The following is a 140,511-nucleotide window of genomic DNA, read 5'->3' on the forward strand; positions in this document are numbered from 1 at the left end:
TTTTTACACTTTTTAATATACATTCACACTTCTTATTGTCAGCCCAGTGGGCTGATTTTAGATTTTTCCATAAAATAAACATACTTGTAAATTTAATCTCAATGTACTATGAATTTGGCATGTCAACGAACCAGAATCGATCGATATCTGTATAATAAAAAATTTACCTGACAATCTATTTAATCCAAAATTGAACACTAAGCGGTCCGATTTGTGTATACCCGATTTGACTCGTTTACGAATTTGTTCCGATTATTTTACTCCTAATTTTTTGGATTGTTATATATCTAGATTTAATAATTCCATTATTTCAAGATGAATTTTTGGACTTGCATGCACAATATTTGAATTGGTAAAATGAATTGGATTAGATCAAAAATTCGAATCAGATATCCGATTTTGAGGATTTGAATGTAGATTGACCAAGCAGATTTGCAAAATCAAATTCGAATTAGATTATGATGCTTTCATATTCAAAATGAATTCGGATGCGATTAGATTTAGAGTGAACTCGAGCTCTTGAAAAAAAAAGAAAAAGAAAAGACATGTCTACCGTGAATTAGACGTAAAATGAATACCATCAGTACATGGAAGTGGCAATTGTGCTATTATCTGGAATACGCGTGGCATTTATAAGGTTTCTCCTTAACTAAATTTATGTTTCTGCCTTCCAGATGTCATGCGTCTTCTTCGTCCATTAATGGTAAACTCTCTCTCTCTCTAGACTAGATAGTTCCTTAACAGTCAGACTCCTCTCTCTCTCTCTCTCTCTCTCTCTCTCCTCTTTACTAGCCCTCACAGCGGCCCATCCAACCTTTTTCCTCTCCACTATCACTTCTGCTTTCTCTCTCTCTCTCTCTCTCTCTCTCTCTCTCTCTCTCACACACACACACACACACTCCCCAACACACACACACATTTCCAATTCTGGGTTTCTCAACGGCAAATCAAAAGCTCAGATGGCGGATGCAACCAAGCAAGCATCCATCAATGGAGGAAGCCTGCTTTCGGAACTCAAGACCCTCTTCTCTCTCCTCAAGAACAAAAAAACCAAGTCTTTGGCTTTTTTTTTCATCTCTGCTTTCATTGCTTTCACTGTCTTTTTAGCCTTCAACCCTTCTTCAAACTCGTCCTCCCCATGGTTCAACAACATCTTTTCCACTTTTACTTATACTAGCACAAATGCATCTTCAATTTCGACATTTTCTCCTGATAAATCGAATAGATCTCATTTCCCAACAATTTTATCTTATTTCTTCCCCAATTCCTCCCAACAAACACCCAGTTTTGCTCCTAATCCATCACCAACTAAACCTAGTTCCAGATCTCAAAATCCCACATTTCAATCTCCTACTCTGAATAATCCAAAAAATCAGACTCACAGCAACAAATTGCATGATAAAGTTGAAGTCTTCAGCCCAAATCAGAGCACAATTGGGGCTCCAAACTCTACACTATCAACAAATTATTCTTCAAATCCAGTGCCAAATCCGTCTTCTGAGAGGAAAAATATTAGTGGGTCTGACAAGGAAAGAGTTACAAAGAAGGGTGTGACTCAAAAAGAAGATAAAGCTGAAGTCTTTAAGCCAAATCAGAGCACAATTGGGCTTCCAAAGTCTCCTGTTGCAGCAAACCAATCTTCGAATTCGGCACCGAAATCGAAATCTTCTCCTGAGAGGGAAAATAACACTGGGAATGAAGAGAAAAGAGTTGCACAAAAAGGTGCCGGGTCGAATTTCAGTTCTTCGATTGCGAAGAAGAAACAGAGTAATGGGACTAATAATTCAGATGGGTTGGTGAAACAGAGGAGTGAGAATTTGGTGGGTTGTGATTTATTTGATGGAGAATGGGTGAAAGATGAATCATATCCGCTGTATAAACCGGGATCATGTTCGTTGATTGATGAGCAATTCAATTGTTTTGTTAATGGTAGGCCTGATAATGGTTATCTTAAACTCAAATGGAAGCCTAAGGGTTGCAGTCTTCCAAGGTATTTTCATTTAATTACTTGTCTTTGTAACTCATCCGCATTTTGTGTTCATTTCGTATGTGGGATATAGTGGTAGATTCCTGTATTTTCTGTCCATCTGTGATAATTCGACACTTTTTTCAATATAATTCTGGGTTTTTTCTGAGTATTGATTCTTTTGGGGTACCTTTTCCTGATCATTTCACGTGTCTAGACTTTCAAGCAACTTCTTTTTTGCACCGGGTGATCATTGTAGGTTCTGGGTTCTGTAAACTAAACCAAACCAAACCAAAGCGGAGTCTTGAGTTCAATCAATTAGGGTCAGCTTCATGAATCAGTTTTGCTCCATGATTGGATTCATGTCAGAAGGATCTATTTTGGGATTTTACGTACTAATTGTTAGCTACCTAATGTACAACATTGCTATCCTCATTCCGACCACCCACCAAAAAAAAAATGTACAACATTGCTCCTTTGTCCGGGCTTGGGACTGGCTGCCCCTGATAGCTATATCAAATGGCCTATCGTTCATGCTTATGCAGGTGTATACTGACTAATGTGGTCATATGGATATTTGTATTATCATATAACTTTTACGCACGTGCCTTTTAAATTGATCTGATTGAGCTTGTGGGTGTTTATTCTACTAGCTTTTGTATTGATTAATCTTGTTATACGATACAGATTGAACGGCAGTCACATGTTGGAATTGCTAAGAGGAAAGAGGTTGGTTTTTGTTGGGGATTCTCTCAATAGGAATATGTGGGAATCGCTAGTTTGCATTCTTAGGAACTCTGTGAAAGATCAAAGCAAGGTTTATGAAGCATCTGGAAGGCACCATTTTCGAACCGAAGCATCTTATTCCTTTGTATTCAAAGTAATTAGCTAAAATGATCCCTTTTCTTTATAACATGCTTCTTTGATTTCCCTTATAGTTTGTGGGATATTTATCTAACTTGTCTAGTATATGGTTGTTTCTGGTATGGGTAGGATTATGATTGCACTGTGGAGTTCTTTGTATCGCCTTTCTTAGTTCAAGAATGGGAGATGCCAGATAAGAATGGATCGAAAAAGGAAACCCTTCGGCTTGATAGAATCGGGATATCAGCAGATCAATATAAAACCGCGGACATCATAATCTTCAACACGGGACACTGGTGGACTCATGAAAAGACTTCCAAAGGGTAAATCCATCATTACTTCTGATAACGTATATACAACGTAATGTCATGAATTTGATAGATTTCTAAAGTTTTGAGTAAAACTCTTTCCAGCAAAGACTATTATCAAGAGGGTACCCATGTTTACGGTGAGTTGAATGTTGTTGAGGCATTTCGGAAAGCTTTAACAACTTGGGCGAGATGGGTCGATGCAAATATAAGTCCGATGAAGAGCCATGTTTTATTCAGAGGTTATTCAGCCTCGCACTTCAGGTAATTACGTAAAAAACAAAGAAAGTATTTTGGTTATTCATTTTTGTGCTTACTTCCTTCCCATTTTGTTAGGACAAGATTTCATCTGTTTCCATCAAAATAGCATCAACATTTCCGGTCAATAGAACAGCAAAATGAACACCTGGAATTACGAAATTGTGGTCTTTGCACATTGGAAAGCACCAAAAGATAATGCAATATATAGAACAATAGATCGTTTTGACATGAATTTTGATAAGATGTTGCAGTAGTTATGTTTTATCTAAGTTATTTCTTACGCCTTGGGTTCTTAGGGTTTATCTGGAACAATAGATTGTTTTGAGATGAATTTTGTTAAGCTTTTGCAAAAAGTGTATTAGTAGTTGTGTGCTTATAATTATTTTTATCTAAGTGATTTCTTATGCCTTGTTTTCTTAGGGTTTATATGCTTCGAGAAATTTACATTTATGTTTGGCACACTATGATGTATTTCAATTTCGTTGTTGTCGCTAGACTCGCTACTATTATAGGTGGTATTCTCATTAAAATGTCCATGTTCTGTGCTAATCCAAACAATACCCCAAAACGAAATTTTGATCCTTGGTTGTTGGAAGAAAATAGCTTATGTTCTCTTGTCTTTACGATATCTAGATGCTTCATCACCGTTGATGCATTTAGATGAGAACATTATGTTCAACCAGGCATGATGTGCGATTAATGATTGTTTCGTTGTTCATTTTGCATAACTAGCATTTTATCTCATCACTGTTGATGCCTTGGAACAGGAAGCGCCACTTAAAATTCTGTTGGTTCCTTTGTATTCTGCAGTGGTGGACAATGGAATTCTGGCGGTCAGTGTGACAGTGAAACCGAGCCCATTAGAAACGATACCTTTCTAAGGCCATATCCGCCGAAGATGGCAGTGCTGGAATCAGTGTTGAAAGGGATGAAAACCCGCGTTTCATATTTGAACATAACCAGAATTACGGATTATCGCAAAGACGGTCACCCATCGATCTATCGGAAGCAGAGTTTCTCCGAAGAGGAAAGAAGATCGCCGTTGAGTTTCCAGGACTGCAGCCATTGGTGCCTACCCGGAGTGCCAGATGCATGGAATGAGCTTCTTTACGCAGAGCTTTTGAGAAAAAAAAACCAGAGGCAAAAACAACACAAGATGCCATAGGTAAAAAGAAAAATAAACACCTGAAGAATATGTTATTGAGTTGACCAGTACATAGATATCTGCATATTATAAGTTCTTCTCTTGTTTTTCAAACTAGAGATGCAACACAATCTACCTGGAGAAGACCCAATGTGGAATGTTCTTGAAGTTTTAAATTACGGGAGCGCAAGTAGCATAAGCGAGATCGGAGAGAGGAAAGATGTGGAAAGAGTTTCATACAGACAGAATTATTATTGTATAAAACCCATACAGAATGATGCAAGCGATGCGTTTTCGAAATAACGAATGATTTGAAATAAAAGGAGCATTGAAGGTTACATCATTCGTTATTCAAATTTTCTGTGCAAAAATTCTGTTTGTCTGGCATTACCGAAAGAGAGGACAGGTGGGAGGATTTTTTATTAATCCATAGATTTCTTTAAGGGCATGAAGATTGTAAATAATAGTAATGTATTACGTACATGGTTTTAATATATCTCAACAATAAAATAAAGGTTAATCATTCTTCTTGATGCTCTCAGTTTGACATTTGTTTTCCTTTGTCTGATGATTTGTTTCTGGCATGCCATTCTTTAATGTTTGTTGCTTTAGCTTTGTCATTTAGGCTTCATTTGGCTATTTAGGCTTCATTTGGCTTTAAAAGTGAAATAATAACTTTTGTTTGTCTTTATTTAAAAAAAAATTAAAAAAAATCGAAATCCTATAAATTTTTTTCAAAAAGACATGAATAATTAAAAAAAAATTGATTTATTTACTTATTTTTGTCTTTATTCAAAAAATTATGAGTTTCGATCAAATTTTTTTACTTTTCCGATTCCTCTCGTCAAGACGAATCAATAAGTCACAAAAGTTTAACACAAAATAAATAAATGCAAAAAAAATTTGAATAAAGACAAAAAAATAAGTCATTTAACTTTTTAATCCAAATTCAAATCTTCTTTTGTGGGGAATTCATATACGGAGTAGTCTATTTTATTTGGTTGCAACGATTAGTTGTCAGCTTGATAATGGCTCATTTGACTCTTTTAAAAGACACACACTACATTGTTTCAATACATGGTACATTATATTTTATGTGGGGTTTATTTCGGACCTCACAAAAATTTAAAAAAATACCTATAAATTTAAAAATATTATTTTATGGAGTTCTGTTAAAAATCAGCTCCAACGAATATTGACAATTATTATTTCTGAATTCATAAAGGTAAAATTGTGCAATGTAATTATGTAATGAAACAATATAGTGAAATAATGTAATGTATCTAGCATCTCTTTTTTTTTTTAAGAGCGACTGCGTTGCTTTTCATAAGGACAAAGAGTACGAAAAACTGTACCCAATTTCATGCTTTTGTACCTTTTTCTCTCCCTACTCCACATGGAATGTCTGTTCCTTTTCTTCTCATTATTTTTTTAATGGCGTGTTTGACCTCTTGATTTGCTGATTTGGCCATTTGTTAATGTGTGAGTCTTAAGCTACCATCATCACTGGCGATTCACATTATTAATGATGCAGATTTGTGTATATATTCCCTCTGTCACCATTTATGGTCCAGTTGTGGGCTACTTATTTCAGATCTATTTTGGTGTTCACAAAAATGATCAAAGCCATTCACATTTTGGTTTCACAGAAATGTATGTCCTTACAAAAAATGGTGCGATCGATAGCTAATTATGTCGATGGCTCACGTTTGTAGAAGACAAAATACACTGTGATTGTTTACACAGCTATCGATATCCGACCGCGCTAATTATTTTTGGGGACGCACTTTTGTTGAACGGTTCTAATCACCATTATGGGCCTAGGATGAACCCACCACGACCTAGAACTGAACCGAACTTGAGGATACCGAACTGGCGCACCTGGATCATGGATTTAGTTCTCATCTGACGTTCAAACTTTAGACTGGGTTTTTGTTTATTTGCACGACATGCTATTTTGAACTTTACGCTCTAACTATATGGGGTGCTGGTAATGAACGTGATTAGTTTATTGAAAATTTTAAAATCAGTTCAATAGGCTGACAATAGTAAGTGTGTAAATGTGTATTAAAGAGTGTAAAAAATAAACAAAAATACATATTTTTCTTGTCTTCTAATGTACTTATCGTCAGCCCAATAGACTAACAATAGCAAAACCGTTAGTTTATATATAGAAGCAGTTTTATCCGACAGTACAGAGGTGATTGTGGAGGGTATCCTGGAGACAATGCAATACAGTGGGGTTTTTATCATCACACCGGATTACGAGCCCAATCGAGGCCGAGTTTTATGTAAACGTCCTATAACCACGAATTATGGCCGGATTATGTTCGTTTGTTTGTTTTTTGAGTGGTTGTAGTAAAGTCGTATTTTATGTATCCCTCCATCTGGAGGAGACTGGAGAGTCTTTTTAGTGCCTTAGTAGCAAGGCCATGGGGCGTTCCAACTCTTTTTTCCACCACACGCTTCCCCACACAAACGTGTGGTGAAAAGAGGGGGTTGGGGATCCACATGTTCTTGTCTCTGGGAGTCTGGGGCATGAAATTATTTTTTCCATTTGGAGACTCATAGAAGTTATTCGGTAAAAAATTTGAGGAAGATTTTTTGGATTGGATAACAAATGAAAAAAGATAGATACAGAGATTTGAGTAATAAGTGGACAGAAAATTTATTAGAAAATTGTGGTAAAGAGAGGGGGTGGTTCTAAAAACCCCAAGTGAACGAAGGTACGTCTACTGTCCTCCACGTAAGTGTGGCCGAGTGGGCATAAGGCCACTCGCACTCCCCCGTGGCACTAAGAAACTGGCACTGAGAAACTAGGGCTAAGGTCCCATTGCGCTAAGACTTATTTTACAAATAAGTACTTATTTTTTTAATTAAAGATAATTTATTGTGAGGAAATGACATGTCTCATAAAACAAAAAAATAAGCACTTTAGCGGAACGGGGCCTAAGCCCTTTCCCCACCCATGCATGTGCTTAGGCGAAGCCCACTCTGGGCATAGCCCAATAGCCGAAGCCGTCCGCTCAAAAAACAAGAGACCCCCACTCCGGGCTTAGGAAAAAAAAAATTTGCTGGTTGGTCGGCCCAATCCCACGTTGGGCCCAAGTTATGGGCCTGGCTCAGGTGTTGGTCCAATTCTCAATTTGTTCGGCCCTCCACAGTGACGATTAATCGTGTTTTCATGATTTCTATTGGGCGAAAATGGTGTTTTCTGTGTGCACTTATAAACTTTTCTTATAATCATCCAAAAACTATGGTAGAACACAACTTTGTCCAAAATTGTTTGATGCATGCGACCCTACGTGCATCGAACGACTCTCTCGACATGGAGTAGTTGTTTTCTAAGTTGTGTATCAGAAGCTGCTCATATTCTTTTTGTATTCAGCTCCAAAAAAAAAAGAGAGAGTACTTTTTCACAATCACTGGAATTAGGCTTGTCTATAGTCCATATGTGAACTGCAGAGGTGCGGTTGGAAGGTTGTGAACCGCCGGATGATGTTTTCAACGGTTGAGATTAATAAAGTTTGGACCATTGGATATAAAGATGAACGGCTGAGATTGGACTGCATGAACTCTTTGCAGTCCAACTGCAGGGAATCCGCCTCCTAATCACTGGATAAGCCTAACAAAGATTTTCAATAAGAAGTATGATGCATTGCATCACACACAGTTGGTAGTTGAACCATCCTTTTCTCGTCACTTGGCGAATAGCTAAACCCGTATACGTTTTCCCTTGTCAAACTAGGCATTTATGTTTGTTTTGATTTCAAATAAGAAGGATGATGCAGATCTTATCTTATTTCACTCCCCAAGCTATTGAAATGTACTAAATAATATATATGATATTCAGCGTGTTTGGACTAATTTTTTTTTTTTTCGTTTGTCAAAATGGTACTCATAGTTTCATTGATAGAAAACAAAGGTACATAAGATAACCATCTAGAAGTGACATCCATCCTAAATCAAATTAGGAACTATAAAGTCATAAATGAGAGTAGCTTTCCCAGGTATTAAATCAAAGAACTATAAAGTCATAAATGAGAGTAGCTTTCCCAGGTATGGACACCAACCACTGCTACCTCTAAAAGCGACAGAATGAGCCATCTCATTGGCACGCGTATGCAAGAACTAGGGTTAATGGTGCATAATGTTCAGACTCACGCTCTGCGTCTTCTTGTGTAGGTTTTGGGTGAGGCCGTGGGTGGTGTTGATTTACTTGTGATTTTACTTTTTATAGAAAAACAAAATATTTTATTAACCTATAGATGAATTTTCAAAATCACATAATTGCTCCCTCCAAAAAAATTCCCAGAACATCAAATTAATCTCTTCTATACTCTCTTTCCATAAGTAATCAATTAAAAAAATCACGGATTCAAAAGGGAGAAAAATGGATCAAGCCACACTATGAATAATGGCCAAAATATATACATGTACATGCAAAACACACTACATTGTGGTCTTTGCCTGATCTAATGAACCGGTCCGTTGGTCTTGGGCTTGGACTTGGGTTTTAGAGGTCGTTGTAGAGGGACACGATCTAGGTTTGGCGGTGGCAGCAGTGGCGGCACTACTGGTGGCGGAGGCCACACGTTCACAGGAAGGGCACATGGTGAGAGTGGTGGCAGGATGTTGCATGTAGAAAGGTTGAGACGTCTTCAGAGCTCTTAAATCTTGAACCTCCTTTTGTAATCTTCTGTTTTCATCGGTCAGTGTCTCACACCATGTCTTTAAGTACTCACAATCTACCTCTGTCTGCTTCAACTTTGTCCTGCAATTAATATTCTTTCTTGCGTGAAATTTTAAAATAATGTACTATGAAATAATTAATCACGATATTACTGATAAAATTTTATAAGATGATTTGTAAATATTTGTACCTTGCTCTTCTATTCTGGAACCACACTTCTACTTGTCGAGGACGAAGATTCAACTGCTTTGCAAGAGCAAGCTTTTGTTTCTGCAAAATATGCACATATATTTATATGAAATTAATGAACTAGGAAATTAAGTAAGTGAAAAAGTTCTTTCCGGATGATCTGGACAAGGGGGCTGTCCGGACAGCCCCGTGTGGGCCCCCTTTGCGCGTTTTTTTGGAAAATCCAAACCATGCATCTTGTAGGGCTCGTAAAATAATATATTTAAGCAAAAAATCAGCTTGTTCGGATATCGATAGGTATGCCAAAAGTTGAATTTATACAGAGAAAAATGGACAACCGTGATCTGTCAGCTGTTTTTAAAGTTAAACTGTTCACGGTCGTCCATTTTTCCATGTAAAAACTCAACTTTTGACATATCTATCGATGTCTGGACAAGCTGATTTTTTGCATAGATACATTATTTTGCGGGTACTACAAGATGCACGGTTCGAATTTTCTAAAAAAATGTGCAAAGGAGGCCCACACGGGGCTGTCCGGACAGCCTCTTGTCCAGATCATCCGGAAAGAACTTATTCTCATTAAGTAAATAGGATTACAAAAACATTTTTAGAATAGGAAAACAAGCACATCTCAGATACTGATCAGTGCATGTGGCATAGTCATTGAGACATGGTATCATTAGGCCAATTGCGAGCCCGGAATATGACGGATCTCTCTCTGAGAGCACAACAGCGTAGATGTAATGCCCTCACGGCAGATGTGGGCCACTAGTCGAACGATTTCCGAACACATTTGTGACTGAATTTTTGTATAATCATCTATGTCAGTAAATTTTTATTGGTTAAATTTATATTTGCCGCTAGAGCACTTAAAATTACTTCTATCTGTTAGGTACTGGCAGAGATTATGATGTAGAAAAAAAAACAGTTGACTAAAAACCGATGCATGCACCAATATTGGGTCTGGACAATACGCATGCGATTTTCTGATATGACTATGGGTATAAGAGTGTAACGATATTGACAGGTCAAATAATTAATACATAGCGGAAGCTACTTTTTTTAAGTAGAAGAGCAAAAAATGCATTAATAATAATAACAATAATAATAATAATAATAGAGTGAAAAGTACAACTAGCGGACGCTACTTAAAAAGCCTGGGTTTTGACTTACAGGATTGAGGGTGGTGTGTTCTTTGAAGCTCTCTTCAAGAAAAGCCGATTGCTCTTTTGAAAGCCTGAGTTTTTTGCGGTTCAATCCATTAATGATCTCTTCTTCATCAGTACTTGCTCTTGAATTAGAAACTTGATGGCCTCCTGATCGTTGATCACTTGTATATACTATATTCGACAAGTAGTGAGGAATATCCATCTGTATTAAAGTTGAGACAGTGCTATTTGGAGACGACTGCACCGCCCCATCCTCGCCATCTTCCGTTGCCGACCACCGCCCCCGTTTCACTCCTACCTCTGTTTCCGGTCTATCAGACGAACCCGGTTCACCTAACACTGAAAAAAATGAACCAACAAATTAATTAAAACCGGCAAGACAAAATTATATATGATGGAAACATATTCTTCTTTTTTTGGTCAAAAAAAATTATTTGATGAGACTCTGAATAATTAACAAGAAGGATGAATGCATGATGTCAACCTACAAAGGGAGTACTTCAAAAATGATTGAAACAAACGTATTAACCTAGAAAGGAGGAAATTATATATATAAAAAAATCTAATGGGCAGTGAAAATGTACAAAATGCATTTATTCGTGCAAGGTATGTTAAAGTCCAAGAGGGTGTATTGACGATCTTTGTGATTTCTTTCTTTCTTTCTTATTTTGGGTTGAAATTCTATTACTTACGATATTAAATGAGTATTAATAATCATCGCGAACCGATTTCAAAATTTTTATTTTGATTCAATCTTGCTATAATTAGAGGAGGGTTTGGAAAATTAGAATTGTATGTGGAATTAGTTGAGGTGTGCGTAAGCTAGTCTGAACATCTGATTATAAACGAAAAATATAGGATGAGCGATTGCGATCGCCCTGCCCATGCCTAAAGTCCCTTAATTCCCAACTATTCTACAAAATAGGAGTAATAACTTTGAAAGGGAAATGCCACAATACACACCTTTATTTGGATGTGTATCATATGCACCCCAAAACGTTATGATTCATAGAGGAAATTTTATGAATCATAGTGCTGAAAAGTTGCGATTTTAGTATAAACGTTAAGAGACGCACCAAAATGTTATAATTTTAGTGAAAATGTTACGAATCCTAAACGTTACGGATTCTATATTGCTGAAAAGTTACAATTTATAAGTATAAAAGTTATGAGATGCACCAAAATGTTATATATCATAGCGAAAAGTTACGAATCTAATTAGTTATTGCCAAAAGGCACGAGTTTTAAAACAAAAGTTACGAAATTCACCAAAATATTACGATACTCAATTTAAGGGGAAATAGACCCAAAAGAAAAATGGACCAAAACAGAAAACAAGAAGGGTAACCCACAAAAACCCAGATCATAAAAACCTTGAAAATTTGCTCAGGGGAAGAGAAAACTAAAAAATGGAGATAAATTACAGTTTGGAGTCAGCCATGGAAAAGGGAGGTGTGACTGTGAGAGTGGTTGAATATTGTGTTGAACCGGAGTGGAGGGAAGAAGATCGAGCTGGACCGGTGGATCTGATGAGCCGCTTTTCTCTTCTTCTTCTTCACCTACAAGTATTTCCGATCTACTATTGCCTTTGATGATGTGTTCAGGTCCTTCTAAGCCCATGCAAAACCCCATGCTTTTTTTCTTTTTTTGAGCCTTTTCAAGAAATTTTAATGTCTTTGGTGTTTCACCCAAGCTCAAAGCCAAATCCATTTTTTTGTGTGTGTGAGAGAGAGAGAGAGAGAGAGAGAGAGAGAGAGAGGTGTCTTTGATTGAGGAGAGCGAAAGAGATTAGGGAGTGAGAGGTAAATATAGTATAAACAGAGACAAAAACCCCACAAATTAAGAAGACTTTGATTGCTCTTGGGCAAGTTGTGGGGAGTAGAGAGATTGACCGACAAAATCCAAGTTGACAAATGCACGTGAATCTATAAAACTATTCAACTGTTCATACATGACGAGAAATATATATACATACTCCTACCATATGTAGAGAGAGAGAGAGAGAGAGAGAGAGAGAGAGAGAGAGAGAGAGAGAGAGAGAGTAATCAAGCTCGCTCATTAATTAGGAGTATAATTGTATTTCTTACAGTTTCACTTCTCTACTACTTAAATAACAGGATAGGAATTTAGTGGACTTCCGTTTCTAGATGAAATCTATGTTCATATATCCCTATTTTGTAGATTTTTACTTTTTTATTTTTTGAAAGATTAGAAAAAAAATTTGTTAATTGTTTTTGAAACTTATTATTTCTAGAGATTTCTTTTCAAATCTCATTTAGAAAAGCAATGTAACGAAAAATCTTTAAAATTCATTCCCAGTGACGACTGAGTATGACTCCCAAAAAAAAAAAAAATCAAATTTAGAAACTTTTTTGCAGAGCTAAATTAGAACAAAAGTTTAAAAATGGACTAGTTTATTACATTATTGGTTGGAAAACTGTCTTTCTTTGCACTTCATTATTGATTTGAGTGAGTATCGTTAATTAAGTGATAGCTAATATCACTCCAAAATTTAAGTTGTTAGAGTGGGAGACATAAATTCATTATTTATGTTTTTAACGCGTCTACAATTTATGGTCAGACTAAGACAAACATGTGGAGATGGTCGAAGTGACATTCGAACTCAAAAAATGCAAGCAAAGGAGAGAGAGAGAGAGAGAGAGAGAGAGAGAGAGAGAGAGAGAGAGAGAGAGAGAGATCATGCAACCATGACTTGCACAGAAGATTACAACGATCGTGTCAAGTCAATTCTTTGACTCTCTTCTAATTACAAATCTCTCTTAGCAATTTACAATGACTATGGATCCTAATTAAAAAGTGATTGGTATAATATTTTTAAATGTAGATCGAGCGTCTCGGGCAAGCTTACACGCATCTTGGATTAATTCATACAGCTTATTCCATAACTATTTTATCATGTGTTTACACGTGTTGGTGAGGTGATCTTAAGAATTTGTTGACAAGAAGAATCGAACATAAAATTTTAATTAGGAGGAAACAAATCCAAAGTCTCTGACCACTTTTAGACCAATTGGTGTAAATTGTGAAACTTTTACACTTCCGTTAGGCTTTTTCCAATAAAAAGGTACAAACTTTGACAAGTTTTTCTTTAAACAAAAAAGGTCAAGTACAAACTTTGACAAGGTTTTGGTCCGATGAGCACGAGATTTGACCATAATGTTTTTAATACTTGGCCAGACACTTGCAGAGACCGAGTCTCTCAACCAATATTCCTAGAGGAAGTTTCTTCATCATAATTAGAGCGTTAGTGGTTTGTATTTTTTTTTTAAGAACATTAATCACTTCAAAATTATTATTAACATCTCAATCCCGCACTTATTGCACAAGACTCTCGCTTATAGTAGACTTTCCCTAAAACGTACGGTACAATAAATTGTCATCTCTTGTTTGGTCATTAATTCTGGTTGTTATAGTGGGTCTTGCTAGCTAACTACTACGGAGTACTATTTTAAGTACTTTCGTTAGTAATGAAAATGCCAATATCTTTAAGCGGGGCGGTTCTGGGGACCCTTAAAAAAACCTCTAGAAAAAACCCTCCAAGTTTCCGATTGAATTTTGATGATCCGAACCGCTCAATGTAATCAAAACGTGATTTTAAGGGCACTTGTGTGAAATCAGCAAAAAAAATGACTGGGAATGGCTTCATCCGAACAGTTTTTTATTGAACTTTATTGAACGGTTCAATAAAAAACTGCTCAAATCAAACCTTTCCCGGTTATTTTTTTTGCCAATTTCTTGAGGGCACCCTTAAAATCACGTTCTGAACACATTGAGCGGCTCGGATTATCAAAATTTGATTGGAAACTATGAGATTAAGATTTGGGAGGATTTTTTTAGAGGTTTTTTTAAAGGTCTCCGGAACCGCCCCGATCTTTAAGATGGCAATGCATATTTCAAATACGGACTTTTTACCACTAAGTATAGAAAATTGCACCTTAATTTTTTATTGGAATTGCACCTTAAGTTTTCGTTAAGGTAAAACACTTTTTTAATTATCACTAAGTTTAGGTATGTGCTGAGAGCGTTCTAAGGGCTAAGAACGTCAGAGAATAAATTACCACTAAGTCTAGGCGTATGCTGAGAATGTTCTCAAAACTGAGTATGTTTGAGAATGAATTACTTTTAAGTTTAGGCGTGTGCTGAGAATGTTCTTAGTGTTGAGAATATTTGAGAATGTTCTTAGAATTGAGAACGTCTGAGAATGAATTGTCTCTAAGTCTAGTCATGTGCTGAAAATGTTCTTAGAATTGAGAACATCTGAGAATGAATTGTCTCTAAGTCTAGTCATGTGCTGAAAATGTTCTTAGAATTGAGAACGTCTGAGAATGAATTATCACTAAGTTTAGGCCTGTGTTGAGAATGTTTTCAGAGCTCTGAGAACATTTTCAACTTTCAAATATCCAGAGCTGACAGTATTAGCATTAAATCTAGGCGTGCGCTGAGAACGTTCTCAACAGTCAATGTTAGTGGTCAACGCCGATATTTGGTCAACATTTATCAATAGTGGTAGATGAGTATTTTTAGTATAAAATTTTGACTCACCTTAAGAGTGTATTTAAAGATTTGGACCTGACCTAGTAGAAATTACTTTGGATTTTCTGTACCTACACATAAATGGGCAAATATTTCAAGACAACACTACAAAACCTCTCTACCCTTTTACAAACTATTTAAACATCCTTCAATGCTACCAACATTGATATATATTTCTTGGTTATTGATATTCCATAGCAAGGCTAGCTACACAAACGGAATAGAATTGAAAATCTTGAGTCAACATTAATCAAAGGTTAAGAATAATTCATATATAGTCTTTTTCCAACCCCAATTGAATACCATGAAATATTAAGGACAAAATAACCCTTGATCACAGACGATCAATCAATTTTAACGAAAGTTGAAATGCAATGATGTGGGATAAAGCATCAAAAATTGATCGATGATTAACCAAAGTTGAAATCAGATGATGGTCATCATTCTTCTACTAATTAGACTTGCATAAGCAGATGTTTTTCTCAGAGGTGGATCATAATCAAGCTTTTCTAGTCTCGATCGAGGACGGCGATTTAAAATGTATTTGACGTCCCCTAAATTTTTACATAGCTTCCTGATCAAATCTCGTTCGTACATCTATAGAAACCATACCTATTGAGGTTTATTCACGACCGAGAGACAAATTTCGAAGTTATATACTTTTGTCACGCTTTTAAACTTATAAAGTTGCTCATGTAGCATGCACTGAGGCATTATTGCACTAAGGCTTTGTGGTCGTTGGTTGTTTCGGTTAGCGGGTGTTCGGTGTTTTGGTTGGCTTCTTGCCTTCTTTTGGGTGTAAGTTCTCAGGCGGCATTTTTACTAGTGCGCCCGTGATCCTTTTAAATTTTTTTTTTCTTTCAAAGGTTAATAAAATCTTTTTTGTTGATAAAAAAAGAAAAAAGAAATAGATTACACGGATGTTTGTATTGGATCTAGTACATATATAACCTGCTGGATATATAGTCATGCATGCATAGTACATTGGGATGTTTCAAGAATTGGAATTGACTCTTAAAAATTAATTAATTAAGATGCAACGAAACATCAGAGTTATAAACAAAAGGTTTACATGCACAAAAGGTTGCATATATGTTGGATAAATGAGGGCTGAGGTGGTCCCTCACGCGTGGGGGTGGCTTTACAAGAAAGCTTTGAGTTGGAAAAAACCATAGAAAAGTGTGATCAGGTCAGGTATGTTATGGTTTTGGGATCATTGGAATTATTGAAGTCACTTTAATCATAAATTGAGTAGTAGGTAGGAGAGAGAGAGAGAGAGAGAGAGAGAGATGAATTATTGATTGGGGAGGAATAAAAGTGACATTGAGTTCTCCTAAACTTATTTAAAAATAGAATGTTTTGTTCTTATTTAATTTTTTTTTGTATTTGTTAGTTTTGGGCCAAATTTTTATGGATTATTGATTCGCCTCAACAAGAGGAATAGAAATTTTTTTTTTACTTTTATCCGAATATTTTGAGAAATAAACATTTTTTATCAAAATAAGTCACTTTTTAGCAAAATAAGTCACTTTTTAGCAAAATAAGTCAAATTATTTTTTATCACTTTTTTATCAAAATAAGTCACTTTTTAGCAAAATAAGTTAAATTGTTTTGCTAAAAAGTGACTTATTTTGCTAAAAAGTGGTTATTTCCCAAAATATTTGGGTAAAAATAATTTTTTTTTTTACTTTTCCGATTTCTCTCATCGAGACGAATTAATAATCCATTAAAATTTGACGCAAAACTAACAAATACAAAAAGAATTCAAATAAGGACAAAACAAACTTATTTTTTAATAGGTTCAGAAGAATGAGGCACTATGAAAGGCCATCCTAAGCGAAGCAGCTTTGTATTCCCCAATCACCATTTTGATAACGATAAGCTTTTTTTTTAAGACTGATTTTATCGCCTACTTGTGAGGGTCCTGATAAAAAACAGAGCAAACTCTGTATACACTGGCTCTGAAGAAGTTGATAGCACTTGAGAGGCTTCAGACCTAATATACATTAGAAGATCAAAGTAAAGTTTCAGACCTTAACTACCAGACCAAACCAGTCCCTTTTTTTTTTTTTTCTTCTTTTTTTGAACTGACAATCCCTTGGTTGATAACGATAGGCTTTTTTTACCTTAAAATAAGGGCAGCAGCGGTGATTTGGTCAAGAAACGATATTAAATAATCAGCCATGTAATGATTCTTTAACATAGCAGACATTATGATAATTCATTGTGTTACTATCATAATTATATATGATCTTTAATTTCATTAATTGATTGCACGTTTTCTACCAAGATTTTAAAAAACCTACATGGCCGCCTAGGTTATATAATTTGCAAGGTTTGATTTCTCAATAAACAATCCTCTAATCAAGATCTAAACAATCCTCTAATCAAGATCTAAACAATCTAGTCAAACCAATCGCAGGATGGAGAGTAATATACATGGAAGAAGATCCTTAAATGAGTAAAAATCGCAGAGAGGACCTTTGCTTGAGCGACAAAATTTGCTAACCGACTTCCATAATTCTCAGAATTATATGCTCATCCCGCATGCCCTTTTTGACCTAATAAATGCTTAAATTGGAATTTGTATGTATCTCACACAAAGTTGTCGTCTTTTGAATGAGCTTCCATGCAAACCCGTTTGAATCTTCTCAATTGGTATCCGAGCAGAAAGATATGATCAAAATACCAAGAGTTGTGCATCTGCGATTTTTTTTATTGTCTCTAAATGTCATGGATCATGCTGCAACTCTTCTACCAATGCAATAAAATGACATCAAATAGGTACAACAACATTATCAAAAAAAAAAAACATTATTATTTTTTTATTTCTTGCCCACTATAAGCTAAAAATTAACCTAGCTTGGAAGAGTTATTTGGACAATAACGATAGTCTTGCCCTAAATACCAGTAGTTTTAACATGAAAAGACACCTTTCTCATGCAAAAACCTATCAATGGAAGGATCCGTTGTCCCCTTGGACAAAATGATTAGGCATTTTGTCAAAACTTTTCATAAAGAAAAACATGATAGTAAATTAGTAATAATTATAATGATAATCAGTATTATCACCACGATTATTATCAACATGATTTCACTTCTTCTTTCTTTTTTTCTTTTTTCTTTTTTTTTTTTGTAAATTCTCCTTTTACACAAGACCTGGGATGCTGTTTAACTGAAGGGACAAAAGCCCTTAAAAGCATGCACTATGTTATGATTGTAATAATTATATGCTTAATGCCAATAATTATCTAGTTCTATTATCGTTTAAACAATAACGTTAGACTAGCTGGCCGGGCCGGCCCAGGGCATCTAAAAAATTTCAAATTTTAGGGGCACTCCAATATTATTTGTAAATTAGTACATATATTTTTTGTTTGTTTTATAACACAAATGTCTTTGCTAGCACAGTGATAAGTTGATTTTAGTCCATGTGAAGTGTTCGAGTTTTGAGTCTTTTGGACAGTTTTTTCCCAAAAATAATGCTATTGTAACTGCCTGGTTTTGAAACCAAGTCAAATAAAATTCAAGCCAATCACTTTGGCCATTGGTGACAAAGCAATTAACATACATTATAAAGTCTAAAGTAGTAATATAAAGGAACATTTCTATCATTGTTGTTTAATTCTAAAAATACGTAAGGCACCATCTCACAATTTAGCCTTGGGCATCCAAATCCCTTGGGCCGGCCTTGGTAGTAATATAAAGGAACATTTCTATCATTATTGTTTAATTCTAAAAATACATCGGGCACCATTCCACAATTTAGCCTTGGGCATCCAAATTTCTTGGGCCGGCCCTGCTAGTTGGCTATGATTAGGCATGTAAACAGATTGATTTAGGTTTGGATATAATACGAATCAAATCCGACAACGTGAATTCTATTATCAAAAATTGATCCGAGAATGCGTTGGATTCGAATTAGAAATTCAAAAGTTAATGGATAGATTTCAAATATAATCGATCCGATCCGATCCAATTAGGAATTAACTCTGTCCAACACCACACCAACCGAAGTTTAACAAATACCCCAAGTGCTATTTGATCTTGGGTTTGTAAGGTTAATTTATAAATAGGCTAAAAGGAATGATCGGATCACATTTAATTAGATCATGTGAGATCAGGACCAATGTCAGGCCTAGGTATGATGGTATCTAAAATTTTTACTGATTCATTCGCGAATAGAGATGTAGCTAGCATTTAAGAGGGAGGTTTGGGGTTCGAGTCTATGGAGAGATTTTGAACTCCCTTTCATTGTTAAGCAACTAACTTTCTCACTATCGTATGGCAAAACCAAACCAAATCAAATCGAGCCTTATGTCCCAATTACTTGGGGTCGGCTATATGAATCATTTTTCTTTATTGAGCTCTGTCCAGGACCATTTGTTCACACAAACTTATTATATTCATATTTTTGCACATCACAGCATCTAATGTCAATTTAGGTCTACCCTTCCCCATAGCATTGCTACCCAAAGCTATTCTATCCGCTCTCTTAACTACTGCATCTCTTGGTCTACGGTAGACAAGTCCAAACCACCTTAGCCTATTTTTCCTCAACTTCTCCTCTATAGGTGTTACACCTACCATCTCACGAACTGTTTCATTTCTAATCCTGTCTTGTCTAATCTTACCACACACCTAGCTCAACATTCTCATTTCCGCTACACTCATCTTACTCACTTCCTATTTCTTAATAAGTCAATATTCTGTCCCGTAAAGCATCGCTGGTCTGATACTGTTCCACATAATTTTTTCTTCAATTTTGTGGGTACCCTCTTATTACATAGTACACTAGTAGCGCTCCTCCACTTGAGCCATCTCACTTGGATCCTATGGGTCACATCATCGGCAATCTCTCCATCTCTACTAATAATTGAGCCTAGGTACCTAAAATGGTTACTCTTTGGTATCTCTTGGTCTTGGATCATCACTCGTTCTTCATGCACACTGCGCGGTATTATTAAACTTGCACACCATATACTCAGTTTTACTCATACTTATCCGAAAACCCTTTAACTCTAATGCTTCCCTCCAAAAAGGCAAATAGATTGGAGAAAATATTTTTTTGGTAAAAAAAACTCTATCATGTAAGTAAATTAAAGAGGAAGAAAAACTATTCTTGTGTTCATAAGATTCCAATGGACAGTGGCACAAAGGGCCCGATGGATCTATTTCAATACACCTATAGCTTCTCTAAAGTCTAAACGTATAAATAATCTTGAAACGAATTGAATGCTTTGACCCACTATTCTTGAGCAAGACCAGTCATCATTTGAAGAACAATTTTGCTGACCACCGTTGATTAAATAAAGGATGATGCCGATTAAGTTAGAACATCAATGGATATCTCAGGAATATCAATCAATACATGTTCAAGGAGATTAAGACACTAATATCAAATAATCGTACATCTACCGCCCTCGGACGGTCGTTAAATTTTTTGAAGAATTATAGAAAATCAGATTTGTGAAGTTGCGATGAATCTTTACCTTTTTATTATGATCAAAACCAAACACTATTGGATAATGGAACCTGTTGTCTGCAGTGACAGCACTTTGAGTTTAAAAATTCACTCAGTTATGACGGACAAATTGGTAATTGGGGCACTAGGAGCAATTATGACTTTGCAGGTTCAAATCCTCCTATGGAGATGAAGTTGATACACTTGATCATTTTGTAAGGGATTTGGGATAGTAAAGTTCTTCAACCGTATAACAAAAACGAACATAATGATGTAGAAATTGTTGACCAATTAAAGTTGGCTTTGAACACACTCCTCCCCGTGTGGTCAACCCTTTAACACACACAGCGGGTCCTCAGGATTGGGAGGGGCTGTAGTGCGGAGTGCACTACAGCATGTAATGCGAAGTGCGGTCGATCCGACCGTCCGTCTTGGCATGAACGACTCGAATTTAATCAGAGCTCCTACTAATTCAAACCGTCGATTGTTCAAATTAAAATTCGAGCCATCCATTACCGATATGAACAGCCGAATCAACCGCACTACACATATAATGCAAAGGTGCCCTACAGCACCCCGGATCTAGTCCCCACCATTCCATTCTATTCTTTCCCCACTTCCATGATCAACTCTACCTTTGATCATCAATCATCATAACAAATAGTACTACTCGTTACTCATCACCATTGTTATCATGCATGTTCTACAAAGGGACATGGGGAGAATACAAGATAGAAAAAGCCAAAAAAATTGAATATGAAATGTCTTCCCAAATAGTAATCAGTAGTAGCACGCAGCTGATTTTAAAAAGCAAAAAAGCAAGAGAAAAAAAAAGGAACACTAGAAAGTATTTCAGACCTGCTAAGTACCAAAGAATCCAATGCCTATGCAAAATGATTGCTGGTTCAATCTCTATACTACATACACATATACGTTGGCCTCTTTGATTGGGAGGATTGAGGATAGGATTGGATTGGATTAGTAGAAAACATATGAGGCATACCTTGTAAGAGATTGTCCCACAATCCCATGGGTAAACAAACAAGTGAGGTGGGATTGAATTATGGTTGGGACTAAATGAGGCCAATAATCCCTCATATGGCTCACTATTGTATCTCACCTCCTCCACAGCCCGCCCCCGCCCCCACCCCCCCCCGAGATTAATAATCCTGGGACTAACCTACCTTTGGATAATCTTGCTACTTCAATCCAATGACCGATATTATTCCTTAAAATTTTATCCCATCCTTTATCCTCATTCAACCAAACATAGTATAGCTAATCCCATGGTCTTAGTTTATCCTCTTGAGATATATATATATATATATATATTAATCCCATGGTATTAGCTTATATATATCCCGTATTAGTTAATCCCATGGTATTAGCTTATCCTTTTCCAATCCCTCCAATCAAACAGAGCTATGTATGTGCATATGCTCATTAGAACTATGGATGGGGACTAAGTTCTGCATGAGCTGGGCAAGTGGTTCTCTAATGACTATGCTTGTAGCCAACAGGCTGAGTTTTTGTTGCCTTTGCATGCCCATGAGTTTGGCCTGTGAAATTTTTGCTTTGCTGTTATATTTTGATTTCGTTTCTTAGGTTAAAGACCGTTGATGGATGATGTAACGTTCTTTGTGTTTATTATGCGGTGCATAACTTAGACCATTTAAGTTGAGGGGAGTGAGTTTCTCACTTCTTGTTCGGGATGGAAGTTTTAGAATACCAAATTATATATTTGCCAAATTATTGTTATCACATACTTTGTGAATTTCCATTACTAGATCGCTGAGATATATGTTGTGGTAAATGTTTGAACTGTTTAAGATATGACAGTCAGAGATGTGACTCGTTAGGTGGTGAATTTACAATAGTTTTCAAAAGAAATGGCATGACCTGCACCTATTAGAACATGCTAGCCAAATAAGCAATTTAACTACAAAAGACATCCTCAAAGACTAGGAGATATATATTCTGTTACAGTGTCTCGCTGAATCTGCCCATTTCTCTTCCCAGTACTATAATTTAACCTTTTTGACCGAGGTTGTTTCCTCATTTCTCTCTCCCCGTTCTCTATGCTTCTTTCTCTTCGTTTTTTTTTTGGACGTACAATACAACCTATAGTTCTTTCAAGTTCACGCTCAATTTTCCCTCTTTTAGTGTCTGTTTGTTTTGACAACTTGTCAGCTACCAACAAATGGTATGAACCTAACTTCGTCTTGATTTTCTTCGTAAATTTTACAGAGGAATCAATGTATAAAGAATTCACAGTTGAAATTTTAGGACTTAAAATAGGCAAAGAAACAGCATTAAACTCAATAGGAATAAAACTCTTCAAGTGAGAGATTCAGTATAGAGGTCAGAGAAAGGAGTAGACATTTTCTTCTGTAACCCTTTGCTTAAATATTTGTTACCGTAGTGAGGATTCATTAGCATTTGGCTCATGGCAAGTGCCACTAGTTCCACCACTGTGGCATTGGTTTACATGGAACAATTATTGGAAGAAGGTTAAGAAGTGTCATTTTTTAAATGTAACTAGAAAAAGTCATAGTACACTTCCCCGCAAATGCTTTTGGGTTGAGTTAAAATATATACAACAAAGGTTTGGCTCGATTAATTCATGGAAGCATTGGATCCTGATCAATGTATAATTTAAAAAAATAAAAATAAAAATAGACAAGTAGAATACTGACAAAGAACCAGCTCAAACAAGAAACAGATGGAAAAAAAAGCAAGGATAGAGCTAGTGCACAGAACATACAAGTCACTGGTTTATTGGTTTTGTGTGGATCGAGTTCATGACTTCTCTTCTAACCTTCACTATTCTTCCAAAACCAAACCTAACAAAGGTGGCTTGTTTATCATCAACTGCAACCACCCTTTCCCCAACAGAGATTCTAACTCTTGACCAGAAATTTGGCCAGAAAAGCATTAAGTTTTTGGATTCTGGCGACGTTGAGCTGATAGTTAGAAATTGAAGTTCACTGAAGCTTCTGATACCCGATGGGCACATCACTTCTTACAAGCCCAAAGTCTACTGGAAAGATGATGGCTTTCATGAAGTTCTTTACACTCTTCCAGGCACTGATATTGGCTCCTCCTCTGTTACTAGTACTAGTACTAGTACTACTACTTCTGCCACCAAAGCAAAAGGTGGGATTGGTTTGGTCATCAACAATGTTAATGCGTCTGATCCAAATTCCAGACCATCCCATGTTATAACTTCTGAACGGCCTGTTAAGGATTTGAATTCAGAATTTTAGATTCCATTGAGGCTGTCCAGGTACATATGTATAATGCCCAAATCCTTAACAGGCCGCTACTCTTTGTACAATTGATTCTAATCCAAATGATTTGCGCTCCCAAATTGAGCCCTGTTCCGAGTCACTCCAAGTGCATTGGATTTTAGAACCACGCACAAGACATAACTGCTTAAGGGAAAGAAAAACAAAAAGAGAGGAAAACATTACAAATCCCTTTGCTTTTCTTTCCCTCCACATATCTTTAATCCAAGCAATGGTTTGTTGGACTCCATTACCTCAACTATACAGTTGAAACTATTGTTATGGTGTAGGTAATTTTACTTTTACGGGTTAAAAATGATCCCCCTTTAAACAAAGTTGGGATTATTATTTACCCAAAAAAAAGTTGGGATTATTCATTTCAAGAAAGTTTGTAATTGGTAGACAAACATACGAACTGCCCGGTGATTACTCTGTAATAAAGGAAAATTTGCACTGCATTTGATTACAGGTTGAATTGAACTGCACCAGTGGAACTCTTTATCTAAGCTACGTCGTCTCACTCTACCCGCTGAGCATGGCAACAGCAATTTTAGTGAAAAACAATGGGGGAAAGGCTGTGAATCGGACGGGTGCTATACTCGAACCATTTCAAGTTTAAGAAGAGAAGTGGGACAGGAATCCAATGACTCCGGGGATGCTCTTATTGCACCCACCCTCCTCTCTCTTCGCCGTTAGAAATTCTCTCTCTGGCGGAAACCATGAAAACTGAGGACCCAGCTTGGTTCTTTTCCACTTGGGAGCCTGAGAAGAAACCGGGCATATGGACTACAAAAGACGTTTCCATCACCATTTTGAAGAATAAGCTCAGCAGAGTGTACGCTATTCCTCCATCGGAAAGATCAAAACAATTTTATACCACCGTTCGGGTAGATTTTTTATTTATTTTTAGCTTACTTTACATTTGTCAAAGCCCGTGTATTGAAACTTAAGATTTGGTAACAGTCAAGTAAAGTGAATGATGAAGAATGTAATGCGGATGTTAAGATAGAAGTTGGGCATACAGCATACCAGGGTCCAGTTTGACCTGGTGAATTACTGAAAACACATTTTAAGTACTGAATTGTGATATCAAAATGAACTCTTGGGAATCAATGAATCTGAATGGTATAGTGGTAATGGAACTAAAGATTTGGCTTTAAACTGATAATCAGACCATAGCTTTGTGGTTTCTCAGTTTTTATTTTGTTCTTTGGGTTTTTTTTTTTGGCTTAAAGACTTATTTGGTCCTTACAAAATTGACTTGGTTTCAATTTCGTCCTCCTAAAATTTTTTATTTCAATTTTACCCTCACAGTTTTAACACGATTTCAATGTTACCCTTCCCGTTAAATTTGGACAAAAATTGCCCGTGTGGCAAACGATTTTGTTGCTTGTGAGCCTCTCTTTTACACGTCAACTGTAAACAAACCAGTCATCTCTTCAATGCAAAAAAACAAAAATTAAAAAAAAAATAGTAGAAGTCAGTCAATGTGGGACTACAAAATGCGTGAAAGCCAGATGCATTGATTGCCAACAAAAAACGTACTTGTGACTACAAAAACCTTAAATTACTAAAAGATACTTATAAAGTAATAAAAAAGGCCAATATCTTCTTTGTTTTTTCAACGAATACAAAAAAAAGCTTAGGAATTCTCTCCACAAATCACTCTTAGTCTCACCACATGAGTGGCTTTTGTTTTTTCAACGAATACAATACAAAAAGATGGTGTTTAAAAATAAAAATACTATAATACTTAGTATTTGTTGCCCAAGTATTATTTAAGATAGATTTAGCTGAGAAATCAAAAACCTCAATACCATTGATTTTCCTTGGCTTTAGCATGTATCACTCTTGTTCGAGTTGTTGACCCTTGCGCGTTGATCTTCTTCTTTTGATTTCGCCAAGATTGTCGAGTTAAGGGGTGGGTTTCGGCAGAAACATTTAGGGAAGGTGTTTGTTTGCTGGGTTTGGAGGGAAATGATTTGGGGGATTTAGAATTAGGGTTTTTAGTCGCTTGGGGACGAAAATTGAGGGGAAACGAAGAGATAGGGAATGGATTTTGGTTTTTAGGATTTTTTCTTTTACAGGTGGACGATGACTGTGTAAAAGAATGTCCCACAATCACCCAACCGTTTGCCACACAAGCATTTTCCATCCAAATTTAACAGAAAGGGTAACATTGAAATCGTATTAAAACTATGAGGGTAAAATTGAAACAAAAATTTTTAGAAGGACGAAATTGAAACTGAGCCTTATTTGTAAGGACCAAATAAGTCTTTAAGCCTTTTTTTTTCTTTCTTTCTTTTGGCAGGGACGAGAGCTGTTCTTCAGGGTAATCAGGATCATGAAGCCCAGGTTCCTTATCACATAACTATGGCAAAGACCACTGGGTCTGGTTAATTGCTAGTTCTTGTGGTGGTGAACCCTGGTGAGGAGTGGAGAGGGGCAAAGCCGTACAAGTCAATATTTAGAAATGTCTATTGCCGTCTCTTTTGTCAATATTTCTCCCAATCATTTATTTTGGTCCAAAATTGAAACTACAAACGTGAAGATGATTAGAGTTATAGTGTGTTGTATTTTGTATAATAGTCCAATTACGAAGCACATAATTCAGAATTCATATCCCCTCAAATGTCTAGCAAGATGGTAATTCTTGCAGCCTTTCATGCCCAAGCAACTCTAATGTCCGTTACTTCTACAGTCCCTCAGTTTTTAAAGCGTCCACATTGGTTTATCAACTGAAAATTCCAGCCGTTTGTCTGTTTCCAAACAAATAGATGAAGTGCAATGAGAATCAACTTCTATAGTAAAAGATGAACATATTTTGTGCTTTGAGGCAGTTACACTACATCTGCGGTAAAGTGTAAATTAATTTGATACTTGAGAGAGATCGAAGGTATATAGTTCATACGCTTAAGAGATCATTTGATCCTGATATTTTACAAGGTTTATTTGGATGCTGGAGGTTCAATGGGAGAATGGGGACCTCAGATGTTTCAAGGTTCATCACAAAGAGCTCCAAAAGATAACACAAGTAATATAGTTGTAAGAATGGACCTTTACAATATCTACAACTTCCATCATTCCATGAGATAAATATAACCAATCATGCTGACCTTCAGGCTCACACGAATGGAGAGTAGCTTCAATAAACAGTTATATCAGTATCAGTTTGGGATGAAAATGAGTAATTACATAACCCATATCAAGACTCGAAAAAAAATAAAAATAAAAAATAAGAATGTGTATCATGGGTCTAAAAGCAGCCTTCGGCATAAGGGACATCGAGGTCTATGGAGACTACCCATTACATGCCAGCTGTGGGAAATCGGAAGGCCAAAGAGCCTAAGTTGATCCTGTATCGCGAATATCACGAGTTGATACTCTGGATCCGAAAGATCACCTCTAATTACACGCCCAGAACCAAGAATCAGGTTGCAGATGCACTGGAAAACATTAAACCACCTGGGATAAATCACTTCGACTTAATATGACTGCAATCAGTAGAGCAAGTTACTACATTGCCTGCTACTAAAGAGGATCAAAGCCAGTGTAGTAGCTCCTGCAATAACTACGCTTGCTACTTCCCTTGTCATGTCACATGCAGCAAGTTGACACAAAAGCCTAGGGAACCAACATTATCTACGGACAACGCAGTTGTCATCAAACAATAGAATACATGATGTAGATTTATACATGAAGAATTGCATCAACAAATAAAAACAGCAGTAGATTCAAGGGAAAACTCGGGAATTGAAAGCTAATGTACAAATGTAAATAAGGATAGTTTAAAGGATGTGTACACAAGCAATGAGCAAGTTTGCCTGCATACTTCACTGCCCATTTGATTTGCCATGCAAACCGCCACAGTCGATTAAAAGGCATGCTAGAACGATTCAAACTGCATATTCAGAGTCAAAAAAGTTTCAAGCACTCCCATGTACAACTCCCAGCAGTCGTTGACTCTCATCCCAATGTTTTAAGTATATTCTAGCACAAAAAGCAATATAAGGAAGTTGTACTTACATACGTGACTGGACTATCAAGCGCTCAATTAAATCTTCTCCTTCTATATGGTCTGGAATCACCGCTGTCCACATCTGAAACCCTAGAACCATCATTGCGTCTTCTGGATGATGAAGTGGAGAGGGACACTGTAGAATCTATTTCTGCAGCAGTGTCCACCGTCTGACTCTCAGAGCGTATAACTGCAGCAATGCTTGACACAGAATCCCTATCATCCACCGCTGGAGGCTGTTCTTGATTTCCTTCGACATGGTAATATTGAAAATACGACGACACAAGTGTTTCGGTGGAACTCAATGCAGATGTAAGATCGGCAACTGTATAAGCCCGCTGTGTATTTGATCTTCGATGTAAAAGTGATGAATGCCGGTGAATTCCATCTTGTGGCACCTCAGCATCAACCACCTCATCTCCCCCCACCACTGTATTGTGTTCTCTTCGCATTCCCCTAGAAGTTAGAATCCGATTAAGCAAGGAGTTACTTCTTGCGGATGAATGATTTTGTGCATTGTCTGTATTCTGTGAGTAAACTTGCACCAAATCCCTAGTCAAATCAAATCTACTGCCGAGACGCCTAATCATTTCCTCCATTGGAAAAGGAAATCCGTTTCTCTGAAAAGTTTGCCTCCAGCCCTCAATCCTCCGTGCATGCGGCCTAGTAGGGATCTTAAGACCCGGATCCTCACCCGGATCATGAATAGTGCTCCCACACCCATAAATAAGATTTGGATCCTCCTCTAGCTCATGATTACTGTTCCCACGGCCATAAATAGGAGTCATATTCTTAATTGTCACCTCCCCCTTGCACACTGGACATTCCTTGGCGTCTGAGTGAACATGTAGCCAACGATATATGCATGGCCAACAAAACAGGTGACCACAAGGAGTCACAATAGGATCCCTAGGTAATTCCAAGCATATGTTACAATCGAAAAAGCTTTCTTCCTCTTTACTACCCTTTTCCTCATCTTCCCTTTTTCCTATTAACCCATCCCCTTCTTGGTTTGCGTTATTTTCACGCATTTTAGATGCTTCATTATCTTTTACCTCAGAGGGGACACTGCCCTCCCCAGCTTGTAAACTACTACCACCAACACTACTGGAATTCATCATCAACTCCAGGGCAATGTTCCTAGTTTCAGGGGTGATCGGTCTCGGTTGCCACACCGATGTCCATCCCCTAGCCCTAAACCTCAACCTATCAGATTCCCTAACTCGATTAACACTCTGTCCACCGATCCAGTCATCCAAGGTCACTGCCTCGTTGGACAACGTTATAAATCCCGGATCATTATCAAGAGAAGGAGAAGGACCCAAATTCAAGTCCAGATTCATTGCATTCGGCCTTTCGTCCCCCATTCGCAATTTGAACAAACCCGAGATCAAAACCCTGCCTTTTCCCGTTTAAACCAATCAGAAACCAAACTACTAGGTCAAACACTCATAAAAACTCAAATTCCTAGAGTTGCACCATATCAAAATCCCAATTTTAAGTGGTCAAACGGAGAAAAAGATCAAATTTATCTAGTCAAAAACAGTCCCAAGATGGAAACCCTACAATTTTCACATAAACCAGTCGAAAAGCTTCTCTCTCTTTTTTGTTCAACAAGCTATTAAAACCCCAAATTCGTATGCTTCACCAAATCAAAACCCTAAAATCTTCCAGTCGAGGCTCGAGCTGAGCAAAGCCTTCAGTTTATCTGGTCAATCAAATGAAAAATTCTAACTTTTAATACGGGGAAAGAACCACAAGGAAAATTCATTAGATTGTGACCTCTACTATCAAATTACAAAAAATTGTAATCCAAATTTATAAACTGAGATCAATCCTAAGATAAGAATCAGATACATACATCATACTGAGGGAGAGCTTGCCCAAGGTTCGATTAGCGAGTGTGAATAATCGGCGGCGATGCTCCGGTTGGTGAAGGTGTAGTAACTCCGAGAGAAGTTTCTCAATAGATTATGACTCGGTCGTTTCAGCGAGCGATCTGAGAGAGAGAGAGAGATGTAGAACGGGATGGAGGGAGATATTCTCTGCACCTAATCTTTGTTTGGCAACGCCTTCGAAGAGAGACTCCACCAAACCGCTATAGCATGTTCACCCAGTGAATCAATACCATGGTTGAAGGAGCCAAACTCATTGAAACGTTCTTTCGGAGTAGCCCCTGCTCACAGAGGGTAGTCCGGCAGCACAGCCCCGTAAAGGTCAAACTGAACACTATCGCCCCGTTAGGGTGCAAACTGAACAGATAGCGTCCAATATACGAAATTTGGTTCACGAATACTACTACCTGAAAGTGAAATTCGCATGAATTAATTATGAAAGGGAGGTACCTTAAAGTGAAATGTACAATAACTTTAGATGATGGTAACTATTATATAAGTGTTTTCCGTATATCATACGTTTATTTTTTGCTCGTGAATTACGCATTTTTATTAGATCGCTTATGCACTTTTTAGGTTGAACTAATGAATAAGAGTGTACGATATACCCTAAATAGTTACACATTTTTTTGTGTTTGTTAGTACGTAGTATTATTTTGGTAATATCGAAATTTTTTGTTATTAATTTTCTTTTTTGAGTTGTGTACCATAGTTTTCTCCGCTTATTGAGTTTTTCCGTAATAAATAAATGAAAGGAAAAAAAGTAGAGTTGGACTTGGAGAATTGAGAAATTTGATGTGACAATCTCTCGTGTGATTCCCAAATAATGTAAAGTAGACCCGTTATGGTCTTATTTAATGATACGACTTGAGCGTTGGTATGTACTTTATTCATGAAAAACCCAAAAAATAATTGATTAATTGATTATCAATATTCATTTGAATTAATTATATTTTTTTTAAGAGCAATAGGTTGTCAAACTCTGGCCCTCTATTGGCTCTAAAGCCAAGTATGATGCAATCGGGATTTTATTGATATGTGATGAAAGATTTTTTTTTGCACAGAGGATAGAGGATTTACATATTTTTTTGGTCATAGGATTTACGTATATATCTAAGCTAACAGATGAAGAATTCAAACTCTAAATAGGACTATGGTGGTCTCATTTCACATTACAACAAAATTTGTATACACATAATTAAACTAAACAAATTCAAAAATCAAACCAAAAGAGTATAATCGAACCATAATTTGATATTCAAATAATAGTTCAAGTTTTTAGATTTTGTGCTTCATATATATTAGCTAAATATCTACTATTTGGTTGATGCACAATGCATCACTCCCTAATATTTTTTAACGTTCTTATTTATATCATATTTGTTCAAGTGTGTTGGAAAATTTCCATAATTAATGAATGATAATTTTTCAGCAGTTTTTTCTTGGCAGAATAATGCCCATGAATAGAGGTTAATGCTAGCATTTGCACCTGCAATTCATTCCGGCAGTTTCGTGTATTGATTCTCTCCTATTCAAGACTGAGAATTCAATTCCCGTATTCAATTTCTGGCTGCTTTCAAAGGCTCCTGAGCAGTATAAAAGGGGCAGTCCTCTCTTCATTCTACACCAGCAAATTCACAACTTCAACAGCTCTGAAATTCGTTCTTGTGTGAGAGAGATAGGCAGTAGTGAGTTCGCCAATGCAGTCGACGGTGGTGTTCCGACGGCTTGCGGTATAGCTGAGCCAACCCTAGGAGGAAGACGCCAAACAAGATCCTACTGTGGAAACTTTATATCCATCTCAAAACCAATTGGCAATGAGTGGAGAGGTCTCAGACGCAATGTGGGATTTTATTTCCTTAACATCCCCCTCACGTGCAGCCGCGTTTGAGGTCTGTCACGTGTGGCCACTTTTGGGTCCTATCATCGTGCAGCCTTTTTGCAGGTCTGTCATCGTGGGGTGTGGATTGTTAATTTTTAAAATGTGGGGTGGAACGGGCCCCGCTCTGATACCATGTGGAAACTTTATATCTATCTCAAAGCCAATTGGCAATGAGTGAAAAGGTCCCAAATGTTATTAAGTGATCACTCATTCCACTCCCAAGCAATGTGGGATTCTATTTCCTTAACATCCCCCTCACGTGCAGCTGCATTTGAGGTCTGTCACGTGTGGCCACTTTTGGGTCCTATCATCGTGCATCCTTTTTGCTGGTCTAAAACTACAACACTGACGATAGGCGGCGAATCTTTCTTAAGGAGACTGTGGTATCACACAGGATTCGGTTTGATTTTCTAGAAATTCAGTTTGTATCTCGTCTTTATATTCTGTCTACTGTTATTGTATTTTTGTAACTTGATTCAATCTTGTAATTGTATCGTTGTTAATAAAATTGTTCTCTGGAATTATATGTTATGCCGAAATTTTTTCAACACAGTGCCCTTCTCGGTTGTAGGGAATATATATACAGCCTTTTGTTGATTCATTCTACAAGTTCGGATGTTCAAGTGAAGAATCAAACAAGAACAATGGAGCTGGGTTTGCCCAAATATCTTTCAAGGGAGAAACTTTCATACATTTCAATGTTGATTAAGAAGTGCTTGATCCTTGCAGGTGCCGTCTTGGAGGTATCAGTAAATACTTTTGGCAAGGCTTACTGTTATTCTATTTTAGTTTAAACCAAACCATACCAAATGGAGCCTTAAGCCCCAATCAATCGGGGTTAGCTAGCTACATGAATCCGTTTTCTATGTTATAAGATATGACAGGGTCTTTTACGCGACTCCTCCCTAAACCGGAGTTTGGGACCGGCTGTGTGGAAGATAGACTCTGAGCATGTCACTTGGGACCGGCTATGTGGAAGATAGACTCTTAAGTATGTCACAAGAAGAGCTCTCTCTTATTTTAGTTTGGAAAATAAATTTTAGCTGTATGTGTTGGAGTTATCACCTGCTGTCTTTTCATTGTTGGTAGAATTTTTGTGATGAGGCTGATATATTCTCCCTACCTTCAGTGTTTCCATTACCATAGCCATTTTTGTATGCGGGTCATGAAAACAAGCACAGTTTGTAGGATTCCCTAAACAAATGAAATTTTCGATATTGAGTTAACTATTAGTTGGAGTACTGCTTCTATAAAATTCATGTCATTTTTACCAGCAAGACTCTCGCTTTGATACCAATTCTTATTGAACGCCGCACAACAAACAAGAAATCTCAATGATTTTGCGTAAAACTGCGCACTCATCTCTTAACCTGCCTAGATGTCCAACATAATTTCTGAAAGTTATGAGTGGGGATCGACTCTTTTCAAGTTTGATGATATCTTGGTCATCTCGCTCAGAGAGAACTGTGATGAAATTTTTACTGCTAAACCCAAACATGACAGATTCTAATTGATTTTCAACGCAGAGGAGCTTCAAAACAAAACTTACAATTTGCATTAGATTTTTTAAAATAGGCTTTTGGTTATCCTTTTCCTACTATTGTTCAATTTAGTGCAAGACCTTTTACTAGATCTTGATGTCAAGACCAGGTTATCAGTTTGTATTTGCAACTTTTTGTGGGCGAAAACTGGCAGTCCCTCTTAGTTCAAGACAAAGAAATGACTAGTGCCAGCTTCTAACCACTTTGTGATCGGGTCATTGTTTGGCCTCAGTAGAATGTGGAAGGCGGTGCACGACGTAACTTGTAATGTTGGAATTGTGGCCTTTTGGATGAACGGTGCATGGTCTTATATGTAATGTTGGTATTGCTGTGTATGTCATTGTGACTTATTAGTCTATTGACGTTATTTAGCTGTGTTGTAACAAGGATTTCAGATGTGGAGATTGATAAATTTAGGACTGTTGCAGTTTAAGTTGATGATGTTAGTATTATGGTGGTATCTATTTGGTTCTACTAGAACCGTTCTAGTGTATTCTTCTCGTCTCCTTTTCGGATGCTTGAAATTGTTCTCTCCGGACACCCCCAGTTTTTTCCATATTACCTTCACTCGGCAAAGGAGAGGCCAAGAAGCTTCCCATAGCACTGCCATTGGATACTACCACCATTCATTGTTACAGTCTATCCCGAGGTCTCCAAGCCTAGAGTTTTGGGTGTGCTACTTCACACGGCCGAGATACCGTTGGAGGGAGAGAGGGTTGTTCCACCGTGATGATGACGAATGGGCTGCAATCCACCTAGCCATATCTTGGCCACAATTCCAGAATCCAGCGTGCTGATTGTGGGGGAAATTGAAAGAGCCTTCTTAAGTTTTAGACCTGATTGAGTAAATCAAGTTCAAGAATCGAAGGAGTTTTTTCCACACAATTCTGAATTACCATAGCTTCAATATAAACCGATATGGATCAATCATTTGGCTAAGTAAGAGGCATGTCCATATCTAAATGTTTTAAGATGAGTTTTTACCTGCCTGGAGAGCAATTTGTAACCGCCAGTGGTGTTGCGAAAACTTGCCCATGCTTGCTTCTCGTTTCCCCAACTATCATAGAGTACAATTTTGTTCATTCTCCTTAAAAGATAGTGAACGTTACCCTCCCTCTTAAATTGGACAGGCCGGAGCTAACATTGTCTACCATGCAGAATGCAATTCAAGCAAGCATCAACTACATAATCTGTTAGATCGGGTAGAAAATGAAATTTTGACTTTGAACAGTTCAATTATATATTCCGAACAAAAAAGAATATGTGTTTATCCATATTCATTTGAATAAATAATACTCCCTCCGTCTGGATTTAATAGTCTTTTATGGGAGTTCGTACCATTTTTCAATCAATTATATCTTGCAATTTATAATGTTTTATGTAATTTTGAAAACATTGTTTTATTGAACTAATTGAAATCTATCAAACAAAATCAATATTGGATATAAAATTCATTACAAATTTAAAGATATAGCTCATTTTTTATCCGGTTAGAATTGAACGAGTGACTATTAAATCCAGACGGATGAAGTATTTGTTATATGAGCAATAGGTTGTCAAACGTAATTCTGGCCCTCTATTGGCTCTAAAAACAAATACTCTGTATGATGCGATCGGGGTTTTATTGATATGTAATAGAAAGATTTTTTTGCAGCGAAAACGATATTTCAAGAACTTGGAATGTAATTTTTACATAGGACCCGATCAATTTTACACTGCAGTTTGTATGTAATTAGGTTAAACATGTTTTTTAGAGTGTAATTAGGTTAAACATGTTTTTTAGAGAAAAGCAGAGAGAGGCGAGAGAAAATGTAAGTCTCAGAGAGATTGCGAGAAGACTTGTACTTTTGATTCGATTTTATAAATGTTTAGATAAAAGTTCAAGTTTGTAGATATTTTGCTTCAGATATTAGCTAAATTATTACTATTTGGTTGATGCACAATACATCACTCCCTAATTTTTTTTTTCCCGTTCCTGTTTATATGAGATTTTTATAACTTAGGCCCACTAGTACTTGAATTGGTGTGACTTTTTACATATTCTGTAGAGATGTACGAAATTTATGCATTTATACAACCCCAAAGGAGAGGGTTGGTCGGGTAATCAAAGTCACAGGATTTAGAGGTTTGTTTTCTAAGGTTTTAATAAGTTCGAAAGTTTTAGGTGGTGATTTTCCGCTTGACCAAAAAAAAGAAAGTTTTAGGTGGCTCAATCAATTATTTTAGATTTATTTCCTATGGGATTTTGTTGCGACTTGATCGACCCCGCTTGTGTGGGTAGCTGAATAGATCCTTCAAAAAGGAAAAAACTTCTTTACGGAGCTTTTTGTAAAGAAAATTTACGATGCTCAATCATATACGTTCAAAAGGATTTTGAATGATCCGGATTGAAATCAATTTTGACCGGTAAAAATTACTATTTTTTACCGGTCAAAATTGAAAAACTTATTTCAACCATTAATTGCCGAAACGGATAAGTATGATTGTGCAGCTCTATGCACAATTTATTCATGGCTCCTCCGCTCGTGGGAGGTAGAATTCATCCTTCAAAAATCATTGGAGGTACTCCAAAAACTGGTACGTAAAAGAATTCCCCGTTCCAGAACCTATTATAAGTACTTATTTTTTAAGAAGGCAATTTTCAGCTAAAAAATAGAGAGAGATTTATTGAACACTGTACCGAGAGTTAAAAGTTACTCTCAAAGTTGGGAACCAAGCGGAATGAATGTGTTTACGTAAATAATTTTTTTAGTAATATAGATCTGGTTTGATAGATCTCATTGAGATCTTTTGAACAATGCAAAAAAAAATCGAAAAACTATTTTTATTTATATTATTTTTGAGTTTAAAAAAATATAAAATAAATATTTCTTTTTTCAAGAAGGTGTTCTGAACCGGAATAAGAAGTCACCAGGTACCCACTTCCCTCGTTCCGGAGATACTCCAATTTTTGTTAGAGCATCCACATCAGAAGAGGCAAACTCCTGTTTTGGCTAAAGTAGCTAGGGTAAAGCACAAAATAGGGCCTGCATCAGGCTCTCTTCAAGCTCGTGAAAAAATAGAAATGGAGCAGTGCCTCTTTTCTTTTGACTATCCACTGTTCATCCTCTACTCATTAGTTTATTATTATATTACTTGTACACATGGGACAATGGGCAAAATTGCTAGGACTACGAGCAAAAAATATTTGAATGGAAAAGTAGAAGTAGAAAAGAAAGAATAGTTTAATATAGTAAAATTAGAATAGAGAGTCTGATGTAATGTGCTTTTAAAAAAATGACTTGTTAAAATAAAAAAAATAGCTTTTGGAGTTAAATTTGATCCAAAATTTATTGAGACTGATGCGGATGCTCTTGGTGAAAGTACTAGGAGCACTATATTCAATTTCTACATACAACCTGGCATGCCATTTCCATCCGTACTATTGTCCTCTACCCGATTCCGGTACCCGGTCAATCTGGCTAACCTACCTACCTAGAAGCCTAGCTTTGTGCCATTTGTTACTCCACTTTGTTTCTTTCGACAATTATTGTAGGACCACACTCAAACACACACTTAAATACATACCTACACACTATGTGGGCCCCACACTTATATGTGTGAGTGTGTATATGGGTGTGTGTTTTGGGTGTAGAGGTAGAATTACTCTTTTTTTGTATTTAATTTTAAAAAAATTATATTTTGTTAATTTTGCCTTAAATTTTTGTAACTTATTGATTCGTTTCGATGAGAAGAATTGAAAAAATATAAAATTTTGATCGAAACTCATAATCTTTTTTTTTTTTTTAAAAAAACTGTCTTTCTTACCTATTTTTGTTATTATCCAAAAAAATTATGAATTTCGATTAAAATTTTTTACTTTTCCGATTCATTTCGTCAAGACAAGTCAATAAATCACAAATTTGACGCAAAACAAACAAAGCAAAAAAAAAATCAAAAAAAATTAATGGTTAATAATTGAGATTTACTTTGATTTGGACTCAAACCGCAATGTGAATTGGAGCTATTCGTTTCTCTATCGGGGACATTTTCCGAAAAACTTTTGCTATAAATTTTGACATGCCTCTTCTGGACTTTGACAAATTTGACATCAAGACTGATGAAATCAAACTTGTGGTTAACCCGGAAAACTGAACTTTGACATCAAATTTTTTTTTTAAATAACATTGACATCAAATTAAACTCAAGTCGCCAGATATTTTCCTATAAATAAATAAAACCACTATCAATCAATTCAAGCTCATGGGTTGCACACGTTGGGATGCGAGGGTTGCCGCTCCCGGTTATAATAAAAGAAATGTGCTAGGGGCACATCACTTTAACCACACATCTCTCACATATATATGAGTTCTATTCAAGTATGGGAGATGTTAGGGACACATTAATTTATCAAATTTCAACCACACTCCTCTCACATACATGTGGGCCCCAAGCATTTATTGTGAAATTCTCACAAGTGCATGTGAGAGAGGTGTGATTGAGGTGATGTGTCTAGCATTTTTTATAATAAAAAGGGAAATGCTATGGATACATTAATGTGTCACACTTCAACTACACTTCTCTCACATGTATATGTGAAAATTTCACAATATATATTAAAGATCTGCTACGGACTGACATGTATGTGAGAGAAATATGATTGAGATATAATAAATTAACGTGCTTCTAACATCTCCCTAATAAAAATATCCCATAGGTCTTAGCTGAAGTACATCTATATAAACCCACCCCCATGCTATTGGGTTGCATCAAATCGTTTCTCTTCTCTTCGGGATCCTGGCCTCACTCACATTAATCATTCTTGTGCTTTCGTTCTTAATTTTAGTAATGCATTCATGCTTTCAGTTCTTCTCTCGTGAATTTTAATAGGTTGAGATGTATTTCAAAAACTCTTTCACGCTCATATCCGCGTTTGTACTCATGCATGTGCACGGAAATTATGTGACTTAAATCCTAGCTAGCTAACTAGTTATTAATTACATTTTTTCTACCATGTGTGGTTATAATTTTTATTGGATGGACCAAATTATACTTCAAATTACGTTACAAATCTCACTAGTATGTTATTTTTGACGTTTTAATGCAACGGTGAAAAAAATTAAAGTATAGACTTATAACAGCGTCCAAACCCACGTAACATAAGAAATTCGTCATACTTGTACCCCGCCATATATATTATTCCGTAGCATTTTCTTCACCATTAATTGGTGTTGTAAAATCACATTCGTAAAAGTAATTTATTTTTCATTCATTAGTCGGGCCAATCAAAGTCTTAGGAAATGAAGTCATCGTGTTGTAATGAATTTTTTTGAAATTATTTCTGGCGCCGGAGCACTTAAAAGCAGTTGTATCGTTCATATATGATAAAATAGCAATAGCAGCTTTGAAACGAGAAAAAGGCCACTGTGGTAAAACTGTAAAAGACACCCACCAACCAAAGCTAGCTACTCCAATTCACAACTACACACCAAATACAAAAACTTACTGTACAAATTTATTAGCACACACCAACTTGACCCAAATTAATTTCAGCCATCATAGAAAACTGAAGATATTCTATTACTCCTAGGAGGGATATTCGAGCTAGATGAAGTCAATCTATTCTTTCAAGTTTCAATTAACCCAGGTATAATTGTACGTTTAGCTATCTATCATAGCAATGCATTTAGGTATTTTCATAGCTTGATCGATCATGCACATATAGTTTTGATGCGCACATATCCGATTCCGATGTGTTCAATCATAATAGTTTGAAACACGGACAAGTTAGATCCGTCATTAATTATTTTGTAAGTCTACATATATCGGATGATTCCAAAGGCATCTGAATCTTCTCTCTCGCTTGGCACCGAAGCTCCTTAACTTGTTTCTCCCTCATCTCCCCCTCTCTAGAGAGAAATGGATGAAGACCTTATAGAGTTATAGTATTGTCAGGAAAGGAGTACTGCTATGGGTACCGACGGTACCCATAGGGAAAATGCACCGACGGCCACCGGACGGCCGTCTCCGGTCACCGGACGGCCGATCCGAGCCGTCCAAAAATTTTAAAAAATAAAACCGAGTGGCCTTACGCGAGAATCAATGGCATCCGAGGTGTGTAGGGTACTTGATCTGAGCACCCATTTTTCGTGTATATTTGTATATACGTGTATATACACGAAAAAGGGGTACTCGGATCAAGTACCCTACACACCTCGGATGCCATTGATTCTCGCGTAAGGCCACTCGGTTTTATTTTTTAAAATTTTTGGACGGCTCGGATCGGCCGTCCGGTGACCGGAGACGGCCGTCCGGTGGCCGTCGGTGCATTTTCCCTATGGGTACCGTCGGTACCAATAGGATTTCTGGTATTGCATAGTATAAAGTGGCAAAAAGCGAAAGTGATTGGAAAACGACATAAAACACTCAATTGATGTTGGGTTCAAGAATAAATTAAACAAAGCCACGCTGGCTTGTCTCAGGACAGCCGTAGTTCGATCGATCATTTGATTGAAAATCCAACTCCCATGTGTTGTGCAACCGGTTTTATATATATATATATATATATATATATATATATATATATATATATAAAATAAAAGATCATTCAACAACCAAATAAATAAGGAAAAGTTAAAATGAAAAATTCAGCGATGGAGCCATATATTTATTAATTTGTGAAAATTTACACACCCTTTAGCTTGACTTTTCAAAACGAGAAAAAGTATTTTGGAACATTCAATTATAGTAAAATAAAAGACAAGTGGGACGGATATGATACGTAGCCATCATATTGATAGAATGCCTCACATTGGTCACACCGTCGTGTATTCTCAAATACATAGGCTGCTCCCAACATCCACCAATATTTCTACATTTAAGGACAAATATTAAGTAGTGCATGTCCTTTCTTAGGTATTTGAGATTAACCTTTCTTAGGTATTTTTCAAGCCGTTATCGAAAAATAACGTTAACTCCTAAGAAAAGAGATCGACCAAATCAATCTGATACCACATTTTGCTAGGTACTATTGATCTGATCGATGCATTACTGCGTGGCACTAACAGCATATTACCTACATCATACCCCTCACAAAGCACGTGCCATATTGATGCGTGCACCTATATATGCAAGGAGCCACTTACAAGGTATCCAAAATCTAGTGACATAATTTACGATTTAGTTTTGTGAGTTCATTCAACCTTTTTAAAAGTGAGTCAAGCTTTGAGTACTAGAACAAATTATAATAAAAATTATAGCAAAGTTGATAAGGCCGTCTCATCTTTTTTATATTATCTATCACACTGAGAGGAGCCTTTTCACCACACATTAGTATGAAATCCTGCACCAACCGAAGCAGTACCGCTCACTGAATATTGTTCTTCAGAAATACTGCATACAATTTTCAACCACGACTTATAATAGGAAAGCGAGCCGTAGAGTAATCCAAAATCGAAAACAGTGCAACAAAAACACTTAAACTCATAACCTATTTCTTCACACAAAATCTCCACATATGTAGTAGTAGTTGCATTGCACCAGGCGTACGTAACAAAACATCAAACCTCGAGTTTGCTTACATTCATTCAAGTACTACATGAAATAACACTACTGATTATTTTTTGTCTTCTTCACATGACAGTACTGCTCATCTTTTTGTCATTATCGTTTCCTACTACAACTGCAACATTGTTTGTCTGGCCAAGCAAACTGCTTATGGATCTAGCTTTCACCATTCCAATCTTCATTCTCTTCTTTGTCATCATCAATGGCTTCTCTTCCTCGTCGTCATTATCTTCATCCTCGTCCTCTTCGTCTACCACTTTTTGCCCGAGTTTTCCTTCTTGCACCGCCAATAAATAATAATTACATAAGCAAAAAAACGGAAAATTAGATACAATAACGACGAGTGAACACAATAACTTCCATCAGTTCCATGGCATACATAACATAAAATACCTAGAGATAAGGTTTTACTACCCACAATGAACGTGTGTAAACCCCAGGAAGTCGACAACACTAATTTATCAGACATGTTTTCTATGCAGAAAGTGTCAAAAAACGGAAATATGCTAACTAAATTCATTCTGATTGTGTTACACACCATGCCATTCACCTTTTTTCTTTTTTAGAAAGTAATTTGGCATGCTCTTGCTCTTGCTCATATGAATATGAGATATATACTACGATATTTACACATTATAACATCTACCATGTAGGCCACTTTGTACTAGTAGAAAGTAAAAAGAAAAATAAATGCGGACCGAATTCATTCTAAGTTCGAACACAACATAACATACAATTTAATTTTGTTTATAGTTTCTAAACATTCATTCTTACTCAAATGGATACAATATACGCAATGATATTCATAGAACAATACCTGCAAAGGTTGATAATTGCGAAGACTCGTCTTCTTTTGGTGCAATAGTTGTAGTAGCCACGGCGTGATTTCGAACACTAGCAATGCTTCTAAGCCTTCCTTTACCCAAATGATGCTCACAAAGAGAATAACCAACAAGGGTTTGTTGGCAACACCTCCATCCCCTCCCGTTAACTCGGCTGCACCGCGATCCCTCCATTATCACATTCCCTCTCTTTGCCTTCCTCTTCTTGATCGCACCATCATCGCTATGTCCAGTATTGCCCTCATTCATTTCTTGATCATCACCATTTGGTAATAATTGCACGCATTTCTTGTTAGTTTTCGACTTCATTTTCCCCTTCGTCTTCTTCTTCTTCGTCTCCTTCTCAGTTTCGTTATCACCACCTCTTGTTTCAAAGCTCCCTCTTCTCTTCTTTGGTGGGAGTGGAACTAGTACTTTATCTCCTTCACACCACCTCCCAACTTCTATAGTCCCAAGTGCACAAACAAAATAAAACATGATGGCATGTAACTATAGTATATGTTGCTTTATGTACTGAGAGACGAGACTTGAGAGAGAAGATACATTCTTGGTTGTTATTGTACAAGTGCACAACCAAACAAGGAAGGAGAGAGAGAGAGAGAGAGAGAGAGAGAGAGAGAGAGAGAGAGAGAGAGAGAGAGAGAGAGAGAGAGACGATGTTTACCTTGATGAGAAGAGCCTGTTTCTTGCAGTAAACCTGAACCTAAGATGTTTCCTTTCCTATAAATAAGCAACATACACAAATTTACAGTCAAGGAAGGAAGGAAGGAAGAAAAAAAAGAATATACGAGTACTCGTATAGAGTGGTGCACATACAGCATGATGTATTGTAGCTGGGGACCAGCATAAAATGCTAACGTGCACCAAACAATGAAAAAATATTCAGAAAAAAATTAACATTAAAGTCTAGAAAAAATATACTAGATCGGATGGGATGGGAAGGCATATATGGTTGGCTCTGATAAAAAAACAACAACTAGAACAGTAATCCCACTAACAGCATTTTTCTTCTTTTCTTGTGGGTTAAATCATTAAAATCAAGTTATGGGTTTCTCTCTCTCTCCCTTTTTTTTTTTTTTTACCTTTTTTACTACAAGAATTCAAGAAAAAAGGGAAACAAACAACATACATATTAACTTTACAATTTTTTTTGGTTTTGATTTCTTACTTGGTATCATTACTCTTCTCTCCCTCTTCTTCAGCAACTTCACCTTCCACATCCTGCACAAAGCACACACACATATAAATATCCTTACGAGGGTTTTAAATCGCAATATCAGCAAATGGTATTACCGATAATACGACCATATATCGGTTGATATGGGAAAAAATGGCTGACTCGGTGAAAATGTAAGGCTCTTGAGTGCAAACACATACAGGAAAGAAAACTGAAATTATTATGCTCCATTTTTGCACCAACAATACGCACCTTTGGTCTAGAAGAGGAAACCCAACTGGCCTTTGCACTCCTGATCAGGAGGTTTCCATCGGACGGCTGGGAGGGGGGCGGATTTGGAAAAGAATCGGACGGCTGAGAACGAGTGTTGCTCTCTTGCTGTGGTTGTTGTTGCACCAGTAGCTGGAGTGGTGATGATCGGTTGAGTTGGGGATCTGAGAGAGGGAGTGAAGAGAGAGATGATAGAAGAAAACGCTTCCTGATCCTCATGGAAGATCTTTCAAAGTAGAGATGTATTTAGAAAGAGAGAGAGAAAGAGATTTGAAGGGAAGCTCGAGTAGTGATCCCTAGATTTGAAGAAATTGTCTCGGAGGTGAGATTTCTAGAGAGAGAGGAGGGGGAGGAGAGGAGAGAGAGAGAGTGCAAAACCCATCAGATACTGCAACCCCAAGAAAAACTATGCTTTAATTATAGTAGTAAACTCTCTCACTTTCTCTCTCTAACTTTTATCTGTTGCACCACACACACAGAGGACGCAAGGGGAGAAATGGGATTTGTGGGTTTGCACGTGGGAGGGTCATGAAATGGAGAAGGAGAAGCACGTGTGAGGCGGAGCGGGGGGGTTGACCGGTTACCGGAATCCGGGAGTAGGAGGACAGGTACGGAAGGTGACAGGGTGGAGAGAGAGAGAGAGAGAGAGAGAGAGTACAAAATAATGGGAGGGGAGGGGTGTGAGTAGTTTTTTTTTTTTTGTATTTTTTAATCGTTTATACTTTTTAGAAAAAGGAGGGTCCCACTTTCAACAACGACCGAGATGCTGCTCATTAACTTCTCTATCTATGGATAGATGTACCTGGAATAGTACTCCAATCAAATGGTGATTAAAAAAACAAAACAAAAAAAATCAAATGTCCAATTTAATTTTCGGGTGTAGAACACTAAAAATAATCCATTGGACTATTTTTAAGATTGAAAAAGTATATAAAAGTGGATGAAAAATGTAATTAAGAAAAGGTAATGGATCCGCGTAGTCACATTTTCTTGGCTTATTGATAGCTTCGTAATTGGTTTTTTAATTTTAATTTATGATTTTCTTAAATCTGATCAAGCATTAAGCTTATGAGCATTATAAATTATACTTACGGGCAATTAATATAGGATAAAAACACACAATAAGATTTGTGACAGTTTAGGTACATGATTGAATATAATTGTAAGGTTATCATAAATAGAGATTAATTTTATGATCAACTCAAATTAATGCGGGCCTTGTATTTGTGAGATATTTGGTTTCTTTTAATTGAAGAAAGTTTCTGAATGTGACCCTAAACGAATTTATTCCTACTTGCTATTATTATTCAAGCTAGGTTTGTTATCGTCACTGTCTTTTTCTGGACTTTCTGCTATTTCACGTACGTACATACAATATGGAGTATATGGGAAAAGCATATATAGACACGAAATTGGAGATTTCTTATTTTTGTCTTTGATTTTTCATGGGAGTGGATAAATCGAAACAAGCTGCGGAAATAATATTATTCTAAGCCTAATAATGATGGGAAGTAGGGTTGCAAAACAAGCTGAATCGAGCCAAAGTTTTGAAATGTATAGATTAGCGAGCTCGAGCTCAATGAAAATTTAACGAGCCAAGCTTGAGCCAAAATTTAACGAGTTAAAAATATGAGATAGTTATGCTCTCATATATATAGGTATAACGTACGTTATAAAAACATGTAAAAATTTAAACTTGTAATACTTTTAAAAGTTTATACATAACCAAACACATACTAGAAAATAATTTCCCTTTTCCTTTTTTCCCTTTAATTTCTATTCTTTTTTCTCCTAAGAGCGTCCAGGATCTCTACTTGCCCCATTTAACTAAAGAAGAGAGGAAAACTTCATTTATAGGCCTGCATCAGCCTCGCCTTTGCTTCACTCTAAGTTAGCATCGCTACAGTTCCACGCTGAACAAGACGAGGGACTGTTCAAATGTTATTCATTATTATATTATTAACTTGAGCTGGCACACTCCAAAAAATAGGGCCTGTTTGGTACATGCAAGGAAAGTTTGATTTTTTAAATTTTTGCAGAGTCCATTACGGGTCCTACAAAGATAATTCAAACTGCAAGGTATTCTTAAAATATTTTTTTATGAGTTCATGAAAAAAATTAGCTCAATCCAATATCGATAAGAGTTGTTTCAGAATTCATAGAGAGCGCCCTATGAATTTTAAAACACCTTATGAATTTTGAAACAACCCTTATGCATATTGGATTGAGCTAATTTTTTTCAGGAACCCATAAAAAAATATTTTAAGAATGACTTGCGGTTTGAATCATTTTTGTATTATCCATAATGGGCCCCAAAAAATCATCAATTTCTTACACATTTGTGGTGCTCCAAACAGGATCTTTGGCAAGAAATATGTAATTGAGAAGAGTGTGAGAATAAACAATAATTTCAATGGAATAACTTTAATATAAAGAGCCTGATGTAGTAGTTATTTTAAAAATGAGTAGCTAAAGTAATAAAATAGTTTTTTAAGGTGTAATTTGGTCCAAAATTTAAAGAGTTTGATGCGAATGCTCTAGCCAACCGTATATATAGCTCACAGGTGAGACATGAACCGCATGCAATTATGATTACTTGAGCATAACTTCTTCTTCTTCTTCTTTTTCCCTTTTTGGTTATGGGAGATGATTGGTATATAAGCATGACTCTTTTACCTCACGGCAGGAAAAAATGAAGTTTTTTTTTTTTTTTTTGCTGAGGAAAAAACAAGAGTGGATGAGAGGGGGACTAACATACCCAGGTACCTTCCTTGAGGTTGGCCATAAGAACGCCAGACTAGGCTGCAACGCCGTGGATGATCCCTTGTTGAAGTTAAAGTTTGTCGAGCTTTTGTATGCATCTATTATCTGTAATTTTGAACCTCCGTGTTTCCTGAAAAAGACGGTAGCTAGAAATCTTCGAATTAATTACAAACATTTAAGATGTTAGCTAACAATGGAATTTTGGTTGAAACAATCAAAATTAAGACCACTTATGAAAAAAGAGACAGAACATCTGAAGTGGTAACCCCAAGGGTAGTGCAATTGGTTGATCAGACAGGACGGAGGAGTTTACCACTCCGAGATTTCAGGTTCGACTCTCTTGCACTGCAAATAGCCCTTGGGCCATTTCATGCATAAAAAACCCTTTGGGTTAGCATGCAAAGGCTGGTGGGGGCTGAAGAGATTAGTCCTGTGGTGCGCGCAAGCTGATTCGAAAACCACTCTTCATTACCTATAAATAAATAAAAAAACACATCTGAAGTGGTAGCCGACCTAGCTAGTGGTCATTGGACCACCCCCACATGGTTTAGACTTCAGGAGGTTGTTGTGGGTGCTAGCGACATGAGCTATATATTGACGTCCCTCGAATATAAATTGCATTATCAACTGCCTTGTCTGTTGGTTTACTTGGTCTAGCTTGGGTGCTCTATACATGCCAAATCCATAGAGAGGATGATCCTTTGGTACTCATGCTCACAAGAGGATCGCTATCATTGATATATAGCCTCTGAGCTCACTTTCGCTTAGGAAAAAAAAGGAGACGGACCTAAAATATTGAGTCATGCCCCTATCTTTAATTTCTTTGTGCTTAATAATCACTGCGATTCATTTTTATGCTGTATCCGATTTTGTTTATACGAGTTTTGATTATTTCAATTTATTCTCTAGTAGAGTATTTTATTGAAATATTGTCTAATATTTTTGATTAGTTTTTAAGACATAAGAGACAAATGTATATTGAGATAATCAATAGCTAATGGGGCCGCGCCTATTAAAAATTTAGCGTGGCACCTAGGGTGTTTTGAATTCAAACATTAAAACCTCCTCTCCATGCATGGGTGGAGCCATTGAAAGTAGTGGGGCCAATTGCATCCACTCACTTACATCAAAATCATAATAAAGACATACCTATTTTCCCAACAATTTCACAAATTAGACCCAAAATTACAGTTTGAAAACTTACAGATTTTTTTTTTAAACCGAGGAACAACCCTGTAGCCGAGTCACTATTGGACACGACTGTGCAATTCAAACCTCGGGAGAGACTAGCACAACAATCCACCGCCATGGCCCTCCAATTAAATCACGATTTATCTTCAGGAGAAATCGAATCCTGCTATATTGCAAGCCCAGATTCGTTCTTACCATGTTGACAACCCATGAGTGGGTGAAAACTTACAGATTTTACCTATGGGTCTGACGTTTTTTCCCCAAATTTCTCCTCCCCTTTACTTCTATTTCCTCCTTTAGGCCCAGTCTATCTCACTCACACACGTACAGACGTCAAACATATTCTCCTATTTTCTCCTTCCCTACCCTCCTAGTGAAAGATTTTATTTAATGGCAATTCGTTGATAAGTTTCTTGTGCATAACGTCATAGGCCAGCTATTATTTTAACTGCAAATTAAATTATTTCTGTTTTCAAAAAATTAAACAATAAAATGATAGTATAAATGGTTTTTTTTTTTATGACCGGATGTCTGGGTCAGTTTGCACGCACCTCGACTAATTTTCGGGAACTTGAAAGTAATGACCGAGCATAACACATAGTGGCCCTAAGGTGGAATGGAATATGTGATCTCATTGAGGAACACTTATTGCTTTCTCTTTTTTTGAACGGTGAAAAAAAAATTTCATTAAGCTTTGAAATTATTACAAAGATTAATACGACAAAGGGAGAGAACGAAAAGTCCAATCCAATATCTAAACCCTTGATCGGCAAAGATGTCAACCAAGACAACACCCAATGGAAACAAAACCCAAATACCTTAATTAAGGCCAAAAAGCCCAAATAAAACAGTCACAACAACACCCAAGAGGCCTAAAAGCCCGAATAACATGGGACAAACCCAACAAGTAAAGCCCATACAAAACAACAAACCATACCTACAAACTGCCACCAACACCAACACTGCCAAACACCCCACCGCCGCCACCGACATTCGCCGATGCCTCTCCGATCGAACCTCGGAGAAGGAACAGCGGTCGACAACCAAAGTAGGGGAGAGAAACCAAGCCGGGAACAACAAGCATTAGGTACAACCGGCTGTCCCAACAGATACAATCAAGGTCGGCCAAACCCCTTGGGGTTGATAGTATATATGGTTTCACCATTGATTATTGGACCTGCCAGCTTGATTTTCTCCTTAAATACTGCTCTAAAATTAGGAATGACAAGCTAACATCAATTCGTTTCCTAAGCAAGATGAGATACAATAAATAGCAAAAGAAGGACAGTGACTTATGGTTTTGGGTAGAAATCGCATTTAAGCCGTTGTGAAAGAAGAAGAAATAAGTGGTGGCTAGCTAGCTTGCTATGCTGATGTTACACTTTAAAGCTTCTTCCCAACCTCAAATATTAATTACTAGTAAAAAGTAGGATCTTATTTGTTATGGAATAAATTAGGCACACTTACCTTGTTTTGGTGGATCTATGGCCGTGGCTGGCCCATGGGACTTCATGTCCTACTCTAGGGCCCACACGAAGGGTGCTTAAGGTTTTTATTTTTTCCCCCTCTGCTAGGGGCTGAAGATTGATGTGGGGAACCTTGGCAGAGACGTTAGTAGAGTGAGATTAAAATGTTTTTTTTTTTTTAAACGACAAAAGTATTAGGGAAAATTTCACAATGGGTACAGTGATTCAAATGTTAGTCATCGATTCTGGTGAATAATTTAACAGAACTGTTAATCGAAAGTTTTAACTATGATTTATGAAAGAAAATCGTCGATTTTGGTCAAAGTTTCGGTTTTAGGTAAAAATTTCAGTTTTAACAATATAACCAAGCCGAGTTGTACCGTTGTCATCTCTACCTAGGCTTTAGAGGTTAGATTCCACATAAAAGATTTTAGGTTCGAAACTTACGAGATGTTATCAACTCTTTTTGAGCCAATTCTTACGACCCACAAGTGAAATGTGATATTAGGTCTAGAAGCGTAAGAGAGAGAGAGAGAGAGAGAGAGAGAGAAGTGTTTTCCAATTTTAATTGATGGGCAAGTTAACTTTGAGTTGAATCAGTTTTGTATTGGTGGCCACGGCTGAATGTGAGCACGTGGAACGCTCGTTTCAGGATACAAATTTGGGGGATGACCGATGAGTTGATGCGAACACAGCGCTACCACGCACACGTATACACAAATCCCCCACGCCCTTTTCACGTGCCAAACTTCCTCTTACCTCTCTCTCTCTCTCTCTCTCTCATTCGCCATTGAAGCCCTAACATAGAACCTCGAACAAAACTCACTCTCTCTCTCTCTCTCTCTCTCTCTCTCTCTCTCTCATCCCTCGAGGTCTTCACAGACAAGTTTCAAGAAACTCCAGCGGCATTTGTGTTGGAAACGTCATATACACCGGTATCTTCTTGAATTCATCTGCCTCTTTCTTATTCATCTGTCTTCAATTTGATTCTAATTCGCGATTTTTTTTTCTTTCTTTTTGCTCTTATCGTCTTCTCTTTACGTCCGTTTATTCACTAATGAACTTTGTGGCATTCATCATAGTTTTTTTTTTCCCCCTTTCTGATATGGTAGAGCTTTAATTGTAATTTGGGGTAATTTCCATTTGGTCTTGATCGTGTGGCTTGAAAGCTTGCGTTTTTTTTTTTTCATAGCGTGATTCGCAAAATTAGAAATTATGGAAGGAAGTAGATCAACAAATAATTGGTAATCGGGATCTTACCAATTTGGAGTGGTGGTTGAGAGAAATTAAGTACACGATAATGACAAATGTTATACTTTTTTCCTGCAAGGGTGCAACCATTTGGGAAAGTACACTGAAAAAGAGCTTCTTTTTTCTTTTCTGGTAAGTGAGAAAATGAGTCTTAAAAGTTTCTTCTTTTGCCGTAAAATGCATAGAAGAGGATCTGAGGGAGTATATAGTACAACGTAGTGGTTACTGATGGAATCTTTTCTACCTGCAATCCCCATTGGGAAACAAAAGGAGGGAGAAAATCCTTATTTTTCCTCTCATTTCGTGAATGACACGATATGTAAAATTGTCATACTCTTTAAGTTTAGGATTGTGGTGTAGGTTACGAATTGCTTGATTTGGTGGTTGTTTATTCAATGGAATACTTAATTGTGCTATGAAGAAACTCTAGCGTGTGTTATTTCTTATTGTAATACTTATGTAAAGGCATAGAGCTTCTCCAGCCCATACCCTTTTTTTTCACTTAAACTGAAAATATGAGTAAAAAAAACCCCTCAAGACGCACTCCACTCCTCGACTCAAACTTATATCATAAGTAATTTTGTTCTATTTTTTAATTAAAATCAAGGGAGACTCAAATTTTAGAAAGCTATTTTGTGTCTCCTAAATTTAGAACTATGGCATCAATGAAGCTTATACTGAATTTGATACTTAGATTTGCGTTTTTCCATTGGAGTGTTTCATATCAAATGAATCGTTTTCTCAAAGGGGCTAACCCGGTGCACGAGGCTCCTTGCGGGGTATAGGGAAGGGTTGATGTACGCAACCTTACCCCTGCAAGCAGAGAGGCTGTTTCTACGACTCGAACCCGTGATCTCCAGGTCACAATGGAGCAACTTTACCGTTGTGCCAAGCCCGCCCTTCAAATGAATCATTTACTCAAATTGATAAAAAAAAAATTGAGTTTTTTTTAAAGAGTGGAGATGCTCTTAGAACCGAAAAATACAACTTTTTGACAGTATAGAAATGTAAAATGAATGAAGGGAAAGTGAGTAGGAAAGACATGGATGTTGAGTAGAAAGCCATCTTAGCAACTCCGACGGATATAGTAGTTTAGTTTTTGAGGTGCATGAATATGGATTTTGTTTTGGCTAGAGCTGAAATCATGATAAGAGATTTTATACCTCCTCTTTTGCGGGAAAGTGGAAGCTTTCTTTTGGGTCCTGTGAAAAATGATAGGCATTTTAGAAGACTTCTTATGTAGATATTCATCATACGATTGTGTTGATATTCTAATTGATTTTGTATGTCCTATGAGTGCTTGAAGTAACTGTTTAGAACTTTGGCAGTAAATTTCTAAGGCTTTGTGAATCCTGGTGTGAATTTCTCATTCATTTGCGTTGTCTTTATCGAAAAGGAATTGAATAAAGTATTGCTAATGTTTCTGGTACAGGCTGCTGATTAAGATCGAGATGACACCTGTTTGTCCCTTTGTCAAGGCTGCTCGTCCTGACGAGGCCTCTTTGAAAAAAAGTGGTGAAAGCCAAACAAAACATCAGTCAGGACAAGAGGTCAAGGTAAAGCAAGAGTCTGGGGAATCTGCCACCATATCTCCAAAGTGCCCCTTTGGATATGATTCTGAAACATTTAAGCTTGGCCCCTTCAGCTGCATGATATGCCAAGCACTTCTATATGGAAGTAGCAAATGTGTGCCTTGTTCCCATGTATATTGCAAGTAAGCAGATAATGCCAGTCCTTTACATGTGTATATATTTACATTGGAATATACATAGTGCATGGTTTCTCATATATCTGCTAGGAACATACCCTTTATCCTCCAACTGTGCTGATACTCCAAATGTTTTATTACTTTCTGAATCAGAGCATGTATATCACGCTTTAAGGATTGTCCTCTATGCGGTGCTGACATTGAGAAGATAGAACCTGACACAAATCTTCAGAATGTGGTTGATCGATTCATTGAAGGTCATGCAAGGATAAAGAGGTCACAGGTGGACAAAGACCAACAGGAAGCTGTAGGTGAGAAGAAGACAGTCATATATGAGGATGTATCTCTGGAGAGAGGTGCTTTCTTGGTGCAGCAAGCCATGAGAGTAAGTTTACTGAACAATTGTTAATTCGTTGTTATGCGCTTGCAGTGAACGTGTTTTCTTTTTATTGAGGGACGAAGCTACGGTGATGACCATAAAGTGAGAATCTCGTTAAATTATTTGTTTAGGGTAATAGGGTGATGACTAGAATATTGAGGAGGTAATGGCCCCCCTCTGCCTTCATCCCTCCTTGTATTGCTGGTGCCGTCCTTCTGCTCTGCTATTCGCTCAAGTAGTTGCATTCCCATAACCATGTTACTTGGTTGTTTCATTTTGCAGGCATTTCGTGCCCAAAATATAGAAAGTGCCAAATCAAGACTCGGTATATGTGCGGAAGACATTCGAGAACAATTAGAAAGAATGGGTGCTACATCCGAGCTGTGCTCACAGTTAGGAGCAGTTCTGGGCATGCTTGGTGACTGCTGGTCTGTTCTCTTCTTCTTTCTTCTCCTTTGTAACGTATGTTTATGTTTTGACAGTATGCATTCGATTATTGGAAAGTTGTGGTTTCTCAGTTGGCATTAATTGCATGGAAAAATTGAAAGTAATGACAAATGATAAATCACACATGCTTCTGAGGATATTTGGTTTTATATGATGGAAATCAGCTGTGAAAATAATTGCGATAACTTTCTGGAAATCAGCTGTGAAAATAATCACATATTTGGTGAGAGTTGTATGTTTAAGATAAAGGAAGGTTTCTCTGAATGAAGCTTCTTCAAGATCCTTTGATTGAATTGGTTGGACTAGGCTAGTTTTTAAGGTGAAGCTAACTTAGGAAGGGTATTCAGGAATAGCAAAGACGGGATGTTGTAGGATGAATGGGAGGAACACTGAGGTTCTAGTAGTGTTTGTGGCAGAGTTTGATTGCTTTTCTGGCTGAGTTATTGGGCTTTTTGTGTTTGTATGTTGTAACTTATTGGGCTGCGTAGGAGCTGTTCTGCTGTTAACAGTAACCTGTGAAAAACTAGAGGCAAGATTTCCTCCTTTGTGATTCAAAAGGCAATTATCAAAAGGCAAAAAGGATTAGGGCTTATGAGGTAGGGTTTATAAAACCTAAGAAGCACAGATATGGACATAGATATAAACATGGACATGGATACACACATCTGACATGACAATGCCAAATAAATAGGGACACAGACACCAGGGGGACACCACAGAAATTAAATAAAGACATATATAGGTTATCTTTAGTTAGTATTAGTACAAATATGGTATCCATGATCCCCCAAACCTAAAGAAAATAACGCTACCTTGGCACAGTTAAAAAAAACAAAAAAAACTATCACTGGTTCTACATAATTAAGAGATGATTCATAAAAAAGACAAACCATAAGGCTCAAGCGATAACTTGTAATTTTCAATTCTTGAAATCAGTTTTTGAAATTATGAATTGGCACTGCAAGATGTCCCAATTGAGACACTCGTGTTCCTGGCATGCCCCCTTCTTGAACTTTTGTAGGAGTGTAGAATTGTATACCCACTCGGCATGTCCCATACATAACCCTGCATGTCCCGGGCATGTCCAGAGGCATGTCGAGGCTTCATAGGAAGGGATAGATTGAATGGAAGTGCATGGAAGAAGAAGAGCAGTAATAAAAGCTGGAAAATCCTGTAAACTCTTTGTAAAAGATAATAAAGAGTTATATACCCTAATCTCTGGGGAGAAAACTTTGAAACCAGGGTTCCCTTCTTTTTAATTTCCTTCCTTTTGTTTGCGTCGGGGGGTGGGTGTGGTGTCAAATTTGCTATCATGCATAATTAAGCACGAAAGATGCGTTTGCGCCGTCTCCGGCGGAATAACTCATGCGGAATCGCGTGGAAACTTGAACTATGTACATATTTTTTGTAATGGGAGGTTTCTTCCTGAAAAGGCTCTGATATCTCTTGTCAATCGTGTTCATTACTCTATTGGCTCCTCCGACTATCCCAAGACCAACCCAAGCTTCCAAAGTGGGACTCAACAAAGCGAAGTGGGTCTTACAAGCTCCCCACTTTATTCTGTCGCCGCCTCATGAAGGGTCCGAATTCAAGTAGAATACCATCATCATATTCGGGTGAACTCAGAACATAGTGACCCTGCACTTCAGTGCCTCCAAGCCCAAGGCTCGTGCACAGGTTGGCTCAAAAGTTCATAAGTAGAACAGCAGCACCCAAAGGGCTAGCCAAGGATAACAATTGAATTAATTTGCTCCCATGTCTGTACCCTAGGAAAGATTGTTTCCATCTGGCGTGTTTGATTGATCTAGATAGGGAGTAGGTAGGACTTAGGAGAGGGTATGGCTCTGCTTGACAGTATACCCTTGCGTATTAAGACAACTGTGCTGTTTGAAGGGGAAAATGAGTCATTTAATAGATTTTTCATGTTTACAAGAATGAAACTGTATATGGTCTGGCATTCTAAAGAGCAATTTCCCTGTAGGCAAAGTAAAGAGAAGGCTCGTTAGTTTCTCTACTTCCCAGTAACTGCTTGTCTCTGTAGGATAATGTGTATCTTAACGTACAAAAGCGTTAATGATGTCTTCAAAGCTTGATCCTGATTCTGACGTTTGTTTTGCAAAAACACCTAATATGCCTTTTTATATTGCAGTCGAGCACTAGGAGATGCTAGTTCTGCAATCACTTACTTTGAAGAGAGTGTCAACTTCCTTAAGAAAGTGCCAACTGATGATTTGGAGGTAATTGCAAATGTAACAGTATGATGTATCATGAAAACTACGTCTCGATTTGGAGACTAATGTTTGGCAACATTGATGAGGTGTTATAAGCATGCTTTGGTATGGTATACCATTCCGCGTCTAATGTTCTTGGAGCTGTTACAGATCATACATACGCTCTCTGTTTCACTTAATAAAGTTGGAGATCTCAAGTATTATGATGAAGATTTGCAAGGTGCAAGAAGTTACTATTTTCAGTCGTTGAATGTTCGTCGGGATGCAATCAAGAATCATCCCAGTTCTCCATCTCAGGTCAGCAGCTATTCTTTAGTTTCACATAATTGTTTACCTAGATTTTTCTAGACTCGCAAAAACTGCACAAAGTAGTGTAAAAATAGCACCGATAGCACGATCTATGGATCCTGTTACAACTTATCGACGGAGCTAAGGACAAGTTTTAGTTAGCCCCATAGCCAAACTCGAAGTTTCCGAAATTTAAGTAAGGTCCGAGTTGCAACTCTTGTGGTCTTGCTACTTGCCATGCTTGAATAGCAGACATTTTTGTGACAAATCAGAGTTTATTACTACCATTTACCAGTGGTATTCTCACGAAAAAATTAACCTTCATACAGTGGGCGTGAGGAAGTTTGGAGTTACAACTTTTTTAGCGATGGTGTTTACTAGTTTGTCTTCAATACACATGAACATGTGCAGCAAAAGCAGGTTTGACTACTGTTTTTTCAATCCAAAACAATGCTAAGTGCTATTTCCACAGAAAAGAATGGTTATTTCAAAATAAGTTTTCCTTTTTTCCTGTCTCTCCCACTGCCTTCGGCCACTCCCCTTGGCCCTCCCCCACGCCAGCAACCCCCTCCCTCCTGCAAACCCACAGCAACCCATCTCCAAACTGGTACCCCTCCAGATTCACCCCCTCCTGGTAAACCCCCTGCTGGGCATTCCCACGTCTGTCTCCGGCCAGTGACCCCCTCATATTTTGTGCTAAACGTGTTTTTGGTTATCGTGGTTTGCCGAAATGAACAAAACCATGTTCTTGTTTGAGGCAAACTTAAAACTGATCCTTGTTGCCAAATAGTGTCTTTCACTGCTTTTTCGGCAGCGTGGGAGTGTATCAAAAGAAGTCAGAGTAATTCAGAGGAAAAATTAAAAATCGTTTTCTTCGGCAAAATGTCGACCATGAACTTTATGAAGCCTTTGTTAGAGGTTTTCTTCATTGTTAAATCCATTATGTTTTCCAGGTGCAACCAATGTTCTGACTTCTTGATGTTTAACTATTGAGAGATGAGATCTTCAAATTCTCTTTGGTTCTCTGAAAAAAGACTTCACTTAGTCTCTGGTGTTTTTCACAGGTTTCCCACAGGAATGCCATATAGTTTCATTAGTACCGATCGATACCTTTACGGCTGTGAAATTTCTCATGTTCCAAAAGAACTTGTGGGCCACGTTTTGCTACATCTAATTCTGTTCCATTAACTTCTCGTGATCCCAGATTCTCGATGTTGCTGTATCTCTTGCAAAAGTTGCTGACGTGGATCGTAATCTTGGAAATGAGGACGTGGCAGTTGATGAATTTCAAGAAGCCATAAAGTTGTTGGATAGATTGACGCTAAAACCTGAAGAAGTTGGTCTTGAGCAAAGGGTAAGATTTTTCCAAATGGTTGCACACTCATTCGTATTCCTAGTGTGTATGTTGAGAAACTGATAATTATGTTCCCTTATGCAGCGCCTTTCAGTTTTGGAATTTCTCAAGAATCAACTTTCTGAGAAACAACCTGATTCAAATCCCTGAGATCATGTTTGTTCCAAGATACCGAAAAGATCAAGCGAAAATAATCTCTGTTTCTGGTTCCTATTGATTGCTTTCGAGTATTGGCACAAGCTTAAGGAAGTGGACTATCTGTACATTGCTTAGGTTTAAGGATAAGGGTCAAGCACTAATTTCCCCAAACGTTGTTCCTGTTGTGCAATTCAGAGAGTTCTTAGTTACAGATTTTCAATGTAATTACAGATTCTCGTGGGGAGATTGGATGATTAACTTGACTCACTGTTATTCCACTTCCAGCGAGAAATAAACAGTTTCTAAATTATGATTTGGTCATCTGTTCAATGAAGGTCTGGAAATATAATTGATCTATGTTTTGGTCCCGATGTTTTGCTTGCGAACTATGAGCATCGTGTGGAAGAATTCCCGAGCCTTGAGTAAAGTAAGATAACCATTCAAGCATTAAAATGTTCAAACATTCCTCATGTTTTCAAGTTAATGTCATCTGAATATGGTGACACGATGTTAAAAGAAAACGATGATTGTTTTCAACTGTAAAAAACCAAACTTAGAATCTGCTGGAGCTTTTAACTCTCCGAACCTGAGTCGAACTCTCTTCAATAAGTTTACTGCCGGATAAAAGCTCAACCTACTTGACCTATGATTGAACAACTCCGTAGATTCTTGTAACTCTTCCATTCTATATACAGACAAGCTCTGCTTATGGTCTTGCCAGTTTATTCTCGCTAGAGAAGAACAAACAAGCTCACCTATAGAATGGACATTTTGCTCATAATGTTATCAATCATAAGAACGTACTACTCAATTTACTCAGCGAAAACCTACCATTCAGTTTACTTTGCAAAATATAGCTAACTACATAGCCCACATTGTCATTTACAGCCATAACCCAGCATATTCTCATGATTGATTGAATAGATTGGGTCCTTTTAACATCACAACAAAGCAACGCACATCATAAACAAAGCGTTTCTAGTTTTCCTCTCAGCATTCAAACAAGTACTGTCAAACGCATAAACTCGGCCTCACACAGTATACATCTACAGTTATTTTAAAGAATGAGGTAAAGTTGTCCAACTACATGTCTTGCAGCTGAAATATGAAAGGACAGCCGACAAAGTGTAAACAATATAACTGACTAAGCAGCAAAATCCCCGTATTAGATAAACCTGACAATTGCAGCCTACAAATAACCAAAATTTCACTACAATAACTATGAAGGTATTACTCCCTTTAATTGGTGGACATTCTTGGAATCCATCTGTACTGGTGATACGTTTTTTTTGAATGAGCAGGTGATAGCAAATCCAGATGAAGTACTCAATGATAAAGCTCATTTGAACCACAAAACCCAAGAGAAGAATGGGATAGGGCAGCGCTCAGGCATAGTCAGTTTGTACTGTCAATTGTTGCACGCCCAAATCATGGTACAAACCGTGCACATATTGGAGTATTGGACGATCAGCCATCCCTGTCTTCACCTGTTAATTTTACGCACCAAAAAGCAAGCACACACTTAATATGCGGAGGAAGTAACTGAAGCACAAATTTGGAGCATGCTGAAGAGGAAGAAGGGAATTCACTATAATTGAATATAGGGATGGCACCCCATATCCAATGGATACCCACTCCGCCCCACTCATGTGGAGGCGGGGTTTACCCAAAATTTTCCCCAATAGTAGCGGGTATAGTAGGATTCAAAGAAAACCCGCTTGGGTATGGAGTAGGTATGGTTTTGCAATCCCCACCCCTGAATACCGGTAACCACCCCCGAACCCGGTTATACGTACTACATATTATATTACCTGCAGTGAGATTGACCCAACAACATGACCTGGCACCAGCTCCCAAAAACGCGCTTGTGAAATTTCAGAAACATCTTCCCGAGACATCACCTAACGATACAAACATTAGTACGTATTTGATTTACTATTAAACAATTGTTGATTCATAATAAGAAATAGCAAAAATTGCGCATGTTTGAAGGAAGTGTTATTACTTGTCTCAAACACTTGCTCAAGGCTGAAGATGGAATACTGGGAGGGGCCATTTGGAGCAAGACACCGCCAGTTGCTTTAAAAAGTGGCATGACAAGCATAAAGACTGTGACTGAAACTAGCCCCAAGCACAGAACTTCAGCATTCTTAACCCTGAAACATGATAAAACAAAAACAAGCAGATAAATGAACCTGAGCAGAAGCAAAAGAGCTTTGGTGTGCTTTTGCAAAAGCAAGTCTTCAATTAGAAGGTAAGAAGGGATTACCCAAGGGCCAAGAGCCAAGATGCCAGGATTAAACCTGCACTGAGAAACAAATAGAACACACCAGATTAAGATGGATGTATAAGAAAAGATATGGAGAAGCATATATGAAGTAAAGGATCCAAATGACCTAGTACATTTTGGATCAATATCAAGCATGAATCCATCCGTAATTTTGGTTTTGAGAGAGAGAGAATTTCTCACCTGCGTATGGAATCAGCAAGAACATGCAGGCATACCGAATGGTAGTTCATATCTTCTGCTTTTCTATAAACTGCAAGAAACAATGCAACATAAGAAGTTTTCACTACTGAAGTCATTTTATTTGCCACAATATATGCCGTTCAGAATTAGTTTGTCTTGAATCAACAAGACAACAAGATTCAACAAATCTTCCCGCAACCACTACCCCTTGTGCACATGTAGTAAATAAACAAGCTTAATTGAGGACATTAAAGTGGTTCTCCTTATATCCATTATGCCGAGCCATGGGCTACAATTTTAACTCCTCTTAATATCAGCATTTAGTAACACATCACACCAAACAGATCCTAGCTAGTACAGATTCAGTGGTTCAAATGTAATCCACAAAAAGACATATCAGAAATCCAATTTGCATTGAATTATTTCAATATATCATGGCAATTCAGGAATATAGAGTAACGTAAACAAAAAAAGAGGAAATCATGTCAAACTGAATGAGGAACAATCAGCCAGGGCACCCCAAACTGACTGTATACAGCACAAGAGGTTGCATTGGCATGTTGAGTGCACATTTTTTTGGCCCAACATTAAAATTATAGGACTGCAGCAGCTAGAGACTAGAGAGACATCATCACCAATCAGAGTTTCCTCGTTCCTAAATTGTTACTCTTTTGATTGTACTTTAGAATGCGCCTTACATGATGGTGATCCCTTAGAATGAGTCCTGTGTTCCAAGTCGGGTGCCTTTCAGCACCTCTAAGGAATCTACTTATCTAGAATTGGAATCATTGTTCACTTTATTTCGAGTAACATGGAGGCTGGAGCCCACTTTGTCACGGTACAAAACCATCCAATTAAACAACCATTTTCACTGCGAAGTGAGAAGAGAGCAGGGAAAGTCCTCATTTCAAATCATCAGGTTTTACTTTTGAATACCATGACATACAAGCACAAGAACCACAAAACAACATTTTCTTTAACAGCAAAAACTCGTAAGAATAAAAGAAGACAAAGATGTTTCAGATAGTTCTCCTGCCACCTATTTGTCAAGTTGTATAACTAGTGCAGCAAACCAAAAGAAGCAGTGGTGGTTAATTTTATCTTAAGAATGCACAACAGGGGGATAAAGCAAAACTCAAACTCCGTATATCTAACTGTCACTGCCATTTAATTGTTCCCTATCCACACAACGTTGAAACGAAATTTATCACCCCAAGAAGATATAAAACTAACCAAGATTGACGCGAGCATAGTTTCTGAAGAACCAAACACCAATAAGATTCACCAACAAATTTGTCACGGCCGAAACAATCAAGTAATGCCTGAAAGTAGCGAATATCCAAATACAACTTTTAGACAGACGGGAAAAGGAAAGAAACCCCCAAATTTTAGTAAAAAGCGTAATGAATGTGATACCCAACTACAAAGGACTAAAGTCAAAAGCCTGACAAAGTTATCATTACATAGTGCACTGTCAGTCTGTCACTAACATACTCAAAGAGTTCAAATTTCAAAACATGAGAATGGGATTGTGAGCAGAAGATATTCTTTACAATTTGGCAGGAGATGAAGAACACATGGATAGCCAAACCAACAAATTATATGTCCACACTAGATACGAATCTAGAGGGTGGGACATGCAAGCATGCTCTGTCTTATGTTTCATATGAGAGACCAGGCTATGATAGCAAGAGACATAAAGAGTTGTCATGAAGAAAATTTGCATTTGGCTTATAATTTCTAGTCCTGATACACGTAAAACAAGTTTACTTGTCAAAACAAGCATCAAAAGACAACCGATCACCCCATCTCCCCAAACTATTAAAAACTTCTATAGATCATAAATTGGTTTGTGAGTGTGTGAGGAGAATCAAATCTTTTTTGAAAGTATCAAATGACAAATGGCGCCAGGAGGAGTGCAGATCGACCCATTGGTTGGTACTTGGTAAATTTTCCAAGTCTACATATTAGATCCGTGAACCATATTACAAGCAGTCAAATGTAAGGCTCAGGCATGTGAGATAAGAATATGGCAGTTTACAGACAATGGGAAAATGAGATGAATCAGCTCAATTGTATCCATTAAAGCAGACACAAAGAAAGGATAACTAGCCAATGTAATTACTGCAACAGGGACATGCAGAAAAAATAGGACGTGTGTAAAAAGAGTGCCAGGACAACTTACTTGTGTTCAGATTCATCTTGGATAAATGCATGAAGCGCTTCCACAGCTAATGAAAAGGACATAAACAAAAGAAACAGCTGTCTACACATGCAGCACAATGAAAATGGGGTCTTGTTAGCCCAGGCAACAGATGAACAAGAAAACTATCCGATGCAAAAACAGCCATCATGATGCCAAAAGAACATTATGAGAGTTGGCAAGGGTATTACTTGTTAGCAAAGTTCTCAGTATGGAATTTATCTCAATTGCATCTCACATGAAAAACAAGAGAACGAATTTACCAACAAAAGGAAAGCAACAGTAATAACGTTGGAATGGGATATACTTACAGCATTGGTGAAAGCAGATAACACCTCTAGCCTCTTGTACCTATTTTCCAAGAAGAAATCTCATTAGTCATATTTATTCAGCAAACTTCAACATGTCATTGTGTAACATTTGAGTGGTCGACCAAAACACACTTGACCAATACAGAAAAATCTAAGTATTGCAGCAGTAGGGGAAATCATCTCATATCAAACAACTTCAGTCTAAGTTGAGAAACACAATTTTAGGATTCAAATCTATATATTCTCCACAATAAAACCTGCCAACCACAGAGTTGCACATTGACAGCTATAGATTACACAGAAACCAAGGCAATTAAGGAGGCAATTTAGAATTATGTCACCTTAAATACAATGAAGATGGAAATTTGTATCTCACCCATAGGTATAGATTCGATCAGCCTTATTCCGTGACACATCCATTGCAAACAATGAAAATGTTAAGAGTCCACATCCAAAAGTCAAATGAAAAGCATCAGACACCAGACCTGGAATAGCAAGAAAAACAGAGATTAACCAATTCAATGAGTATACAGCAAAGAAGCCATATATGGTCTTGTAATGAAGTTCACTAGTTTACAGATCACCAATACTACCTGTAATAATTAACAATCATGAGCATGTTCACGGACCCAACGATTGAACTCTAGTAGTTGTCCAAGGATAAAAATAAAGCTGAACTAAGACAATTTTGTTTGCCTGAACCATTATGCGTGACCAAAGAATGTCATGGGGTAAAAGAATGGGTGTGATGGTCTAATTGACACCATCATACTAAAGATACCTTAGAGGATAGGTTTGCTAATTTCAGGTAAATGTTAGGATCATGAATTCCACTTACATCATTGGACTGATAAAGTAGCAACTTCGAACAAGGTCCAATGCTTCCAATTCCACCCACAAACATACCTCGCCATACAGCATTACCCGTTCCACTAAGGTTCTTATTGTTCAAGTACTTATTTTCCGCTTTACGAGACAGATCATTCTCTCACAATACATCACCTTTAATTCAAAAAATAAGTACTTACTTGAAAAACAAGTACTTGTTTTCCTTAGTGGAACGGGTTTGAGATGACATGTTAAATAGTCCAAATCTTTTTTCATATTACAATTGGTAAAATTTGATTTTATGAATGACCAATAAAATTTCCCAGAGTTTCCACAGACCGAAGTTACCATTGCACACCTATATATCTATTATCTATTATCTATTACTACTACTATAAAGGGAACACCCTTTATGGTATGACGGTCAGTTTCGAGGCTGGTTCACACTGTTTTTCCCAAACTACTCCTTTAAGTTGCCTAGATAAAATCTGCCAAGACGGAAGAAAAAAACAGCCAGCCCAACCTTTTTTTCCTCTTCAATTTTCTACTTTTACATCCTAGATTTCATTAGAAATTAATCAAAATTCAAGATTTTCCTCTATTCATCTTTTGTATAACACAGTTTGAATATCCATCGCGTGTGCCAGACGTCTAGCATCCCTAATATCAACTCCTCAATTACAAAACACTACTTAAACTGATTCCAACAAAAAAAGTTTTTCATACAAAAAGACGTGAATTAAAATAGTAGCTCACAAGCACAGAGAAGACGTTTATCATACCCACACGACCCGAGACAAGGCCAATGAACAACTCAGCAGTGGAATAAGCCACATTGAGGAAGATCAACACGAGCAATCTCTTCATAAACCTGTTCCCCGTCCTCATAATCCTAAAACCCGATACCAAAAACGACGAAACCGAAAACTTGTCTTCTCCCGAAACACCATTCCACTCTCCCAAGAACAAGTCATTATGATCATCCTCCCTACATATGCTCTCTCTTTCGTGAGCCTCTGCAGGCGGAGGAATGTCTATGCTCGAAGCGGTACGAGAAAGCAAGGGCTTTATCGAATCGTTCGAGATTATTACCGATGATCTGGGAGTGTTGGGGTTGTTGGTTTCGGTGGATTGGTGGAATGAGGTTTGGCGCGAGAATGCGAACCTGCGATCGTTGATAGATCGCGGGGAGTGGGATTCGAGTTGGTGGTAGTGGAATGATTTGGAGTTAAGGTAAGGGAATCTGGAGTCGGGTTGGTCTGAAACCCTAGAGTTGTTCTCCATCAGATGTAGAGGAAGAATTGGGATTTGGATGTATGGGTATGTGGAGAGAGATTGGAATTGGGAAGAAGAAGTTTTGTTCTATGGAAAAAATGGCGATTCGGTTGAAGAGAAGGGCGGAGGAGAGTGTATGTGTAGAGATTGTAACTGCAGTGACCTCAAGTCCGGGAAGAGAGAGAGAGAGAGAGAGAGAGAGGTCAAAGTAAACGACGACGACTTAGGACCGGCTCTTGGCCGTTGGCGTTGGGCTACTGAGATAAAGCCATACGGTTGAATCTGGGCATTCATCACGGAAATCAGTAGAGCTAAGGGGACCACCAACCCCGTACCGATAGGATACCAATCGTCAAGCGGAGTTTATTTTGGATCCAGCACTAATAATTCGAATTGTTCAATAATTTTTTTTTTTAAATTTCAAGTGGGTTTGTGTAAAATTGGCTTGATTTTGAAATTTAAATAAAAAATAGAAGATTAGATCGAATATCTACACATATTAAATTAAGCTGATTTTTTACAAGGCCACTCGGTTTTTTTTTTAATTATTGAATAGCTCGAATCATCTGTGCAGGATCTGGGGTGGGCTTCACGTGCCCGTCATGTTAGGATCGAAACACACACTCACACGATACACATGTATAAAACAGTAAAGAAATCGACACAGCAATATACGTGGTTCTCCAAAATCGGATATGTCCACAGGAGCGAAAGAGCAGTCTTTTTATTGATGATTACAGTACATATGATTTTACAATAGAGAATATATATACATACTCTATTCCTACCCTTATAACACCGTACCATACCTTCCGTTCTGCTTCGTTATGCTTTGCTCCACTTCACTACGCTCGTAACTGGATTTTATTGTAAAACTTCTCGGTACCTCTCATAATATGAGCTACAAGCTCTGACGCGTCGGCACCCCATCGGTATGCCATTAGTTACCAATACTAGGGTTCCTCGAAACTATAATAGACTAGTACTGTATTTTGGAAAGAACTGTGCTATTTACACAAATAGAGTAAGAACAGATCATTCACAAATTTTTTGCAGAGCTCATTCCTCTTTAAGAAACATGGGAGAGGTCGAGTTTTGACCATTCCGATCGATTTCAGGCTTATCTCTATTGTTTACTCCGTATTCTGTAAATTTGTTGAATAGAATTCTTATGCCAAAAATATGAGCAATCTTATATTTGAGGAAATACTTATCAGAATTCATTTATTTCAGGATAAAAGTGTTTCTAATTATCCTGTTAATTTTATTTTTTGAATAAACAGAGCTTTTCGACTAGGTTTTTTGAATGCATGATTTTCACCTTATTCAAAATCGGCATAAAAAAGTCAAAATTGGACCAATCACGTTGATTTGTCTCAAAACTGGCGAGGCTCCGTCTTTGTCAAATGCTTCTTTGACAATCGGAGAGGCTCTTTGACGAAGAAAATCAATCATGGACTTTAGATTGATTTCCAAGGTTGAGGTAATAAGATCAAACGGCTTATAGTAACCTAACTTACTAACGTACTAATATTCTATCATGCAACAAAGTAAAAGTACATGGAAAATCAACACTACATGTCAAACTCTGCATTTTCTTATTTTCATGGTAAATTAGTCCCAAAAAATTAAAATGATTTATGAAGAGACATTAAGGAAGGAAAAAGTAGAGAAGAAGTAAAGAAAATATGAAAAAGAGGGAAAAACTAAAAAGAGGTTCTCTTAAGATTTGAGATGGGTATTCAATCGATATGCATTTACTGGCTTTTTAGTTAATATATTTAGCTTCTTTATGCGTGGTTTAAGTTGATCTTTTACATATACTTGTCAAACTTGTTTTCTTAGACAAATTTTCCTTTCTTTTTTAGTATATAACATTTTCTTTTTGTGAAGTCGAGACAAACTGTATCCTGAAAATGAGAAATTCTGAAAGTAAAATGTACGTATTTTTTCCATTTTACAATCAATAGAAAGTCAACAATCAACAGAAAGTCAACGAAGAGAAAGAGGAAACTCGAGCTCACAAATTCAAAACCGAAACTTGGTAAGAGAATGCCTCTTTTCATGGGTTTTTTTTTTCCCTCCCTTAATCTTCTTCTGAATGGGTGATTGTCAAATGGAGTGGATGAACAATCTTGTTTTTGCAATTGTCAAACTCCAACTGCAGCCCAGCAGTACTTGTTGATGTTGTATTTTATTCTTTCCAGAAGATTGCCAATAGCCAAATAAACAAATTAGTTTGGCCGAACTTTTCAATTGATGTTCATCGGTATCCGACCAACTTGATTTTTAGTATAATTGATGATGATACTCTGGCCGAACTTTTCAAAGACCTTCCCTAGACCCTCCATTTTCATTCTTCAACATTTGAAGCAAAAACTCATTCCACACATCAATAGGTCCAGGCAAGCACCAATGCAGACAGTCAGAGAACTTATTTTTCGACTCTGGTGGGTGCCCATAGTGATTTGGGTGCCCATCTGGCCTTAACAGCATAACTTCAGTGATGTCTAATAACCTAAATTTCAAACCCCTTTCTTCCCCTTCTCTCTTTGCTGCCAGAAACTCCTCCATTTGTATCTTTTTATACATTTGAAGGAACCAATCATACTGTACTTGTTGCTTAGAAAATGGCTTCCTCCTCACACAATACCCTCTTCCTTCCCAATACTCTGGCTCAAAGTGCGTTGGAGAGATCGTCCTCAGGATTACCGTCCCGTTAAATTTCGGAAGATCTATAAGTGTCCTGAATGTTGTTTCGAAGGCCTTTTTATATCCGTAGAACCTGAAGTTGCAGCACCAAGAGATTTCGGTCATTAGCGACATTGAAAAGTAAAGTGCAAGTTCTGAAAGCACATACATAAACCAAATGTAACTGATCAAAGTAGGGATGTGTTCAGCTAACGCCACCAGGCACCAATTTATACGTGACGTTGCCCAACGTGAATTACCTGGTAAGGTCCGTCATGTTCTTTGCGTTGCACATGCTACACCCGACGACCTTATGACTTTCATGGTATCTCATCTTGGGTCTAGAAAACCAATGTCCAGCTGAGATGATTACGTAGTCGAAATTCGCAATCTTATTTGCCCAGGCTTGGTCAGCTTCATCTAAGTATAGGTCTATGGGTGCCGCAGAATGTGGTTCAATACCTTCGGCTCTAACCAGATGGGTGCTCCCAAAAAGTTCTAGTGTGAAGTTATAATGGGTGAAGACAAATCGTCTTAGTGTCCACACTTTGGTACTTGATTCATTTATGGGATGAGCAACCTGATGAAGGAAAGAGTACTAACAGTTAAGATTTTCCCAATTTTTGGGGATTCAAAACAATTTTTTTGAAAAACAAACTTCGAAATCTGTTCACTTACAAAACGAAAAAGCGGATTTTCAAATAATCATGCCGGTCATTTTCTTAGATTGGACAAACTTACAGTGCTCAATAGGCATTTCAACGACTGCAGTTGGTTTCTGGCCACGGAGTCCCCAACAAAGGCCATGGATTTCCCTCTAACAAGCTCCAAAAACCGAGCCGCGTCGAACACGGGTAAATCGCACCCATCCGGTTTCCACCTCCACTTCATGAACTCTGTGTCCGGCCTCCCGAATCTCATACAATTTTGGGTCTTTTCAATGTAACATCCAGTTGTCTGGTTTGTATATAGAGGCCCTTCCGGATACGGAACCCATTTCCCCCTTAACATGTCACATTTTTTGCTCTCTAATCTCATGCTTATAGAGTCATGATCTGGATTGACCGCGGCTACTCTGTTGCCTTGATCTTGATTGGATGTCGAATTTTCAACACTAAAATCTTCCGATTGGGAAGAAATGGGAAAATTTTCGTGATGCTTCGGAGGGATTATGGTAAAAAGAACTATGAGTAGGATGATGAGCAGGATTACCTTGTACCAATTGAGGGGTGAGTTGTACCCACTGGGAGTATTTGAGATATTGGCCATCATTTGAGGAATATTTGAAACATGAAACTTGGCATTTGGGGTATATTAACATGGCTGTTACGATGTTTTCAACTGTTTTCTATTTCCAAAAATAAAAAGAAGGAGAAATTACATTGGTGCGGAAACCCTAGGAATACATTAAGCTGAATTTTAATTTGATATGCTTGATGAGAGTTCTATAACCTCCCACTATTTATGTGTATTTATTTCACTCCTTTAGTTTAAATTCGCGCAATTTATCATCAGTTTCTAGCATTTATTGTTCATTCTTTTTGTGCATTCCAACCTTACTTTGTAGTAACATTTATATTGCACATTAATGATCACATTAGAAGATATATGGTCACTCAACAATAATTGTTCTCGAGTCTTGGCAATTAAGCTGAATTTTAATCAAAAGACACGACAGTTACTGTGTCACTCAACACCACTTGTTCTCAAGTCTTGGCAAGCTGAATTTTAATCGAAAGACACGACGGTTACTTTGTCACTCAACAACACTTGTTCTCAAGTCTTGGCAAGATGAATTTTAATCAGAAGACTTAAATATATTGTAAACTCTTAGGGCGGTTTATGTTTAGGTCATTTCTACATCTTATGGCTAATGTCCAATATTTTTTTGTATATCAATTGGTTGAAGTATGGGAATGACGCAACATTGTATTATGCTTCAATGTTATACAAGAATAATATGTTTGTCTACAGGAGTTTCAAGAACATGATTCAGAATGATATACCAATGGGACTTGTATTAAATCATATTAATGTCTACTTGAGATAAAGTGAAATCTACCGATTCAACAACACTCGTACATGAATTCTGATATATAACCGAGGCTTATATACTGCTCAAACTAGCCAAACAATCGTTAATTTTGTATTTTACTCTGTGACAATATTACATTTTCTTTTCCATAAACTCATGCTTATGGAGTCACGAGATTAACTGCAGTTGCTTTGTTGCCTTGATTGAGGTTGCCGTAAATACTACTCCCTTCGTCCCATAATATTTGTCCGGTCCACAAAACGATAACTATAAAATAATGTATTTCTTTCAAAAAAAAATTCAAATTTTTTTCATAAGTTAAAAGAACTCGTCTAGATCTAGTAAATTGTTGAATTTTTTTTCAATTTTTCTTACAAAAATTGTACTCCCTCCGTCCCTTTTTTTGTGTCCAGTATTCCATTTTGGGCTGTCCCTTAATAAGTGTCCATTTTGTAAAGTTAGGGAGGTAAAAGTTGGTGTATTGTCTATTTTGTCCCTAAAAGTAGATTTTATTTTGAAAAGTTAGTGAGTAAAAATGTAATGATGATGGGTAAGTAGGGAAAGTGGAGGAAAAAGTTGATGTTAAAGGTGTAATGATGATGTCTTTTTAATAAGTTGGAGTTACGAAGCAGGATACTTAAAAAGGGACGGAGGGAGTATTATTTTTACGTCTCCGTTTTGCGGACTGGACAAATATTATGGGACGGAGGGAGTATTATCGACATTCATCTCCTGAGATTGGGAAAAAAAAAAAAAAAACTGGAAAATATTTGCTCTGGTTAGGAGAGTTTTTTTTCCCCCTATCAAGCGTAGGAGAGATTAAGGTGGCGATAACTATGACTAGAATGAGAAAAAGGATTGCCTCGTGCCATGAGCAGTGAAGTTAACGACTGGGGTATTTTAGACAATGGCCTTCATTTGAGGAAAATGTGAAACAATAAACTTTGCATCTGCGGTACGCGAACATGTTTTATGTTGCGAAACTTTAACTGTTTTTTGTTCAGGTAGAAGTAGGAGCATATTGTACTCCCTCCGTCTATATTTTAGAGTTCAGTATTCCATTTTGGGTTATCTCTTAATAAGTGTCCATTTTGTAAAGTTAGTGGGTAAAAGTCGGTGAATTTTCTATTTTGCCTCTAAAAGTAGATTCCATTTTAAAAAGTTAATGGATGTTTCCACTAACAAAAAAAACAAAAAAACTTAATGTATTTTACCATTTTGTTTCCACTAATAAAAAAGTTTCAGCATTTTACCATCTCGTTTCCACTAACAAAAAAGTTCTAAACAAAAAAAAAATTGCTAGAATAACTCTACTTACAAACTCATCAACAACTTGATATTTTTCAAGAACTTATTCACTACCGGAAACACCTAATGACTTCTCAACCACAAATAAAAATCTACAAAATTTCCACTACCGGAAACACCCCTTTAGTGAGTAAAAATGTAATGATGATGTTTCCATAAAGGGTAAGGAGGAAAAGTGGAGGTAAAAATTGATGTGAAATATATAATGATGTCTTTTTAATAAGTTAGAATTACAAAATTGGACACTTAAAAAGGGATGGAAGGAATAACATAAGATGTTCGTATTTGACAAATTTTGAATTAATATATCAAATTTACTTTTATAACAGTTATTCGTAAACAAGTGATCTCAATACAACACCAAGCAACATAGTTCCATGAGATAGAACCAGCAAATTTGACCGAAACATATGCTATGCTGGAACTGAACAAAAAAAACTCGAGTTCATAAAAAAGAATCGGCATAGTTTCACTGAACCACTCGGATCTTGTGAAGTATACCTTAAACTTAATTGAAAGACTTTGGTCCAGTCTAAATTCATGTTAATGTAGTACATGTTCAAGTCATGTCATATTACTGAACCGATTCCGATATGGTCAATTTTATTGCCTGGCCCAGGCCAACTTTGACGCCCATATGAATGATCAACGAATGCAAGGCATATTACACATAAACCTCGTAGAACAATGTAGTACATTATACACTTTGCTATCACTTAAAAAGAAAAAGAAAAAAATCCTTCTGCAAAAGTTGCACAAAATACTATCCAGAATGATGTGACAAATGACAACGCGCTAATGTGAAATCAGGAGCCGTACCATCATCATGCTATTCTTCAGTTTTCTATAAGTGTTTCATATGTGAAGCATCACTCGCTTCTGAGCCATGGGGAAAACCAAAATGATAGATGAACCATAAATAAATGTAGTTTCTTCACTCAGCTTTGTCTACTTCCATAACCTTTTCCTTGTTCCCTTGATATATGGTCTTCAAAAATCCGCGATCCAAACGCAATATAAATGGATGATTGTTAATTTAAAGCCATCTTGTCACATAAAGACTCATACGCTGCACTACAAGCCTTGAACTTTTCCTCCGCAACCGCCTGTCCACGTACATCAACTTGTTAAACAAATAAATTGGTCAAATCTAGTCAGTGATAACCATTACCAGTCATAGAAATCAATGTGAGTGGTTAATAATTATCAAGCTCACCACCACACTAACTATCAATAGTCAAATAGAAAAAATCAACAGAATGTGCTCTACAAAGTGGGGAAATGGCTCCAAAAAGTCGGAAATGTAAAGGCTATGTTTGGAACTTGAGGAAAGAAAGTGAACAAGGAAAACTAAGCGTGAGAGATTTTTTGGATGACCCTTTTTTCTTCGGTTGGTTTTTCCAAAGAAAAAGGGAAGAGAAGTGAGAAGGAAAACAACTGCCCTTTGTTTGTTGTGAAGGGGAAACAACAAATAGTAAGGGTTAATTTTACTAACATTACAATCAACATCTATGGTGCTTCAACCGATGCTCTGGACTATGAATGAAGCATGGTAATGTGCACAACAATTGATTCAGATCTCTAGGCCTGCCCTAATGCCTTTCGGATTTGCTTGGGGCATGGTTCCGTAGCAAAATGTCCCTTTAGCTTCTCGGTTCTTGGAGGTACAGGGGGACCAATATTTCAGTGGTATTCTGAGAGCAACCACTTTGTGCATATATTGCCAAAGGTTAGATCCGTCTCCAATCCTCCCCCGCCCATACTCCCAATGATTGGGGACTAGATGGGTTCTGTTATTGTTGTGGTGGTGTTGGACCTGCTGGTACAATCAACATCTAAGTTAAAATTTGGTGGCAAACTTTGGGCCAAGTGGGCCTCCAAAAACGAGCCAGAGTTGTTCATGAAGAACTCGAACGTTGGCTTGTTATTAGATGTTCAAACTCGCTTGCTAAGAAAAGACCAAGGTCAAGCCTTAATAAGAAGCTTGATATAAGGTGAGCTGGACTCGATTCCCGCTCGAGCCAAACACTGGAATACTTGGCTCAGGTCATTAGAAGCCCCAAGTCCAAGCCACCACAAAGTACATCAGAGTCACAGAACATGTACAGTAGTTTGGCCTGTGCCCATTTAGCCGCTTAGTTCCTCTTCAAACTCTAGTGGATGAGTTGTGGTAAGGGGACATGCCACTCTAACCCAGAGTTAGCTGGGTTTCCCCCCTTCAATCACCATTTGGAATTCAAAAGATGGTGCGTGCTCACAAGTTTTTCATTAATATTTTTGTCTTCCTTCCTACGTCTAGGAACCAAACAAGGAAAGAGTCTTTTCTTTTCCTCTCCTGATCTCCCCTTAACTTCCAAACATAGCCAAAAGCAAGGGTTTAGCACAACACACAGAAATATCTGAAAGAAGTTGTTCATCAGTAATTGCATCCCTTCTTTCTATAAGGGTTCACCTTGCATTCCCTTGAAGATCTCTACCTAGTCTACAACTCTTCAGTCCCGCATGCATGGGACTAGAAACAGAAACGACTCACTATGAACCAAAAAACCAATGATCAAACAGCATTCATACCTTGGAAGAGCCTTGGTGACGATCTGGATGCCATTTCAGTGCACATGTTCGATACCTGAAGATGGAACATTAGACGGCAGTCAAATAATAGAGTAATAACAGAATCCTATCCAGGGATAAAGCTAAGAATCATAACTGGAAGACCAGGGGAAGCGTAGCCGAACAAAAATAATACCTTTTATAATTACCAAGAAAAACTAATCAATCTGCACTAGTCATTTTGTGGGTTCATATTATCTGGGTCATGCTTGGATGGTGGTTGCGGGGTGGATAATGCCACAATTATTTTAACAAGTGTTAATACACTTTCATAACTTTTCTACACATTATAAGTTTCCTAAAAAATTTCCTATGCATATACCTATGTTATCCATCACTCATCGCCTCAGTAATGGTTAGTCTTTCACAGATGATATATGAAGGGAAATCAAACCATAGTACTCACATTATTGAAAACACCAAAAGACAAACTTTTTCATGTCGGGTAAAAAACGAGCGAGGTCATGCCACTTATGGAGAAACTTCTATAATAAGGATGAAGTAATTTTCTTTCATAAATTTAGCGGGGCCATTCTACATGAATACTAACAATCACCATACTTCGGGGTAATAGAGAAGTTACTAAAACATTGAAGGACGCCCTTCTTCAGACGTTGTTAGAACATAGAGGAGAAGCTAGGAAATGAAAATTATCAGTACTCACGCATTTTTAACATCATCTAGCTTCAATGGACCCGAAGGACTCAACCCCAGGACCAGTCGATATGATACCAAATCTGTCTCTGAACTGTCAGATTCCGTTGACGAGTCATAATACTCGTCTTCCCCGTGCCTCCAGTTCCAAGAGGTCCTGTAATTATTTTGGTGCCCTGAAGAGCTCTGCCATCGATTGGGATTGGGAAAGTCTTCTTCAATAAAGGACCAATAGAAAGATCGGTTTCCACCAAATCGGTTTCCACCAAATGCAGATCGGAAAAAAATGGTCTCGTAATCATTATCATCATCGCAGAAGTGGAATGAACCTGAAATGAGTAAAAAAGAACATGTATAACGAGATGAAATCAAGCAAATACTTTGATGTGTGTTTCTTTAGTTTAGTGGTCCCTCCGTATCAAGTTGTTTGTCCTTTTTTGGAAGTCGTGACTAATTGGGACAACAAACGATATATTCAAAAATACCGAGATGTATTTCGCCAATCAAAAGATCTTAATTAGTTCTTGTAGACAGTTCTCGAAGTTATCTACACAAGAATAAATTAGAAAATTTAGAAGATTTTTAGATGTCCAGCATGGTGTAAAGGGAATAATTTCGGGAGTGATAGTTTTCACGTCTTAAGGGGAATCTAAGTTTCCATTCAGAACAACGAAGAACGGCATCACAATAAGGGTCAGAAGAAGAGTCCCATATGATGTCTTGGTTTGAATAAGCTAGCTCTAGCACATCCATAAGATTCCTGAATCCACTCTCTCATGAATTAACCCAATATGTTGTGCTACAAATCACCAAACTGTACGAAAACAGACCTCCTCCTCCACACTGAGTTTTGAAAGGGATGTTAAACAAGAATAAGGTACTTAAATGCTTCAAAACAAGGTGCACTTACTTCTACTATTTGAATAGGATCCTTTGGTGCTGGTAGAGCCCCTTTTGGAATCCTTGGCCCCAAATTCACGTCTAGACCATGAGCTGTCTTCACTTGAAAATGAATCAGATTCTTCGAAACCATTCCGCCAGCTCTGTCATCTCGAAAGATAATAGAAAGGATAAAAATTAATGGATAGTTCAAAATTGTACCATCATTTGCTTATCACGTGATTATGACTTTTGAGCACAAAGTACTTCCTTTTGTATATAAAGTAACAATTTTCTATCAATAGAAAGGGGTGTATACATATATAAGATACTTAGAAGGCTGAAGGTATCTAACACAGGCACCAAGTGTGTCACCCTTATACTGTACTTGAACAAAGAAAGAAAACATATATGCCATTTTGCCCAATAAAATCAAAACAGATGACAAAATCCAAAAATTTGTTTAAAGATGGATCACCCACAATTGTCTCGTGTTTTTCAGGTGAAAAAACTCCACAACCTTAAAAATTTTGACCCGTCCAAAACCTTGAACAATTACATTCTGATCTCCAAGTGTCCCCAGCTTGTCCAACAGTGGCCAGAGCATGTTGTACAACTGTGTCGGTGTCCAATGTGTGACAAACAAAGTTACATTAGGCCGGTAGACTTGTACGTAATGTATTTAGATAGATGCTTTTCGCGGTTCGTTTCTGGATTGGTACCAGAAATTCTACAGTTTGGATCCGTTTCTAACACTTAAGAATTTAGGTAGCAGATCGGTCCTTGGTTCACTGTGGAATCTGACCAAATGGTTCCATGAACGCTTCAAGCTTTCTACTCTAAATCAATAAGCTACAAAGCCTACCATAGTTCCTCTGTGCCCTCTTTTTCTAGGGTACATATTTTTATATTCGATACAATCATTAGACAGAAAAGGAAAAAAAAAGAAGAGGCAAATGACACATGCCCTGGGGGATATCTAGTTATCTACCATATGGGCCATTCTTCTCATAATGACATGTGGGGACCCAGTTAGTTTCTCTTTCCTTGTCTATTTTTCTTTCCTTACCACTATTAGTATGATAACATCTTCCCTGAGAAATATAAATGCAACCATGATATTCTCAAGTGCTAGATTCCAAAACCTCAAGGAAACAAGAGCATATTATAAACTAAGCCATTTAGGGGCATTGAAATTATAAGTTCTAGTTCTACCACTAATAAACTATTGGGCAGCACTTCCACCACTCAATTCAGAAGTATAATGAAAACCTGAAATAGGTGCTCTGCAAAAGCTCCGACATTGCGCAACAATGTTTGTTTTGATTGCAGCTTTCTGAACCTTTTTGAGTAGGTATCGAATCTCTGGATAGAGTGAATAGCCAGAGTAGAAATATTCAATCATTAACAGATTAAAACTCTTTTGTTTGATAAGTAAGCAAGTATATTGAATAAGCACCAAGGGGGTGCAACCTGTATATAAAAGAAAAGGGTTTACAAGAAAGTACAACCCAAAATAAAACTCACTTTAGAGCTTCTAAAAAGTAAATTAGTTTAAAGATGGATCATTCGAACTCGAGTTAGTTTGAACCAGCTGTTAAAAAAGAAAGAAAGTGTCTTGCTCTTGCATTTGGAAATATGCATCTCTATCCCTTCAAAAGTTCTTCTATTGCGCTCTACCAAATAATCCACATCACTCCCAAGGGTGCCAAGTACCAAGCTTTCTTCCTCCTTTTACTTGCTTTGGCTCCCCTCCACGAACATAAAGCATCCTTCACTGACCGAGAGAATAAACACTCTAGCCCGAACAAAAAAAGTATCACCTTCACAGACCACAAATCTCTAGCCACATCACAAAGAAGGAGAAGATGGTAAATGGTTTCCCCATCATGCTTGCACATAAAACACCAATTAACATGACTTTGCTTTCCACAAATTGAATTGCCAAAAGTAAGGATTTTCCCTTGAACCGCTGTCCAAGCAAAAAAAAACTGATCTTTGATGGGGCCTTATGTTCCCCACACCTCTTCCCAAGGAAAGTCTACATCTCAATGTTCAACCAATACATAGTAGAAGGACTTGACCCTAAACTTACTAGACTTTGCCCTTAACCGAACGAACCAACGAGTCCTGCGTCCCTACATCCATCTTAGGGATAGCAATATAGCATATTAAAGCTCAAATAAGCCCAACAACTCGTCCAACTCCCAATCGTTTACCTCCCCTCTAATCCCAATATCCCACACCACCCCATCACCTTCCATCTTGAAACATCCTTTAACAAACACTTCTCGATTTCTCGCAGGTCTAGAAATCGCAGGGAAGCAACCTCCAACGGCTCATCCCCACACCAATAATTCCACCAAAACTTAAAACAACAAGGTGGCGAGAAGCTGTCCAACGTCCAACCCACCCCGAATAGCTTTCCAAACCGCTACACCATAAGACAACATACTCTCTGTCAAGCTCCAGCCCCCAAATCGATTATCGAGGCAACATGTTTGCATTAATTACCATCTTAAATGAATAGCACAACGCAAATAGTCAACTAATTTCTAATAAGAAGCACAGATTATCAACTCCGCAAATCCTAGTCATAAACAAAATCACAATTTCTTTGCTGAGAATAGGTAGATGTCACTCTGTCAAGGTTCAAGAATAGGTCTTTCTGATGAGCATGCCTTTAGTAAGAACCATATATACATGATAGCATCTATGCACATCTAAATCAAACAAAAAACAAAAACAATGCTTCAGAATCGTACCCTAGATGTATTTTTGTAAGCACCTCCGCCCTACAAAATGGGAAAAATCAGAGCTTGTTCAGTTTGGACGAGCCAGTATTCAAATAAAATAAAATAAACGCATTTCATGATTTGATATCTATTTTTTACAGTTTGTCACTTCCTTCCCTCTCAAAATATAGCCTTTGAATTGTTAGAATCAACTACAAATAAAAAGTTGGGTCTCATACGTACGCATAGTATATACTTAAAACAAGAATATAGATTAACAAAAATGGGTAGGCAGAGGTGTAATTGGCAAGGTTTTCTAATCTAATTAGCTAAAATCCCTAATCTTTCCTAGGATTCTGGTAGTTGCATCTCTGAAGCTCATTTCCCTCAGTCAACACCAAACCACAAAAGCACATGCCATGGAAAAATTCAAATCCCATAAATACATAAGTACTATGCGCGAATATGAATTTGTATATATCTCCCTATCTGTGTGCGTGTGTGTGTAAGTGCGTGAGAGACAGAGAGAGAGAGAGAGAGAGAGAGAGAGAGAGAGAGAGAGAGAGAGAGAGAGAGAGACTAACAGAATCCCAATGGGTGCGTCTTTTGCGATCCAAGACGGGAGTGGAATGGAAGAGAGAGATGGCCCTGAGGTTAAAAGGGTTGGCCTGAGAGTTTAACAGCGCTGGTCTTGTTGCCCAATTCATGCCTGCAACCGGCAATGCAAACGCGATTACGCGAGCGAGCGAGAGAGAGAGAGAGAGAATAAATGGATCCCCGGCGAGACTGTATTTTCGGAATCTGTTTTTATTTTGCTATTTCAAGGTTTTTGCACCCAAAGTATTTAGAAATGCCAAATTACACAATATTTAGAAATGCCAAACTACACATAATAGAAACAATAGAATACAAAATTGAGAGTGCACGAATAAGAAAAATAGGGTGCAAAAGATTTGCCTCAAAGTATTCTATTTACCATTCAACCCGTTCCACCAAAGGAATTAAGTACTTATTTTTTAATTAAAAATGATGTATTATGAAACCTATCTCGTAGAGTGAAAAATAAGTACTTCAAAAATAAAAATCTTAACGGAACGAGGTTAGTAATATTTTGGTGATTACATTTGAGTACCGTGTTTTGGGTACCATGTGGTGTATCACCAATATATTGATGGAATGTGCTTCATTTATTATATAATGAAACATGTTCCATCAATGCATTGATAACACATCATATGATATTAAAACTGTGGTATCAAATATTGTCATTATAGCATTGCATAGCTCGACAATATGATTTACCAGAGCTATCATCCATTTTTCCTTTCAATCAAACCAGAACTGTACGTCTTTTAATACCATGAAATTGATGGATGAAGAGGGTGCCATTGCACAAACGTTCAATAAAATGGTAATCAGAAAAATTCTTAATTTCTCATCTTAATGCGTTGTTAAATTGCCTTCTACTTAATGGACTCATTTATCTATGCACTATAGTAGCTAATGAATGAAAAGAGTAATGCCAAAATTATTTTTCCTGCATATGATACAAATATTTTATGCATTTGCCAAAGTACTATATTAGTATAACTGTAGACATTAGTATAACTGCTGTTTGATGTACGAAAAACTAGCTCGATCGGCTTATTTCAACCCCATCATAATCAACTTGATGTCAAACATAAGAGTTTACACATTCCACACCATTGATGCTATAGAACCAGAAACTTAAGAGTTTACAAAGACCTTATTAGGCCACCCGATACGGGTGAGCTATAGCCTTTGATTAATATGATTTGATATTCGCTGAATTGTCTCTGCGAAGACCTTATTAGAACATTAGCGGCCTTACATGTTTACCTTATTGCTACTGTAAAAGCAGATTAATGCAACCGCACAAACAATCACTAATCATAGCCACACATGCCAAAGACACAATTATCGCCGGATAAACACACGTTTCGGCATTTTCCACAGTGGTTTCTGTCCTTTTGGAGGTCCACACAAATTCCGCGACAGCATTTCTTCCCATGCTCACAAACATGGCCACAGGAACCGCAGTTGGAACGGCTGGAATGCAGATTCACGCAAGTGCGACGAAAGCAGCAGGAATGGTGCTTCGACAGTTTCTTGCAAGACTTTGGATTCCGCGTGCACATCATGTGCTTTTTCCCGTGCTTTTTTTCTTCCTCTACAGAAGGAATGCGGGCGTTAGAGGAAGAATAGGATTCCTCTATAGAAGGAACAAGGGCATCAGCGGAAGAATATGAGCTGGTTGAATCGCTGAGATCAAGTGCAGAATTAGTTGGCAGTGTTGAAGGTAATTTGCAAATAGCAAGTAAGAGAAGGAAGAAAGCAATGAAAGCCATAGGGAACAATTTGAGTACCTCTCTGATAATACAACTAGGTTCTTATAGGAGAGAGAAGAGAGCCGTAAAGGAAATGAGGTACATTACTAAATGCAAGAATCTCTGGTTCATATGAGAGAACAAAGTTAACATGGGATGCTTATTCAGTTGATGTGCAAACTTACCGACAACACACATGGTAGAATTATAAACTTATTTCAACTTCATCCAAATTAAGCAAATGGGCTACCAAATGCATGCAGTCACCAAGTATCAAGTATGGTAAACATATTAACCCTATGGGTTTGGCCAAATGATTGTGAGAAATCAATAAGTGCTCATCCATGAGGTTACTGGTTCTATTATTACGGAGGCCTAACATTCCAAACCTTGGAGCCATTGGGGGGGTTATGTCTGGTCGTTACATTCATGCTTTAAAGCTCCAGAATTAGTCGAGGTGTGCACAAGCTGGCTTGGACATCCAGTTATAAAAATAAAAATAAAAAAGAGTATGGTAAACATATTAAAGGAACTTTCGACACTCATCGAAAGTGGTTTCTACCTCCGTAAACGAAACTCATAACTGTCGATTGCAACATTGCTAGCGATGTTGGCAGAATAAATTGACATTTTCATTTATGATATTCAATAAAAGATATTTTCCAAGCCAAAAACAAGAAAGAAATGTGCAAGATATAACTAAGCAGGCGAATTTAAATGTATGTATAGTTTTGGCAGCAAAATTCCAGGCATTGGAAACAGAAATTAATGCTAAAGTTGAACCAAACTACCATCTCGGTAACATTTTCCATGATGCAGGTTCCTAGCTCGTGGAGAAGTGAGAGTATCGACGATCTACCAAGTGTGCCGTGAGGGCAACAAATGTGCAGATATTTTGGAAAACTAATTCTCAAGCCAAGAAGACAGTTTTTCAGGTTAATTTAAAAAAGTTTTATGAGATTGGCCCGTAAATCCTTGGGTGAAAAAAGAATTCATAAAATTCTACCAAATTATCTGTTATCAACCATTTTTTGGTTTTGGTCTCGGGTATAAAACTTAACGGCATATTATCAACCATTTTTTGGTCATCGCCTCCATATGAGAACTTACAAGTAAGCCATATATATTATGGACTGTATCCTCTAAGAGGAGTGTTGGGTAGAACTCACCCTTGAAAACCGGCTTACAAGGGGAGAGTGCCCAAAATCATATATGCACATGGCTAATCCCATACTTAGCCAATGTGGAACATTAGAATCGTAACATACGACCACGCTCTGCAGCCGACGTCCATGGTGGCCCATCACTCTATTGGCATGGAACTCTCGTCCAATCAATAGGTCGCCCCCTCTGGGAGTCGAACTGCAAAACCGCACCCATACAATCCCATACTTGCACAGGTGATTGGCTCTAATACCAATGATATAAACCCTTGGGTAGAACTCACCCTTGAAAATCAGCTTACAAGGGGAGGGTGCCCAAGAGCTTATATATATGCACATGGCTAATCTCATACTTAGCCGATGTGGGACATTAGGATCGTAACCTTCAGAGATTAGCGAAGTGTTAATAGGTTAGTCCACGGAGAGTTCAGAGGCTATTCATAGCCTTGAATCCCAAATGCCCGTATTAGGGCTCGAACCCTGGCCTCCCAAATGGAGAGGACATAAGTTGCCAACTAGGACCGGAGTCCATTGGTAGAGAGAGAGAGAGAGAGAGAGAGGTTGTTAGAAGACAATGTCAAAGGGAAAAACTACAAATGGGCGTATTTTCGAATAGTGACCGCCGAGTACAGTGAAGGCTATGGGACTAGGACTTATTCTTGTGAATGGCATGCCATTGACTTCATATCGAGTAATGGGTCGAGAGTAGCAAAACTACCATCAACAATCCAAAACATATGCCCCCACGTATTCATTCAACTGCAATCTTGTTAGAAAATTAATTTGTAATCTCCTAGAGTAATGTAGAATAAGTGTTAAAATATTTAAAAATAAAAAAATAATTAGAAGTGTGTAGAAATAATTATGACACTAGAAACATTTTTCTATCAAAGCACATGGGTAACACTAGACATCTCTAGAGATTAAATTAGAACTGTGTAGAAGTAATTATGACACTAGAAAAAAAATTCTATCGAAGCACATGGATAACACTAGACATCTCTAGAGATTGGGGGGATTGATGTATAAATAGACATCTCTAGAGATTGGGGGATGATGTATAAAAGTCTAAGGGCGCTGCTATTCGCAGTCCTCTATTTACTCCCATAGCCCGTTAAAAATTTTCAATTATACTCGACAGTTAGTTACCGAAATTGAGATATATTTTCAGCATCCAATTACCGAAATATAATATTTTTTTCAACAGATGTTTACCGAAAATGCATGTTCGGCAGTTATTTACCGAAAGTTGAATATATTTTCGACATGTAGTTACCGAAATATAATCTTGTTTTCAACAGCAATTTACCGAAATGCTATTTATGATTTTCAACAACCATTTACCGAAATGCAGTGGGTTACGGGAGAAAATAAAGGGCTGTGAATAGCGGCGCCCAAGTCTAAAAAACCTTTTAACACATTTGTGCTTATTACATCAATCACCCCCCATTTCTTTAAAAAATCCTACTTCTCTTAATTCCTTTCCAAATTTAACGCATCACCCCAACAAAACGGAAGATCTATTAAGTCCTTCTGTTTCGATACTAGTTAGTCTGCATTTCGATACTAGTCAGTCTGCTAGTAGGCCGAGAGAAACCATTCGCTGTTACATTCAACTGAAAGCTCTATGTTTTTGGAGGAATGCAAATCTCAGTCCCCTTCGACTCCAACATATATTTAATGGATAGCATTGACTGGAACAAAAAATCTATTAAATCCTTCTCTTTTGATACTAGTCAGCCTGCTATAGTCAGCCTGCTAGTAGGTCGAGAGAAACCATCCGCTGTTGCATTTAGCTGAAAGCTCTATGTTTTTTGAGGAATGCAAATCTCAATCCCCTTCAATTCCAATATATATATTTAATGGGTAGCATTGATTGGAATGAAAGATCTATTAAGTCCTTCTGTTTCAATACTAGTCAGCCTGTTAGTAGGCTGAGAGAAACCACTGAGAGAAACCATCGAATGTTGCATTCAACTGAAACCTCTACGTTTTTTGAGGAACGCAAATCTCAGTCCCCTTCAACTCCAACATATATATTTAATGGGTAGCATTGATTGGAATGAAAGATCTATAAAGTCTTGACTAGTAGGCTGAGAGAAACCATCCGATGTTGAATTCAACTGAAAGTTCTACGTTTTTTGAGGAACGCAACTGTACGTTCTTGGTATTGATAACTTCAATTTTTAGATTATGATTATTTTTTTACTTATGGAATTTGAGATATGTCGTTAGGAATAGCTTTTTATAAGCTTGAGTACAGCTTATAAACAGTTTGTATCTTTGAAACACAAACAAACCTTCTTAAAATAAGTTTTTTTTTTTTGGTTTAGATATCCATAGGCTGAAACTTTTGATCCAGAGATGAATGAGTCGACCCCGCTACTTGGGGATTAAAAACTCTAGGCGGACTTGCTTTCACCATTCCAGATGATAGGAGCGACACCAAAATAATGGTAGTGGAATCAAGAGGCTACAGGGAGAACTTCAAAAGGTTAATTATTTACGACACCAAAATAATGGTAGTGGAATCAAGAGGCTACGGGGGAGAACTTCAAAAGGTTAATTATTTACGATGTCAAGACTCGATCGTGAGACCGTTTTGAAGTACAACGCAATCACGAGCTGGGCCTCAAAGAGGCTGCTATTGTGCTCAATGGTGTTGTCTATTGGTATCCAAAGAAGCAAAACAAGTTGCTTGGATATGATTTAGCTAGTCGGAATTGGTTTCCACTTCCTGTGCTTTGGATTGGAAGAGGCAAATGTGTTACCCCAGAGTGACGATGATCTCCTGTTTGGATGTTACATCTTGGTGGCGAAAAGATGTATTTGGAATAGTACGTTAACACATAGCTGTGTCACAAACATGACGATTTATTGCACGACATTTTAATTTAATAAATGTAACAAACAAACAATTTTAGTTGCCACAATTGAGCCCTCTGCAAGTTCTCATGTCAATGGTAGCCAGTGTTTTAGATGTTATTGCTCTTTAATAATAAATTTGCAAAATCTAGTTTGTCGAAGAGAACTGGATATTTTGTGGCCCTTACTGATTTCTATGCTCCTACTTTGAGGAGAGTGTTGATACAGTTAGTTTTGTTACTTTTACTGATTTCTATAGTTGTCTCCACTTTTTCTTAGAATCGTGTTGCTAAGAAGGCTGGTATTGATTTTGAATAATTTGATGTTCTTTTTTAGACAAGTTGCTACTCCGCCTAAGAAAAGATAATCCATGTTCTCTTCCAAGTACATATGGGATGTCTCAATTTTTTTCTCTAGATGGCCCAAGTGATGGCCCAAGTCTCTTGTCAAAGGATAGAAGGGTAATTCCACTTACCACTTCAACTAGTCCGGCGCCTAGTCTAGGTTACAGCTTCTTCAGATATTCCTTCGCCCATTTTTTGGGTTGATTTTTCCCTCTTTCTTGTTCCCTTTTTCTCTGTTCTGTTTTTTATTTCGTGTTTTACTGAGAAACATAAAAGTCTTAGATAATCCACCATATATGCACAATTGTTAGGGACCAACCCGGTACTTATTCAACGAGCAAAATATACCACCTTTTAGGGGAAAATACAAAATCTAACTTGGTGAAATTTAGACAGAGGTAAGACAAGATCAATGAAATTCTTGAGACAAACCCATTTGAAAGAGCCCGTGAAATCAACTGCGAGCTTAACCGAAGAAGCTACTCGCAACGTCTATGATGCCGAGCAAAGAACTAGGCAGTTGGCATTATGTGTGTCTGACCAATGGGGAGATGGACAACAAAACAATTGACCGAACTTCTTTTTGCATAGCTTAGACAAGTCCCACAGCAGATACAATGACAATAATTAACCACAATCAGCCGATAAGGAACCCGCCTTGGGTAAGTTAAACCCAAGGTGTCTCCAAACGCCTATAAATAGGAGCGCAAGACCTAGGGGAAAGTAGACTGAACACTTTGTGAGCAAAAGTTCACTAACACAAGTTTTTTTTTGGTTTCCCACTTGGTTGAGTTGAGCCCGACCAATCAAGTGACTTGACCTCTTGCTGACTTAGCATCCGGTCATCAGTGAGCAACGGATGATTGCTTGTTTTTCAAGTGCTTAGGGTAAGAAGAAGATTAAGGAGACCCCATAAGCCATGAAATAGTGTTCCTTTGTAAAAGTAGTGGCTCAAATCAGGCCCACCACATACCAAGCAAAACACAATTATCACCGGATAAACACACATTTCGACATTTTCCACCATGGTTTCTGTCCTTTTGGAGGTCCACACAAATTCCGCAACAGTGTTTCTTCCCATGCTGACAAATATGGCCACAGGAACCGCAGTTGGACCGACTGGAATACAGATTCACACAAGTACTACGAAAATAGCAGGAATGGTGCTTTGACAGTTTCTTGGAAGACGTTGGATTTTGCATGCACATCATGTGCTTTTTCCGAGGCATTTTCCCGTGTTTTTTTTCTTCCTCTACAGAAGGAACAACGGCATTACAGGAAGAATAGGATTTCTCTATAGAAGGAACAAGGGCATTAGCGGAAGAATAGGAGGTTGAATTGCTGAGGTATTGGCACTGTTGAAGGTAATTTGCAAAGAGCAAGTAAGAGAAGGAAGAAAGCAATGAATGCCATAGGAAAAATTTGAGTACCTTTCTGATAATACAACTAGGTTCTTATAAAAGTAGTGGCTCAAATTAGGCCTACCATACCTAAATCACACAGATGCCATGAAAGACAACAAGGGCAAACCATAACTTTTATTACCTGATGAATAACCAATTATTTCACTGGTGACAAACAACATTATATAATGCCAGTAACACAAGTTAGATTCTACTGTAAAATGCCTTCTCTCCCTTTTCACTGAGGTCAGATAAAACTTTCACTAGGTCTAACCAATTTCATTTATCAAGCGCTTGTGCCGGTTGCGATGCTTCTCCAAGAAAACCTTTGAAGCCCCTTCAACAGTATTACGCCATGTCTGCATAAGAAAGAACATATGGAGAAAGAATTGTTAAATGATATAGTGATCCCGTAACATATGAAATTGACATTTAGTTGACAAACTTGACATCAAACTACTTAGTCTACAATAATTCAAGGTGCCACACTCAGCAATGGCTTTTTATGTCCTTATGAATGAAGATTTTGAAGAGAAGAAAGACTGAACTACGGGAAAGCCTATTTTAAGCAACCTAAATAGCAAAAGTTTGGCTGCTCGTCAACTACTAAGGCCAAGTTGGGGTTTGAGGAATAGAGGGTGATTCTATATTCTTATACTGGCAAACATCAAAAAACAATAAGTTCTCATCTAGATTAACACATGTGGGTAAATGATGTACTTTGAAGTGAAGTCGTCGATAAAGTTCATACAAACAAGAATACTTCCAACTGTTCAAGACCTTTCCTAAGCAAAGACAAAGCAGCCGGTAGAACCCTAGAAACCCTCTGCCAGTTTGCCTACTCCATATGACTATATGAGGAGATCTCTTAGGTTACTTCCCCTATAAATGGTTCCAAATTTCTTGTTTAGTCCGTCTAGAGGACTAATGCATTTCTATCAATTTCACCCATATTCATGTCCTGGGATCAACCACTTTGACTGGCTTCTTTAAGAAATTTTGAAACTTGGTATTATGAATCTCCTATAAGTTGGTCCAAAGCACGTGTGTCCGGGATGGAAAATGTTTGAGGCTTCGGGCATTGATTTGGCATTAGTTTCTTCCTATCAGGGTTTCTTCTTTTAACTCTTACTGAAAAATGGGAATTATAGCATTCAAATTCCAAAAAAGATGCATGTTAAACCAACCATGTCAAACGTGTCCAATCAAGTATTGTGTTTCACTTTGACCGTGTCCAATCAAATATCAACTACTTGACACAGTTGGACGCTTAGAAACTATTTTCTGCTAAAAGCATTGGAACTCCACCCAATCCTTTATAACAATCATAAGTAATACAACCCGTAGAGTAATTGCTCAGAAGTCATATTTTGGCCTAAAATTTCCAATGCTTATTTGGGTGAGAGAGCCTTATAAGTTATAACCTACAAAACTACCATCTCATTGTTGTTAGGACCGAAGACTCAATTCATGAGGATCGCATATTGCATGCACATAAGGGAAACAAAACTGATAATGAACTCACATCTAAAGACAGTAGAAAGTTTTTCGATATAACTTGCCCTATTGCTTTCCCCTTCATGTCGACAGGCCAATACAAACTTATTAGTGTGCCTAGATTTCTTCACAACTTACTTGCTTTTCTTTCTCCTTCGATCTGGTTTCACAACTTTAACTTGCTTCTTCATGTTCTCTGTTTGTCATTTATGATAGATTGAGTAGCAAAAAGGAACAGAATGGTTCAGCTAGGATTATACACGGACCATATTAAGTCTGAAGTTAGCTTTATAGTAACTTAGTAGTCTTACAGTTTACTAAGACAAATTACCAAAAAGTAAGCTCCAACTGGAAGAACAAAATTTCTTAATAGGTATCTAGTTGGTATCTTACAAAATCTTTCCACTACATTTTGTGGGTAATTAGGACAGAGAGCAGTTATCCTTCTCCTATACAATACACAGTAAAATTACACGTTACGCATAATTTTGTTGGATATGCTGGTTGTTAGAGAGGACTGTCACAACAACAAAGAAATGATATGTGTGAAACAAGACGAACATTCCAACAAAGGTGGTTTGATTTCAGTGAAGTGGCAAGCTGCTAAAAATCCTCGGAACATCGCTGTTATATATGGGTCACGAATTTGGCTTACACGATACAAGAGTTCAATATGCATAGACAGACCTTTTTGCCTACAACTATTTGGTCAAAACACCCTCTCGTGTACACAAGAGTAAAGTAATGCTTGATTAGACCATAAGATAGGAACAAGTGCGGTACTTTGGAGCAAAATGCCTTCTTTGTAAGGTTGCATGCATTTGAAGAAAAAATGACCTCTATTCTAAAGAGCGTGACCTATAGTCTAGGTACTTGCATTTGTATATATCTTTGTCGTTTGCTACAATGAATTGTGTGCACAATGTATTCCTAGACCTAGGTCACATAAACCCTTTCACTCCCACTCTCAATCCTTGCTCTATGCTCCCACTCTTAATTGAGCGCTCGCAAATTTTTGTAGTTTGAGAGGCTTTTGAAAGATGCTCCCTGCTCCAACTTCCGTTCATGCCCCACAAGTGATATTACTCAGTCCTTAACCCTTTAATGTCTGACATATGTTTCCGAATATTCCACTACTTTATGCAACACATATTCTCACAATGCAATCTAAAAGGTTGATCAAGCTCCACAGAAACCAACACTGGCAATTGACCTAGTGGTTGCGTAGGTACTAAGGGTGTGTTCCTCCAAATGTGATAGATTGTGAGAGAATGATCTATCTCGTATAACGGAGAAAAAACACTTAAAAAATAAGAATATTAGCGGAAAGGGGCCTAAGTTCTGTTAGATTGCGAATTCAAATACTACATTGAGTTTGATACTTATTGATTGTGGTCGATTGCAATGGAGTTACGGTAAAGAAAGCTGTTTTTGAAAAAATTCATATACTGACAACTCCAAACTCAATATTAGTGTATTAGGTACTTTATCAAACAAAATTCATCGGAAAATAAAAACACTATATACAAATATAATTCTTAAAGGGGGATAAATGCAATTTGCTGACCTTCTCAATTGTTCCCAAAACTGATCTGTTCTTGAAACCCCGAGCCCTAAGCCGCGACCTTCCCATGCCCAGCCTCCGAATCAAAGCCGCTGATCTCCGATCCACGGCCGGAGGAAGGAGTGATTTCCCCTCCAAACCGGCAGACTGATCGTCGATTACTCCGGCGGCCGGCCAGGTTCTCTTACGGCGGCGTTTCGTATCCCCTATTTGGGCGAATTTTCTGAGTAATTCATCTGAGGAGGCCTTGGTTACTTGCTGGACTGTTGAGGGTGCGGTGTCCATTATAGAGAGAGAGGAGATATGGAAGGTTTTTAGAGAGAGAGAGAGAGAGTGCGGTTGTGATGAGGATAAATAGGGTGAATTTTGGAAGGACCGTTTGGGGGTAATGATTTCAATAATAGTAGCAATTGAGGAGAATATTATAGCCGTTGGGAGAAAACAGGGCGGATCTAAATACGCGCGACCCATGTTTTTGCTGACAAGAATAATGGTGCTAGTGGAGAGGGGAGAGAGAGATGGAAGTGTGGGCCGGGTTTGAATCTGGGCCTTTTTCGTAAGCCTACAGCTTTGTAAAACTAGGGAATGACCGACAAAACGGCAACTCTTCTCAAGGGTGTAGCTCTATGGGGAGAGTGCAAACGAGCCAACCCGAGCCAACTTTCGTAGTATTAGGTTAAACAAGCCAAGTCGAGTTTTATAGTGATTGGGCTTGGTTCTTTTAAACGAGTCGAGTCCGATACATTTACTTAATGAGCTGAGCCTATACAAATGAACAGCTAGGTTCAGTTCATTTACAACTCTAATTCTATGAGGCCATTTTCAATCATGTTGTTAAATTTGTGTTATGAAATAACGCAAATTTAACCACAAACTCCTATCTAATCTGAAGATAATGACATTCTCGAGCACATTCTACCGTGTTAGAGCTCTCTGATTCGTTATCGTTGACACTATTATCAACAAAACTGTTGCAGTTATACCACGAATGGCTTTGGAGCTATAATTTTCTGACTTTGATCAAACTTCTCAGATATCGACTTCAGTGTCTCTTCCCTCCCTCTTTTCCCCCTCTCTAGTTCCCCAGCTAATACTCTCAAACCCTTCCTCACATATTCTACTGTTTCTTTTTCATCTCTTATTTTTCCTCATCTTCTAGCAATTAGTAATGCATATTCTTACTTTTGACAAAAAACAATTAATGGATTTTAACATTTCATCAAGGGCATAGGACCATATTATAATTTTAGAAATCGTAAACAAACGTTTTATAACAGAACTGATGCACTTTAGTTTGTAGCATTTACCACCATGCAGCAAGTCGCAGAACTAACATCATCAACGTCAAAAAAAAAAAAAAAATCCAATCGTTTTTTTCTCCTATTCCAGATAAATGATGTTCAAATTCTAGTAGGTGAGTTATACATAGACAGATACATAGAAAATCACTTGAATAAGCAAAACCTACAACCAAACAAAGCATACATTGGTTCATACATGGAAAACCACTTGAATAAGGAAACCTACAACCAAACAAAGAAAAAGAGGCAAAAGAGAACAAAAGTTTCGTTAGCTTGAGTTTTTGACAACTTCATCCTTGCAGCTTTCTCAATTGAATCTTCACAACCGTAGCAGGAACCGGAAACAATTAATGTAACTCCTGCAGCTTCAAATTAGACGAGCGAAGTTCTCCTACAAAAGGACAAACTCAAAGGAGGATAAATGCTATTCAGAGTTGTATAGAACATATGGAACTGTGAAGATTTTGCTCTACAAAGAATATCACACCAAAACTCCGAACTAACATTCCACTTATCTGTTCGTATGTCTTTCGGAAGTTACATTCTTTTAAACCTATGACTTAAAACCCACCTTTTATTTGAAAACTAATCAAGGACACCACAAGGGCCAAATGAGCACTTCCAAATGAGAAAGGATCTCCTCATTGTGGTGATCCTATATGATGCAGAATGGGATCCACTATGATTCCATCTAACTATCCGAGCAACTCATTTTGTAGAGCCCAATGCATTAATCAGCTGTTCTAAAAACTAGAATGACCGGACATGGGTAAAGGCTTAGACACAATCATGTTTGTTTGAGACCACCCATTGCTCTTCAGATGTCTACAGTTCGTTCGAATAGACAACAATTTCTTAACTTGATTTTCTGCATGGATGACTTACATAACGAGACCTATAAAATGAACACCATGGATCGTCAAATGGGATCATCATGGTCTCATTGCGCGTCACATAAGGAATCACATGAGAGCATCATGAATACTTCCAAATGCCTTACAATTTTCAATTCACACGAAATGACGACATCCTTATATGATTTATTCATCCTATTTACAATGAAATTCTTCAATTCAAAAAGGACACTTAGTTTTCAACAATTAGTCCACCCCGGTTTCATCAACCAAACCTGTACCTCCCACAAAGAACATCATACATAATCTCTCTCTCTAATGCCTATATGATCATAGACTCCTAATATCATAAACAAAGAGAAAAATTAGGCTATGGAAGCTTACTGTGACTAGAGAGAACTTGCTGCTTGTAATACTGATACACAGAACTCAATTTCTTTAGTTACAAATTCTAAATAGACAAAAGTTCAGAAATCATCACTACTCTTCATATCTTATGGTTGTAATGTAATTTGTAAACAAACTAACATGCTTTTAAGATGACCAAAGTAGATCTCGGTGAGATCCTTGAACCTACCATCTGTGATTTCCTTCCCATCTCCTACTTTTGACCCCCACAAGATAGTTAAAATAAGATCATAACCAAGACTTAAACAACTGAACTGAAATACCATATATACCTTCGGATTACTGCTTTTAGCTTAAAAGCTGAAATGTTAATTTCCATAGACACGGTAATCCCCAATGTAATGACAACAAAATGTTGACAAATCACGCACAAACAAAACTCAATCGGAAATTTAGCATGTATGAAACGTAGCTTTAGATCAACATACCTTATGAGGAGAATTGAGTCGCAAAACTGAGAGCGTGGCATTCAAGATTTTTCATGTTTAACTGCATCATAGCCAGGATCTGAGTTTAGGCATGCATATGCACTATGTAAACAATCCTACGCCCTTTCGGTATTCCAATCACAAGAAAGAGAGTAAATCTCATTTTAGTTTGAAACTATGATGGATAGGAAGACTTTCTATGACCGAGATGACTGTTTTTCCTTATTCAAAACTGTTGAAGCATCCAACTCAAAATCAATTGGCAATGAGTGGAAAGGCCGCCCAGGGTCATATACTAGTTTCGGAGGTGATAATTAACCAATGTGGGACAACCTCTAACACACCCCGCACATGCAACCCTTGACTCACATGTGGACAGATAAACAAAGGATTCATGACATAGGGATCAAACCGAAACCAAGTGCCTAAGGCACAAACAACGAGGCAATCAATCAAGAGAGTCTTGTCTAGAAGCCTCTGAAAGCCTAACTTTGATACCATGTTAAAGCATCCAATTCAAAACCTACTGACAACGAAGTGGAAAGGCTGCCCAGGATCATATACTGTCAAGTGCAGCTAATGTATATAGTACAAAAAACAATCCAAGTGCAGCTGCACAGATGTGGTAGTTAGCTGGGCAAGTGTCCCATGAACTTTCTTGTTCTATCTTTTCTACAAAGTTAACTCTTGTTCTAGCTTTCTTGATTGTTTTGTTTCTTGGCTGTAGTGGATGATAAGAATACGCCTGCATCAAACCTAATATATTCCTCGGTGGATGTCATCTTGAAGACAAACTCCAAGTCCCATTCCCAGCTCAGTGACCATCGTGCCGACCAAGGCTAATATTTTCAAAACGATTAAGAAAATTCATATTTGATATTTCTATGGACCCGTAACTATTCATACCCACAAAGGGGCTACCTTTCCACCTTTTCAAATCTCAACGACTCAACCTACTATAAGAAGCACGGGCACTTATAAAAAGGGGTTTGTGCGCACACGGCCCAAACCATATGGGGCTAATAGTAATACAAAGTTTGCCCTTGAAAAAAATCAACCTAATGGAGCTGCATCACTTTTGGTATTATTTTGAATGACTAAAAAGCTTGAAAGGCTGAATGACATCAACTGGCAGTGTATATGGTACTAAGGCTTCAAGGTGGGCTGTATCCACAGCGACACACATGCAAAATCACGTATCCGAATCATGAGCTTCTCTAGTGAATAATTGCTTTCATTTTATGTGCAGGCCAAGGGGAAAAAAGAGCTTACCACAACAGCAATTCCTGTCTCACCAAATCTAGGAATGCATACAAGTCTTACCACCTGACCCTCCGATCCTACAACAAAGCGCACCAACAATATTTTCACTATAAGGTTAGAGGAAAACGGTACCCCAGCAAACAAGAGCTTATGGAGAAGTACCCTTTATTATGCGACTATCGTATCTATCCTGATTACCAACAAAGTAAACGTGGGGACAGCTCTCCACAAAGAAAGGATCCCTATCAGTGAAGGGATAACACCCTGTGAAAAACAAAAAAACAAAAAAAAAAACAGAGAACAGTAAGACTAGTTAAGATACCAAGTCATGCAGAAATCCATGAGAATCATCCGACCATCCATGTTTTCTAGTTCTTCTTGAGTTAAAGGTAGTTCTGTTTATCTCCTCATCCTGTAAGCTTGCGGCCAATTAAGCAGCTATTTTGCCATATTTTAATTTCCCACTCAAACAATTGTGATGGAACAAACTGTAAAAGAACATGACAGAACTTATAGCAGGATATGTATTATCTACCAAGGGTATTTGGGGCAGTCGGTGCAATATGTCTCCACCTCAAAGTTCGCTCCATAAAGTCAAGCTTATCTTTTGCCTCGGAATATTTCTCGAGATCATCAATATTCTGACCTGATGTTCCAAGAAATCTGAAAACGAGAAAAACGTTGTAGTGCTATTTTTTCCCCTCAAGCGAGTCAAAGTGCTATGTGGACTCCAGGAAGTAATAAGACTAAGATCATATATCTTACCTGATATTGTCAAGCTCGAAAGAGTGCGGATTTGTACAGGACTTAAAAGTGTTATAAGCGGATGAACCTGGAAAAAGACATCTGTGCAAAGGCTGAAAGATAAGGGATATTAGAAACAATCAACTCCTGCACAATAAATACGCCAACTTATGTTACATGGGAATGACGTAAATCAACCTGCTGCGGCAAGGCAAAATTTGACGGGTCATTAGGTCCTGGCATTATATCCAAAGGTACACCAGCTGCAATCTTCACATAGCTATAAATGTAAGAAATACTGACTTCAGTCAAAGAGAAATTTATGAAGATACTGTGTAAGTACCTGAGTCAACAAGATATCTAGCTCTTTGACTGGCTCAGACATTTTAGACTGATCCTTTGAAGCCAAATTCTGCCAAAACATGAAACAAGACTACCAGTAATGAACACGCTGATCGTTATTTTCAGTGATGATAAGGATCAATCCTCATGCTTGAAATTTAGAATATTCAGAATGAAAAGAAAAAGAAAAAAAAAAAACCATGCTGTGAAAAGCTTAGTAGAAGTTATGATTCTGAGGCTGCATTGACTATAGAAAGAGATGATTTTGTGTCAAGTTGATGAAGGTAGTGGACAAACTCACAGCAGTGATGGTGGTGGTGGTGCTCAAACGGCAGACCATGATGCAGCTGTGGTGCAGCCATGCAGGTGGTACTGAATATGGTGATGGTGGTATACTGGTGCCAATCATTCTAAGGTAGCATTATCATTCCATTACAGGTGAAGGTGAAAGTAACAATTGTGATATGGGACATACTTTGTTAATGTTGCGGAGACAATGATGATTCAGAAAGAAATGTGTGTCACGGTGTCACCATAGAACTTTAAAGAAGGAATAGGAACCCATAAGTCAAGGGTAGGAAGTAGGAACCTTCTCACTTGATAAGAACTTACAGAACTACAAAGATTCTTATCGAAGGCCTTGTTTTGTCTCATTTAAATCAATAGGCTGAAATACCACAGATGGATGTATGAATGTGCTGCAACCAAACTCGCCATTCCATACTTAGAGGTATATACTAAGTAATGTATATGAGCCCTTGACCTTTAGTCTCATGCACTGGTATTTTGCTCAGGCACATTGGCAACTTGTTCAATATGTTAATCCAAAGTGCATGGTCTTGAAATGGTAAAGAATGCTGTGTGTAAGCTGCAAGATGGCCATCTCAACAGTGAGCTAGAGCCCTACTTTTATTGAGACCAGACATGAGCTCGACAATTAGCTCGAGCCCGGATTTGAGAGTGCCCAAGGGATTCACCAATAATATTGTGTTTCATCAGCCCAAACTTTATGAACCCCTCTTTCACATCATGGTATTCTGACATTAAGATCAGCTCTAGAGCATTTACAAAGCTCTCTCTCACAATTTCATCCTCCTCATGCTCTCGAGTTCAATTCCATATTTAAGTCAACCTAAGCCTATATTTAATACGCTTCCATTGAGAACTACATAAAGAAATTAATACATATACTCCTTGACGTACAAATTGTTGTCTGTGGTGGGAAGTGTGCAAGAGAGCCTTTTGAAGACCAGAGATCGAGGTGGCTCCCCTTGTGGTGGCTGTTGAATCTAGACTGTGTCATGGAGCTTGTGAAGGATCGCAAAGAGGTAAACCTAGGGTAAGAGTACCTTTCATCTCATGTCTTGTACCTTTTTGTTTTGGGTGTTGGAATCGCTTTTCTTGTTTTTGTCCATGGGGTATAGCCTTTAGGGTTTCAACATCAAATATGTTTTGCTCTTGTCTCTCTTTAAATTTATCGGTACTGGAAATTTATCGAACTTGTGGTGTTTGTTAAAGGTTGATTGGCCTATAGACCCCTCTCTAGGCATAGCAACTCTCAAATTTCGGAGACCAGAAGAAAATTGCTAATAAAGTAATTGGAACAGACAATCCAAAAAGCACAGAGAAAAACAAAACGTGTTACCTGACCATTGAGAAGTCCACCAGGAATCTCGACAGAATTCCCAGCAATTACAACTTGAACTATTTGAGCTGCAATACTTTGTTCCTGCTTGGTTGAGAAGTTTACAAAGTAGCAAGATAAGATGTCATCCCATAGCAAGTTATCCAACTGTTTGAAAGAAGGGATCAAGAGACACCATGCACCTTCTCATCCCCTAGATACCCAGTTATGTGATCGACAAGAAGCTGAAACTGGAGAGGGTTAGAAGTACTGCTTCCAACACTCAACCCCGATACAAAAGCAACATATTTGTCTTCTGCAAGTAGTCAACACAAAAAGGTATTAGACAGAGACTACAAAGGAACAGTCAGCAACATGCTTCGAAGTAACTACCAAGGAAAGCACAGCAGCTGTTCCATAGACACATTAGCCAAACTAAGTCCAAATACCAAGCAAAAGATCAAACATTTTGAGAAAGTTATAGATCATGCTTCACTCTAGGTCAGACTTTCAGAAGTATAAAATAGCCACAAACTTCAAGAGAAACAAGACCGACCAAATTGAATTCAGAAAACAGCACAAGAAAATGCACGCAGACATAGCAGCTCTTTCTTTGCCAATGGTGTACCAGTCCATGTGTTCTCTAGTTAACAGAACAAATGTCTTGATATCTGTTCTCTATTATTTTTTTTTTTCCATGTGCTACGTACATGATAACTTTGCCTAGAGTTATCATGCTTTTTTCTTTTTTGATCCTCTAGAGTTATCATGCTTAGAGTCTTATCTTCCACACAGCCGGTCTCAAGCCAAAATAAAGGAGGATTGTGCATTTAAATAACTAATAGCAAGAACATAAAAGGCCCCATTAGATCATTTATGACATGAATTTAATGATGAATACGACGAGTTAATGCTAGGGCCCTCCCTTCATCAGAGAAAAAGATTCTGGTAGCCTACCTAATTGATTGGGACTTAAGGCTCAGTTTGGTTCGCTTTAGTTTGGTACGTGATGGCTCGTGTTCAGAGACTTGATGCATGTGTTGATTTGAGTTTCAAATTTTAGAAGGCATCTCAACACTGCCAAAGGTTATATACCAATGCTAATTGTAGATTTATGCATAAAATGCAGTCTCAAATGTTATGATGTTATCTCAATTTAGTACTCTACATGCCTTTTTGATCCGTGTATGATTTTTTCCTGGGCACCATGTCCTGAAAATTTATATTCATATTCCCCCCAGCCCATGGCATGATTCTATAAATCTTTCCCAGCGGCAAAAGGTTTCAATCTCCACATAAGGCGAAAACCCTAATGTACAGGATGTGTTTGAAAAAAATATGTACCACCAAATGCTGATAAAAAATAGAACAAAACATGTACCGCCAAACAATGAACTCCCGTACGTAGTAGTGAGTTGCAGATTACAACAGATACAAACACAAAGGAGGTGAGATTAACCAGATAGTGCCAGGATACCTGATTTAAGTGGCAGCTCAATCTGCTCTGGTAAGCCAGCTTCCAGGATTTCTTCAACCCAAAAATCACCGGCACCACTTTCCTTCCCATGCAATGCAACCACAATCCCTATCAAGTGCATGCAGACATTTTAGATTACAGTAATTAATCAGCAAAGACATTTCCTACCACAACCAGTATATAATGGTTTTAAAATTTTCTTTTTTTAATATCGGTATCCATCCCAATGGGCCAACTAAGCCAGCGGACAGTTCCCACTGGAGTGCTATCAAGTTCCTGTTGTATATGTCCATTGGAAATAAAGCGTAACATACCATTGACAGCAATCGTATAAAATGTATGGATGTTACTGTAAAGTATGTCACCTATTGTTTTTTGCATGTCAACAGTTGAGAACCTTTTCAATTGGTGAGCAGAGTGAAGAAGCCCACATAAAAGGTCAGCGAACTACATTTGACATAAAATAAAACAGGAATTTCATGTCCATGCCCTTGATTGCTTCGCCCACAAAGAATGTTCAAGCAAACTACCACACCATCCTGAGAGATGTTTCCAACTTTAGAATGGTAACTGATAGGCAGTTCATTATGCATACCTGTTACATAAACAGAAGGTAAGAGCACATTCCCACGAAGTTTAACTCTTCCACTCTCATCTTCCAGAATCAAATGATCATCCGGGTGTATAAAGTTGTGAGGTTTAACAAGTGGGGCTGCAGATCTCTGTACATAACAAAATCAAACAACAAGAAAACCGCAATAATTGTTCACCCAAATCTCAATCTCCTAAAAGCACGAGAAGGGGAAAAGAAAAGAAACATATGAATACCTCCTTAGAGTACTCATCAAGAATGTTAGGTTTGAGCTTCATATGCTTGTACAGGGTTCCAACAATTATGCATTCCTTGCCTTCTTCCAATCCCAAAACTGTGCAGACTGTGCAAAAACATAGCTCAGCATATGAGTCTAAACAAAGTAACCAACTCACGGAGCTCAAAAGCTTACTACTTAAACATCTAATACACTCGTAAAAGATAATGTAACTCTTCCCACTATACATGTCATTCAAGAGGATAACCCACAAGAATCATGTCCGTCAAAACTCAGCCATCCCGATACTTCAAAAATCAGAACATAAGTTATTTTGATATTCAACCAAGCTACCAATGCATAAATTAAGGTAATTACATAATTTACATCTCTAAGTTATTTGCTGACAAATAGCCAATGCAATCCTAAGGCTAGAAACACTAAAATTATACAATTGCAGGTAAAAATAACCAATGTAATGAAAATGAGAGGTCTGAGACTCAATTGCAGGTCAAACGGTACCCTGTGACATTGACGTCAACCTTGTTGAAGATACATAAACTACATGAAACTTAAACACAAGTCCCCTAAGCCTTTAAATCCCTTAAAACACCTGTGTTTGGTGGCTATTTCAGTGTTAAGTTTACAAAGTCTTTGTCAAAAACTGTTTTTGAACACTCTCACCATTTTCTGATCTTGTCTGTTTCAAGCGGAGTTTCTTTTATAGTTTGAAAAAATCTTTTTTGACGCTTTTAAAGAACTGGTTTTTCCCTAAGGAAAAAACAACTCAAGAACAAAGTTCTGATGAGGGTCAACCAAACAACGTCTCAAAGTGTTATCCAATACTAATCCTTAAAACAACCACCAAACAACTGTGAGCCCATGTCCCCCGCAAATTCTTAGAAAACACGAGAAAAACAGATTGCACTTCAGTACCCCATACCTATTCCCATTAGCATCCAAACCACAGGTAAACCTAAATATCAGGGAATCAACAAAAAGATTGTGCTATGAAGTATAAACCCATATGAACTCCAAAACCCAAGACGCAAATTGAACAACAAGATCTAAAACAGAGTTACAAATAAACCAAAGATACAAACATGGATGACATAGAAAGAAAAGAAACTAATGGAAGTTTTTTTACCAGGCAAATGGGGCTTCCAATTGGGAAGAAGAGAGTAAAGAAGAGTTCTCATCAAGTGGAGCCGAGCAAAGTATATCTGACTGTACTGCTGGCCCCTGTACATTTCCTTCTGTATCTTAAAACCCTCATCCTACAATACACCCAGCATAACAAAACCCAAAAATCAAAAACAGCAGAACCAGTAGAGGGGCATCAGAAATTGTCAAATAAAAGAAAATCTTGAAAAAATTTCAATTAAAGAGAAACAATTTAGAAATTTGAGCCAAGAATTGAAGTTTTTACGTACCAAGAATTGATAGACGGATTGTTTTCTTTGGAGTGTGTCGACTTCCATTGCTTCCATGGCGGGAAATCCCTGAAACTAAGAGTGAAGTGATGACCGCACTGGGCTGGGTTTTGTAGGGCTTGTTTGTTTATTGTAATAAGTTATAACAAAAGTAACGAGAAGCCATAACAGGGGATGTAGCTCACATGGTAGAGCGCTCGCTTTGCATGCGAGAGGTACGGGGTTCGATACCCCGCATCTCCATTTTTCGCTCTGCCATTCCTCTGTGTCACTGTGTGTGTTGCTTCATACTTGTTTTTTATTCTTTTTTTAGGCTCTTCGAAATATTGTTACTATAGATGACTGACCGAGGGCCGTGTTTCCCTTAGTCACATAATCCTCGAAACACTAATTTGCACAGTATCAAATTTTGATAGGATGAGATGCTTTTGAAATACTCTTTGAAACTCACGCACGCGCATTATGTGACTTAGGTGTCCCCTGAAAAAAAAAGTTGCGAGTTGCAACTATCTCGATACATAAATACATGCAACATTATACGTGTCACGTTGCATGTGGAGTTTGCTGGATACTTGAAGCAAATATCTACATTGGTGAAACATTTGAATAATTGATCACAACTAATTAAGTTGAAATTGTTCATTTTATGCTTTACCTCAATATACTTTTTCACTTTTCAGATTTATGTTGCAAAACCATCGGCAAACAATGTGTGATATGTATTGATGAGTATGAATTTTTACCACTAATACCAAGCACTACGGATATGACACGTGGCGGGATGCTCGGCAAGACTTATGCTGGTAGACAGACTCACGATAACGAAACCTATAAAGCGGTTGAGTCATTCCACAAATCACGACACAACTCCTACGAAGTCACCCATGATCCTACAACTCCCACGAATGTCGACCCACGATCCCATGTCACCTCCCATGACCAATCCCATCTTTTCCACGGCCCTGGGGAAGTGGCTCCATGTTGCACATCTGATGTAGTATAAACGTAGGGAAGGTAAATGAAAACGTAGGCATTCTGTTGCTTCTCAATTCTTACAGAGCACCTGCTCTCTCTTTTCCTTCTATTTAATCAATCTAACTTGATCGTCGGATGGTCCACGATTGGAAACACCACCGATCGGACTTGTTTTGCACGAGACCTTTCGGAGTGCTCAGCTGAGAAACCTCTCGAAATGCTCGGATCAACTGTCCAAATTTTGGCATCAACATGTATTATTATTTTCTTTTTTTTCTTTTTGAAAAATTGATGTTAAAGTTAGCTTAAGCGACTTTTATGTTGCAAAAACAAATCGCTAATTGTGCAATTAGCCTTCACGTGAATGAATTGGTCAATAGCATATCTATATAACACTCTCATAAAAGATACTCCCTCAGGTCCCTAAATTTCTTGTCCATTTTTACTATTTCGGACATCTACAAAAAAAAATATTTATATTTTCAAATTTGTAATGTTTTAAATATGTAATATGAATCTTATTTGATAAATCTTGATTATTTTTATTAAACAAGATTTTTAAAATCATAACAAAAATTGTAGATATAAAGATATGGGTAATTTTAAAAGGACATGCCTTCTAAAAACGAACAAACAAGATCTTCAATATGAACTATATGAACTAGACCCATTGCTAAATTATATATGTACCACAAGGAGCCGAGAAAATGTCCAACTACACAGTGTTCAGATTGGCAACAAAACTGCCGAGAATTTGACTCCTTTGGAACTAACTATTTCAAACCCATCAACCGGAAATGGTCCCCGACTTTTTCCTTCTGACCTGTTTTTATTTTGTCTATCATTTCTTTTTTTGTAATTCGTATTCATAATTTGATATAAATCCGGAATCGTATGATTGCACTGATTAATTTGTTGTTTAGCTTTTAACGGAGTCCTCTTCATTTGGGGGCATTAGAGTTAGTAACGTAACCTTCTCGGGTGGAGTCATGGTGATACAAGTGGGGTCGCTTGACCCTCTCACTTAGATTTCTTAGTTCTAACCAAGACATTTTGCACTTTAGAAAACAAATTTTGCTATTGCGATTCCATAATTAAAAAAAAAAAAAAACTCTTAAATTGCTCCAATTGATTTACTTTAAACATCAAATTCCGTCTATATTTTCAAGCACTAATCTCTTCACCTCGCAGTTTGGTAGCATTACAATTGAGATTGGGATTCATCGTTTCAATATCTAAAAAGTCCTCCTTGTAAATTATAAATTAAGTAGAATCATATAAATTACGATCACATATTTACTCAATTAGCAAATAAGAGAATAAAAGGCCAGATATGTTTGTACTTTGTAGGATTTGACCCGGCAAACTAAATTTTTTTGCTCCACCCCTGATTACCACCAACCACAACTCCAAGGATCAAGCTCACATGCATGTAGTGCTCACCTCAGGTAGATCTTATATTAAGGACTAGAGAGTGGAAAATTTTGGGTATTGGGCTTATTGTCTGTTATGTTGTCGTGGATTTTCAACCAAATCAATGGACTCCTTTAAAAATTAAATGCTCGTTTCACTGAGACAAATAGCGAATTGCCACTTTTGTGTGATATTAATTGTTTAATCCTTCCAACTCAATTTCTAGCTTTTCAAAGTGAAAATTGAACAATCAATTGTGAAACTAGCCGAATGAACAATCAATGGTTGAACAATGACTTTGTTGTGTACATATATAGAGCGAGATGTTTTTAATGGGATTAAACTATCGAAGCAATCATGCATGTAGAACTTTTAAAAGGTGAAAACACGTCAGGGTCAATTGTACATAAAAAAGGTTAGCAACATATGTTTGACTTTTGCACAAGCTTTTGTACCTAATGGAGAACGGGGCGGTTTCAGGGACACCCAAAAAAAACACCTAAAAAAACACCTCATAGTTCCCGATCAAATTTTGATGATCCGAGCCGCTCAATGTGATCAGAACATAATTTTAAAGGTACTTGCGAGAAATCAGCAAAAAAAATGACCGGGAAGGGCTTGATCCGAATAGTTTCGAACAGTTTTTTATTAAACGGTTCAAATAAAAACGGTTCAAATTAAGCCTTTCCCGATCATTTTTTTTGCTAATTTCTCGCAGGCATCCTTAAAATCACATTCTGCACACATTGAACGGTTCGGATCATAAAAATTTGATCGGGAACTATGAGATTGAGATTTGGGGTGTTTTTTTAAGTGTTTTTTTGGGTGTCCCTTGAACCATCCCGAATGGAGAATGTTTGGACTTTTGTGCTTACAACTTTTTTATTGTATTTTATTGTGAATATTTTTTAATTGATGCTAGCTAAAGACACATCAATTTGTCGCACCGTAACCACACCTCTCCCCCATATATGTGGGGTCTATACATTTATTGTGGGATTCTCACACATGTATGTGAGAGGAATGTGGTTGGTATGTGACAAATTAATGTGTCTCTTGCTAATATTATTAATTGTTTTAAATTTACTTATGAAAAAAGGTCTCCCTAATCTCTGAACGAAACTTCTGGCTCCGCCACTGCCTGCGTGTAGGGCCCACAATCAGACTCATTTAGAGCATGAACATCAAAATAGGTAAAAAGCCATTTAATCTATTTTACCTAAGCAAAACTTCCAAATGAGCACTACACTAGATTAGGTAAAGGCTTAGCTAAAATCCATCTATGAACAGTGCTTAGGTAAATATACCTAAGCACTATTCACCATGTATGTAGTATTTTATTAATTGTTCTCTCTCTCTCCCCCTCTTTCTCTTCCCAGAAAATAAAAAGAAAATAAAAGTAATAATATTTTAATAGAGAATAGGTTAAATAGATAGTATTGGTGTAGTGTTGAGAGAGATATGAGTAGGTAAAATGAAAAAAATGCACTATTTACTAGCATTTTTACATACGAACTGATAAACTTGCTCTAAAACAGGCTCTACATCAGCCTCAATTAAGGCTAGGTAAAATTGCTACCGCGACAAAACCTCGGTATTATTACCGAGGTACTATTCATCTGTATCCCATTTTTTTGATTATTTTATTCTCTCTCTCTCAAATGACTTTGTATCCTTCTCTCATTCTGAGCTCATTCACTTTGAACTTCCAGATTTTGAATCAACTTTCCTCTTATTTCTGAATTTGATTTTGATAGAAAAAATTGGATTCTCCAAGGATTGAAAATCTGTCATCATCCTTACTTTGTCTCTTTGCCTTTATGAAACGTTCTTCTTCTGATTTGCAGAGATTACCCATGGGAGTGAAAACCTTCAACCTTAGAAGTTCTCTGCTTCAATTCTCATCTGAAAACCTTGAACCTTAATTAGGACGAGAGCTTGTTTCTCGACGTTCAGGATCTGGAGGAGTTTGTTTCGGGCAGAGTTTTCCGAGCGGCTTCTTCTTATTTGATCAGTTCAATAGTTGGGTTAATTGAATTTTGGTCAATTTCTGGGTTTAGTTTCCTGCATGTGAGGCAGAGAGGAGAGGGAATAATATTTTAATAGTATTTTATAAGAATAGAGATGAGAATAGAGAAGATTGGTATGGGATTGAGTGAAATTTGAGTAGCTAAAGTAAAAAAAGTGCACTATTAAATAGGTAAAATACATATTCTTGATGTACATGCTCTTAGAACTAGCTAGCTATTACTCCTTTTGTACTATTGATGATGTACTGTTGTATGTATGATTTGCATTGTTCTGTTGCTTAGCTAGCTGTTTGACGAAGTCCTCTCCATTTTTCTGGGGCAAGTGAACAACGAAGACCTGATCTTAAATTCAGACTTGGTAAGTACAGTAATATATAACTTTCCATGATCTAGACTTGTCGCTAGTCATGATGTCAATTTTCTAGAACAAGTGGTTGATGTTAGTAAATCTGGGAAAAAGTGGTTACTATATGGGATTAGGTATAAAATACTTCTCTGCTTACTCTTTGTCCGCGTTCTGTCTCATTCACACATGCAATGCCAACCAAGGAAATTAAAAGTTGTATTCATACCTACATGCATGCATGGTAGAAGGGGGTAAATGTTTTTTTTTTCTAATTTAATAATTTGTTACTGTTCTTTCTTTTATTTCTGAGATGAATGTTCTTATTAATGGACAAAGTGCGATAAACAAGTATTTTAGGGGCTGGTTCCACTAACCAACAAATTGTGGACCACAATTTTGATTTCAACGCCATCAGATTGTTACCCTATAAATGATAAAACTAGCTAACAGGCTGCTTTTTTTTTTTTCTTTTTTTTTTTTGGGGGGGGGTGGGGGGTTGTAACGTAGCGTTTGTTAGGCTAGTTTGCGCGCACCTTAGACTAATCGCTACAGCCCTTCTTACAGTCGTTTCATAAGCTTACGCGTGAGGATGGAGCGGCCCAAAAAGTTAACTAGTTAACAGTTTGACCCTACTAACTACAAATTTTGGTATGTCCTTACCGCCAGTTGGAAATTTGTCGGAGTGTGTATATATATATATATGTACAAGTAGGACAGCAAAAGAACTAAGCTGCTCACGAAGACTTGGCTCAACCGGACACGTTAAGAGCTCGGTTTGGCTCGGCACAAGAAAGTTGAAATTTGGAAATGAAACACAATTAGCTAAGGTAGGTGTGAATTGTGCAGTAATTTAATTAATCATCCGACTCTCGATTGGATCAGCTAAAGCGTGTTGTGCCGTTAATTACTGTACGTTTGACTTTAAGGTGTTGATTCACGACTTCCATACATATTGTAAATTAAATGCACATTAGTTTCTGATGTTGCCGTCCGGGCCGGGAATCTATTATGTGACCTCCAAAAGAACCATTATTCATGAGAGGGCCGCCCTTTTGACTTTTAAAGAATTAATTACTGTGATCGATCGATCATCGATGTTATTACTAATACTTAAATCATCCACCCAATCAACTAATTGGATCCCAATCCTCTACCAAAAAAAAAAAACTAGTAAGTATATTTTCTACATCGATTTTTCGCCAATTTAAGACAGTGCCGGTCGGCCAGCCAACTCCTCTTAAGTCCGGTGAGCAAACAATCTGTCACCGCGAATTCAGTTCAAATCAATCCAAACTGAAAGGATTGGTTTGGTTAGACTGGGGGAAGCTGCTGTGCAGCATGAAGCTACACAGCGTGCTGCGCACCCTCCGGGGAGCCTTGCCGGCATCAGTCCGGCGATCGGAGACGTTCACCGCGTAGAGCTCATCGAGTTCTACGTGTACGCCAAAAATCAGCTTAATCAAATATTGTTAAGTGCCTCATCGGAATATATATAACTTGAAAAAAATAAATCCTAATGAATACAAAACACTGGATCAAAACCACTGAATCCATTTTTTTCAAGTTATATGTGTTCAGATGAAACACTTATCGATATTTGATCGAGCTGATTTTTGGCGCACACGTAGAACTCGATGAGCTCTACGCGATGAACGTCTCCGATCGCCGGACCGATGCCGGCAAGGCTCGCCAGCAGGTACGCAGCACGCTGTGCAGCACGATGCACAGCAGCTTCCCCCAGTCCGGTTTGGTTTGGTTTTTTAGTAATATGGTTTGGTCATAGTTTACAAAAATTAGAAACTGCATTATATGGTTTGGTTTGTGAATTCATGTTCACGATTATGGTTCCTTAGGTTCCGGTGAGGGATCCCTCATTTTATTAAAATGTGGGACTCCGCTTCCTGATTGAATTTCGATGATCCGAGCCTCTCAAAGTGATCAGAACGTGATTTTAAGGGTCCGCGTGAGAAATCAGCAAAAAAAAATGATCGGGAAGGGCTTCATCCGAGCAGTTTTTATTGAACGGTTCAAAAAAATTGCTCGGATGACGCCCTTCCCGATCATTTTTTTTGCTGATTTCTCGCGGGGACCCTTAAAATTACGTTCTGCACACATTGAACGGTTCGGATTTTCAAAATTTGATCGGGAAATGAAAGTCCCTCATTTTAACAAAATGAGGGATCCTTCACTTGAAAATTCCTCTAATTATACTTTAATTATGATTCACCAAAAAAAACGAGAGGACTGGCGCGGGAATCAACGGCATCCGAGGTGTGTAGGGTGCTTGATCCAAGCACCCATTTTCCGTGTATATATGATCAAGCACTCTACATGGAAAATGGGGTGCTCAGATCAAGCACCCTACACACCTCGGATGCCGTTGATTCCCACGCTAGCCCTCTCGTTTTTTTTATAGAATTTTTGGACGGCTCGGATCGGCCGTCCGGTGGCCGGAGACGGCCCGGCGAGGCCGCCGGTACGATTTTCCTCCCCGGCTGGTCGGTACCTATATAAATTCTTCCAAAATAAGTATCAGCCTTCTTATTTTTCGGAACAAGCCTTCTTATTACACAAAAAATAAGTTCTTATTGTGTTTCTAGAACACAGTCTAAATCATCCTGTTAGAACCATTTGTTGACTTTTTTCTGATATATTTTGATGATCGTAATCGTTCGTCTTTTAGAATTCCACGAGCGCACTAACCATTTCAAAAGTTACGTTGATCAGATATCAATAAAAGCAAACTAATTTTAATCAAATGTGGGAGTCTATTGTTTTAGGTAGATGCGTGTTTCGTATTGATCGACATTTAATCGATTATGTATAATTTTTGAAGGAGTTGATATTTCTGAACGACCTTTAGAAGTAAATAGTTATGATTGTAGAGGTGGGTCGCAAAAAAGCCCACTGATAGCCAACAACAAAGTCCAATCATGCTCTTAAAAAAAAAAAAAAGGGTCCGCCGGTCCGCCGATCATTGATTCACAAGTAACTAAAAGATGGCCAAAGGAAAATATATATATATATATATGAAAAAGAAAAAGAGAGGAGACGGTAAAGAAGCGCATGTGTAGGGCCGATGAATGAAATTACGTGGGTTTGGGTATGTGTTCGCCCTTTAAAAGTACTCAATCGAGCTTAGCTAGTTCGTTAAGTTTTTAGATCAAATTTTTAGTCTATTTCTCAACTTATTCGATTTGATTACTAGCTCTAAATATCAACGGGCACAATAAGTGATACACGCTTTTGGCTCATTTGAGTTAAGATTTAAAATTGTTATCCTCCTTTTTTTATCTAGCTATCTTTTTTAATTTGCTTAAAATCGGTATTCTTTTGCGTCGAACTTTAAATATCCGCTTGCCGCCTAAGAAACTGAAAGAATAAGAAAATAAATAATCTGTTGGAAACGTAAACTTGAGGGCAATGTCTAAACTTCAATATTAATCATTGTCCTTTAGCTTGAAACATGGGTTTTCCATTTTTATTAGCTGCAATTTAATTACTAATTAATATATAGTATCTTAATTCGTTGACGCTTCTTATATATCTAATTTATCTGTCACTATTAAGCATGTGATTCCAACCTTGTTCTGTTCTTTAATTATTACCTTGTGAAATGTAGAAATATATATATACCTATATACAATTATACATATAGTATTTGTTAGTACTATCGTTACTAGTATTAAAAACAAAGGGAACATCCATCTTGTGTCAACTACGGTTACGAAGCCGGCTCACTTTTTTATTTTTTCGTTTTGCCAATATTTGAAATATAAGTATTTGAAAGAAGTTAGCGTAAAATTATACAGTTGAAACAAAATTTCTTCCTCATCACTTGCACACGCTTCGCATGTGCTCGAGACGCTAGCCAGTGTATATTAAAAATATTGAGAGAGAGTATGTGGCCCGACCATAAGATATTTGGTAGAGAATAATTGAGGGGACCTTTGGTAAACATTAAACCAGAATAAGCAAATACGCAATTAAGAAATATCTACCAAATGGGGTATGAGTTCAGGCACATCGATCCTTTGTTACGTGTTTCTGGGACAAACTAAAACTGACTTTTTAAAAGTTAAAAACTTAGTTTTGATAATTACAGAATAGTGTTATATACTGTACTATATATATGTTTGATCAAAGTTTTAACTTCGCTATCAGGGGACAACTTGCCTTACTAAAAAAAAGTAGATTTTTGTGAAATATAATGAATCTTGCAAGACAAGTATCCCATTTTTATTAATATTTTGTTTCACATAGTCTTATTTGGTTTGCCAAACAGTATCCTTGTTGAGAAAAAAAAATGTTAAACGACACATTAATATCTCAAAGAGATTAATATGAGACAATATTAATTCCAGATTCACAGTATGATTTCACTTTAATATTCGAGGGATCATAGAAAATTAACAAATACTAATAATATACGTTACGTTCTAGAACACTCCACGACCCGAAGTCAAGAAGATTTAGATGTAATATAATTTAGGTAAGGAAGTCCATATCTTCGTTAATTATGAAACCTATGAGCTTTTAGCCCCGCATTAATTTTCCATTTCACCCATGAGAGAGAGAGAGAGAGAGAGAGAGAGAGAGAGAGAGAGAGAGAGAGAGAGAGAGAGAGAGAGAGAGAGAGAGAGAGAGAGAGAGAGATGTAGATATATGGTCCACATATAGAAAACAAAACATAGTCCACATCCAAGGTTTTATTTTCCTTGAAAAAACAAAACATAAATGTTTCAGTTTATATTGGAAAACATCCAAGTGGAACTCAGATATGGGAGGACAGTTAATGCCAAAAAAATTTAATGATTTTTCGTGCAGAAAATACAGGCCTAGTGGTTTCCTGGGCCAAGAATAAGCAAAAAGAAACTTTAAAACTTAATTTTTGAGAAGTTCCATTTATTTCTCTGACTTTTTCTTTCTGAATGATAATGTACAACTTTTATCATAAATCCAACTCCAACAAAGACCCACAATATCTACTCTCTAGACTCTAGATTTTCTATCATTGAGCAGTATTACATTCAGAATTTTCTTTACATACATGTGATTGGAATTGTTCAATACGTTTACGCTCCGCAATATTTTATGAGATCCATTTGCATCAGACGTTTCCGAACACAATAAGCTTTGTTTGAAAATTTGTGTATCCAAACTTTCCTTCTTTCATTTCACATTGCACACTAGAGAGAGTATAATACTGGCACATTGAGAAATTTTTATTTGTGAAGTATTTTTAGGGGGTACCTAAATATTTAGGCTGATTAGGATGAATATTTAGTTAACTCCATTTTTAGGAGAGAAAAAATATTAATTAAGGTAATTAACGAAAGAACGAGATAACTAAATAAGATAGAGAATTCAGTTAAACAGTTCCACAAAACCAGATAAATAAATAAATAAATAAATAAATAATTGAATAGTTAATCAAGCAGTCAAGAAAAATTACTACAATTATTCAACTAGGCAAGTTGTGTCCCTCCAAGTGTATCCGTGTGAGAGTTAGAATCCGAAGGAAACAGAGGAAATTCATTCAGCTCTTTCATGAACCCGTCCAAATCACCGAACCCATTTAGAAATCCACCGGTACTTTGATTTTCGCCTCCCCACATAATCTCTTCTTCCCCCTTGATTCTCTCTCTGAACTCCATAGACCGAAACCTGGATCGCATTTCGATTTTCCCTCCTGGGAGTTCTTTTCTTGGAATCCTCTGTTTCTTCTTCGTGTCATCTTCTGTTGGCTTTCCGGTGAGCCTTTGCACCAATTCCCGGAAATTCGCGGCGTCCGTCTTGATGATTTCTGGCGCAACTATGTGAATTATTCGAACCTTTGGCTTCGCTTTCGATATTACTTGTGAGTCTCTGTGGATAGCTAGAGCTGATGAAGCTGTGTTTGCAACGTATGTTTGTTTCTTCATCATCTCCATGATGAACATGAGGGTGTTGAGAGAGAGAGAGAGAGAGAGAGAGAGAGAGAGAGAGAGGTGGGCGGTATGTTTGTTTGAAGAAAGAGAGAGAGGGTGATTTATATAGGTGGAGAGAGGCAATAATAGAGAGATTCTTTATTTGTAAGGACAAAGGGGAACACATGCTACATACACACACCGAAAATAGATTCATCGCAGAACGCTCTGCAACCATCTAATGCACGTAGGACACATAACGTCTAACGGCTGCAGAGCAATTTGTGTGGTCGAAGTCTAAAGAGGTAAATTTTTAAAAATGTAAAGCAAGCCGTAGACTTGAGAACTTGAGAGCAAGACCCCGTTCCACTTAACTTTTAGCATTTTTTGTCCATATTCTTCCGTTATTTTGTCTGCAGATCACCAATTTTTATTTTTCTTTTTTCTTAAATGAGGCTTCTATTCTGGAAATGTTTTCGAGAGAATAATTAATCAAGATAACATTTCAAAATTCATAACTTATTTGGCTAATATATATATATATATATATCGGGGCGGTTCCGGGGACCCTTATTATTGTAGTATTTTTTTCATATTTTTTTTTGGATAACTCAGTTTTTTTTTTTCCACCTGCCCTAAACAAAGTCTTGACTGCTTTTATTCTCCACATATTTTGTACATAATACTGCATTTTTGTAGGTTAAAAACAATAAATGGACAAATTTTGTTGGTACGTACTGTATAATTTTGAGGTTGAATATTTCTTGGTACCCCACCAACTAAAGTCATTTAGAAGTTTTCAACATTTTGAAGGACTTCCAAAAGAGACCGTAGTGGTTGCTGTCATGGGTTTGCAAGACGCAAAGACGCATCAATCATTAATAGAAGGCCTGCAATATTTTTCCATTGTTATGTTATTAGCTTATTACTACAACGAAAATATTTTTAAAAAGTAAAAACAGATATTTTATTTTGGTGTTTCGTAATAACAGAAAGTAATTAACAATATATCATTTCTCCAGAAGATTGTGATATTTGACTTGGTATACCTTTTCTAAACCTCTTACATTACAAGGTCCAGCACGTGGACTCATTTTGGGTTATTTACTGTGTTTGGATGGGTTTTTGAGAATTTTTTTTAAATTTTTTTGGAGTTATGAGTGGAAAGAGAAATGAGAGTAATAATTAGAAGTAGCGGTAATGAGTGGGGAGAGATAGAGAGAGAAATGCGAATAATGATTGGAGATAGGGATAATGAGTGAAGAGTAATGATTGGAGGTAGAGGTAATGAGTATTTTTTGAGTTAGAAATTTTTTTTACAAAAAGGGAAACAAACAAGGAAGAACTATCTAAATTAACCATATATAGAGGTTGGCCAACTGATCAAGGCTAAACTCTTAGGATTGGCTCGTTTCTGAATTTTTTGATCAAGTCAGTCCATATCAAGTTTTGCTCTGATTTTAATTCGGTCCCCGCAAATGGGCGAAGGAATTGATCCCCGTGATTAGTCGAGTTTTTTGTGTGTGGGTATTGCAGGGTTTTTTCGGGCCAATTTGTATGCACCTCATACTAACCCCTACAATCTCTCCCACAGCCGTTGCCGTTTCAAACACTTACATGTGGGGGTGAGGTGAAGAATTAGTCGAATTACGTGTAAACTGGCCGGACACCTAATGACCTGAGTAATCTGAAAAATATGCATATATTTCACTATCCAGGGCGGCTCGAGGGCTATTTAGTATTGCTATTATGACGACTTCTTTTTGGATTTATAAAAGCCCTTGATGTTTTATAAATCATACATGTTATAATTATTTTAGTATGATCCCCATTGAATTACGCCATCGCTTCTCCCAGTTGACATAGTCGACCAAATGTTTTTTTCTTGTTTCAGTGAGAAACGCCATGGGGCCAATTGGTAACTTAATAGAATGTTGAGGACGACAAGTTTAGTAGGGTCAAGTTTATATATAGTAAAAAATAATAATAAAAAAGTTCCAAATCTATCACAGTAATACAAAATTTATAAACTTGAGAGTTGAGAGGGTCAAACAACTAACCACGTGACCTGACCGGCCTCACTCCCTCCACCCTTTCCAAATTGATCTCCAGATGACGTTTCATTTTGTAGGTTTTTATATAATTATTGTTCATGAAACAAAAAAGTTAAATCGGATATTGGTATCATATCGGTGAAATAATCTTGTTACAATAGAAATTGTAAGGCCCCAGGTCCCACATAGTTGGGCAAAGGAAATTGATTCCAAAATAATAAGGGAATGTGTCAGGATACTGTATAAATCGAGATTAATCTTTTGAGTCCCACGTGATTATGTTATGAGTTAGCAAGCATTACAGTTGGTATCAGAGCACAACTCTAGTCTATATGGCGGGGGTCACCTCTAGAGTCAGAAATAGCTATCGATATGTATAAGTTAACTTTTTGAGCCGCATGATTAAACTATAAGGTTAACAGGTTTACGTTCATTTTGGTGTCTCAACTTCATTCTTTGCCTTAGAGCATCCACAATGTAATAATCAAAACTTGCCACATTAAATTTTGATTATCCATTTAGACGGTCTGTCTCCCGTAAGGACCACCTCATTTTAATAAAATGCGGACCTTCCTTTCCCGATTGAATTTCGATGATCCGAGCCGCTCAATGTGTTTAAAACGTGATTTTAAGAGTACCCGTGAGAAATCATCAAAAAAAAAGACTGGGAATGGTTTCATCCGGGCAGTTTTTGTTTATTTTTTATCGAACTGTTCAAACAAAAACTGCTCAGATGAAGTCCTTCCCAGTCATTTTTTTTGCCGATTTCTTGCGGGTACCCTTTAAATCACGTTCTGAATACATTGAGCGACTCGGATCATCGAAATTCGATCAGAAAATGGGAGAAATGAGGAGGTCCGCATTTTAACTAAAATAAGGACTCCCTCATTTGAGACTGACTGTCCATTTAGAAGTTGTTAAAGTTAGTAATATCAAATCTCACATTGTTTCGCTATAATCAAAATGAGTTGATAAAATTTAAATCTAACGGTCAGATTTTTTTTAATTTTTTTAAAAATCTAATAGCCTACGTTGAATGATATTTTAGTAAAATAAGTGAAAGTGTAGAGCATTTGCTAAAATTTATAAAATGATCGATATTATTAAATGCACAACCACTTGCCAAAGTGAAGAGTGAGTTTCACCAACCAATAAAGCATTTGCTTTATGGAGGGTGAGTTTCACTTTTCTATGATGGTTGTACTTGATTAAGAAAATGTGATGACTATTAAATTTGGTTATTGGACAAATGGTTACTAGTTTTGATTATCCAAATTCTTAAATTTGATGAGTTGTTAAGAGGTTGTTAAGTTTGGTTGTTACAATGTAAGCACTTTTTTGAGCAAATATTATTAACTTTAGTAACCTTTTAGTTTGGATTATTACACTGCTCTTACATTCATGCCGGACTCAATTATTCCCTCCGTTCCTAATTGAGAGTCTATTATTTCATTTTGGTTTGTTTCAAAATGATGGACCTTTTCCAAAACTAGAAGGAGAAATTTGGTGATTTTCCAAAAAATGTCTCTCACATGTAAATATAAATGTTATAAAGTAGGTAAAATATAAGAATAATAATGGAAATAATAGGCATTAAATTTAAATGCAGGTGTAATCATTGCATATTCTTTCTGCAGAAAGTCTACTGACACAGCAAATTTGTGCATAAAGATTTTTATGTAAGACCCACTAAGGGTCCCACATAAGGGTTCCACATAAGTGATCCGAGTCGTTCATTATGTTTAAAATATTTTTTTAAGGGTCATTACAAAAAATCAGCTCAATCCGATACCTATAAGTACTTGATCTAATCGTCTAACTTTTCATTCTCTAAAAACTTGAATGAAAAGTTAGATGATTAAATCAAACACTTATAGGTATCAGATTGAGCTGATTTTTTCGCGGAGACTCTTGAAAAAATGTTTTAAACATAATGAATGGCTCGGATCACTTGTATGAGACCCACAATGAGCCCGACATAAAAATGTTTGCACAATTTGTGCACAGAAAATCTTTGCACAATTTGTGCACAGATTTGCTGGCAGACTCCTTGTTGTTTCTGTGATGGTCGAAGACCAGTGAATAGTTACTTACTATATTGCATACGAGTACATGAGTGTCAGTGCACAGAGAGATCAGATCATCCGTGCAAAGATTCTAACCGTGTGATCAGTAACACGTGAAGGGCGAAAGAGCCAGCCATCATCGTATCGTGATCTTCCCTCATGATCTACAAGAATCTCAGATTTCGTCACCGGTTAATGATCGATACCACCACACGAGACTCGTGCCTGCCGGCTGGGTCCGTCAGCCCACCAATTTTTTAATACTAGTCCCTTCTCCCCTTCGTGTGGTCCTGTAACCGTCGTCCGCCACGTGGGGACTTCTTGGGGCGCACGGCGTTTTCATTCGCCGTACCGTGTCTTTTGACGTGCACACCACTTGGGCCAGTACAGTACAAGCAGTTAGCGGCCGCACGCCTGCAGTCTTCTGGGCGCTGCCCTAAATCATGTATGTAAGGTGGATGGATATGTTTGCTTTTGCTGATTACTTTTTGTATTTGTGTGGTGGTGTTTTAGTTTGGATTGATGTGATTTTGATGATGGATTATAGTGAACCCTAGGCGTTAATCTAGTTTTTTTTTTTTTTTTGTTTGAGATATGATAACTGAGTGTTTGGGCTACCTTGCGGCGTAGCTCGACTAATGCCGAGTTCTAGATACTAGTTCGACTAATACCGAGTTCTAGATACTAGTTTCCTAAAGACAAACCTCCTAGCTCCGGTGGCCCCAAGGTTTTGAACATTTGGCCTTAGTGAGATTCGACCTTGTGACTACTTGGGGGAAATCTCGGCCAAACCCGAAGATAGAAAGGTGGGTAGATTAATCGAGGGGAACCATTTTTGGGTACTTTGTTGACTTGCATATACTGTGATTTAGTAAGCAAAGCCATCACAACTTTATAACAATAGCTGCAGCAGATTAAGTTTATTAGTCGATCTTGGTTAGGGTTTCAGTTTATATTAGTGTGGGGTTCGGTTTGAGGGTCAGCAAGTTCGATTTGGTCTCTGGCTCCCTTCGCGCAGCACAGCTCGCCTTGCCTGACTTGCAACAAATCACTAGGGCTGGTTGCAGCCTAGTGACCCTCCGACGATCAAGTTAGATCAAGGAAGGAGACGGTAGGTCAAGGGTTAGGGTGAAACGGCGTACCTCATTAGGTTATCCTCCCTTTCCTTCTTATAGACCTCACCTTACTTGGCCTCCAAGTAGGCACATGGTAGGTACACTTGGGTAACCATCTCGGGTGACGTCACATATGACGTGCCGGATGAGGCAGTTTACGGAGCACATGGCCTGAGATGGCCATAATGATGATCCACGTGCTGTAACCGCCTTGGCCTACGTCACTATGACACACATGGCCGAGCAGTTCGGGTGCACGAGGGTAGGGTCTTGGTTCCAACTTGCCCGAGCGTAATCAGTCCGGCCTAGCTCGGTGTCCCCGAACGATTTGATCGAGACACCGTGCTGCGTGCATACATTGTGGAGACTCTGCCTGGACAACGCGAACCCGTTTGGTGGTATCGGCTTGGTAATGGTCCGAGCCCAATTTCCGGGGCCACTACAATTAGGTTGGCTATTGTTATAGTTTTGTTGTATTTTATGGAGTAGGCAAAATGGGTAGCACATTTTTCTTGTCTAATCTTCTGTTGCTGGCGGCTGAAAATTAGGTTTTTATGTGCTTGCTTTCTGTGAAATCAGAACTGGTTAGTCAAGCAGAAATCAGTCTAAGGGTGATGGCGGACATGGACCTGGATGATCTAGATGGTCTGAGCCGGGTTCCATCTAGAATCAGTAGATTCGCCCCCAAGAACTCTAAACTCAAAGCAAAGTCAGAACCCCAAGAATTGAATTCCTTTCCTATGAAGAAGAAGAAAGAAGAAGTGTATTCCATTCACGATTGTGAAACAATGAACCAAGATGACTGTGCCATCAAAATGGATCTCGCTGTCAAAATGGATGTCGAAGCCAAGTCAGAAGGCCAAGAAGCGAAAGATGAAACAATGGAGGAAGTCAACGATGATGATAGAGTTGTTCGAGAAATCGACGTCTTCTTTACTCCTCAAATTGATCCCAGCACTCAGGCAGTTCAAATTCAAATCATGTCCATATTTAAATAAAGAAATATCAACATGAGTTTGTATATGCATTTTTTTGCTCTTGGTATGGCCCTTTTCCTCTACGCTATGTATTGTTTGTGACTCTTGTTCTATTTCTCCAGCTTTATGTTCTGCAATATCCACTTAGGCCCTGTTGGCGTCCATATGAATTGGATGAACGATGTGAAGAGGTGCGCATTGTTTGCTTTTCTGTATGGTCTTAATGCTGATTATCTGTTAATTGATTAGATGAAAGAAAATTACCACCAGAATTTCCTTTGTTTGCAGGTTAGGATTAAACCGTCGAGGGCTGAAGTTGAAGTTGATTTGTCTATTGATGTTAATTCCAAGAATTATGACACTGATGCAGATCCCAGAGTGATGATGACAAAGCAGGTTTTTTGTTGTTTCTTTGTGTTTTTTTTAATTAATTAATACACTCAATGTTCGAAAAATCGCTAGGTGCTAGTCGGGCAGAAAAGGGGCGCCCAACTAGTTGGCTGCCTAATCTAGGCATTTGACCACAGCCTAGCGCCTTTGCGGCCGACTTTTAGACCACTGAATACACCCCCATGAAGACAACCACAACCTAGCCAAGAAACAATTTCCCTGATTAAAATTGATGGAATCTAGTAGCATCACGGAGTAGACCATACAACCTCAATATCTCTGGTCATCATCTAATTCAAATCACTGATTCAGATATCAACATCTCAGAGAAATCTGTGTTTTGCATTTGAATCCCTAATATTTGTGAAGATTTGATTAGGACAAAAGCTACTGTATTGGGAAGAGGTGAGAAGGGGCAGATCAAAGATATTTTCAGATTTATTTGGAAATTCAGTGATTCGATAATTTGTAGATTGCATTGGACTTTATTCTACTATATTAGCTTACGGTAAACAAGCTCTTGAAAGCACGTATTTGTAGATTGCATTGGCCTTTATTGGGTGCTCTTGAAAGAACACCGTGGCATGCTTATGGCAGGCACTGTTTGGACACTGTCTATTATTAGCTCCTTTTTTCTTCCATTAAATGGTTAAGAAGCATCATGTCCTTTTCATGTCACATTCTTTGCATATTTACCATAATTGTTGATTTATTTTAATCGCAGCTCTCAGTTTCTTTCTTCCTTGTAAAGAGACCATTTACTCGTACACAAAGATGGGTATCTATGATATATTATTCAGGGGTTCACAAGGCACTCCATTGTTTGCTCTACTGGATAAAAAAGAGCCAGTGCTTTTTCATAGTCAGAGTAAGAGTTAGATCCCGGCTTACAAGGAGCACTTACAAATGGTTGGGGTTGTTCTCATCATTGTTACTCTCATTGTGTGGGATGCTTATTATTAGCAGTTTAGCACATCAAAACAATTTCTGGAGACTTCTTATTTCATTGTTTGAAGCAGTTTTATATGGGCTTGTCCTATTCCAATGTTGTACCCATGAGTCCTTGACCAGCAGATATGACAAGTGCAAGGGTAGGAGATTTGTGTGCTTGTCCCAAGTAGTTTAGGACATCTGTGAAAGAAGAAGCTCCAAATTGGTGGAAAATGATTTTTTTAGCATCTCATTGGAGGGAAGATAGAAATTTCATTCTTTTCGTAAATACCGTTTACTTTCAATTTTCAACTGTATTCTCATAGAATTGATAATATATCTAGTTTAATGTCGTATGCAAGGAAATATGTACAAAGGTTCAAGGCATATTCACAACCTCATACCCAAGCTAGGTTACGTATTTGCATGTTCTTAAAGTTTAAGGGTTTGTAAAGGTTACTGTAAAAGTGATCGGTAGTTATGTGCCACTTATATTCTCGTGTGCATTTTTTTTTTTTGTCATTAGTTCTCTCATAATATCAACTTTGCAGTGCTCTGTGATTTTTTTCCCGACTTTTTGTTGATTTTATGATGGTTTATTTTGGTACTTCGTAGTTTTTCCTTTTCCTTATTTTTAGGTTCTGAACTTATTTTGCTCTAGGAAAGTTACATCATCTATAAGATCTTTTTGTTCTTGTTGAATTGCAGACTTTGTCATCTTCAATGAAGCCAACGCATGCAACCGGCTATGCTGTTGGGGTGCTAATTGGAAATAAGGTGAGCAAATCTAACCCTTGCATAATATGAAATTGACATCCTTTGTAACAATGTTTTAAAAACCGGGCTAGACCAACCCGTTAACGTTGACCGGCCCTTACTCCGTTTTGGATAAACTGAGGAACCCTTAATTCAAAACCGACTTCTATAGTGATAACCTTTTGAACGGTATAGTTAAAATGCCAACCCGTAACTTACTAATAAAGACAATGGTGCAGAGAACCACATCTTGGTTGGCTCACACCAACTATGCGTGGCTAGCTTTGAAGATGATTGAGCATTGTCAACATTGCCCAAGGGGTGGTTGGAGGCTTTCTTCCACCGATGTGGGATTGAAACAAGGTGCAAAATACAATTTTAACCCAACTCCACCTTTGTTTCTCTTCACATAATAGAGAATAAGTTTACATATTTAAACTTTTATACATATTGTTAGAACTTGTACTACATTGATAAGTTATGACTTCCGAAACTAGTATATGAACTTGGATGGCCTCTCCACTTATTGTCAATTGGTTTTGAGCTGGATGCTTTAACATGGTATCAAAAGTGGGTTTTCGGAGGCTTTTGAAAAAGATTCTCTAGATTAATTTTCCCGTCAGTGGTGCCTTAAGTGCACCTTGTTCTTTGTGATCCCTAGGTTATGTATCCTTTGTTTACCTCCCTACGTGCGGGTTAGGGGTCGCATGTGCGGGGGAGTGTTAGAGCTTGTCCTAAATCAATTAATTATAATCTCCGAAACTAGTATATGAGCCTGGGTGGCCTCTCCACTCATTGCCAATTGGTTTTGAATTGGATGCTTTAGCACATATTCTTTTATACTCTCACTTTAGTGAGCTACATAAAATTAATCTATTATTTGATGTTATTATCGCTTCACGTCTTGAATCAGTTTAATAGCGGTTGAACCAGTGACAGCCTGGTGGTATAGTTTGAATTAAGCATTAAAGTGAAAGTGATGAACGATGTCATGACTTGGTCGTAAAGGGGTTTTGAGTCTTTTGAACAGTTAAGTATGGGTTATATAGTATGTCATTAAGGAGATATGGAATATCGAATCATGGACAAGCTTTGATATGTTAATTAAGAAGCTTTCATGGTAGTTGATAAAAAGAATAGTAGTGTCAAATTCTATTTTGTTGAAGACTTAGTTTTCTTGTTTATCTTGCAGTTGCACATCAATCCTATTCGTGCAGTTGTGCAGCTTCGACCTTCAATGGAACATCTTAAGTCTGATGGCTCTAAAAAGAAGAGTGTCACGTGCAATGTAGAAGCTACAATTAAGTTGGAAGATCCCAAGGATGAAAAATCTGCAGGACCATCGAAGAAAGTGGTAGTATTCTTTGTATGATGTATCCTGCTACTGAAGTTGGCTTATTCAAACTTGTTTTCTGTAGTTTAGTCTCTTTCAGTCTTTTGTCTGTTAAATATCTGTAACAAAATAAGGTAGATTTATTATTGATGACAATAATGACTGCATGATTAGCTTATGGTATTTTGGGGCGCTGAATATCCAAGTTTATGGTTGATGCAGACTTGATTGCTTGTGCATACATGGATCAACATGAGAGACAAAGGGCAAAGTAGTAATAAGATTTTGGTGGATTTTTTGAGAATTGGAATATTCTTGAAATCCTCCAAATCTTCATATATTTTCCATGATTGGAATGATTTGATTGGCTAGTATCTTTTAATTAGGGAGTTTCATATATTTTCCATGATAGGAAGGATTTGATTTGCTAATCAGGAAGTTTCTTCTTTTTTGGTAATGGTTTTGCTTAGGGGTGAGCATGGACCGGATTGTCCGGTTTTATAGTAAACCAAGAACCAAACCACTACCTACGGATTAAGAATTTGGAGAACCAAACCTACATATAAAATTCATATAACCAAACCAATCCAAACCATTAAAAGGCGGTTCGATTTCGGTTTTGAACCACGGTTCGCTCGGAAATTGAGATATCATCCCCATAAACTATTTGAAGTACTTAAAATTGAATACCAAAACTTATATTAAACTAGCTAGTTATATAAAAATCACCAAAACTCACTAACATCAACTAACTAAATAAGAGTAGAATATAAGTAATTAGCGAAGGAATAGAACCATGGAATAGAGTATTAGATTAGAAAATTCATAACAGAGCAAAAAGAGTGAGAAATCAATTGACTTAGTCGAACCTATGTTTAGTGTATTGAAATTGTAGGAATAGGTTATCGCATATAGAAGTTTAGGGAATCAATTTGGAAGTAAAATAATAGGGTGGTGGAATAGAGAATTAGATTAGAAAAATAATTTTATTTAATGTATCTAAACATATTATAGTTTATGTGTGTGTTATACGGTTTGGAACCAAAACCGTTAATGTAAATCCATAGACCAAACCATTTAACAGGTTTCTACATTTTTAAAATCAGAACCAAACCACATCACTAAAAAATGAAACCAAACTAGTCAGTTTGGACTGGATTCACGGTTTGACGGTTATTTTGCTCACCCCTAGTTTTGCTTGATTAGCAAGTATTACCTTTTCTTTTATTTCCTAATATGTTTGGGTCCTAGTAGCCTATAAATAAACGCTGTAAACCTCAGGGCTAATCAGTTGATTAATAAAAATTCGAGCTTTGCTTATGAAGAGAGAGTCTCTCTTGTTCTTTTGGTTGTTCTTTATTGCGTGAGTTTATTGTTCGCTTTTATGCTGCGTCAGTTGGTATCAGAGCCAGGTTGCTCAAGCTCAATTTCATAAAGCCACTAGTTCTGATGATTAGATGTGTTCTTTTGTGCAGAAAAAACTACCAGGGACTATGAATGGTCGTAATGATGATCTTGAGGAGGTAAGAGACATGATCTTTTAGTTTCATGATTGGTGAATCCAAAAACCAGTCTCTGCAGATTAGTGGCGATTGAATATTCACACCTAGTATATCTTCTGCATCACCATGGCTATTTAAGATTTTTCCTTTCGTGAAATGTGCATTCATTGCTCTCATTATTTGATTTTCATCTTGTTTCTTGTCTTTCCAGAGTTGGATGGCACTCAAGTACCATTCTTCAAAGAGTGATTACTCAATCAGATGTCTAAGAAAAATGGAAGTAGAAGAAAGCGCTCCTATACAATTTTCAATGAGCCCGTATGACTTTGATACTGATATGTGCGATTTTTTTTGTTGGTTTATCAAGCTGGGGTTAGGGAATATGTTCTCAAGTGTTTGGCCTGTTCGAATTTGGGAAAAGTATGTATTGCAGTATTTTTTAACAATTTTGTTCTTTTTACTATCTGAAGGTATGACTATGTCAGCTCTTTGTGTCCTGGTGCATTTAATGACAACATCAAATCCCAAGGTCCTTCAACAAGGTACCCTCACACTGTTGCTTAGTTTTGTTTCTCCTAAAACCTCAATTTTCCCTGCCTGCCTGATTCATCCTACAGTCACTGCATGGAGACTGGATAGTCATATGCAGGGCCACACTATGCATGCAGAATAAAAGTTATAAAACCGCTGTTGGATTCTTTATGAAAACTGCAGGCATACCTGATTCTGTCAATGATTCTTTGCTTTCTTAACCTCCTTTTTTAGACAGAAAATAGGAATTAGATTGACTACTGTTTTTTGTATCCGCTATTTACCTCGTCTTTCTTTTCACTTTTAATGTAATTATTAGCTGTTTAAGCGACGCCAATAAGGGACCGAGCCGTAGCTTGCATTTTTAGGAGAGATCACCACGAATCATCATTACAATTTTCTAACAGGAAAGGTAAATGAAGGCCTAATATGAAAATATTGGTATTCACGTATATAATATAGTCTCTATTTTTTTATGGTAGGCATAACAGTAAGAGTTCGATCATGCTACAATGATGCAAATGAATTTTCTTTATTAGTAGAGTCTTATCTAAGCCAGATCTCAAACTTTGTGCCAAAACCATGTAATGTAAGAAGCCACATCTTGCCTTATTACATTAAGATAAGTTCAGTAAGGTTTGAAGAGGATTGCTGTTGTTGGATATTGTGTAATATTAAACAATATGCACTATAAATGGTCCTTTGTATTGCAAACCATATGTTTAACAGGATTGACAGAGAGATTCTGTTTTGTATGTTAAGGGTATCCTTGAGGTGCCCTAGGCCTTGATTATTGTAAATCCATCATATCTTTGTCAGTCAACAACAAGCAGAGGAAGAGGTACCAAGAGGACCGTATAATTATTTTTGGCAGACTTTGTCGTACAATGAGCTTTTTTTTACGTTTATGACTCAAAATTTAGTAAGCTGTTTCTGTTTGGCTTCCTCATGCAGTGTGTGTATGAGAGGGACTTGATTATTGCTTTATTGGTTTTATGGCATTCATCCAAGTTGTTTATGTGCTTCTTGTTATAATCGTCTAGTTCTTGAGCATGGTGGTGGTGCTTTCTTGAGTGACTTAGGGTCCCATTGAGCAATATTTTGCATGAGGCATCTCTCTGTCTCTGTCTCTCTCCCTCTCTCTCGGGTGCAATGATTCCAGAATGCTTCTCCCTGTTAATATTCAGTGCCAGACATTTGGTTATTTCCTTTAGCATTAACTGTTTCTAGATTTACGTTTTTGAAGTTGTTAATCGCTGGTGTTTCAGGTTTTTGCGTTCATTGCCCCTGGAAGAACGTTTTAAGATATGGTTTCGTGAGGTTTGTCACCACATTCTCAATATTGTAATGCACATATTATGTTGGTGACTAAGTTGCAGTTGTTTGGGTGTAGGCCTTTTGTCCTTTCGAGTTTGTTCATAACTCTGACGAATGTGTTAAGTCTCTTTATTTAGTAGCAAATGGTGACCTGCCTTTTTTGTTTACCGGTCTTGTGTGTGAGCTGTAAATGGGGAGATCTATCCAAAGGGATGACACATTGTGAAGTCTTTCTTCTGACATCATTGTACTACCTTGTCTTTTTGAATCTGTCACTCTGCATCGTTCCTCGGTTGCCTCAAATTAGCATAACTATCTCTTTATCTTCAATATCCTCTACCATTTGAGAACAGATGAAGTATACTAGATTTTTATGGAGTGATTGCCGCAAGAAGATGAGGACATCTGTCATGTTCGTAGTTAGCATTAGTGTTGTTAAAATCTTAGAATCAGGATACATATTGTATTGTGAGGGAAATTGAACTGATGATATGGTGTATTGATTTGGAAAGGAAACTGGGAAGAAAAATGCAACGATACTATTCTGTAACATACAATATTTTGGCATGCTGTAGTAGAGGGCGTATATACAGCTCATAAGATATGGAAGTGGCGCCCTATTTTTCAGAACTGGTAAAAGTTTATCAGGGAGCTGGGTCAAGGGATGAAGGATTCTTGCTAAATATTCATGCATAGTGTTCTTGACAACTTGCAGACTTCGGAAAATTTGATCTCATAGTTTGATGAAATGTATGGTCCCGAAGCTGAGGTTCATAAGTTTAATCTTTGTGTGAGTCATTTGAGACCTGGCTTCTAGTGGGACTATTCATCAGTTTTAGGTTTGGGCATGAGTTTTTCCATTGATTTTTTTTTTTTGTGTGGATTTGGTTAGGTTTTCTAGCCGTCATCCAGTTGTCTAGTTGTTTACATATGATATTATGATAATCAACTGCAGTTAATATGTGGTATTTTGGTTGAAACTTGACATAATCTATCCTTAATATTGTAAGCTTTTACAATTTTATCTGATTCTTTAGGTAATTAATGATGCTATGCCAATTATCTTGGGACTCTGTTTCTTGTTTACTTTCCAGTTGACTCCGTCGAAGGATCTAAGCTATTTATAGGAAAATTTTTAATGTGTCAAAACCTTAATTTATGTGCACATTTTAACTGCTGCTATCCAAACATGCGTAGAACTCGATGGTACATCTCTTTATCTATCTTTTATTCAGTGAGTTGTTTCCAAAGCTGTACTACCTCTTATTATTTTGTCTCTGTGCCACGTAATTGGCCAAAGCATTGGTTGAGAGATTTCAATTTTACTTGTATTCCAATTTATCGTTTTCAGAACTTTTATAATTAGGGCCCTCCAGCAAATCGTCTACAAACTCTGAAGAAGCACCTCGCTCCTGATGATTCCATTGAAGATGTGCTTGGAGTCCTCCAAAAACTTGCTCACCTTGTACAAGGACTCTGGATTCCAAAAACGCCACTGCTACTTGAAGGAGGAGTTGAAGGTCTAGCTAGAGATTACTTTCTTCTTTTGTTTAGTAAGAATCCTGTAATCAGCTATGAACAAGTGAAAGCTGTGGGTTCTCGTGGTCAGCCTTTAAAAGATGCTGTAAAAGGCGTGTTGAGCATTTTAGCTGTTGAGAGACCCGATTTACATGGCTGGAAGTTTAAAGAGTTACCAGATGTGTCATCGGAAAATGAGTCATCAGATGAGATGTTCGTGAAACTGTATTCGGATGTTGTTAAAGAGCAAGAAAAAGCTTGGGAGCGTGCGGAGAAGCCACTAACTGAAAGTATATTTGTGGGTGGGAGGGGTGGTTTAAAGAATTCTTCAAAGCCTGATACGGCTAATCGGGTTGGAACATCCAAAGTTCAAAGTAAAGGTGCAGCAAAATCTTCAAATGGAGCTGTTTCCCGAACTCCTATGTCAAATGAAACTCGAGAAGCTCTACCCAAGGTCTTACAGAAACTTTTCCAAACACACAGTGTTTGCAGGTAAAATGATTAGCTTCCATTGTTTCAATTCTTAACACTAGTTACTTGGTTCTTATCATTAGTAGATTTTGTTTGTCTCCATCTTTGACCGTCTCATTATTTTGAGGTCAACACTCATTGTGGTTAAACTTTTGGGTGGGAGATTTCATTTGCACACACTCACACACTACATTATTCCATGCTGCTGGAGCAAAACAACTCACTGATTACTCATCCCACTCATCAAACAAACAAGGGTCTGAAAGCTGCCTTCATAAGTATGGTCCCCAAACTCTTCATTAACCTACCCCCTACTTTTATGGCCACCCAATGAATTGTTAGTTCGTGAATATTTTGTGACCATTGATTTTTTTTCCTCAAAACGGTAGTAATATTTTTTCCCCTTTTTCCTAATATGATAGAAATAACCATTTTTTAAACTTTTATATGAACCCATACGATGAACCTATACTATCGAAAAGTCTTATATTTAACATTTCTTTGACATGTCTGTGGTCAAATATATGAAGCATAACGTTTCCGCTTTTTCGTTCCCTGCTGCGTGATAAGGCAACTCCTGGATGGGGAATGACTCCTTTGATGGGTATCACAATAGCTTTATTTGCAGGTCAAATATGGATAAGTATATTGTGCTTTCTCTGCCTAATTGCTAGTCATATGTGCTTGTACGGCTTGCTAGCTATAAACATACCTAGTTAGCTCCAAAAGATATGTAAGTTGGGCCATCAACCTCCGTGTCCTGCGATTTCTTTCCTTCAAAGAATGGGCAAAGAAGTCAAAACCATGTAGTGAGCAAAAAGACTGGCTATGTTGCTGTGGAAGCATAACATTGGGTTATTCCTTTTGGCAGCTTTCAACTGATTTGCCAACGTTTGCGGGAAATGGCAATTTCTGAGTCTACTCGTCCCAAGGGGGTAGCTAGAGAGGTAAAAGCAGCAGCAATTGCCCTTGATGCTCCTCAAGAGGAGCTGCTGGAATTGATTGGTCAAGTTGCTATAAATATCCATGGCGTATATGTTTCGAGGTCATCTATAGACCCCCAATATGATCCTTTAAGGTGGTTATCCATGTACACACCTTTTTCCTCCAGATCGTATCATAATATGTTGACCCTTGAATTAATAAGCAGAATTTCTTGTGCAGGAAAATAGTCATTGATCTTCTTATTGCTGAAGGGCCTAATGCAAAGCTTAAAAGGGCTGCTATAGTTGAAGCTGCCAAGATGCAACTTAATCAGGATATTGCTCCCAATGCATACCAAAAGGTTTGCCCAGATTCCTGTCAAAGTGGTTTTGTTGCTACTTTTGGACGTTAAAATCGAATCTGTGATGAGACTAAAATTTGTTTGGCAAGTCACTAGCTAGTTACATCTGACATCCATCCACTTTTCCAACTTGCGATTCCCGTGAGACTTATTTCTTGTGGGATAGATGCTTCCTATTTCATTTCATGTCAGCCTCGTCAAGTAGTGCTGGTATAACCATACATCACCGAAATTGATGGGAACACTCCACCAATTTGCAGTTGCTGTGCAGCCTTCTAAGAATTCTAGCATAGTGGCTGTTACTTCCAGGTTACTGAGCCAAGTAGAGCGAGCTACATGTCCTCTTGTTTTCACTTTGATAATTGACTTTGGAAGTGGGCCCCCATTTTCTACCCTCCTATTAATCTCTCTGCTGCTTGTAACCACCTATCCTTATATCCCACTCATCTCCAGCCTAGTAGTGTTGGAGAGAACGTCATACCTTCATAATGTGTGTCCTGTCATCCTACTGAGCCTCCGTCATCGACAGGGCTAAACTACTGGTCATGAGATTAAATAGTATTGCAAATTTGCAATGATATGACTATGCAAAATTAAGGTTCGGAAGGTTGTTTTATGTGTGATGTCCAGCACAGTAAGGTTGAAGTACAACATTTTGCTCTACCCTTGGATTGATATTGATCGCGCTTAAGAGGAGGAAGATCTGGATGTTGATCATGCTTTGCTTGATCTGGCACATATGGCGGTAGAAAAATCATTGGCATCTTGATAGAATGCGAAGTTTTTTGTTTCATTAGTTAGTCTTCTGTACAGCCGGGACTGGGAGTCAAGGGAGAGTTGTCCGGCCCTTGACCAATTCATTGATTTTATAGAGCTTTATGATGTGCGTGGAAGTGTATTCTTTTTATGATTGCCTTTTTTCGGTCAACGGCTGACATTCCCTTAATATCATTGTATTTACTGCGTATTTACCTATAGGACAAACACGGTCTTTTTACTCAAATATCTCATTACTACATGACTTACTAACCGTAGCAGGCAGGGACATAATGAAAAAACATTGTATAGAATTTTGGGTTAGACCAACTAGTCTGAGAGAAATCAAGATGGATGTTCTAGATGATGGTTGTCATGAAAGAAGGTTGAATTGATTGTTAAAAATAGAGTTGGGATCACCTGAATCCACTGTTTGGGGGAATATAATTTTTAGCAAGGTTATTGCTTTGATATTAACACAGCTATAGAAAGTTCCAGTTATGCTGTCTGTCCCATTCTATCTTTTTCTGTTCCTGTGATCCATGTTGAATCACTATGGAAGTTTAAATTCAGCCTTAGTCAGGTAACAATCGTTAAGGTTTACATGTGAGTACGGAGCCTTTTCAAAATGTTGTGCTTGATATAAATAGTTATGAACTTTCTGTTCAAACTTGACCAATATATGGAATGTGCCAATGGCCCAATGTAAAGCTGCAGTGTCTAAGTTCATATGTGATACTACATCCAATTTACGTGTTGTCATTTCCATATCGTCTATTGACTTGCTCAGAGTTGCCCTGTCATGTCCTATTGATTTGTTGAGTATCAATTTATCAATGTCATGGCGTATTTGTGCATGTGCCTGCCTGCATCGTATTTATTCCTTGAGAGATGTTCATGTATCATTTGTTGTGTATCTTTTCCATGTCCTGCATCATATTCTATCTAGTAGAAGTGCTCCTTTCCTGAAATGGATCTAAGGTATTTCTCTCTGATTTGCAGGTCTTGAATGAATTATGTGTATCTCAAGGTTCTGCATGGGTCTTAAAACGCGGTGATGGAAATCCTAAATAGTATTCACTTCATCTATTCTCCGCAAATCATAGCCTAATAAGATATGCACATGCTTGAATAGTATATGCTTACCAATTGAATCGTTTAGGACAAGAAGGTAACAAATAAGAGCAGTTTCACTGACCCATAAACAAACTAACTTACATGCCGTTGAATTTCTTTCAGAATTTTTGAAGCGAGCGTGGATTGGCTTGACATAGTTGACTATGAACAACAAAAGTTGTAATCTTGATATATTCTTGCTCAATGGGCACCCGCCTCCGGTTATATTGTGTGAGAAAATGCTTTAAGTGCAGCACGTGGTGGTGCTCTAGGCCCCTTCCCACCACACATTTGTGTGTGCTCCATCATTTACTTCAACCTCGATGATATCCTGTAGTACAAGGTTGAGTTTGAGGCGATGGAGGTCTGTATCACCTTGCAAGCACAGAAATTGTTGATTACTTAGAATTGTAGGTTGTTTTTTCCACACGTGTTAAGAATTTTTTTCCATCCAATGGATTTGCTGGAGCCAATCTTTCTTTTTTGATCTGAGGGGCCAATCTTATTAAATTTTCTAGAGTAACCTGAAAAACTAGTACTACAACTTAAGAATATTTGGAGTTGTCACTACAAGAAATTTAGGATCTAACAACGGTTTTTTAGCAACGGTTAAAAAAATCGTTGGTAAAGATGGTGTATAGTAACGGTTTCCAAAACGTTACTAGAAACAGGACTATAGCAACGGTTTTCATGTGACCGTTAGTAGATTACAACACTATAGCAACGGTTTTCATTAACCGTTGCTAAAAACTGGACTATAGCAACGGTTTTCATTAACCGTTGCTAAAAACTGACCTTTAGCAACGGTTTTCAATAACCGTTACTATAAACTGGTCTATAGCATCGGTTTTCATTAACCGTTACTAGAAACCGGATTTAAAAAAAAAGAATTAAAAAAAACCGGTTAGTATAGTATAAATATTAAAAGGTGTATAATTTTTCACAATTTATTGGCTAGCACAGTTGGTTCGCGCACGCGCGCGCACACACGAGGTCGAAGGTTCGATTCTCAGGAGGAGCAAGAATATTTCACCCGCCACGTGGGCCGCCACACGGGTGCCACGTCAGCGACATGTGGCCGTCACGTCAGCGCCACGTGGAGGCTTACGTCACACAATGGTTGGTTTTTAAAAAAATGAAAATTGCCTTTAGCAACGGTTATAACCGTTGCTAATGAAACCGTTGGTAAAAAAAAATCTATACCAACGCTCGTCAAAACCGTTGCTATACCTCTATAGCAACGGATATATTGCAACGGTTTGGCTGAACCGTTGGTATAGTCTAAACGGGGTCTCTACCAACGGTTTTTGGGTTTTTTGGCAACGCTTTCGACCGTTGCTATAGAACGATTTTCTTGTAGTGTGTGCAAGGGAAAGATGTTAGGAGGTTATTCTTCGCAAGTTCGAACTCAATACCATCCTAAATTTTCAAGAAGTACTACTACAGCTCGATAGGGTATTTCAATGAGCTCTAAAACATTTTTCAATATGAAAAAATCGAGCTCCATTTTACTCGAAAATCTCCTTTAAAAATTGACTTATTTACGATATAAACTGAGCACTAACCAGCTTGTTAATCATCCGATTTTGAGTTTGAACCTGAATAATTAGTTAGGTTAAAAGAAAGATTGGCCATGAATATAATGTTTTTTTAACTGGCCAAGAACATAGTTAACCTAAGGATTTGTCGAGCAAGAGCATTACATCCCCACGTATACCCTCCCTCCATACCGTTCCAAACCCTCATTTGTCGTCTATATCTCGGGTCGAACATTATGGTCCGAACCATTCACCTCGTAGAACACGTTAAAAAATAAAAGCCTGTGAAATCTGAGATTGATAGACGCATGAAAACGTTGCCAACTTTTATGAAAAATGAACAGTAAATATATTCCACGATTTAACTTACAATTTACTGAAGGAAAAATAACTTTTTCTCAGGAGATTGATCGACGCATGAAAAACGTTGCAAACTTTTAAGAAAAATGAAAAGTACAGTAAATGAGAAATATTTATTTTCGGAACAGCCGGAAACAAAGTTGTTTACAGCAGCAGTCCATTGCTCAGGATTTTAATGTAACTTTTTCAGGGATTGAGTGCTATAAACTCTTGTTTACGGCTGCTCCTGAAATAAGATTTTCTCAAAGCAAATACTCCATCCGTTTGGATTTAATAGTCCTATTTTGAAAATACGTGTCATTTTTTAATCGATTATATCTTGTAATTTATAATATTTTATATAATTTTAAAAATATTATTTTATAAAACTAATTAAGATCTATCGAATAAGATTCATATTAATTATAAAATTTATTATCAATTCAAAAATATTACTCATTTTTTATCCTGTTATAATTAAACGAGAGATTATTAAATTCTAACGGGTAGTATATTCTACAATTTAACTTTCCATTTACAGAGGAAAAATAACTTTGTCACATATCTATCGATCTCCGATGGCCGCATTGCTCGCGACAATTTACTCAAACAGGACAGCTAAAGGTGACACGCGTAACGAATCACGTCTTCTTTTCGCCACCTCCCGTCAACCAAACTGCCACGTACCTGACTAGCAAATCTATAAATAAATAAATGAATGAAAAATGAAATAAAAAACATTGTCCTGTAAACTTACACGTGTCAGAACATCCACAAAGAATCTTTTTTAACTAGCTCCACGTGTCAACTCTACATTCTACGTGGCAGTCCTACCGTGGATCACCAACATCTATTCTTTTTAACTAGCTCACGTGTCAACTCTACATTCTACGCGGCAGTCCTATGGTGGATCACCACCATCTATTTAAAGTTGGCCCGACCGATGCCTATGCCATTGCAATTCAAACTGTTGTTCTATTTCCAATTTTACAGAAGAAGTGAGAGAGATTAATTTGAAGTTAGAAAGAGAAACAAGAGAGAGAAAATGCAGACAGCCAAGAGTGCAGCGGCTTCCGCCAAGGAGTCGGCGGCGAACGTGGCCGCCACCGCCAAGTCTGGGATGGACAAGACCAAGGCCACCGTCCAAGAGAAGGTTTGTTTTCTTCTTTTTAATGGTTATTCTACAGTATATACTACTACTATGTTTTGTTATCTGAATAGTCTTCTGTTAATATTGAATGTTTTTTCAAAGAGTGATTTGTTGATCATTGAGTATAAGAACACGAAAAAGATTAAACCATTTATGATTCCTATATTTTAGATGTGTTCGGGACTCTTCGATGTACATAAACTTCTCAAATAAACTAATCTAACTGGTGCATGCGGATGCATCTGTGTTTGGATCTGTACAAATTTTGTTGTTTTATTTTCCTCATTGGGATTTTATTTCACAAATTTTTTGGTTTGGTGATGATATATATATAGGTGGAGAGGATGAGTGCACATGACCCAATGCAGAAGGACATGGCCACAGAGAGGAAGCAGGAGAAGATCCACCAAGCAGAGTGCAACAAGCAGGAGGCGCGTGAGAGCAACGCCGCCGCTCGACAAGCGATCGCCACCGGCGGGGCCGGGACCTTCACCGCCGTTGGCCGGGCGCAAAATTCCACCCCTGGCGCCGGGACCCAAGGGAACCAGAACTACTCCGCTGGTGGTGATCATCGGTTGAACACCCACACCCACCCGACAGGTGGTCACAACCCGGATCACCTTACCGGGTCAAACGCAACCGGGTATGGAACCGGGCAGAACGCCCATAACCTTGGTGGCGTGAACACGGGAGGTGCTGATGCTGTGTACCCGGATGATCGTATTGGGTCTGGGCCGAACAGGACTCACCATACAACCGGTGGTGATCATGGGTTAAACACCCACGTCCACCCGAGCGGTGGTCACAACCCGGGTCACCTACCTGGGTCAAACGCAACCGGGTACGGTACCGGGCAGAACGCCCATAATCTTGGTGGCGTGAATACGGGAGGTGCTGATGCTGTGTACCCGGATGATCCTATTGGGTCCGGGCCAAACACGACCCGCAATACAATTGGTGGTGCTCCGGGTACGGGTCAGGGCACCGGTGGAACATACCAGTAGATGATTACTAGTGTTTGGGGAATACGGCTGGTCTACCCGTGTGGATGATCCTATGAATTTGATGTAATTTGTGTTTGTGTTTTAATCTGTTTTCTTCAGTTTTTTTTTTTTTTATTTTCCCATTTTAATTCTAGGTAGACTTGGTCATATGTGAAGGAGTTGTTTTACATTATCTGCTAAAGATGTGGCTACGTACGTGAATAATTAATATGGCACTTGTTGGTTTTGTTCAGATCTTAATTTCTTTCTAAAGTTGATCAACGTACAGTTCAAACTTTATGCATCAATTGCAACTAAATGTGTGTTTCGAACTAATATTAAATGATATTTAATTAGATCAACGTAATTTTTGACGTAACCGAAATATTACTTAAAAAAATCAGCCATGTCAATTATTAGCGTGATTCGATGAAAAAGGCCCATGAAAGGTTATTGGACCCTCTAGTTCATTTGCTAGCAATTTGGATCAGGACCGGAAAGAATCTGTCTAGCTCCTTTAAAAACTACATACCCAGTATCGATCTGCATGCAAAAAAGAAGGGAGAGAAGCTTAATTAACACAATTTCTCGTAAGAGAATAAAGGAGCATATATTTCATAAGTTGTGGTGGTATAGAAGTTTGAAATCTTATTATAAGTTATAAACCATGTTACAATCTATATATATATATTTGCTTCGGATCTCTCTCCTGTTCCCCTTACAAATTAACTAAGCTACACATGTCCATTGATGGTGACACCTTATCCTCTTTTTCTTTTGTACAAATTAATAAAAATAATAGTGCAGAATTGATACGTACCCATCATCTCTGCCGATTAGAGAGAGTAAACTTTGCCCTGTCACTTGTGGAAAATTCCATTGTACTTACGTATGCCGAGACCGAAGATAATGTCTACCCGCAACGTACGTGCATGTGTATCGCTGGGAGTGGGTATTGCTATTGCTAGGAGTACTGTGTATAGATAGCCCCAGTATAGGGCCATGACTCAATTGCTAGGAGTACTGTGTATAGATAGCCCCAATATAGGGCCATGACTCAAACCTGAGCCTCTTATCCCAACGCATACATTACTTTCAAGAAGTAGAAGTTCTTTGGGCTACATAATAAAAAATAGGAAGTATTTTTCATAAATCTACTATAGCACTTTTCAAATCCATTTAGTTCATTTTTAAATTTTATAATCCACTAAGTCCACTAGTAATTTTAATGACAAAAATACCTCACCTAAGAAACAAGGGTCTTGTTTGGCTAACACGAAAATATATTTTTTCCATTTTTTTCGTTTTTGTTGCAATCAAGCCGCCGCTACCACCACCGTCGCCGCTGACATTACACCACATATAACGTTATATGTGGAACAAAAAATGTATTTTTTCATTTTTCTCGAATTTTTTTTATTGAACCCGCTACACTAACATTTAACGTTATATATGTGACAAATTTCTTTTTTTGTTTTTTCATATTTTTCTTGTATTAATTTTTTAATGTTATATGAGTGATAAAAATTTCCTAACATACAAAATTATATGTGTGGCAAAAAATTTTTAATATGCAACATTTTTTTTTGATTTTTAGTCTTTAAAGTTATATGTTGGTCCATACAAAACATATAACATTATATGTGAGTTTTTGAATATCTAAATATCGCAAAAAAAAAAACATGCAACATTATATTTGAGCTTCTGCAACTCTGAATCTCAAGAAAAAATAGAACAGAACATATAACATTATATGTGAGTTTCTGTAGTTCTAAATCTCACAAAAAAAACAGAATATATAACATTATATCTAAACTTCTGTAACTCTAAGTCTCACAAAATATGACATATAAAATTATATGTTCTCAAAACAACATCAATCTTTTCAACGATATTATATATCTCAAAAAATAACATTATATATTCACATATCATGCCACCATTATCTTTGTTTTCAGTCGCGCCTTGAATCCTAAGTTGAATGTTGATGAGGCCATAGGGGGTCGAGCTTCATTTTTTTCACCATTTCTTCATCAAAACCGTCATCGAATCTTTCAAAATTTGTGATTTTCTGCTTCCGAAAAGCATTCCCACAACCTCTATATCTAGATATATACCTATTCAAAACAACATAAACAACATTAATATATCTCAAAAACGAGATATAATTTTATATGTCTAACCTTAGAAAAAGCACATATTACACATGACAGAAGTTCACATATAACGTTATATACTCCGTTGTCCATCATTTATTGAATTGGTCCGCGCAGCGGTCTGCGCGGTCTCTTCGACTTGCTTCTGATAATATATGGATATAATCATATGTGCTTTTGAGATGCCGCTGCGCGGACCTATTCAATAAAAGAACATAAAACGTTATTCGTTCTTTTTTTTTTAGTTTTACAGTACAAAATCTCATATACAGTGCAAATTGAAATATTTTTTTTATGTCAATACAAGCTCATATATATATATGTATATATATATATATATATATGTATATGGTCACAAATATTCTCATATAACCATATATAATCATATATGGATATATCCATATGTGTTTTTAAGAGGTCGTTGCGCGCGCGGACCAATTCGATAAGAGACCGTTATATATGATAGAAGCTCATATATAACGTTATACGGTACAAAAGGTCAAATATAACGTTATATGTTAAATAACATAGAATATTTCTAATTTAGAATGTTATATATAACAATATAACGTTATATATTATTATATCTCTCTCTGACTGAGAATGTTTTAAAAAAATGAGATTAAAGATTAGTGCAAGAAATAGACTATAATCTTAAATATCAAAGAGATCAAGATACAAAACAACAAGTACTATTATGAGGAACAGGTATTATATGTACAAGATGAGATTACCGATTCCAAGGTCTGGGTGAATGACTTTTCTCTATGACTTCGCGTATGTTCTCCCTTCGCTGCCTAGTGAATCAATTCACGATGATTTACGGGCCGATCCATCTCTAGCCATGGCGGCGGCGTCCATCGAGGGCCATGTTGACGGCGTCCGGGGGAATCTAAATCATGATAGCAGATTTTCAACACACTAACAAAAGCTTTAATCTTTGAATTTCAGTCATGCGTTTCCTTTCACTACCTTTATAATAATACGTTTCTAGTATGTGATAGAGTAAATGAAGGCGATTGAAGCCATGCGAACAAACGAAAGAGGAAAATATCAAACCTTTTATCCATTGCTGGGTGGAGGCTAGGGAATTCTGTAATAAACTGAAAGGCCACTTGAAATCGTGGGCGGCGGCGTCCATCAAGGGCCATGTTGACAGCAGGCGGGAAGGGGAGGAGAGAGAGGGAGAGAGAGAGAGAGAAGGGGGGGGGGGGGGGGGGGGGGGGGGAGGCTCAGATCTGTTTTATGATCTAGGGTTTCTCTCTATATGTTATATAGGAGGGTTTTTTGGTCTTAAAAAATATATATCTATTTTTAAGTAAATTGGAGTTATTAGGTTATACAACTATATTAGTGGATTAGAGAGGTTATGAAATTTAAAAGTGGACTTAGCGGGTTACAAATATGCTACGTGGACCTCCCACCAATTTTTTATAAAAAATAGACAGGAGACAAATGAGAGAGAGAGAGAGAGAGGGAGAGAGGGGAAAAAAATTTAATAGCCAAAGATTATTCTCTCAAATCCGAGGAGTATTGACATGCAAAAAATAAATAATGTAATTTTAGTTTGACTTTTGTACGCTTGTAGCCTAGACTCTACGAAAATATATATCGTTGACGATTAGTATTTCGAGTATCTTCCCATGATCATTTAATAATTCTTTTTGATTAATATTAACTAAAAGGGGGAAACAAAATCAACAAACCTAAACATTGGCGCACTGACACGTACAAAATAAACCGCCATGTGTTGCCTCTGCAAAACCGATACACATCTACATAATAAGGAAGAAAATAATTTGGTCATTTTTTTGTGAGAAAATTAAGTTGAGAAACAAATTTGGCTATGCATTTAACACATTGCTCATCATTTCTCACCTACTCGTATTATCCAATCAAGCGGTGAGATTCTTCTTTCCATTTTTTTCTGTTGTTCGAGCTCGGCTTGTTTATTAAATGGGCAAAAAAATTGAGCTCAATCTCGGCTCAAATCTTAACGATCCAAGCTTAGTCATTTACTAAACAAGCCTCTTTAATCTATCCAAGCCTCTCTTAACGAACCTAGTTTTTGTCAAACAAACCGAAATTCTCGATTTGTTTACTAAACGAGCCGAAAATTCGAGCTCGAGCTCACAAGCTGCTCAGCTCATTTATAGCAGTATTCCTCACCAAATCCTTCAATCCAAAACGGGCGTAAAGTCTTATCGAGGTTTTTTTTGGATAAGAAGGGAAGAAAGATAAGAGCTGCCAAATTAACTCCCTTTTGTCGTAATAGGAAAAAATTATTCTATGCGGGCATCTCCACGTGGTGTTCAAGATCTGTTCTTGTACATATTGTGATGGAGTCCATACACTTTCTATTAAATCCCACCACAATGTGTGGTGGAGAAGGGCTTGAAACACCACGCGACGGTGTTACATGGCATGGAATGTGGAGGATTTTGGGGAAATAATCAAAACTAGAGTAGCAATGTGGGTTAAGGTGAAGTTCGATATTAAGGTGCACTCGGTAGAAGATTTCAAGGGCTATCTTGATGGAATGAGAAAGGAGAAAGTGTAGCAAGTGAAGCTTGCAGTGAGGATGGGGGTGATCCAATTTTCTGTTGGATGGTCCTTTGTTTACTTTCTTGTTTTCTTGCTTTGTTTTCTTCACTCGGTAAGCATGTATGCTTAATGAGTTCCTCTCTCGATGTATCCTTTTCGAGTCAATAAAATTCTCTCTCTGCCGAGAAAAAAAAAAATTACTCCTTAATAGGCCAAAAGAAGATGAGGGGATGCAATAACAAACAAAACTGTTTTTGTCTTTGATAGGCCCCATATAACAGAATAACACACGTGTGAACCACGTGTCATAAATAAAAGAACCTATTCCAAGATTCAAAATTGCACGTGGCACCATCCCAGAACCCCTGCAGAATCTATTTATACAGAGTCTCTTTGCTTCGTCTTTCTTCATCTCACAGTTTTTGGTGTATTGAAGAGTATCATCTGCTGTGGATCAAGATCAGTCTTTGGAGCTTTAGGATAGAGAAAAAGGTTGAAAGGAGAGAGAAAGAGAAAGAAAAAAATGCAAGGTGCGAAGGAGACAGCATCCAACGTGGCGGCTTCGGCCAAATCCGGCTTGGAGAAGGCCAAAGCCACCACCCAAGAAAAGGTTCTCTCCTACTCCTTTGATTTAAAAAAAAACTCCCATCTTTGAAGTTATTTTTTGAAAATTACAAAAGTTGCATTCATGACTTATTTGTCAAATCTTTTACAGTAAACAAACTCATTTAAGGTACCATATTGAGATTATTTTGAGGTGCACGCGAACTGGTTTAGAACATCTTGCATTACTAAAAAAAAGTTATTTTGATTTCGTGACACAATCGTTCTTCAATTTTGTTATGTTTTTGGTCTCCATTTTTTTATTTTATTGGTCAACATCATGTGGAAAAAGTAATTGAAAAATTCACTTCCACCCATGTAATTTAAGCAAATATCACTAAAAGAAGTGGAGGTTGGGGCAAAATTACAGGGTCTGGAAGTGAATATATCTTAAAAGGCTACTAGAATTACAATTTAAATAAACTCCTACTAGCTTTTGTAGAACAACCAAAGGAGGACACTTTTTGTTTAGAATTGCAAACAAGGACTCACTCTTGTAATTTTACTGCATGCAGGTGGAAAAGATGACGACACGTGACCCTGTTGAGAAAGAAATGGCAAGAGAGAGGAAGGAAGAGAGAGTGACCCAAGCCGAGCTCGACAAGCAGGAGGCGCGCGGGCACAACGCCGCAGCGAGGCACACCGGGACCCATGACTACACCGCCACCGAAACCGGAGGAGCCCCGGATTACCTGACCGGAGACCCGGGGTACACCACTGGAGTACAGCCCACCCGCCGCCAGACGGGGGGCGTGGTCGGGTCGCAGAACCGGCCCGGGGAGTACACGGGAACCGGGCAGGTCCCGATTCGGGACACCCAGACGGGTGTGGGCCACCCAGACCATGCAGCGTGAAGGCACTGGTGGCGCCTATGATGATAGAGGAGGGTACTAAGCGCACGTGTGGGGCTGTGGTGGCGCTGCATGTCTAGCTTGCGTTGTACTCCAGTAATAATGGTTGTGTTTTTAGTGGTGTTTGCTTGGTTTGTGTAGTAGGTGGTGTTGTGTTTGGTGTTTGTAATGTTTCAGTTTTATATGATGAATGAATAAAATGCGCAATACACTCCTATGATCCTATCTACAATTCGTTCACACATTTATTTAGCAATTCAAAAACAAACAATTAAAAATACATATTTTCTAAAAAAGCACGCATAACAAGAAAACCTAAACTAAACAAAAAATATAATCATGAAATCTAGAAAACATAGTAACATAATATTTTCTAATATTACGTTAACAATCATAATTGTTTAGCTTCTAAATTTCTCTCATCAAGACAATTGATTGTTAGCTCAAGAATTTTTTTGTTTCCTCTTTCTCTTTCTTTATTTTTAAATTTTTTTAGGCGATTTGTTTGTTTTGTTACCCCCTCTCTTTTTTTTTTGGTAATTCAAAATATTTGTTTCCTTACTTTTGCCCGTACTGAGAAAGAGAAAGAGTCCAAAACTTTTATACAAAACATTAGGACATAAATTCCCAAGAGAAACCCCTATAAATTACACCACGTTGGAAGGAGACCTCTCTCTCTCTCTCTCTCTCTCTCTCTCTCTCTCTCTCTCTCTCAAGTTTTAAAGAAAACAAAAATCAAAGCATGGCTAGATGGTATGAAATCCCTGAAAACATATGGAGGTTGATCTTAGAAAAATCAATCACCCTAACCACCGATCATATGTCCATCGATCAGTGGTGTGTGCAAATTATGGAGATCAATAAGTCTTCAATACCGTTCAAAAAACATCCCAGTACTCCACGTTCCAGGTCTCATGTTTCCCGGCACTATCACCACCGCCACCGCCGTCACCGCCAACGGCGACAGCCTAACCCGCCGTTTCGTGTCCTTTCCGGTGGGCAAGAACATCTTTGCCAACCCATCAGATCATGATTTTCCATTGTTATCTGTTCCTCATCAAAGCCTCTGCCGTGGGTCCCACAAAGGCTGGCTCGTCATGGTAGCTAGACGAAGACATGAGCATGTACTTGCAAAATCCCTTCGCCGGCCGCTGGATCAATCTCCCTCCGGTCACCTCGCTCCCGAGGGCCGACTCATCGTGGGCAAGCATGTCCAAGTGGTACATAGAAAAGGCGATCATGTCGGCAAGTCCCCCTTCTTCTTTTTCTTCAGATTGTTTTGTTGTGGTTTTCTTTGGACCTGGTGATGAAGTGGCTTTCTGTAAAGTTGGAGATAAAAACTGGAGACTGCTGAAGAATCCAGAGTCATGGGGACATTATATGGATGGCATATACTATAAAGAACAGTTTTATATAGTGGATGTGTGGAAAAATCGATGTTTCTGATCCATTGGATTCACCTGATGATCAGCCAAAACTGAATGAATTCTATCCGCAAAATCTACACACGGATGACTATGTACAAAAGTGGTACTTGGTCGAATGTGGTGGTGAGTTATACCAAATCTTGAGGGAAACCGAGACTCTAGGCGATATGAGTGAGTCTGATGGTGAAGAAGAAGATAACGGTGATCGATGGTGAACAGATTGACATTAATAACGAAGAAGGCAATCATATCAACGACGATAGCAAGGATGATGAGAGGTAAGAAAGAAAGAGCGACACATACGAATTCGAATTCGATGATTTTGATTATGATAATATCTACGAGAATGAGGTACGTAACTTAATCAAACAAACCCCTGGGTTCCACATATACTACAAGCTAGAGACTAGTACTGGTAATTCGGATCGTCAGAGTGGATTCGTAGTGTAAAGGATTTTGGTGGCGCGGCAGTGTTCCTCTGCTACAACCAGTCTTTTGCGCTGTCGAAATCAGATCTAAAGGGCTGCAAAGGAGATCGAATTTACTACACTGATGATGATATTGGCCGGAGGTCACAAGCTTTGCTTACAATCAGGCAATGACATGGGTATCTTCAGTTTGCGCGACTCCAAGTTTGAACCTCTTTGCTCAACCAACTCTGAATCAACAAAGCGGGCCCAACTCTGAATCAACAAAGCCGCCCGCAGTGTGGATTACCCCGTGCGATGGCGGCAGCAACTAGCTAATCTTACCCATGCACTGAAGTTGCCAGCGAAAAAGAAGGCATATTTTTCTTGGACAAGCTTTAGTATAAATTGGTAGCCCCCCTTTTTTCCCTTCTTAAGGATTTTGGGTTTAGGTTTTAGGTTTTAGGCTTTCCTGCTCATTTGGAAGTCCTGTTTGCTAATCAAGTAACAACAAGCCTTTTGGATTGCCGATTGATTTAGAGGCTTTTTTTTTGACATCTTTACAATTCATGTTTTTGCTATGGTCTTTACTTGTGTTCTCATTTTCCGCCTTTTCATTTTATAACGCTCCAGTTTGGGAGTTCTTATTTAGCATCGATGATCTATGTGTTGCTCCAGGGAACACATAGATCCCCGGCATGAATGTATGGTAGTGGAGGCTTTTGAAGCACCATATCGTGATGATCCAAGAGCACTTGTAAAGTTTCATATTTGTACTTTTTGGCCTTAGATGCTCTTGTTTCCAAGATTTTGAATTATTTATCAGTAATGACACCGTTTTTCTTATAAGTACGGTATGTACTGATACTCCAGGTACCGTTTCGGATTTTGCATTACAGATACTCCATTATATAATGATACATTTATATATCGGAGCAGTTCCGGAAACACTTAAAAAAACCTCTAAAAAAACCTTCCAAATCTTAATCTCATATTTCCCGATCAAATTTTAATGATCCAAGCCGCTTAATATGTTCGAAACGTGATTTTAAGGGTGTCCGCGAGAAATTGACAAAAAAAATAATCGGGAAGGGCTTGATTTGAGCGGTTTTTTATTGAATCGTTCAATAAAATTCAATAAAAAACTGTTCGAATGAAGCCCTTTCCGGTTATTTTTTTTGCTGATTTCATGCGAATACTCTTAAAATCATGTTCTGATTACATTGAGCAGTTCGGATAATCAAAATTCTATTGAAAACTTGGGAGGATTTTTTTAAGTGTCCCCGAAAACGTCCCATATATATGTGTGTGTGCGCGCGCGCGCGCGCGCATGTATGCTTAAAAGGCTCAAAACATTCGACTAACATGAAAATACGTACTAAAAATAATGCTAGTAGTGATTACGAAGAGCATCTACTATAATACTATGAAGGAAACATTGATTTTTTCCTATTAAGAATTAATTATATGATTATCTCCTACAAAACAATACGAACGATAAGAAAATACAGCATGACAGCGGATTCATAATCATCTGGTACCCGCCAGTATAATCAGTACTAATCAAAATTT

At 37.6% G+C, this 140,511-nt stretch overlaps 14 protein-coding genes, 1 non-coding gene and 2 pseudogenes across 27 annotated transcripts; 8 read left to right on the forward strand and 9 right to left on the reverse strand.

Moving 5' to 3' along the window:
• The first annotated feature begins 672 nt into the window (after positions 1-672).
• On the forward strand, positions 673-5,066 carry LOC131318853 (protein trichome birefringence-like). Of its 2 annotated transcripts, XM_058348865.1 has the most exons (6): positions 685-1,990; positions 2,654-2,846; positions 2,960-3,153; positions 3,244-3,402; positions 4,210-4,564; positions 4,662-5,066. In XM_058348865.1, exons 1-5 carry the CDS (start codon positions 960-962, stop codon positions 4,562-4,564), a joined length of 1,932 nt encoding a protein of 643 aa, XP_058204848.1. In that variant the 5' UTR covers positions 685-959; the 3' UTR covers positions 4,662-5,066. The 2 variants fall into 2 exon arrangements, with proteins under 2 accessions (XP_058204849.1, XP_058204848.1); XM_058348866.1 differs by having other exon boundaries at positions 673-1,990; positions 4,210-5,066.
• A 3,767-nt stretch (positions 5,067-8,833) lies between these two features.
• LOC131318854 (homeobox-leucine zipper protein HOX11-like) lies at positions 8,834-12,412 on the reverse strand. The gene is made up of 4 exons (XM_058348867.1): positions 12,019-12,412; positions 10,599-10,933; positions 9,427-9,506; positions 8,834-9,317 (listed from the first exon to the last, which is right to left on the reverse strand). The coding sequence occupies exons 1-4, from the start codon at positions 12,302-12,304 to the stop codon at positions 8,996-8,998; spliced, it is 1,023 nt and encodes a 340-aa protein (XP_058204850.1). The 5' UTR covers positions 12,305-12,412; the 3' UTR covers positions 8,834-8,995.
• An 11,001-nt stretch (positions 12,413-23,413) lies between these two features.
• Positions 23,414-26,299, forward strand: LOC131319331 (photosynthetic NDH subunit of subcomplex B 2, chloroplastic-like; annotated as a pseudogene).
• A 658-nt stretch (positions 26,300-26,957) lies between these two features.
• On the reverse strand, positions 26,958-30,181 carry LOC131319068 (uncharacterized). 5 transcript variants are annotated; one of them, XR_009197877.1, is made up of 4 exons: positions 29,779-30,181; positions 27,926-29,625; positions 27,703-27,800; positions 26,958-27,345 (listed from the first exon to the last, which is right to left on the reverse strand). XR_009197877.1 is itself a non-coding variant. In XM_058349174.1 (3 exons), the coding sequence occupies exon 2, from the start codon at positions 29,282-29,284 to the stop codon at positions 27,950-27,952; it is 1,335 nt and encodes a 444-aa protein (XP_058205157.1). In that variant the 5' UTR covers positions 29,285-29,625; positions 29,779-30,181; the 3' UTR covers positions 26,958-27,345; positions 27,926-27,949. The 5 variants fall into 5 exon arrangements, 3 of the variants coding, with proteins under 3 accessions (XP_058205157.1, XP_058205158.1, XP_058205156.1); XR_009197876.1 differs by having other exon boundaries at positions 27,703-29,625; XM_058349174.1 differs by lacking the exon at positions 27,703-27,800.
• Positions 30,182-40,690: 10,509 nt separating this feature from the next.
• On the reverse strand, positions 40,691-43,576 carry LOC131319515 (uncharacterized). 4 transcript variants are annotated; one of them, XM_058349796.1, is made up of 5 exons: positions 43,052-43,576; positions 42,791-42,843; positions 42,287-42,342; positions 41,598-42,062; positions 40,691-41,057 (listed from the first exon to the last, which is right to left on the reverse strand). In XM_058349796.1, the coding sequence occupies exons 1-5, from the start codon at positions 43,286-43,288 to the stop codon at positions 40,846-40,848; spliced, it is 1,023 nt and encodes a 340-aa protein (XP_058205779.1). In that variant the 5' UTR covers positions 43,289-43,576; the 3' UTR covers positions 40,691-40,845. The 4 variants fall into 4 exon arrangements, with proteins under 4 accessions (XP_058205779.1, XP_058205780.1, XP_058205777.1 ...); XM_058349797.1 differs by having other exon boundaries at positions 40,691-41,036; positions 41,598-42,065; positions 43,052-43,573; XM_058349794.1 differs by having other exon boundaries at positions 41,598-42,065; positions 43,052-43,568.
• A 5,521-nt stretch (positions 43,577-49,097) lies between these two features.
• Positions 49,098-56,656, forward strand: LOC131318801 (protein NCA1). The gene is made up of 8 exons (XM_058348773.1): positions 49,098-49,424; positions 51,173-51,454; positions 51,602-51,833; positions 52,110-52,255; positions 54,424-54,511; positions 54,656-54,802; positions 55,998-56,147; positions 56,232-56,656. Exons 2-8 carry the CDS (start codon positions 51,192-51,194, stop codon positions 56,295-56,297), a joined length of 1,092 nt encoding a protein of 363 aa, XP_058204756.1. The 5' UTR covers positions 49,098-49,424; positions 51,173-51,191; the 3' UTR covers positions 56,298-56,656.
• Positions 56,657-57,197: 541 nt separating this feature from the next.
• On the reverse strand, positions 57,198-63,631 carry LOC131318800 (metal tolerance protein C2). The gene is made up of 10 exons (XM_058348772.1): positions 62,880-63,631; positions 61,646-61,754; positions 61,270-61,309; positions 60,941-61,017; positions 59,989-60,077; positions 58,756-58,825; positions 58,555-58,593; positions 58,291-58,441; positions 58,097-58,186; positions 57,198-57,772 (listed from the first exon to the last, which is right to left on the reverse strand). The coding sequence occupies exons 1-10, from the start codon at positions 63,379-63,381 to the stop codon at positions 57,671-57,673; spliced, it is 1,269 nt and encodes a 422-aa protein (XP_058204755.1). The 5' UTR covers positions 63,382-63,631; the 3' UTR covers positions 57,198-57,670.
• Positions 63,632-65,475: 1,844 nt separating this feature from the next.
• On the reverse strand, positions 65,476-67,480 carry LOC131319324 (protein trichome birefringence-like 19). The gene is made up of 3 exons (XM_058349529.1): positions 66,805-67,480; positions 66,324-66,643; positions 65,476-66,157 (listed from the first exon to the last, which is right to left on the reverse strand). The coding sequence occupies exons 1-3, from the start codon at positions 67,333-67,335 to the stop codon at positions 65,698-65,700; spliced, it is 1,311 nt and encodes a 436-aa protein (XP_058205512.1). The 5' UTR covers positions 67,336-67,480; the 3' UTR covers positions 65,476-65,697.
• Positions 67,481-70,048: 2,568 nt separating this feature from the next.
• On the reverse strand, positions 70,049-77,091 carry LOC131320739 (uncharacterized). Of its 4 annotated transcripts, XM_058351567.1 has the most exons (7): positions 76,869-77,089; positions 76,315-76,344; positions 74,822-74,914; positions 73,581-73,713; positions 72,681-72,999; positions 71,978-72,032; positions 70,049-70,512 (listed from the first exon to the last, which is right to left on the reverse strand). In XM_058351567.1, exons 1-7 carry the CDS (start codon positions 76,989-76,991, stop codon positions 70,438-70,440), a joined length of 828 nt encoding a protein of 275 aa, XP_058207550.1. In that variant the 5' UTR covers positions 76,992-77,089; the 3' UTR covers positions 70,049-70,437. The 4 variants fall into 4 exon arrangements, with proteins under 4 accessions (XP_058207550.1, XP_058207551.1, XP_058207552.1 ...); XM_058351568.1 differs by lacking the exon at positions 76,315-76,344 and having other exon boundaries at positions 76,869-77,091; XM_058351569.1 differs by lacking the exon at positions 74,822-74,914 and having other exon boundaries at positions 76,869-77,088.
• Positions 70,943-71,044, forward strand: LOC131321497 (small nucleolar RNA snoR100; annotated as a pseudogene).
• Positions 77,092-84,387: 7,296 nt separating the features above from the next.
• Positions 84,388-87,861, reverse strand: LOC131320740 (uncharacterized). Its single transcript, XM_058351571.1, has 2 exons — positions 87,472-87,861; positions 84,388-84,766 (listed from the first exon to the last, which is right to left on the reverse strand). The coding sequence occupies exons 1-2, from the start codon at positions 87,751-87,753 to the stop codon at positions 84,677-84,679; spliced, it is 372 nt and encodes a 123-aa protein (XP_058207554.1). The 5' UTR covers positions 87,754-87,861; the 3' UTR covers positions 84,388-84,676.
• Positions 87,862-88,821: 960 nt separating this feature from the next.
• On the reverse strand, positions 88,822-98,235 carry LOC131320738 (DNA polymerase delta small subunit). Of its 2 annotated transcripts, none has more exons than XM_058351566.1 (15): positions 98,152-98,235; positions 97,866-97,995; positions 96,738-96,844; positions 96,505-96,631; positions 95,910-96,017; positions 94,636-94,748; positions 94,454-94,537; positions 92,810-92,878; positions 92,665-92,736; positions 92,488-92,579; positions 92,258-92,385; positions 91,885-91,986; positions 91,732-91,799; positions 90,460-90,520; positions 88,822-89,160 (listed from the first exon to the last, which is right to left on the reverse strand). In XM_058351566.1, exons 1-14 carry the CDS (start codon positions 98,206-98,208, stop codon positions 90,461-90,463), a joined length of 1,317 nt encoding a protein of 438 aa, XP_058207549.1. In that variant the 5' UTR covers positions 98,209-98,235; the 3' UTR covers positions 88,822-89,160; position 90,460. The 2 variants fall into 2 exon arrangements, with proteins under 2 accessions (XP_058207549.1, XP_058207547.1); XM_058351564.1 differs by having other exon boundaries at positions 94,454-94,540.
• Positions 98,236-98,321: 86 nt separating this feature from the next.
• TRNAA-UGC (transfer RNA alanine (anticodon UGC)) lies at positions 98,322-98,394 on the forward strand. Its single transcript has one exon. It is a non-coding gene; the product is annotated as a tRNA-Ala (tRNA).
• A 9,850-nt stretch (positions 98,395-108,244) lies between these two features.
• LOC131320741 (VQ motif-containing protein 25) lies at positions 108,245-108,950 on the reverse strand. The gene has a single exon (XM_058351572.1). The coding sequence runs from the start codon at positions 108,855-108,857 to the stop codon at positions 108,384-108,386; it is 474 nt and encodes a 157-aa protein (XP_058207555.1). The 5' UTR covers positions 108,858-108,950; the 3' UTR covers positions 108,245-108,383.
• Positions 108,951-112,968: 4,018 nt separating this feature from the next.
• On the forward strand, positions 112,969-127,146 carry LOC131320737 (uncharacterized). Its single transcript, XM_058351563.1, has 14 exons — positions 112,969-114,508; positions 114,639-115,021; positions 115,159-115,227; positions 115,325-115,432; positions 117,065-117,133; positions 118,305-118,466; positions 119,921-119,968; positions 120,159-120,265; positions 120,418-120,489; positions 121,747-121,798; positions 123,162-123,805; positions 124,656-124,862; positions 124,949-125,069; positions 126,828-127,146. The coding sequence occupies exons 1-14, from the start codon at positions 114,472-114,474 to the stop codon at positions 126,897-126,899; spliced, it is 2,151 nt and encodes a 716-aa protein (XP_058207546.1). The 5' UTR covers positions 112,969-114,471; the 3' UTR covers positions 126,900-127,146.
• A 2,605-nt stretch (positions 127,147-129,751) lies between these two features.
• On the forward strand, positions 129,752-131,204 carry LOC131320742 (late embryogenesis abundant protein 46-like). The gene is made up of 2 exons (XM_058351573.1): positions 129,752-129,971; positions 130,304-131,204. The coding sequence occupies exons 1-2, from the start codon at positions 129,864-129,866 to the stop codon at positions 130,970-130,972; spliced, it is 777 nt and encodes a 258-aa protein (XP_058207556.1). The 5' UTR covers positions 129,752-129,863; the 3' UTR covers positions 130,973-131,204.
• A 4,850-nt stretch (positions 131,205-136,054) lies between these two features.
• Positions 136,055-137,307, forward strand: LOC131320743 (11 kDa late embryogenesis abundant protein-like). The gene is made up of 2 exons (XM_058351575.1): positions 136,055-136,261; positions 136,770-137,307. The coding sequence occupies exons 1-2, from the start codon at positions 136,175-136,177 to the stop codon at positions 137,106-137,108; spliced, it is 426 nt and encodes a 141-aa protein (XP_058207558.1). The 5' UTR covers positions 136,055-136,174; the 3' UTR covers positions 137,109-137,307.
• The last annotated feature ends 3,204 nt before the right edge of the window (positions 137,308-140,511 follow it).

This window comes from Rhododendron vialii, chromosome 3a (genome assembly GCF_030253575.1).
Source record: "Rhododendron vialii isolate Sample 1 chromosome 3a, ASM3025357v1".
NCBI lineage: Eukaryota > Viridiplantae > Streptophyta > Magnoliopsida > Ericales > Ericaceae > Rhododendron > Rhododendron vialii.

Bases quoted from the DNA above. Each gene is read 5' to 3' on its own strand.
- LOC131318854 (XM_058348867.1), bottom strand. From the start codon at position 12,304: ATGGATTTGGCTTTGAGCTTGGGTGAAACACCAAAGACATTAAAATTT. The intron at 10,934-12,018 runs GTAATTTATCTC...CATTTTTTTCAG, and splicing joins TCCATGGCTGACTCCAAACT to TGTTAGGTGAACCGGGTTCG. The intron at 9,318-9,426 runs GTACAAATATTT...TATTAATTGCAG, and splicing joins TTCCAGAATAGAAGAGCAAG to GACAAAGTTGAAGCAGACAG.
- LOC131320741 (XM_058351572.1), bottom strand. From the start codon at position 108,857: ATGTTCATCATGGAGATGATGAAGAAACAAACATACGTTGCAAACACA.
- LOC131319324 (XM_058349529.1), bottom strand. From the start codon at position 67,335: ATGATGGCCAATATCTCAAATACTCCCAGTGGGTACAACTCACCCCTC. The intron at 66,644-66,804 runs GTAAGTTTGTCC...TTCCTTCATCAG, and splicing joins TGAAATGCCTATTGAGCACT to GTTGCTCATCCCATAAATGA. The intron at 66,158-66,323 runs GTAATTCACGTT...CTGCAACTTCAG, and splicing joins AACATGACGGACCTTACCAG to GTTCTACGGATATAAAAAGG.
- LOC131318853 (XM_058348866.1), top strand. From the start codon at position 960: ATGGCGGATGCAACCAAGCAAGCATCCATCAATGGAGGAAGCCTGCTT. The intron at 1,991-2,653 runs GTATTTTCATTT...TATACGATACAG, and splicing joins AAGGGTTGCAGTCTTCCAAG to ATTGAACGGCAGTCACATGT. The intron at 3,403-4,209 runs GTAATTACGTAA...TGTATTCTGCAG, and splicing joins TATTCAGCCTCGCACTTCAG to TGGTGGACAATGGAATTCTG.
- LOC131319068 (XM_058349174.1), bottom strand. From the start codon at position 29,284: ATGGGGGACGAAAGGCCGAATGCAATGAATCTGGACTTGAATTTGGGT.
- LOC131320740 (XM_058351571.1), bottom strand. From the start codon at position 87,753: ATGGACACCGCACCCTCAACAGTCCAGCAAGTAACCAAGGCCTCCTCA. The intron at 84,767-87,471 runs GTCAGCAAATTG...TTTCTTATGCAG, and splicing joins TTTTGGGAACAATTGAGAAG to ACATGGCGTAATACTGTTGA.
- LOC131320742 (XM_058351573.1), top strand. From the start codon at position 129,864: ATGCAGACAGCCAAGAGTGCAGCGGCTTCCGCCAAGGAGTCGGCGGCG. The intron at 129,972-130,303 runs GTTTGTTTTCTT...ATATATATATAG, and splicing joins AGGCCACCGTCCAAGAGAAG to GTGGAGAGGATGAGTGCACA.
- LOC131318801 (XM_058348773.1), top strand. From the start codon at position 51,192: ATGACACCTGTTTGTCCCTTTGTCAAGGCTGCTCGTCCTGACGAGGCC. The intron at 51,834-52,109 runs GTAAGTTTACTG...TTCATTTTGCAG, and splicing joins TGGTGCAGCAAGCCATGAGA to GCATTTCGTGCCCAAAATAT. The intron at 52,256-54,423 runs GTCTGTTCTCTT...TTTATATTGCAG, and splicing joins GGCATGCTTGGTGACTGCTG to TCGAGCACTAGGAGATGCTA.
- LOC131320739 (XM_058351567.1), bottom strand. From the start codon at position 76,991: ATGAATTGGGCAACAAGACCAGCGCTGTTAAACTCTCAGGCCAACCCT. The intron at 73,000-73,580 runs GTAAGTGCACCT...TACTCATTTCAG, and splicing joins ATCCTATTCAAATAGTAGAA to GTTCATTCCACTTCTGCGAT. The intron at 70,513-71,977 runs GTATGAATGCTG...GTACGTGGACAG, and splicing joins GTCACCAAGGCTCTTCCAAG to GCGGTTGCGGAGGAAAAGTT.
- LOC131319515 (XM_058349794.1), bottom strand. From the start codon at position 43,288: ATGAGGATCAGGAAGCGTTTTCTTCTATCATCTCTCTCTTCACTCCCT. The intron at 42,844-43,051 runs GTGCGTATTGTT...TGCTTTGTGCAG, and splicing joins TTTCCTCTTCTAGACCAAAG to GATGTGGAAGGTGAAGTTGC. The intron at 42,066-42,286 runs GTAAACATCGTC...TTGGGACTATAG, and splicing joins AACAGGCTCTTCTCATCAAG to AAGTTGGGAGGTGGTGTGAA.
- LOC131320737 (XM_058351563.1), top strand. From the start codon at position 114,472: ATGGTCCGAGCCCAATTTCCGGGGCCACTACAATTAG. The intron at 115,433-117,064 runs GTTTTTTGTTGT...GTTGAATTGCAG, and splicing joins GAGTGATGATGACAAAGCAG to ACTTTGTCATCTTCAATGAA. The intron at 117,134-118,304 runs GTGAGCAAATCT...TTTATCTTGCAG, and splicing joins GGGTGCTAATTGGAAATAAG to TTGCACATCAATCCTATTCG.
- LOC131320743 (XM_058351575.1), top strand. From the start codon at position 136,175: ATGCAAGGTGCGAAGGAGACAGCATCCAACGTGGCGGCTTCGGCCAAA. The intron at 136,262-136,769 runs GTTCTCTCCTAC...TACTGCATGCAG, and splicing joins AAGCCACCACCCAAGAAAAG to GTGGAAAAGATGACGACACG.
- LOC131318800 (XM_058348772.1), bottom strand. From the start codon at position 63,381: ATGGAGAACAACTCTAGGGTTTCAGACCAACCCGACTCCAGATTCCCT. The intron at 61,310-61,645 runs GTGAGATACAAA...CTTGGAAAATAG, and splicing joins GATCGAATCTATACCTATGG to GTACAAGAGGCTAGAGGTGT. The intron at 58,594-58,755 runs GTGAGAAATTCT...TTTGTTTCTCAG, and splicing joins CTTGCTGATTCCATACGCAG to TGCAGGTTTAATCCTGGCAT.
- LOC131320738 (XM_058351564.1), bottom strand. From the start codon at position 98,208: ATGGAAGCAATGGAAGTCGACACACTCCAAAGAAAACAATCCGTCTAT. The intron at 92,879-94,453 runs GTAACACGTTTT...ATGTTTTGGCAG, and splicing joins GTGGACTTCTCAATGGTCAG to AATTTGGCTTCAAAGGATCA. The intron at 92,737-92,809 runs GTACTTACACAG...AGCTATGTGAAG, and splicing joins TAGATATCTTGTTGACTCAG to ATTGCAGCTGGTGTACCTTT.